This window comes from Labrus bergylta, chromosome 15, assembly GCF_963930695.1.
Source record: "Labrus bergylta chromosome 15, fLabBer1.1, whole genome shotgun sequence".
In the NCBI taxonomy this organism is placed as follows: Eukaryota; Metazoa; Chordata; class Actinopteri; order Labriformes; family Labridae; genus Labrus; species Labrus bergylta.
In genome coordinates, this window is record NC_089209.1 from 14,988,929 (window position 1) to 15,122,405 (window position 133,477).

General features: G+C 39.1%; 5 protein-coding genes across 8 annotated transcripts; 1 reads left to right on the forward strand and 4 right to left on the reverse strand.

Annotated features, from left to right (window-relative positions):
* Nucleotides 1-539: 539 nt before the first annotated feature.
* On the reverse strand, nt 540-2,238 carry tcf21 (transcription factor 21). The gene is made up of 2 exons (XM_020638893.3): nt 1,709-2,238; nt 540-983 (listed from the first exon to the last, which is right to left on the reverse strand). The coding sequence occupies exons 1-2, from the start codon at nt 2,129-2,131 to the stop codon at nt 894-896; spliced, it is 513 nt and encodes a 170-aa protein (XP_020494549.1). The 5' UTR covers nt 2,132-2,238; the 3' UTR covers nt 540-893.
* Nucleotides 2,239-21,578: 19,340 nt separating this feature from the next.
* Nucleotides 21,579-27,375, forward strand: tbpl1 (TBP-like 1). Of its 2 annotated transcripts, none has more exons than XM_020638844.3 (8): nt 21,579-21,695; nt 22,405-22,503; nt 22,716-22,953; nt 23,122-23,204; nt 23,563-23,626; nt 24,228-24,331; nt 25,275-25,369; nt 25,766-27,375. In XM_020638844.3, the coding sequence occupies exons 3-8, from the start codon at nt 22,819-22,821 to the stop codon at nt 25,846-25,848; spliced, it is 564 nt and encodes a 187-aa protein (XP_020494500.1). In that variant the 5' UTR covers nt 21,579-21,695; nt 22,405-22,503; nt 22,716-22,818; the 3' UTR covers nt 25,849-27,375. The 2 variants fall into 2 exon arrangements, with proteins under 2 accessions (XP_020494500.1, XP_065819785.1); XM_065963713.1 differs by lacking the exon at nt 21,579-21,695 and adding an exon at nt 21,736-22,313.
* A 121-nt stretch (nt 27,376-27,496) lies between these two features.
* On the reverse strand, nt 27,497-37,057 carry slc2a12 (solute carrier family 2 member 12). Of its 3 annotated transcripts, XM_065963711.1 has the most exons (7): nt 36,920-37,002; nt 36,394-36,449; nt 36,026-36,129; nt 31,104-32,399; nt 30,576-30,698; nt 28,628-28,760; nt 27,497-28,530 (listed from the first exon to the last, which is right to left on the reverse strand). In XM_065963711.1, the coding sequence occupies exons 3-7, from the start codon at nt 36,117-36,119 to the stop codon at nt 28,434-28,436; spliced, it is 1,743 nt and encodes a 580-aa protein (XP_065819783.1). In that variant the 5' UTR covers nt 36,120-36,129; nt 36,394-36,449; nt 36,920-37,002; the 3' UTR covers nt 27,497-28,433. The 3 variants fall into 3 exon arrangements, with proteins under 3 accessions (XP_065819783.1, XP_065819782.1, XP_065819784.1); XM_065963710.1 differs by lacking the exon at nt 36,394-36,449 and having other exon boundaries at nt 36,920-37,057; XM_065963712.1 differs by lacking the exon at nt 36,394-36,449 and having other exon boundaries at nt 31,100-32,399; nt 36,920-37,057.
* Nucleotides 37,058-43,529: 6,472 nt separating this feature from the next.
* Nucleotides 43,530-79,595, reverse strand: sgk1 (serum/glucocorticoid regulated kinase 1). Its single transcript, XM_020638856.3, has 14 exons — nt 79,261-79,595; nt 78,616-78,787; nt 74,579-74,818; nt 60,507-60,722; nt 56,512-56,575; nt 47,753-47,828; nt 47,460-47,535; nt 47,112-47,300; nt 46,896-47,027; nt 45,953-46,189; nt 45,742-45,837; nt 45,377-45,532; nt 45,205-45,294; nt 43,530-45,001 (listed from the first exon to the last, which is right to left on the reverse strand). The coding sequence occupies exons 2-14, from the start codon at nt 78,733-78,735 to the stop codon at nt 44,834-44,836; spliced, it is 1,860 nt and encodes a 619-aa protein (XP_020494512.2). The 5' UTR covers nt 78,736-78,787; nt 79,261-79,595; the 3' UTR covers nt 43,530-44,833.
* A 44,585-nt stretch (nt 79,596-124,180) lies between these two features.
* aldh8a1 (aldehyde dehydrogenase 8 family, member A1) lies at nt 124,181-130,003 on the reverse strand. Its single transcript, XM_020638848.3, has 7 exons — nt 129,719-130,003; nt 129,066-129,213; nt 127,744-127,899; nt 127,505-127,654; nt 127,041-127,297; nt 125,445-125,606; nt 124,181-125,360 (listed from the first exon to the last, which is right to left on the reverse strand). Exons 1-7 carry the CDS (start codon nt 129,863-129,865, stop codon nt 124,908-124,910), a joined length of 1,473 nt encoding a protein of 490 aa, XP_020494504.1. The 5' UTR covers nt 129,866-130,003; the 3' UTR covers nt 124,181-124,907.
* Nucleotides 130,004-133,477: the final 3,474 nt, after the last annotated feature.

The following is a 133,477-nucleotide window of genomic DNA, read 5'->3' on the forward strand; positions in this document are numbered from 1 at the left end:
TGATTGGCTGTTTTTTTTTTAATAGTCTATCCAACCAGTGATCTCGGTTGGGTGCGTGATGGTTAATTAACCAAAATGTTATCATGCATGCACCATGACACTGTTTACTTTGAATAACGTCATTTTGGATTTAGGCTGTACAAGGGAAATGAACAAACTATAGTAGGCTAATTTATTAATCCCGTGATTTAGGCCTAGCACATTTTCGTTTACCTTCGTCGTTAATTTATCTTTGGTAGGCTATTGGCAGGAAGATAAACTGAAGTTTGACTTGTTTGAACTACAAGCGCCTGAACTGCTTTTAGAGTCCCAAATAATCTTTGAAGGCAACAGTTTGTTTATGTAATGACAACCACGTCCACACTTATCTTCTAGAAACAACAGGGAGACCCTTATCTGCTCTGACGCTTCGGTGGTGCTCACGTTCAGCTCTTCTGAAGGAGAGCAGTGATAACGAAGGTGAACAGGTCAAAGCATTGGCCCACACACGGAATCAAAAATCAAAACTGAATTATAAAAATAATACACATAGCCTAGTGTAAATGTTATACAAATATATTTTATATAGCCTTCACATAAGCTGTACAACAGTAGACATCCATCATAAGGCAACCACCAAAACCTGCATGAGTAAAAATGCATCTGCAAAGTAGCCTATAAAAAAATGCAATAAGGGCTATAAAAGAACGCAATTGATCTTTGAACCAGCAAAGACAACATTGGTGACAAAAAAAAAAAACATTTAAATAAAAGTGTACAGGAACGAAGGAGAGATGAAACTCCCCGTTATTCCCACTCGAAGTCTGCGGAGATGAGGGCATTTCAGTCTTATTCTTTCTTATTTTGAAAATCATTGGTCCATTAAAAACAATAGAGTTGTCAGTGTGGTTTCGTCAGGACGCTGTTGTTCCACATAACCTTGTTGTGTTCAGCATCTCCTTCAAATCGGTCTCCGGCTTCCCTGCAACCATGAAAGGCCACGTCTGCGGAGAAAAACACACCGATTAGAGCTTTAAAAAAAAAAAAAGATCTGAAATCGGAAATCAAATGCATTAACAGACAGAGAGGTAGGCCGAATCATTTGACATTTGCAGTGACCAGGTTAGGCATTGGATTCTCAGAAGTTTATGCATTCAGTTTATTTATTTGTTCTCCTACATTTTAAATATTCTGACCAGCTAATAGGCTATCATACAATTCAACACTTACAACTTCAGCCCATCAAACGAAAAAAGTCTGCAATGATATTTCAAACATTAGCCTATAAAATTGATTTCTGGTAATAATTTAAGGCCAATTTTGCCTATTTATAAAGTATTTTCATTTTTTGCAATTACAATTGATCTGCTTGATAAATGGCAGGCCTTGTTGATTTTAAATTTGGTTCTTGCCGCAAATGATACGGCCATTGGTTTTGCTTTCCCTCTCTCATGCACCTGCGTCACCCAGCAAACCGCCTTGACTGTCACCTTGATGCTCAGCATGAATGAGGCCTAGCTCGTATTCTGTAAACCAGTTTCAATTCAAGAGACAGGCCTAAATTACAGTGGCGTTGCCTTATATAAAAAAAAAACCTTGGTTATAATATTTCGTTAAACAAAGTTTACCCTGTATGCCCTTTTAGCACTTTGGCTGCACTTTTAAACTTTTCAATCAGACTTTTTTTTTTTTTTTCTCAAAAGTTAAACACTCTTGTTCCCTCTCTCACCAGGTTAACAGGGTGGATAAATCCGTTCTCATATTTGTCGTTGGCCAGTATCTGCCGGAGGTGAGCGATGTAGCTGGACGCAAGGCGCAGCGTGTCAAGTTTGGAGAGCTTGGTGTCTGATGGTACCCACGGCAGGGTCGTCTTCAGCCGGGAGAACGCTTTGGACAGGACGCGCATCCTCGCTCTCTCCCGTGCGTTAGCCGCGTTCCTCTGTCCGTGCTTGCCCTCCTGCAGAGCCACACCCTTGGGTGCAGTTTTCCGGGACGCAGTCTTCCTCTTCTTGCCCGGCGCATCGTTAGCGCACGTGCCCTCGCAGTTGGAGCTCTCCCCGGTGCTCTCGCTGGAGTCCTTCCCCGAGGAGCCGAACTTCAGGAGGCCGTCCAGGAGCTCGTCGTCGACATCACTAAGGGACCCGGTGGACATGGTGGACCGTCTCAAAACATTAGAGCAGGAAGGTAAATGCTGGACAGACAGATGTGAACAGACGCGCGCCCTATGAATGTTTTCACGAGCTGCTAATTGTCCATGAACGGAGCAGAGAGGGACAGAGGTTTTATCTCCATGAAGAGAGAGGGCGTTACCTCCTGCTGGGAGGAGACACTGGTGCTGCTCTTACAGGCTTACAAAAATGCATAAGGAATCGTCTTGTATCTTTTGGACAACTTTAAAGAAAGGCTCAACTTAAAGCTGATAATAATGAACAACCTAACATAACCATATGGAATGGAGACAACTTAGGTTAAATCATTACAGAATAAAAAACATGTTTCTTAAATACTATAGGTATATAGGCCTATACTTTTTTATTTATTAGGCTCTCATGTCTTTTACGTAAGCTCATTTTGGTTGACTCTAGAGTCTAGACCTACCCAAAGGGAAATTACACATTCAAACGAGTTTAAGAAAACATATGAAAGGAAGTATAATCAAAATCCCAACATATAAGGACCGGCCTAACTTTCAGCACATCATGCCATTTAACAGGATAAAGTGCAAGGACAGGGGGGTGTCACGTCTCAAATGGCAAGCTGGCGCCTTGGTCCCCTCTGATGTAATGGATACCCGGCACCCACAATCCCCTGTTTGGCCTTCCACATCATTCCACACTGATGCTCCATGCACCGGTCCACTCAGGGCTAAGTCCAAACAAAAACGTCTCTGGAGCTGCTTTGGGAGGGAAATGCTTGCACCATGATAACTCTGATTAAAGTCATGTGCATCTTGCACTTTAAAAATAAAGACATATATATATTGTTCAAATTGAGTGATGCTGCGAGAAATCTATGGTTTGAGTTTGAATGAAATTATGGGTGTGCATTGTGTGTGTGTGTGTGTGTGTGTGTGTGTGTGTGTGTGTGTGTGAGAGGGTGAACTCAACATCTTTGCCCTCACAGCTTAAGCGTGTGCAAGGATAAGAGGTGTGTCTCCAGAGAGCCGACCTTCAACCTCTTTGCTTCCGGTGCCACAGTTCTTCTAAACAAACAACCAGCACGACGTTAATACACTTGAATTGATACAATACAGAAACACACTTTCAGTTTGGGGCCGCAATTTGGATCCTTACGAAAATCTAAGATAGAAAAACACAATTTAGAAAAGGGTTCCCAGGGCTGTTAAAACAACGAAAAGACAGAAATGGCACTATAAGAAGAAGACAGAGAGAAAAAAAAGAGTGGATAGGTGCAGGGAATGGAGGGAGAGGAAAGAGAGGATGGAGGAGGATTAATCTCTTGGGTGGGCTGGAAATCAAAGCTCTTTGTGGAGAAGTAATAATAGAGTCTGTTAGATTAATGATCACCTCTGAGATACAGCAGAGAGAGTCAGGGAGATGGAGATGAACTAAAATAGCTCATGAAACAGAGCACAGCCCTTTATCTCTGCCTGTGCATCAATAAAACAAAGTCTGATGTAATACTATCATAATATCATTTGTACTTGCATGGATTTAATTCTCCTGTGGTCTGCTCTACAAAATTACTGTCACTTGATAAAGAAACTGCATAGCTCCAGACCTCGTATTTTCTAACGGGCCTTTGTGTAATTGGTAAAACAATGTGTGGGCAAATGTTTGGGAAACTTTTCAGGCGCTGTTTTTTCCCCTAAAGCTCAGTGACACACAGTGACATGAGGCAACAGGTGGGGAGGGGGCGAAGTGAGAAAGATGGGGTGAGAATAAGAAAAAGAGAAGGGGGGGGGGGGGGGGGGGGGCTCCGGCAGTTATGGAGGGACAAGCCGCTAATTAGCCGGTTTGGGGTCAAAGGTTAGGCTGGTTGTGTGATGTCACCATGAAGGGACGGGATCCAGATGTTGCTCACAGGGCCACCGAGGGGGACACCTGATGCCCCGGGTCATTATCATTTCTCTCTCTGTCTCACACACACATGCATACAAAGCCCTCTGTGAAATGTGTAGAACAAGAGCATTTGTTGAGAATCGGAAGGTCTGCTATGAAAACATCTGATGGGAATTTCCTGAAGGTGAACAAAAAAATATCTGTACTGACTAGACAACAGGGATTTGGTTATTTGTGTTAGTCAAACTGAAATTAGTACGGAGCATACTTTAACAAATTTACCAAAATGGTGAAATAAAAATCTTGTTAATTTTCTGCAGTGACATCATCCTCTATGATTATAACGTACTTTAACTGACTGACACTGTCAGTGCTAAAGGATTTGACTTCTTTAATTTCTGTATTAACACTTGCAATGATTTCCAAACACCACACAGGCAGTATATCAGTCAGTAAACCATTTAAAGTCAAATGAGAGTAATGTAGCCTACTGACTTCTGATGGTCCCAATATTACCTGTGGCTGAGTTTTGACAGACTGGATGTATACCATCCCCAACATAATCCCTGAAAGAGGGACAACAGGCTCTAGCAAGACCACCTGCCTTCTTTTGTGACAAACATCACATTTTGCCATGGAGCTGTTAATATTGTCCCAAGTTTTATAGACAACATCAACAAAAAGAGAAAAACAGCTCGGAATGGAAATAAATGCTACTCTGAATGCTTGTCACACAGCACAGTGTTTAATGCTGTAAATGCCATCTTAATTAACCAAGGCCTTTTTTGGTTGCTTTTAAAGAAGAGACAAATGTTGTTTGAAACATTGAACTGGTTATCGAACCAGCATGTCATGTATAAACCTGACTGTAAACCACGGAAAACACCCACCCCAGGGTTTTCTGCTAGAACGTCCAAAAATAGCTTCGATCTTTTTCAACATCCAAAATAGGGTCCTTGCAATTAGTTTAAATATGTTAGATATAAAGGCTCAAGTCTAAGCACACCTTAAATGTAAAAACTGAAAACTCTACTCAGGTAAATGAACCCATCTGTCACATAATTACATTTTTTATTATCATGTAACTTCAGCATTTTTTGCACTACTCACCTCTGCACTGTTGTCTTATTGAGTCTTGTACATATTAGTCATTGCTATTTTGTGTTTATAGTTAATATTTAATGTTGTACTTTTGTACAAAGAGAGCACAGTTCACCTTATTAAAATTCCTTGTGTGTGTACTTGGCAAATTAAGCTGATTCTAGTATCTGTCTCTATCAAATAAACCATGAATGAATATGAAAGCTGAAAGTCACTGTCCTCTCTTTGACACCAGGTAGTTTCCCCAATTCAAAATATTTAAATGTGTTGATAAGGACTAAGATTCCCTTTTGTTTTTGTTATTTTCTGAGTGGAGTAATCATTCTCACAGTCACATAACAATTAATCTTCTTCCTTCACTCATTTTTTCCAACCCTGAGAGACTCAACCGAAACATACAAGGAAATATGGAGACAATACATTATACATGAAGAAATGGATCACAATCTGAAGGAAAATATTATTTTATTTATTAGCAAAACATTCTTTTATTTTCCTGTAACATATTGTTTTTTAAACAAACCAAAAAAAAAGACAGACAGTACTTTTTTGGTGGCTTTAAAGAGCAGAATGAGAAACTGTAATCTCGGAGGGAGGCTTAGGGTGAGAAAAACATCATCCATCTATGTCTAAGCACTCCAGTTCCTTGTCCCTTATCACAACCATACTCCCCCAGCATACACACACACACACACACACACACACACACACACACACACACACACACACACACACACACACACACACACACACACACACACACACACACACACACACACACACACACACATTTGCACACATATGCACAAATTGCTTCCCCCTTAGTTCAAGTACCACCAGAAAAGAAAGAAAAATCAAAGTAAAATAATTGAAAGCAAGGTTGCAGAAAGTGCAAAGATACAGCAGGGAGTGGGGAGAGAGCTAAAAGGCTAAAGGATGTCGTGGACAAACTTGGCCATAAGAGAGAATTATGTTGATGTTTATGGGAGTAGAAATATCATATTTTATTTCAAAAAGACCACGATCCTTTGAAATTCAGTGACAGGCACATCCGGGGGGAGATAAACGGTGATACTTCAGAATAAGACTGATATTCTGCCACAGTGTAGGTTAATGACCAGGAAGTCTTGTCCTTACAGTGTGAGGGAGTGTGAGTGTGGGTCTCTGTGAGAAATGTTTTGGGTTTCACATTGTGTGTGACAAATTCATTTGAATGCTGTGTTGTATAAGTGAAGCAATTGTGTGATATCTTTAAGAATGTAGGACCATTTAAATGTTCCTTTACACGCTTGATAGACCAATGAAGGAACAGAAACAATAGCCTGTTTTGTTGGAAAAAGCTCGGATGTTGTTTCTGTGCGTGAAGGCGTATTAGTTTCAATTACATAACGAAGAGAGCAGTGGGCTTTTTTTAAAGTAACATTTGAAGTGTAAAATCTCGCCATAACTTGTTCTCTTTTTAATTGTCTACACAAACTTCAGATCTGTAGGAGAGTGGTGAATAGCAGTTAGCTCCAATGCTACCAAGAAAGCCAAACATCACATTAATGTGGGCGGCTGTGGTTCAGTTGGTAGAGTTGTTGCCTCTCAACCAGAAGGTTGAGGGTTCAATCCCCAGCTGAGCAACATGTCTGATGTGTCCTTGGGCAAGACACTTAACCCCGCATTACTCCATGCAATGGATTACTGTTGTACTTACTCTCTGATGTACATCACTTTGGATAAAAGTGTCTGCCAAGTGAATTTTAACATTTCAGCCAACATATGGGAAGTTATCCCTGCAAAACTTTGTTGAAAGAACAAATAGCTGAAATCGTGACACTGTGAATAACAACACACTACAAGCTAATTGTTCACTGCAAAGTTGGTATGTAATAAACTGGATGTAACTGTGTGAATGCTGATAAAAACAATTTTAAAAAAGGGATCAAAATTTCCAGGTAAGCATCTTAGTCTATTTTCAGGTTGTTTCAAAATCTTATACACATTTTTTTTTTAAGTTCATGAGTTGGCAGTGATTTTTTTTGACTGCTGCATTGCCAGTAACAAAGTGTATGTGTTTCCTTGGGGTCCTTTCAACTGAGGGGCTACTGTATTCTGAATAATACACACGTTTGCTTTCACACCAGACAGCAGAGAAGCAAAAAACACACACGCACGCACGCACGCACGCACACACACACACACACACACACGCACACACACACACACACACACACACATTAGTACTTACGTTGCATTGTATGGGCTGAGACACCAAAGTGGTCTGTCGGAAGTAGAGACGATGTGATGCAGCTGCAACTGGAGTGTGTTTGTGTGTGTTTTACCACAGGCACTGACAACACTGACAACCTCTGCTGTAATATGGACCAACTTGTGGCCTTGTGATCGGGTGCACAGATTTAAAAAATAAAGTGTGTGTGTGTTTGTATGTGTGTGTGTGTGTGTGTGTGTGTGTGTGTGTGTGTGTGTGGGGGGGGTGCATCAGGTTGGTGTAGGACAGACAGAGCTGGGTTTCAGAGTCAAAGATCTGGACTGTGTCACTGTTATTGAGGCTGCAGTTAGAAACAGATAGAGACACTGCAGTTTTCTCTTAAACTGGTATCAATTAGATGTTGAGTGTGTGTGTGTGTGTGTGTGTGTGTGTGTGTGTGTGTGTGTGTGTGTGTGTGTGTGTGTGTGTGTGTGTGTGTTACAAACCAGAAATACCAGCTAACTCCCTACTTACAGTAATAAATCCTCCACACAAGCCAATTTCGACCCCCCCCCCCCCACACACACACACACACACACACACACACACACACACACACACACCTCCCCGCTTCACCCGTTTTTTTTCTCTCCTCCACTGTCCCTGCTGCTGACTCCACTCTCTGTTGTTGGACGTCTGGTCAGTTTCTTCCAGCCAAAACAAATAGAGTCAAAACAGTTGAACAAAAACAAGCAAGATGCAGCCAAACACTTAATCCTGTTTACACTTTAATGCCTAAAAGTGGTTTTCATCTTTGAATTTACAGACCAGATTGACTTTTCTTCAATTTCATGCAATGATGACAAAAACCTCCAATTATACTCTAAAATACAACTTTCCTGATTTTAGATTCAAATTTGGGAGATAACTTGCATGAGATAAAACCAAAAATGTATCCCATATACTGAGGTTTAAAACGTTAACTGTCAAGAAAACGTTCTACTTTTGTTTACAAGTTTAAATTGATATCCACATTGCTGCCGCATACCTTAGATTTGTGTTGTCATATAGTTTTGTAGTTTTTCTGATCGTAGTCGGATGTGTGTCTATTGATGTCTTAGTATTTTGCTTTCTTTATTTGTTTTATTTTATTTTTTACTGTATTTTGGAGTCGTTGTCCTGACCTTTTTTTTGTGTGTCTGATTTGTTATGTATATATCACCAGTTTGTCACTTTATTGCACCTAATAATAAAAAAAAAAAAGATTTGTGATGTCATTTTTGTTGTGTTAAAAATGTAGTTGCTTCTCAATGCACCCTGCAGAGATATAAAAGACTATACAATGTCAGGATAATCATTTGAAACACCTTATTATCGATGTAATACAGATATTATTCACACCTGATCAATCAGGCTGCTGTTAACACGGAGGCTGATGATGGAGAGGGAGGATAAACAGTGCTGCGCTCTCATTGGCTAGATCAGGTTATGTGCTTTGATCTTCTTCCTCCTCATTACTCTTAGAGGGAGGGTGACAGGTGTGTGTGTGTGTGTGTGTGTGTGTGTGTGTGTGTGTGTGTGTGTGTGTGTGTGTGTGTGTGTGTGTGTGTGTGTGTGTGTGCGCGTGTGTGTGAACGTTTTTCGATTTTTATAAAATTCCTGAATAGCTACCAAGTTGGAAAAAAATCTATTTGTTGAATTTTCACTCCTTACTAATGTTAAAACAGAGCACACTAATCATTTTTTTCTCTCTGCAGATGAAATGATCTCACCACATTATATCTCATCTGTCTCAGCGGCCTGGTTAGCTCATAGTTGCACTCTCAAAAACAGACCATTGACACACAAAAACACATATGCACATTATCTTCAACTTTCTATGGCATTTAGTGGTAATTACTGTATCTAACAGTGCAGAGGGAGACAGAGTTTTATCAGACCCAGGAAGCGAGATATGAGCAGTCCCTGAAGGCCCCATACAATCAGACTACAGTAAAACACACCCAAACTCCACTGTGTGTGTATTTGCATCATGTATTTGCATGTGTCTCTGTGGAGGGGAGGCGTTAGCTGTTCTTGTCTACATGAACAAACTCCAGGGCTTGGGTGCGATACACCCACATAACCTACCGATATCACTGCATTTACCTTCTACAACTGCGGATAAGGAGGGAAGCGTTGACGGCCACAAATGCAGGAAATACCATTATAGGCAAAGATATTTTGCGTACTCCTCCTCCTCCCTTCAAGCCTAAATCCACCTCCAGGTCCCACAGGGAACTGCCGCCCCCACCAGGCCCAGTATGGAGGCTCCTCCTAGGCTACACCACTGATAGTCCCCCCCGTCCAAGAGTGGGCCTGATATACAGGGAGGAAGCTTGTACAAACATTACATATTTGACTTATGTGTGCAATCTCCTTCACAAACTTACTTTGCGCGCACCCACAGTAAGCCAGGCATAAAATATACAACAACAAATCTCCTGCACTCTTGTAATATAAACATGTGAAACCACCAGTTTGGATTACAACAGAAAAAGAAGATGACTGGAGAAAAAAACCTAATGGAGTGCAGAGAGGAGAAATTATAAAGTTTTTACTTTACTTTTTGCATGTGTTAATTGTGTGTGTGTGTGTGTGTGTGTGTGTGTGTGTGTGTGTCTGTGTGTGTGTGTGTGTAAGATAAAGGTTGCTGACCCTAGCAGCGCCTTCTCCCATTTCATTTCAGCCTTTAATCCATGTTTGAGCGTATGTGTGTGTGTGTGTGAGTGTCAGTTCTCCCATGAGACGCAGACATAATGCTGCCGGACGCTAACAGGAGATGACTAAGAGGTTAGATGTGAGTTGTGATAAAAAAGTGCCCCTCTGACACACACACACACACACACACACACACACACACACACACACACACACACACACACACACACACACACACACACACACACACACAGACACCTTACATCGAATCTCAAGAGACCCTTTAACATCTTCTGAACCCCCAAGTTCCTGCAGGGAGGAAGCAGGCAAGTGTGTGTGTCTGTGTGTGTGTGTGTGTATGTGTGTGTGTGTGTGTGTGTGTGTGTGTGTGTGTGTGTGTGTGTGTGTGTGTGTGTGTGTGTGTGTGTGTGTGTGTGTGTGTGTGTGTGTGTGTGTAGTAGCTCATTAGAGTGTGTGTGTATTTGTTTGTGAGTGTAACCTAAGCTCTGGTGCAGCTAACAGACAGGTCCACTTAGTAGCAGAGGACAGACACAACAGCATCTTACCTTTTTTGCTGTAATCACAAACAGATGTCTGCGTGGTTCTCTTCTTAATTTACACATTTATTCATTTCAATATCTTTCTGAACAGCTATAGAGCGAGTTATCACCTTGCATAAGATACCACACTGCAGGTGGTTTTTATTAAAACTCAGCAAAACATGTCTCTACAACAGCCTTGTCAGATTAACGGACACTTTTTTAATGATAGCCGAAACAAGGCCCTCAGGGGATTCTGACAATGACTATGAATGGGATATCACTGATCTACAAACTTGAGGCTTCTGTCATATCAAATGTAGTTACACAAATCCCCCTGCCTGCTCCCATCACAATCAGTCAAGATACACTTTCTGACCTTCCTTGCAATCTCAAATGTTGTCAGTCGAACTGAGAAAAAATGATTCAGATTGGATTTATGTTCTATCTCAATTATTTTGTTTGCTACTGTACATAGGTTTCCTCTTTACTTCCTTCTCTGTCTACACATCTCTCTCTCTCTCTTTTTTCTCTCCCGCTGCCTCTCTTCTTGTTTCCTGAGAAAAGGTGTTGAGTTTTTTTAATGTTTACAATGAGGTGTGATAGAAGCTGCACTATCAGTGAATCTCAAATATAATTACACAAACTACACTTAGTCTACAGTGTACCAAACTAAACATTGATGCTCCCAGCTCTGCACATTGTAGTTCAAATATATAGTCATATTTCAAAGAAGTGCACCCTTACACATACTTTAAAAACATGCATGTATCTGAATTTCTGTTTTCTTGCTCATCCTCTCACTTGCATATACTCAGGCAAGGTTCAGCAGCTGCATCAGCTGTTGACCAGCTGTTTGCTGTGTATTTACCATTTGGCTTATTTATTTATTTGACAGCAACGATCTTTACTCTCGAAGGCAAGACGTGTGTGTGTTTGTGAAAATGGTGTTACTTTTCATCATCATCATCACTACCATCATCATCATCACCACCATCTCAAAGTTATAAGATGGTTAAGCTTTTTTGCTTTCAGTGTCTTGTTTGTAACGTACGTATTCAAAATCCTTGTTGTTATCTGCTTGAATACAATGGTTGTAAGACATGCAATGACATGTTTCTTCTTTAAATATTGGCTTTCAGTAAATGCAATTTAACCTTCCAAAATAAAATGTAGCAAATCTTATCCAATGAAAAACTTTTCTTTAATGAACCAATTAATCCAATCCCCGTTTCCCCTTTTTTAGTGGATTGGTTTGTGGAGGCAGGGTGGATCTCTGGGGACATTTCCTCTGGTGTGTTCGATGGATAACTGAAACATGCAAAACTATCAAACTAACAAATTATCTTTTAGACAGAGTAGACTTCAGCGGGTAATGAGGACAGGACAGTCACACACTCTCCATTTTTTTATAACTATTAACAGTGTATGGTGCACAACCATTCAATTAAATGAAATGTGTTGACCTAATTGCACAAGAAGTTGACAGTATCATTTAGTGACTGAGCCCATATGAATTCCCCTCTTCTACTTTCTGGTATGAGGTATTCATAAAAACATTAGTTTTGCATAATATGGATCACACTTGGTTATACTTATATATACACATTTCACAACATTACTTTCAGAGTCAGAACATGTTACATATAAGATACAGGTAAGTAAAGGTGGCTTACAGTGTAAGTGAAGGCATGAGGCCTTTTTTCCAGAACTGATGATACTGATGATGGGTTTTCTTGCTTTTTCACAACACTGTTTCTTCTTCTTGTGTTTTGAAAAAAAAAAAAAAAACACAGAACAGATCCATCAGCAAATTGGTGGTCCTTATCTATCTCTTTCCCCCGGATGCTAATTAAAGATAATAAACCCTTCGGATCATTTCTCTGCTGCTCCAAACTCACCGTCACCTCTGCTCCTCTCGCATGCACACAGCCAGATGGGCTCACACACACATGTACACACATGCACACACACACTCACTGTTTCTCTTGCCTTAACACATGGTTGCTGGTGTTCCCTGAGGCTGCAGGTGAGTGTAAACTGAAATGTGCTAGATAGTCACTCGGGCAACGGTGAAATGCTCGTTTAAATAAGCACTGAATGATAAAAATAGTGTCAGGGGCTTTTAAACACACATATTGCTTCATCTTTCAAACACATGCCTGCACACACATGCATAAACATAGACACACACACACACGCAGATTAATTTCTCTTTATGTCTAAGTTTAAAGCTATCGTTTATCTTCACTCCACGCCTTAAACACAGGTGTTTGGAGAGCTTACAGAGACTCTGATGCCAGATAAAATGAAATCATAGCTACGTTAAGGTCTTTGCTTCTTCTTTTTCCTTGATTTTTTTTTCCCATCGAAAATTCCCCCTCCCCTTCACTTATCACAAACACACTCTATGTTTTCCTTTTTTTTTTCTGTCAATACAGAGATATTTATTTAGCTCAGAGACAGCTAGTCTCATGAGCTTACTGGCCTGAAGATTTTTTATTAAGCAAGAAGATAAAAAGGCGAGTTCTGCTCTTTGTCCATTAGGGCTGAAACAGCCAGAAGAGCGTCTGATGAAATGGAATAAACTGTTGTGGTTATCGTCTCTGGCTGCAGCCCCGGAGGAGAGCCGGAGAGAATGAGACACACATAAAAAATCTATTCACACATACACATATGTCCCCCTCCTTGGTATTGCCCAGGTCTGTATTTATCCTTAACCATAACAGAGCAGGAAGATAATGGCTGATGGGACCATCGTAAAAACAACCTGGCACACGTCTGTTTGGATTAACCTTGTCTCCTCCTTTCTCTCTTCGCCTCTATTCCTATATCACGTTCATCTATCTATGAAGAGACACACAATGCTATAAGGAAAACACTTTCTGTGTCCAACCAATCTATTTGTTTGAAGATTTTCAAAAAATTTCCACATATGTTAAAAAGTGAATCAGAGGGAAAATAAAAGCACAAAGAGCACAAAGAAACAGCATCTATCCTCCCTAGCTCTCCCCATGAGGGAGTTTGTGCTGCACCCACTTGCAAACAGAGCAATAAATAATCACAAGACATTTGATTTAGCACTGATTTCTAATAAGCTAACCTTTCCAGAGCAGTTCCCTGAAGCATAAGCAGCTGCATTGATCCTTAACACTGTCAGAATCTTAGGCTGGACATACATCAATATAAAAGAAGTGACGAAATCTCCTCCTTTCAGTAGCTTTTTATAACATTTTCAGAATATGTTCATGGTCTAAACACAGCCTGAGCTTCATTTGTATCCCTTTCAGAGTTGAACTGATGATAAAATAGGGTATACTTCAGGGCAGGCCTAGCTATGATAGACAGGTTTCAAAGCTGCCTGTCAACCATGATGAAGATGTTGCACTTGTATACATCTTCAGCTAAATACATCACTTCCAGCTAAAAAACATTACCAGGGCAAGTGCTTAAATGCCATAGGCTTCAGTTCACTAGTCCACAAACTAATGGTGATGTAAAGGTGGTTTAGTCCACTTTTATACACTTGATGATCTTATATCATGTTCTGGGGAAATGGCAAAAGTCCAACATTCATTGGACTCACTCTCAGCTCTGCTTTTGGTTTCATATGGCTCTCAAGCGTCCGAATGCTTATTTTGTTACTAAATGTCACTCAAAAGTAATGAACCAGCATGGAAAAGTTGGAAGACGCTCAAATATTGCTCCATAAAGCTTATTGAAACGCATGGGGAGGTGATCATTCTCTGATTGTTTGTCGTTTCACATCTGTGATTATCGTTGATTGTAAGATCCAGATTATGGCTTCAAACAAAAATAAGAGGTCAATAATCAAACCAAAAGAAAGCATAATAAAAAACAGCACATAGACAGATGATGCAGTGATTCCTATGTGTTCTATGCAACCTTTTGGGGCAAAGAAACCCTGATAAACATATGTTCACCCATCCACCTAAACCAACAATAGCTGAAAGGGTTAGTTGATCATTGAGCAGGCCCAACATGTTTGATATGTTGAACAGAATAAAAAAAAGAAGAATGAATATTGGACTTAAAGTTGTCAAGTTGTCCTGAAATGTTCACCCACTGCAGGGTTCTTGTGTACGTTTACTGCTTGTACCTAAGCTGCAACCTACCTGAGAATATAACAAAAGTATCAACAATAATTGTTGTAATGAAATAGCTGAAAATTAAAAATTAAAGCAAACTAACACAAGCTAACTGCTGGTGTTTTGCACCTGCCTGCCCAACAGAAATCAGGCAAACTCCATGTCCTCTGGTGAACGACAACCCAAGGTTAACCCTCGTTTTGGAACCCGCCCACTGCTGGAGTTGATTTGCTAAAAAGAACGTTTCTACATTAAAAAACCTTTGTGATACCCAAGATCCCCTTGTTCTGTGAGTCATGTTCAATGAAACTAGAAACAATTATGTTGAAAACCCACAACATGACAGCTGATAACTTCAGCAAACTCTCTGAACTCCAAAGAAGGCCATTGTGTGCCTTTAAACTGCTGATCCATGTGTCTGATGAAGCTGGGAGGCCGATATTTTATATCTCTGTGGAGGACGGGGATACAATATATCTGACAAAGCTTTATTGGTTTAAACTTTAATGACTTCCTGCACAGAGCGAGGCTGAAGGAGATGGAGGGAGACTAACTTGCTGGGAATCGGGACTCTGTTTTTTGCCTTTGGTTGAACTATTTGCTCTTTACCTCATCTTGAATGTCCCTGCTCCTCACACCAAAGCTGGTTTACCCTGATCCTCTCTTTATCTGCTGCTTTTTGCATCATTTGGAGTGATGATAAAGTAAATTCCTTTTCAACATGATAAGTACATGACCTTGTCCATGTATTCCTCAGTATACCTCGCTCTCGCTCTTTGGCTTAGATGGGTTTACTAATGAGCAAATGTTCTGATGATGAATCCTTTTTCCAAGAATTTTTTTCTCCCAAACGCCCGTGGCCTTTGGATGACTCCCCAAGGAGGCCATTCATTTAGATATCAGTGTGGGTTTGTGGGTTTGGTGTGCGTACACATGCATAGGTTTACATTTGAGTTGCTTTACTTATCCCACACCCACACAAACACAAGCACGAACAAAAACAGATCAATAAGATGCAAGTCTGTAGAGATGCAACAACGCTGCAGACTGTACAAATGATACTCCCAAAGTCTTAGCTGCTAAAGCACAACAACCCCCTTATCAAATGTCCCTCCTTCCTATCATCATTCTACACCTTTACCCCGACTCGCTCCCCAAACGCCACCCCAAAACATCCTTCTATGTCATCACCTCCCACCCCCCCCTATTCCACACAAATTCAAACCTTTACAAGCACAACATTTTGGGGCACTCTTTGAACACCCACACATGCTTGGAGATGTGGGAGAAGATAGTCATAATTCTACTAAATACATTACCATACATAAAGACACATTTACAATGATGCATTTCAATCCTGATTGCAAAGAAACAACTTTATCTCAAAGGCAACCAGGTGAGAAACTAAATCGAGTTCTGTTGACCCTCCTGCTCCTGACCAACTGCAACACGTATGGTTTCACTCTGCGATAGTTAGATGCCACTATATAGACAGACTTCTCTACCCTTTACAGCGGTTTGTTTTCAGAGCGCGGGAGGAAGTAGCCACTTCACAAAGCTTACAGCAACTCCTTCTTTAGCCAAACACAGGCTGTCTGTCTGTCTGAGGTAATGGCAAAAAGGGCAAGTGGGCCTCAGTTCTGAAATGTATTGTTTGTTCATTTCTCTTTTAGTTAGAGCAACCGAAAGAGGTTTCACTACATGTATTTTCATTTAGTTCTAAAAGCAGTGGACATATGCGTTCTTTAATACTTTGATATAAAATTGGATTTTCCTTCCTAAAAATCATTTTTTAAATCCATATAAACACTTAAATATACTTGACTTGCCTTATGAGTGGAACGTACTGATAGCATGAGGCAAACTCTACATATATATTTATTGAGTCACATCCTATTATCTCTAAAGGACGTATTTTAGAAATAGATAAAACCATCTTTGCTTTGGACCCTGTTTTAATTGTTTGGATATTCCTCACAGTTACTGTTTTTACCTGTAAATCCTCATAATGAAGCTTTAGCAAAAGTGTTATTTCATTTGTCATGATTAGTGGGATGAAGGGATTTCACCAACAACGTAGGAAACTATAAAATGTAAGACCTGATCAATAAAAAAGTAGAAAAAAAATCTTTCTAAACACAAATTCAATAGCCTATATAGTATCAATTATCCCGCCCCAGCCTCTTCAGCATTATCTCACCCCTCTTTGTCCTCGGCAGGTGTTTTCTCTGCAGACTGAAGTTGCAGTAAGAAAATGTTCATCATAATGTCATCATTTTTAAAAGTAGTCTAAACACAGCCTAACTGGGAACTCCATAACATTTGTGCAGGTGTGTTAATGTTAGGTCCGTACTTTTGGCACGATAAGTGTTGGAGTGATGGTCTCTATGTCTGAACTCAGCCTCATCTGTGGCTCTGATGAGACGATGAGAAAAAAAAGAGAATACTGCACTTCTATGTAGCACTTACTACTTTTGCGATGGAATGTCCATACTCTTTTTTTAAATTGTGTATGATTGATTATTCTGCTGGCACATTGTTTCTGACCTTATATTCTATGTCAGATAGTGGACTACTTATTTAGTTTAACATTTAAAGCTTAACAGCCAAAAGTGGTTTACCTGGCTGGGTTTCCTCTTCTTATCAAGCAGGTTGGTTTTGACAAACTTGTCATTTCTGTTCAACCAAAAGTTTCTTTAAAGCAAATAAAAACCAACCTTTTTGCTTTTATGCATTATGCAACTATGTGTGTGAGTGTAACCTACATGCAGACCAGTGTGTTGGCTGTGCCCCTGATGCCTGGCTGACTGGTCCCAGTAAGAGTGGAGCTGATATAAACAGGCTTGGTCGTTCCCACGTCTCTGTTTACTCTGGGAGACCCCAGAGCTGCTCCACCAGAGTGCTGGATTCCCTCTGCACGGTAAGTCACACACAATCCATCGCTGTCTCAGAAACACTCGCTCATAAGCGCACACAGATAGAGATTAGTGCACAAGCATATAGTTATATAATTGTACAATATATGTGTATCTATTTTAGGGATACAGCCATGAATATACAAGAGATGTATCTATTCAAATTTGACATGCAGGCAAAAGAGGTATTCTCTATATTGTTGCACAGAAAACATGTTCTGCCTCGTCCTCAAGGTGGGGAGCTTAAAAAAAAAAAAAAAAAAAGAATATGAATTTTTGATACCTGACAAAACATTATCATTTCACCACTCCTCAAATAACAAACTCCAGAAAACAAGATATAAATATACACGTGTCTGAACATCTTGCAATTCAAGTAAAACAACATATTTGATCAACTATCAGCCAATCAGACGACAACATAACGTTAGCATTCAGCCACTTACTAGCTAGAATTATCGTTAGCTATAGGAAACAGCTGGCAGTTGTTTAGTGATAAACAATTCAGTATAGGAAAGATATTAATTCTTAGTTAATCGAATGTTAGCTGGGAATTTACTAGCTAATGCAACGTACTAGCCAACTTCTGTTTTCAAATACTGTATGTTGTTATATCTTTAAATACAACCTGATGATGTCCCATGTCTTTTCTCCTTTATCCAGAAAGCAGTGAAATTATTACAACCGTCAGATACCCTAAATTTACAAAACAAGGACTATAGCAAAGCAACACACAGTACAGTACTGGGCTTCCTACCAGTGTGATAAACGATGAACTTTAGCTGGCTTATCTCTTTCACTTTATCTATCATATAGAGAATGTTCCTCCTGCTTTTATTCATTTCATTTCCAGCTTTCTTCCCTCCCTTCCTCATCTGTTCCAAGCCTTCTCCAAACTCCAAACTGTTAAAGCTTTAGCAATCGGACACAGAGTTCCCACAAACCTACCTAAAGTACAGATGAACTTAGTTTTACAACACCACTGCAAAGACACTCAGACGCTTTAACTCCGTTCTCCAAGTCCTTTCAAAAAAGGCCTGTGATGTACGCCCAACATAAACAGAACACTGGGGTCCTGACAAACACGCCCAGTTTACAGGCAACAGTGAGGTCACCCCTGCAGAACATCTCTGCAAAGACGCATCTGCTGACACGAACAAGTCAAGTTTGAAAAAGAAGCGATAATCTAGGCCTACTTATTCAGTGTTTTTTGGAAAGCTGAAGGAAAAAAGGCCACTTTGTTATTTTATTGAAGATCTTTTGTCCGTCCTTGCGAGTTTAAAGAAAATCACTTGACCTTATGAGCTGTTTGTTATAAGAATACCAAACGGTCCAGGTCATCCAGAGGTGAAGAAGAAAACACACCTCTTGGGATCTGCATGTATTTAGAAGTCACTTCCATCTAGTCTTGTTAGAATATTGTTCACCCCAACAGCAACAATTTGACTGTGTCATTTTGTTCTGTGTCAGGTTTGATATGTATAGGTGTACAAATTTCAAGTAAATCAACAGCTGATAAAACAAAATTCAGATTAAAACTATTGTTACATGCACAAAATATAATATATTATCGTATGAACAATGACTTCTCTCTCTCTTTCCCTCAGTCACTCTCTCCCTGACACACAAACAAGCTCACACACACACACACGCACACTGGGTAGTTGCAGTGATGGACTGTCTATTTATTCGCCGACATTTCTGCATCTATTAAGTCCTAAGTGCTCACATCTGTGTGTTTACATGCTGCATCTTATGACCTAATGAGTATAAGAGCATTGTTCCCCTGGGAAGACACTGCCCCGGTGATGAGCTGCCCAAAAATCTGTAAACACACTCCTGCACTCTGAGTCTCACAGCACACACAAACACAAGTATCGAGCTTTCCTAACCTGCTCTAAATATGAACCTTTACTGTAAACATCTTCGGACGTTTCATTGAACGAGGCTCTTGTGCAGAATGGATGTGAAATGCAAAGCTATATTTCAGTAGGAGAAACGGGGAGGATTACTGAGATGGAAAGGAGACAACTTGGTAACCAAGGAGGGAGAACAATAACAACAAGGCTGAATCATAAAGAAGTTATTTTGCTGTTTTGTTTGGGTGCAGGCCAGGCGTAGAAGTGTTTGCGGTGGTCCCGGCAGAAGCGTTGGGTTATATGACACAATGAACAAATATGAGGATATACAAGCAATAAGTCACGATATTAACCTGTATAAACAAATATGCAGGAATGTACATGCATGAACCCACACACAATCAAATCAGTGTTTAGCTTCAGTATTGCAGATTAAATGTCATTCTTATCTTTTTAACTTTTATGTCTTTTTTTTAAAGTTACACAATGTGGCTGAGTCAAATGAGCTAAAGGAGGAGTAAAACCAAGAGAAACATCATAAATTCATTCTTAGTCCACTTAAAAGGTCACAATCAGCGCACAGTGTGACAGTGCACAGAACCCTCAGCATCCATTCATTACATTCATTCATGAACCACGGGAGCGGCAGTGAATTTTCTCATTGATAACACAAACATTCCCAGCCGCCTACAAACTTGACTCCTTCACTTTTTGTAGCCTGTACAGACTTCCCAGAGGTGGATTTACAGGCCAGATGTGGTAATTTTCTTTGGAGATGTTCTAATCCAGATAGCCAAAATGTCAATACACAATAAACACTTAACAAAAGTTACACACTGTAGTCTGCCGATGCTGCTAACATAAACCTGTTAAGTGTTATATTGGCAGAAGTATAGATGATGACAAAGACAAAGTTTTGGTCAGCATTTTAACCCCTTCTCTGACTGGGAAATTACAATTTTCACAGACTCAAATATAATTCATGATATGTTTGCCGATGAAATTAATTTCTTTGAGTTGGGTTTTTCAAGGGAGCCTCGCGACTCTGTCAATCCACCCCCCCCCCCCCTCACCCCCCTGCACCGACTATCCAGTGCCATCCAATTTGACTTTGATGTTAAAGGAATTTCATAGGCTTTTGGCTAATGCTAAATATTATCTGGAGAAAATACCTCACACACCCACTTTAAACTTTATATTTACTGATATTTGAAAGCAACACAAATAGCAACAGGCTACTTGTCCCTTATTAAAGGATAAGGCTCAGTGATGAAACCCTTCATCCCAATCATGTCCCTTTGCCATACTGATATGCCATGCTAGCTACCCTACAGCATGACCCCTACATCTCAACTGTGACTGGGTAGCAAGAAACCTCCTTTCACAGGTGTTTCGTCCAATTAGTCCCACTCACTTTTACAGGAAATGGTTAAACCATTTAAGGTTCACCCAAGATGATTTTGATAATTTAAAAAAACTGTAGTCTTATAGTAACTAATTTTTAAAAAGGCTTCACATTTAAAAAAAAAAAAACAGCAATATACTTTAGCAGGCTACTACTGATATTCACAAACTAACATGTATATAGTAATTCACAGGAAGGGAATACCTTATAAGTAAATCCCTACTCATCTACCTCTGCAGTCATAACCACACTGAACCTGGACATGCGTTGACCGTCCCACCCTCACCACACATACTGTGCAATATTTATTTGATATTTCTGCAATAATTCTATTTTCATAATATGCAATATTTATTATATATTTCTGCAATATCTTACATTTCATACTGTGCAATATTTATCTTATTTTATATTTCTGCAATAATTTTACATTTCATACTGTGATATATATTTTTCATATTTCTGCAATATTTATTTTATATTTCTGCAATATTTATTTTATATTTCTGCAATATCTTTTCATATTCTGTTATGCTACTACCTGTAAATAACTCCTAACATACATTGCCCATATTGCCTGAATGAGAGTTCCTTTTATTAAAATTTCTTTTGTTGTTTTTAGCTGTGGATGCTTGTATGTGTGTGCACTTTAAAGGTGAAGCCAAATAATTTCGTTGTACAATTGTATAATGACAATAAAGACATTCTATTAACGCGGCCATCCGCTTTTATTTTGAAATCTGAAAAGCTTACAGCGGAAGTTGTCTCGTTGTCATCAAGCTTGACGGAGAGGGAGTCTGAGAGGCTCCGTGCACAAATTTCACCGTTGACTGGATTGTTTATGTCTCGGGGTTTCAGCACCGAGCAAGGAGGTAGCTTAAGACTCTAAACAAACATTTCACAAAAACACATTTTGTTATTAAAACGCAAAACCCACCAGGAAACTGTGAAACTACCGTACAACGTTAGACTGCTAGCCTGCTAGCTAGCTTAGCTAACAACTTTTCATTCATTACTGCCTGTGGACTTTTTCTTTGTTGCTAGCTAACGGGCAGCTTTATTTACAACATTAGCTGAGCATTAGGAGGACTACTTTGTTGTTTGTCTGTTGTCTTCCATCGTGTTTTACTTTCCAAAGGAACATGCTAATACACGCAGTAAAGCTAAAGGAAGAGTAAAATAAGTTAGGAGAGAATATGCTCACTTATACTCGTTCAAGATTAGCCTGCATGATTTACTAACAAGCCTGCCTTAGTATGCGTAAACACACTGAGGGAAAGATCAGCTTTAAGGCCAACAAACCGTGTTATTTTGCTAAAACTATCACCAGTAGTACACTAAGCGTTTACAGAGTGAGGCTGTAAATGCACAACACATCACGTTTAGTCTCCATTGTTGTGGTTTTGTTTTGTCTTGCATCATATTATAGCAGCAACAGACACTTAGTAACAGTACCACACTGTAAAACACACACTGGGATGCTAGTTCAGGTAATAACCGGGCTGAATTATTGGTAGCATTTTTGAGAGAAACGTATTCTTTTAAGAGATGTTGATATTTTTTCATCTTGATGTCTTTCAGATGACTGTGTAGTTCGTGTTTTAAATCGTACTTCTGTATCTCAAGTGGAAGGGAAACAGATGTATAGATTAAATCAGATGTATTGGTGCTGCTACTAAGGTAACAAGTTAAACTTTTTTTTTATTATTTATCATTTTATCAACAGCATTTACAAAGTGGGATTGTCTCTATATGCAAGCTGATTGTGCAAAATCTACATTATAGTTACTCATGAAAACAGTCATAAAAGCATTAAAGACACGATTAAGATTCAAGCAAGGATTCTTATTTGCAACTTTCTAAATACATCGTTTCCCTTTTTTTTTGCCTAGTTGTGTCCTCGTCCAGCCCTTACATGTTGGTGATGGTGGCATTGATGATCCATGTGTGAGGAGAAAGCGCCGGTGGTCCTCTTGCCGCACTGCACACTTCCTCATGGATTCCAGCAATGATGATGCACTTGATATCATTATCACCAATGTGGTGGCAACCTTCAGGACCAGGTGCCACCTCAACCTACGCACCATTGCCTTAGAGGGAATCAATGTCATCTATAAGCCGGAAGTAGGGGTACGTGAGACTGCAAAGGTTGCTGCAGGGGGAACTACTTTCTTCGTGTCAAGATCATAAGCAACACACCTTTGCTTAATTTGTGTACAGTATTGCTGCATTAAAAACGGTGTGTGATGTGGGCAGTTGGCAAATTTAAATTTGGATCACTTTTATTCTCTTGTATAGAAAGTTCTGATGAAGCTTCGTAAACCCAAGATAACAGCATCAATCTGGTCCTCAGGGAAAATCATCTGCACTGGAGCAACAAGGTATAGACCCACTGCGTAAGAAACACTAACACACACTTGAACAAAGCTGACTGTATGTAAAAAACTAAGTGCACATAATAAATGGCCATGCTGGTTGACATAAGGTCATTGATTTTCCAGTGGTGAGAGAAGTAATGGCTGAGTATGTCCTGAGCTGTCTGGCCTCATTATTGTAGGTGCAGTAATTTCACTTTCAGCTGATGTTTGTGAAAGATCCCTGCCAATAATGCAGCCCCATTACCATTTCTAACACCTGCTACATTTTGAGTTCTGCATAGTGCTGACTTTGTTGGTGCCCTGAACCTACAGTTCCTCTATCTGTTGCGCTGTCACTCACTCCTGCTCTCCTTTTATTCAGTGAGGATGATGCGAAGCGGGGTGCTCGCAGGTTAGCGCGCTGTCTGCAGAAACTGGGCTTCAAGGTGAGAATAATCCCTCCGCCGTTGCTCGACAGGTCTTTATTTTTTGCATGCAGTAACATTAACATCACAACTGTGCAGAACATTTCAAAGCAGGTGCAGAGTGTATCAAAATATCTGTTCATGATTCTGCATTGTATATTCTCTGGCTAATCCTCAAGGTGTGCATGCTAGTTTAGATTCTCAAGTATCACAGAAATAATTTTGAAATGTTAAAAAATCAAATAGACTAATTGCTTTGTAAATGACTCTAGAGTTGTAGCATGTTAAAACCAATAGATTTAAAATATGTGCTTTTCAATCCCATCATTATTGTCACAGTTTAGGTTAATGTGCCTGAATATCGGAATATTAGATGTATATTTGTGCCAGAGAGGGATAGGCCTTAAAACACTTCACTGAAGACTTTCAATATGTCACACTTTATTGTCCCCATGGGGAAATTTGTATTGGACTCTTGTAATACCTTGGGTTAGCAAAGAGATTAAGCCAACATGCAGGGATATTTACCTGCACTTAACGCCTCGCAAGTACAGGTCACCTTTAAACGTATAAATACATTTCCAAACGTGTCTGTGCATGTGTGTGTTTTGTATCTTTTTAGGTGAGGTTTTCAGCCTTCAAAGTCGTGAACGTGCTGGCAGTGTGCTCCATGCCGTTTGCAATCCACCTTATAGACTTCACTAAGAAAAACCGACCTATTGCCAGGTAGTAAAGTGCCGTGCATCACGATCACTATCGTCACTCTAATTCAAATCATCTGAATCCTGTTCTGAATTAAGAACTACTTCGTATTAATGTTTTAGATTTTTCTTCCTTTCAGTCCAGAATCTCTTGTTTTATGAGGTTGTAAAGTTTGATTCCATTAGGGATCAGACTAATATCATAATTACCTCTTAAGTGTTATTATTGTTTGATTTGACCTTTTGCACATATAAGAAATACCCATTATTATACAAGTTTTATCTGTTAGTATAATGTATACTATTAGTGATTCAACATTATCTCATTTTTACCTTTACAGTTATATTGTATATATATGTTTCTTATCCATCATTGCACTACGGTCACTGTATTTATCTCATTTTTACCTTTACAGTTATATTGTATATATTAGTTCTGTTGTTCCATTATTCACCATGCACCTTATTAACTTATTTAATATTTGCCTTCTTGGACATAGTTCTGTTGATATATATTTATTTCTCGTTTACTGCATATAGTTCTGTTTACGTCTGGTCACTACTGCACATAGTTATGGTTACATCTGTTAGTCCAATCACTGTCCACTTATATCTACTCTTTTATATTTTGTATTTTTAAGTTAAGTTTAAGCTTTAAGTTGTATTTAAATTGACACTTTATATTTAGGTTAAAATGTTTTGTTTACTTGCACTGTTGTTAATTTACTGCTCTGTGTGCCTTTGAATTGAATTGAATTGAACATTTGCGAGGACAGGGTGACCTCTAGTGGTGGGAGCACTGAGGTTAGCGTGTGGTACATCTATGTGTAAAGCTGGCACAGAGAATGTATTGGTGTGTTTTCAGCCTCTGATTCAGGTGTTTATATGACAACACATGCTGCACATGAACATGTTTTTAAAGCCTTCATGAACAGTTTGTAACTATGTCTATTTGGGGTTTTTATCAGTTATGAACCAGAGCTCCATCCTGCTGCCACGTACAGGATCAAAAGCATCAAGGCTACTATACAGGTGTTCTCTACTGGCAGCATCACAGTAACAGGTACCTCACACACACACACACACACGCACAAACACTTACATCTTGCGGCCTCCTTTACATACACGGCTGGCCTCGCCAGCTTAAAGGATTGAGGCCAGATTGACATAATGTACTCTTTTAGCTTGTTATAACCAGAAAAGCGGTTTGTAAAAAACCCAAATCCTGAAGGAATTTTACTCAGGGTGAAATTCTTTGAATGTCACGCAATAAGCCAAACATGACCTGAGAAGAACTTACTTTGTTTTGTCAGCCCTTCCCTCCTTCTTTGTGGTAATGGTAGCAGCTATTCCCTATTTCTGTGTAATTGAGGCTTATTGCATTTTCTGTTTAATTACTCAAAACTTGTTCTCATGCTCACCCCCCCCCCCCCCCCTCTCCATCCATCTCATTGGTCAGGACCAAATGTGCAGACTGTGGCCACAGCTGTGGAGCAGGTCTACCCACTACTGTTCGAGTGTAAGAGACCCCTCTGCAAATAAAACAAAAGGTCAAAGACAGAAAGACATGAAAGAAAGGAAGTGAAGAAGCACCCAATCCTCTCATTTATTTGCTTGATTTGAAACTCTACGTGGCAACATCCCTAAACGTCAAACAAGATCAGAGGACTGGATGTCGACTGGACTTATTTTTAAATAATCAACAACCCCGGTTGGAGACTTAAATTGTCCCTCTTACTTAAAGTTGGTCCTGTCCTGGAATGTGTGGCTCTTGAGACTCAAAAGGCCTCAGCCTGCCGCTTTTCAAAAAAAACCTTTGGGGGAAAGTGATCAGTATCAGACTCATACTGAAAGTCATTTGATGTCTGTGTTATTGCATGGCCACTGAAAGACACGTTTTCACCGATCTCCATTGCAAGGAGTCTGTATGCTTACACTGAGAAGCCTCACCTTTAACCCTCCATATACCATTACAAGACGTCCCATTTCTCCACTTTCTCTGGAAAAAATCTCCGTCCATGGCTTGTTTTTTAGGTGTTAAAGCATATCCAAGGCATTCAATGTTATGAATATTTCTGTCCGTACGGCAGTCAAAGCATAGTCTGAGTCTGGATTGTTCCACAGAGGGCGAGCTGATCCATATGCAGATCACACATCTGCTCACCAAACACATGGACGTCTAATTTAACTATTTTTAACTATTTTTTGTACTTTTTGTGGTCGACAGTTCTGCATACATTTAATCTTGTTTGTTTCAAACTTCAGCATCCGATCATAATGCACACATTATATGTTTTTAATTCTCTGCCGTCTATGATATTTCACACACAAGGCAAACTTGAAAATGTTAATATAGGCTGCTAATCTCTCTTAAAGGAACACAACAAAGATATATTTTAAATGTTTTAGACTGTCAAGAAAAGGTTTGAAGAAGTCAGGAACATGTTGTTTTTTTTAACCATAAACCCCTGAATGCTGTTACTACAACACAGCCACTAGTAAGTCCCAGTCCAGTGGCACACAGAGAATCAAGCTGTTTAAGAAAAAGCTAATCATCAGGCAGATTCACTTTAAAGTCTGCAGTTGGTCTCGGAGATAACTGTAAAGGTACAAGTTTTCAGAATGTGTCATGAAGAAGTCACTGTAACAAAAGCATCCACTTATACAAAGGTGTTGAGCAGATATTTTTCTATCACTGTCCCATGTCGAGATTTGGAGATGAAATCATACACATTCTTAAAACGATATAAGAAAGTGCTCAAAAAGGTCATGCTCACACCATTAACCCTGAACTCTCTGAATAACCAACCGTCTGTGGATTGGAACAAGAAAAAAAACACAACGAATGGTGAAGTGTTTTGAAATGGGATCCTACTGAGAGGCAGTTGATGTGTATGTTATTTGTATATAGTGAAAGCATCGGATGGAAAAGGTGTCGGCCAAAACTTTGACGTCATTTCAGAACTGTGGGATGGACTGTGTGATCCAGTGTGAATTAAAGATTTGTGACATTTGTGCAGGATTTTGTATTTTGTATAAAAATAAATGATTAAACAGGCCACAACAGGACGACTGTTCAGTGTGTTGCACTCTTATTTCTCATCATTTTCTCCCTTGCTCTGTGAGTGTGAGTGAGTGTTCACATATAAACTACTACATACAAAGAAAAGGATGTGTTTCAAAGAACAGATTAAGAAGTTTGTAGTTTTAATCAAAACACAGGTCAAGTCTTTTTGCAGTTAAACATTACACAAGTTAATCAAATACTAAAGTACAATTACATCATCACTGACATACAAAAACACATTCTCTCTCTTTCGCACTTGTGAGACTACAACTGTACCAGTCGTTGTATTATCCACCAAACGTTACCTCTAGGAACACTGGCATACAGTAAGTAGTTACTGTTTTGGTTGGATCAGTAGAGGATTCTGCAGCTGATGATTTTATATTTTCTTGATTGCATGTTCCCATAAAATGTGAAGGAGGAGACACTGGGCCTTTCTAAAGACAGGGACATAGTGACAGTCCATGTTTGGATCACAGTGTAGCTGAACTGGTGTGACTGGTTTGAACCTTGTTTGTGTTTGACAGGAGGAAGCTTATAAAATATTAAATGGTTGACAAGTTATTTTGCAACCAAGCAAACACTGTTGCAGTTTTTGAAGTGATACATCTCTGTGATTGTCACGTCTTTGATTTTCATTGATATATAAATAGTCATAGTCAAATAAATGTCAATACAATGTCTTCTGGAATTGGAAACTTTAAGACTGACGTGGTAAAGGGAAAACGTAACTGTTTTCATTGTTGGCTCTGTATTCTTAAGTTAGGAAGATAGGCATAAAAAGAACTTTATATAATATATTTCTTTTTCATTCAGATATCACATCCCCATTGTTGACCTTGAGCCAATTCAAAAATACTTCTGCATTACTCCATCTTTGAAGTATAATATCACCATCCCTGTTGATTTCCTGTTCATGCAGTATTTAGCTGTATTTAGCTCTGACCCTTGCATCATTGTAGGAATTAAAGGTGAGCACTTTTAACAGCTTTAAAGTTATTGTCCTAGTTGATCCCTGCTCATCGGGCTGAGGTGTACAGTTGTCGTGTGTTTTGAGGAGTCAGACATTTACTGGAATCTCTTTGGACACGCTGCTCTTGCTGGTCAGGCTTTCCTTCGGCTGAACCTGCCGATACAGTTTGACCTCAAAGTGCTTCCTGGTAAATAAACAAAGACGGGTAAAACAGGATAAAAAAAACCCACTAGTAAACTAGTAAAGTAAACATTAAGGTGATGTGTACTGCTGCCTCTCACTTCTTGGCCAGTTCTTTAGATATCTCCTCCAGCGTACGACCTTTGGTCTCGGGGATACAGAGGATGACGAACACCAGCAGAACAAAGCTCATGGCAGCGTAGAGGAACATCACAATATGCACGCCGATCCTTTCTAGAAAAACAAGACCGGAGAAATACGTGTTCACTCATTCCTGCAAGTAACCTCAGTCAGTCAGCATAGTTGTGTGTGTTAACCCCAGAGGGGGGAATTCGGGTGTTGCAGCAGCAGCAGCACAAAGACAAGTAGCAAGTAGGTAGTACAAAATAAAAATGGAAACAGAATAGATAAGATAAATACAAATAAAATAAGAGAGTGAACTATCCAGGACTATTAAAGACATTCTGTGAAGTGAGTGGCAAGTTAAAATGACAAGTGATGATTGAAACTGATCAATCGGTATGATGTATATAATAGCAGCTTGCTGTGATTTAGCTTACATGTACTGATTAGTAAACTATGCAATTTAGGGCATGACACTTAAAGCTTTTTCTTGAGCTACAAAAGGTGACCTAAATAGTGACTAGCTGGTTACAGTAGATGTCAGCAAACAGTTTTGACTTCAAAACAGAGACAGGGTGAAAGTAAGTAAACAAGTTATATATGTTGAGCTTTAAATCTCTGTCTATAGGGGCATAACTATCAATATGTTTATATACTAATATAATTCAAAATAAGTCCATTCAATGCCATTAATGGATAGTGAAAACATCTCCATACTGTCTAGTTTAAGATGCACCGACTGATATCTGCCCATTAACGTATTGGCCAAACTGATATTTTCAAAATAAAAGGTCAAATCCTATTATAATTCCTCTTTTTTAAATTACATAAACGAAACTTACTTTATAAAATGCACCTATTGTCCCCTGAATTGTAAGAAATCTAAATCAAATCATGGCAGATTTTAATATATCCCATAATAAGTTGATGTTGTCAGACAAATGGACATATTGTATCATTGTTACTTAAACCTTCTGTAAGATCTTTCATTATGTCTATCTTAGTGACCACTTTGGGTAAAGAGGTATTCTCATGTTATCGTTTTGGCAGCGACTGACCCCAACCTGTTGCAGTAGTAACATGCTTTGAAACAATCAATATATGGTTATATTCAGTCTTGATGCTGATGGTCTGGTTTGACTTCATTATAGGGCTCGAGGAAGCATCATTATTTCCTAACCAGCTAAAAACCCCTGATAGAGCTTTATCAACACTGCTTTCTCATACATAACACACAATCATCTGTCTTTATTGATGTCGGGTAAAATTACAATGTAAAAACGCACAAAGCCTGACTGAGTTACATTTTTCACTTACCGTATTTTCCGCACTATAAGGCGCACTTAAAAGCCTTTAATTTAAAAAAAAATCAAAAAACGACAGTGCGCCTTATAATCCGGAGCGCCTTATATATGGATCAATTGGTTAATTGGTTGATCCATACTGGTTGTACACGGCGCTCAGCGACACTGACTCGGATAATGACGAGAGGGAGCTGGGCATGTTGGATGCCGTACTCGCCCAACTGTTCAATTCGGACACTGAAGAAGAAGAATTCGAGGGATTCGTGGACGGGGAATGAACTGAAACATAGTTTTATACGTATTTATATTTATATATTCACAATATCTCCCAGCCTTGTTCAGTTGTAAACACGTTCTATTCTATGCGCCTTATAATCCGGTGCGCCCTATATATGAAAACAGTTCTAAAATAGGCCATTCATTGAAGGTGCGCCTTATAGTGCGGAAAATACGGTACTTGGAATTAATCTTTTACATAAAAGAACAGTGAATGCTTATCTTCTTAGTAATTCTTTCCCTTAATTCAACTCTACTTCCAAAAAACTGATAGTTCATCAATAAGCTTACTCAAGTAAGTTACCAAGTGTATCAAGTGTTACCAATACACACACCCAACACAAACCTGTTACTGTGAGGAATGTCATGGAGATGAGCAGGTTGGTGGCCCAGTTTACTGCCGACACCACAGACACAGCACGGCCTCTCACTCCCATCGGAAAGATCTCGCTGAGAACCACATACACCACTGCGAATGGAGGCGAGCGTTAATAAGACATGCAGACATCAAATACCGTTCAGAAGAGTCTTTTATGATTTTAATTTGTGAACATTTTTGTGGGTAAAGTTGTAGGAGAGGCTTGAACCTTTAAAGTCAGGGTCCTCGCTGCTTTATCTGAGGAGACTTTTCAGTCTATACTTCACCTACACCTAGTTATTGTATGATAAATGTTTGTACTTTGTCCTTTATGTAAAATGTGTTGAATGCTGCAGCCATTAGAACCAGATAAAAACGTGTAATCACCATTGACTATGTATGTCTTGTATGCAGAACCAGCAGAGAAGGCGTGGTGTCATCAGCCACTCCTTTGCTTATTTTTAATTTGTGTGCATGCAAAGGGAGTGGTTGAAGAAAAGTACATGACATACATACTTGGGCCGAGGCTTATGGAGAAGGCTGCTACATACACCAGCAAGCTGATCAAAGACGCCACTTTCAGCGAGGAAGAAACTTCTACATGTGTCCTTCCTCCTTCTTTCTCGCTAATCCCGTTGACATCTCTGCTCGCCCCCTGTGCCTCCTCACTGTTCCATTGGGTGGGGAGGTCAGTGGGGAAAAAGTCACTTTCGTCCAGGTCTATAGAGGTTCTGTTTAAATCCCATGGGGAATGTGTGTGGTTTAGTAAAGTCTGACTTGTACACAGGCTGGTGAGGTGAGTGTTACTTTGCAGAGTCAATATACCAAGAGCAACTAAAGACATTCCCATTGCAACAGCACCCACGCACAAAAAGCTCTTGGGTCCCACACGGTCGACCAGCAGCACGGCTGGGATGGTGCCGACTACTTTGACCACTCCGAACCCGGTGGATGCTAATGTCGCCGCCGCGTCGCTGTTGTAGCCGACACTGCGGAGGAGAGGGGAAGCGTAGGACAGGATGTTGGGCTGACCTGTAGCCTGCTGAAGGAAAACTAAGGCTACACCTGTTAGCAGCCGAGAACGCAAGTTAGCCTTAGAACTGAACAACTCCCGGAAACTATGGTCTGATTCTTCTTTAAGCCCCACCTGAATGTCTCTAAGTTCCACTTCCACATGCTCCTGAACCCCACCCCTCATTCTGGTCAGCACTTTCCTGGCTTGCTCCACTTTTCCCTGCGCCACAAGGAATCGGGGGCTTGGAGGGAGGAACAAAAGTACGCTGAACTGCAGGAGTGCGGGAGGGATTACAAGTCCAAACGTGTACACCCAGCCCTGAGTAAGAGTAGCAAAGGCATAACTACAGCTAAACCCCAGCATGACACCCACAACCAGCATGAGCTCGTACAGCGTCACCAGCAGACCCCGCCTCTCCCTCGGCGAAATCTCCGCAATGTACAGACATGCTCCTGTCCCTGACAGACTTGTCCCCATGCCAACGATCACCCTGCCAAGAGTCAGTGAATAAAGTGAGGTGAGGGCGATGAGCACAACTGTTCCTCCGACTACCAGGGCGGCGCTCAGAAGCAACGACCAGCGGCGGCCGTAGCGATCGAGAATAGGACCTCCGGCCAGGCAGATGAGGAGAGCGCCGAGCAGGTGGGAGCTGACCAGCAGTTCTTGTTCCCGGCAGGAGAGGGAGAGGAGGCCCCGCAGCTGCAAGAGGACTCCAGAGGTCAGACCCATTTCATAGCCCAGCATCAGACCGCTGAGAGAGGCCGCTACAGCCGCCACCACCACCAGCCAGCTGCAGCCTAGAGATAAGGACAGACAGTATACTGTAAGATAATCAGAATCAAAACAAGTTTCTGGTTTTGCTGTCAGAAGTCCTTTGGGTTTCTAATAGACCTCTACAATAAGATGAAAACATGATATAGCATAACATTGTTCAATTTTGTGAAGATAACATGTTTAGATTTGACTCTTTCTCTCCCTTGATGATAAGGTAATTCACGTATTCATGCCCTGCAGACTTGATTACTGTAAAACACTTCAGGTATCCGTAAAGAAAGTATAACTATGAATATAACTAAGCATAACTTTAGGAAGTCCAAAATGTTGGTGCTTGGTTTTTAACCAACTCGAGCAGAAGTGAGAACATGACTCCAGTTCATGACGACCGTCAATGGTTAACGGTGAGTTGTAGAATAGATTTTACGATTTGATTGCTTGTTTATAAAGCCTTACATGGTAAGGCACCACCTTACATTTGAGATCTTTTAATGTTTTACGAACATGAGCCCTGTTTATTAGATCCTCGAGGAACTTTCCTGAATCTCGGCTTGTGACTCAAGGTAATCAAGCCCTTGTTGTTCAGGGCTCTTTGCAACTATCTCCCAGAGGATCTTAGACAAGTCTGGGTCCACTTTGAAATCATTGCTGGACATGTTCTTATATTGCACTATAACTGCCTTTGGTCCGCTTGTTTCTTTGTTTTCTCACTCCCTGTAATTTAATATCTGCCTGTGTGGCACTTTGAAAGGTGCTTTGTAATGGGATTATTATTTTAATTATTATAATAATTATTGTAGAGTGCATGGTGTGTCTACTTCAATGTTTTCTCCTTCAAGCCGCCTTTTGTTAGGAGGTTTGGGTTAGGGTTAGTTAATTAATCCTAATTAATGTTTGAATCACAATGAAGAGGAAACTGCAATTTATTGAGCCACATTTGTTGATATGTTACTTTAGTTGTATACATTAACAAATACAAAGCTAAACTGGTCACACATATTGCTCCCTCAGTGCTAACAGGATTTCACATGTTGCTGTCAAATTGCTCACTCAGCATTTGGAGCCTTTGCACCTAACTGCATCAGTCCAAACATAATCTGATCATACACATGATTTCAGAAAAACGATTGTAATACTCAGGGATAAGAGTGACATGGTACTGGGCCAAACACAGGTATTGTATTTCTACGAAAAACCACCACATCGAGGGATTAGACTCTGGTGACAGATTACAAATCTATTTTATCAAAACAATTTCCAACCCTGAAAAAGGTTCTTGTTGATTGTGTAAGTTTACAGCCTGGTGCATTTTTAGACACTTTACACTCATGTTTTGGATCTTAACCTGCTTATTGGGTAGTTTGAAGTCATGAGAGATGGTTTGTTTAAAGCCCCATGTCAGAGAGCATCTACCCCGTGAGTGAGACAGTGGACTTCCCACACACTAAGCAGCATTCTTTATGTTATTTAACTGATCCTACACCATGACCTCTCTGGACTTAGGCCAACTAGACAAACATCTTCCCCCTCTGGTGATTAAACTAGTGTTGTCTTCTTGTTAATATTCAATTGTTTTAAAGAAGGTTGACCTTTTGTGCTGTTCATGCTGTCAGTTAGAACATGAATATGACACTGGTGTTAGGGTTGTCGGGCAGCGATAGGTAGTAAATGCAAAAATGAAAAACTTCATTTTATTGTATCCATCTCAAGTCATAGAATGGACACTCAGGTAACAAACCCCGGTCAAGAAAATGAACGAGTTAACGGAGAAATTAAAAATATAATTAAAGGAGGAACTACAAATACAAGATCAAAAAAACCCCGACTTCATCGACGTCTGGATGTTGGGGAAAAAAACACATTACATGGAAAAATGGTTATTCCATGGGGCAAGAAAACAAAAAAAAAAAAAGTCCCTTACAGTGATGATGATGCCAGTGTCTTCTAACAATGCTGACTGTGTACTGATTAGAGGTCGGAGGTTCAAATGAAGAATGCTGAAGGGGTCTTATAAGTCAATGTTTGAATGTGCTACACACATGAGAGGTTTTTATCCTCAGGTATCATAACAACTGAACAAACATGCAAGTACACACTGATACATGTACACAGAATTGAAAAGGAAACTTTTTAACAACATGTTGTGGGTTTTGTCCTGAAACATACATGTCCCGACCGCAAAATAGTGCAGAAAAACAAGAACTATTATAGTCTTTGTCCTTTGCAGATCACATCTCTGTTGTATTTAACTTCCTTTAATAAGGGCCCAGCACTGTCATTGTTCTTGTTATTACCTGCTTACTCCTGATTGAAAATCTGCTTTACACTCAAATGCTTTATACTCTAATGGATCAATTTGCCTAATCACCAAATTAGTGAGACTTTTTTTTCTAATGTAATTATCATTATACAACAGAGAAACAGAAGCAGCTTCAAACTGCAGGGTTCTATAAAGTCTTTATTCCATGACACTGCATCCCTCTCAATCTTTCTCCTTTAAGTGACATCATCTAATAAAGGGATAGTAATACTTCCTACTTTAGACAGTACCTTCTTTGAATAAGTCTGTCTGCTACTGTGTAATGGCCTTGTAGATACACTTCTATGTCATGAATAGGTGATGATCCTATTCCGTCCTGTAAGTTTGAACACATCCATTTACAGCTGCAGTCTGTATTCTTTCAGTTCCATTCACATGTACCTTCAAACACACAAAAGCTTTTTTTTGCATTACCCATTGCATAAGCTGTTGCTATTGAGATATGTTCTATGGTTCTCTTTAACTAGTCAGATTTAAGAGGTCCCCGTTGATGCATCACTAAAGTTTAATTCAAGTAGATTCAGGGTGTTAAAAACAAGGTGTCTCACACCACTTTTTGATTTTCATGTATCGCGTTAAGGAAGCAAGTCATCACACTTCAGCGGCAGTGCTTCTGATCAAAGTCTGACTTCAATCGTAGATGCCAAAAAAAAAACTGTCACACTCGTGCAGAAAGGTCCAGATTTCAAGACAGGGGGGCTGTTTTTCCTCCAGCTTTCATGGAGAATACATTTTCCCTGAGAGGCAACAGCTTTAATGTGTTTCTATGGAAGCTGAACTCAGATCACAGCTCGAATCAAATCAAAAGGTGAATGGAATTTATTCCGGTTGACAAGCAGGAAGTTTGTGATGAGGGAGCGTCACAGTTTTAGTTATTAGATAGCAAGGTCAGGGCGCCCTAATTACAGTCATAAATAACTTTTGGCTTCATCATTAATCAGCTATTGAGAAACCAGTCAATTCAGCAAAAAAAAACACGTGGTGTTTTTTTTTGAGCACAATAGGTATGTTCTTGGAAATTTAAACATAAGCAAGTTCACTGAGTTATCTGAAAAATGTTCCTGAGAAAAGTGCCGAGCAAGACTTTTTACATGAGCATGAGTTACATATTTCTTGTATCTGTTATTCAGGATCACATTACTCACTGACAAGTCTGATGGCAGATACAGCTGTGTAGGGAGGGATGGATGCCAGGGAATGTACGCTGTAGGTGTCACTGAATTAGGCATGTACACCCTTACTGAGGTTATAATTACATGTACGCTCCTAAAATAACTCTGACACCCGTCTTGCTTTAACCTGTAAGTGATGAAATGTGTCACTTAGTACCTGGTCCTTTTGCTGGGGCCAGTTTCTGGGTCCCAGGCGAGGGGTTAGCTGGGAGGTAAGAAGCCATCTTCCTGGTCTCACTGTCGGGGTGCATCGTCAACCACCTTTCGGTAAAATAGACAAACCAACAAATTCAAAGACAAAGCACTATTTCTACAGAATTACCATGAAACCATCCACCACTCTGTACCTAAACATGCTCATACAATTATTTTTTGTCAAAATGCATGCTTAACCTCCTGTGTAACACCTAAAAATATACAGTTATTACTAAACTTTATAAAGTCACTTAAGTGAGCCAAAACGCCATATCTTCAGTATGAACCATGCATTAAAGATTGGTGTAAGACAAATGGTTAAATGCCCACCTGCCTATTTCTTGCAGTCCTGGGGTAAACAAACACCAGCTGATGCTTTGAGTGACCTGGGAGACAAGTTGGCTTTCAAATTAACTTCCTGTCATAAATGCCAGATCTGTGAAGCTTACAATGGACACTTGCAGCTGTTTCTGTGATACAGGGCTGTTGAGTGAATTTAAAGTAGTTTCTAATAATAAGACTAGTTTTGCAGCTTTAGCTCTCCTGTTTTTTCTTTTAATGCGTTTTGACCTTGTAACCTCTCCTAAATGTTGTTTTCTAACCTGCTTTTTATTAGAAAGTTTTCTGTGTTGCTTCAGTATCCCCCCCCCCCCCCCCAAAAAAAAAAAAAAAGTTTATGAATTGATCTTTTGGAAGCTGCAACTCAAAGACCACCATGGAAAACACAGTCACAGATAATACCCACTATAGACTTGACAAGGATGGGCTTTTCTATCACTGAAATCAGCTTTCATTTGATGAAAACATTCACTTCACACACATTTAAGCTTTAATAACATCTGTAAAAGTTCCCTACCTGACGCCCCAGCTGTCTCTCTGTTGTTTGCTTAAATTCTTCGTTGTCGGTCGGTCCATTTACTTTCTTCTTCTGGCTTTTGGACTCCAATGACTTTTCCTTTGCTCCAATGATCGTGTCGGCGCACGCACCCGGCTTGTTTTGGTAAGTTAGTCGTTAAGCCCCGCCCACGACCGCCCAAAGCACCAATAGGAGACGTAAAGTCGGCAACAAAACGCCCAAGGTTGAATTCGATTGGTCCAAGAGTGCCTACCGAATAGTACCTACACTAAATGCATTTATTATAAAACGATGGCTTTTGTGGGCTTCCAATTATCTTTTCTTGCGTATCCTCCTCCGTGCTCTTTTGTTTACCCTGCAGCTATACATTTATATCACAACATTCGTATAACAATCATGGGGATTGGTCACCACCAACGAGTGGCTGTCAAGCTATAAATTACACCTGTATCAATAATGTAACAACAAACTACGTGTCCACCTGCTGTTTTCCCGTGTCTTTTTTCTAAGAATCCGGGGTTGTTGGGCTGTCAGCTGCCCTGCTGCGTCACATATGACAGAATGTGGCCTGTTTAGTTTGGCCTACTCTTCACGAGATATATTAGATGTCCAGACATGGCCCATAGAATCCTTTGACCTATGTTAACCACTGTCATTTGATCCTTTCTTAAGTTCACCAGGGACATTTTCTTGTCTTGTGTAATGACTCACCATGTTCACTATAAGTGGCCTACTTGTTGCAGATTGCATTTGCTGGCTTAGGCAACCTGCCCTACAAAGCCAAAGTGCAGTATCTGTACTTTTTGTGAAATTCACTTTTTTTGCACAAATCGTAAGTGCAGAATCTGCTCTTCAACCTGTGAGAGTTTCATAGTTCTACTGCTTTATTTCCCAAAGATATTGGGTGTTTTAGTTACGCAGTATCTGTAAAACACACTGTGAAACCAAAGCAAACTGCAGTAAGTGACACTGACTGCAGTTTGCCTTGGTTTCACCATGAAGGATGTGTCAGATACTGCAGTTTGCCTTTGTTTTAGGACCAATCAGGATAAGGCTCATAACCAGGACACTCAATGTAAACACACTCAATTTTATCAGAACCGAGAGGTTACTTACAGCACTCGTAATGGGTAAAAATATGCAGAAAAGGGAGATATGTAAAGCAAAGATATGAAAATACTTCAGTTATTTTTGATACTACATGTTTTACGATTCAATCACTGTTATGTTACAAGCCAAAAGTACCTGAGCTGAAAAAAAAACTACAGATCTTAAAGTAATATTTGTATCCAACGACTGCTGCATGTGAAAAAGAGAGAACAGTGATGGTTTCCGTTTATTGAGTACTTTTGAAGTCTCAAAAAGATGCAAAAGTTATGTTTATATCTCCCATGGAGTACATTTTGGTAATTGATGCCCAGGCTGATAAAACTGTTAGAAAATTAAATGTGTGTCACATGTGTCTCGTCAATGCATTCATGTGTTGCATTCAGTGTTAATTAATTGATTTTAATCAATTGTTCAGTTCCTAGAAATAGTTGCTCACATACCCAAACATACAGGCCTGTAAGATTTTGTTTATAACATGAAATTACATTTTAATCTGATCTATAAAATACTTAAATAAAATAGGAAACAAAACAAATGAGTGGAAAATAATATACATCTTGTTTGTCTACTCAATTACATTAAAACCCATTAACAATTGTTAGTTACTGCAGCCCATCAGTGTTTGGCCATATTATTATTCAGCAGTAAAACAAAAGCAAAGTGCAGTTTTAACCGTAAAACTGAAATGGTTAATCTGAAAGTCAAATTACAATGTGCTTAACATTCACTTCACTTGGGGGCGCAGTGGTTGGTTGCGTGCGCCCCATGTGTGGAGACTGTGGTCCTCGGGGCGGGCGACCCGGGTTCGAGTCCAGCCTGTGGCTCCTTTCCAGCATGTCGTTCCCCGCTCTCTCTCCCTGATTTCCAGCTCTGTCCGCTGTCCTATCTCTACATTAAAGGCAAAAAAAGCCCAAAAATAAATCTTTAAAAACTACTCACTAATCAATCACATAACTGGTTGTTAAATTTAATTTGATACTTACGCTTGGCAAACAAAAAACACAAAAAGCTGTTTTTTTCAGTTTGGCATTTTTGCAGATACTGCACTTTGGCTTTGTAGAGCAGCAATGTTTGTAAACTCTCACATGAATATTATTTTATTTTATAAGGTACTTTGCAAAATCCACCTTAAGATAAGCACAGATTTCTTAATTTCTTCTAGGTTTAATCTGGGGCTTAAGTACCATGCTAGCAATTTCAGCCCTCCAAAACATAACTTTTGGATAAATATTGTATTTAAAAATGGTCTAACAATTATTTGCTCAATTTATTTTTCTTAGTCTCATGCTTTCTGACCTTTATGTGAGCCTATTTAAAAAACCTCTCTGAAATGAAAGAGATAATGTTTTACTTAGCCAGCAGGAAATATTATAATCAGCAGACACACCTATTGATTACCAAGAGGTCAAACTTGCATAATGTTGCTTTGAGCGAGTTAAAGAATTTTATTTTTGATCAGAAGTGTTTAGATCTGTGAAAAGAGAAACAAAAGCATCACCACAGTCAGTTTGAAAGTGTTCCATTTCTAAAAATCTTGTAGTCACAATCTTAACTATTCTATTTTTAACTGAAAGTACACACATATTTTCAGCAGCTTGTAGCCTATTTAACATATGTAATCTGTAAGTTCCTCGAGAATGACCCTTAGCCTCAATAAAGTCATCATCATGTTATATAGATTATTATTACTGATTCATAAATTAGCCAGGGTTTTTGTGCTTTGTCCACAATAAATTGCATACACTATCATGACAGATATGGGTATGACAAGGGTAGTTCATGCCATCCAGGGTCATTTCCAGGAACCTCAGGAGGATATGGCTCAATAACGACCATGTGGAACAACTTCAAGGCTGTATAAGATCAATCATTTCAAACAATGACTACAAATTCGAATGGAAGGGCTTCCATATATACTGACTTATGCTATATGCAATGTAGCTACTGTCGCTCTCACAGTATCAAATTTCAGACAGTTCAAGTAATAAAGCTAATAGACTAGCTTGACTACACCTGCAATACACCTGCAGTCTCCACTTCTAGTCTCACACTCCTGATTCTTAAAATGTAGTTATGCCACGTTTAACACACTTTTTGAATGAATAGTGTTGAGTATCTGTGGATAGTAATAGTAACTGTCTGAAGCAGAATGGGTTCAACTTGTTCGATGAGTGATTAAATGGTCCACTGATGCTGCTATTGCCTCACAGACAGATTAAGTTGAACGGAAACAGTGCCACCTTGAGGGATTTCTGTTACACCACAGCAGCAGCAGACTGAAAAATTAACCATGTGGTAACTAACAAGGAAAAAATTAAAAACACAACACTTCCTTTGAGTGAATTTTAAATTAAGGGGCGTAGTCGCTTTTAGTGAAATCTGGAATAGGCTAGCTGTCTGTAAGCTGTCATGTAATGTTTATATATATCAGGACTTATAAGGTGTTACTGTATGCTCCTTATACCTGGCAGACTAGCTTCTTCAGTCTTTTTCCTGCATTGATTTATTTTTTGACTTTCAGTTTGAAACCCTCTTTGGATAAAGCATGGTGTTTATTCTGTCAGCTTGTTCACCCCACTCGACCATTGTTGCAAAGTCCCATGTATTAACTTTAAATGGAAAAGAAAAAACCTTCATGTATGTAAAGCAAATTTTCTAATCCTCATTATTTCTCATCTTTATCTTCTATTTTATAGAACTCAAATGGTGCAAAGTGTTGACGTTCATTTGTATTACCCAACAGAAATAAACAAGCAAACAAAAAACCTCATTGTTTACTTATACAAACATTTTGTCCAGCACCATGTTAATGGTTTTTATTTCTGTTATGTTGTAAGTGAACTCACCATTCCTGTCAGCTTCATTAAACAAAAACAAGGGAATAAGAAAATCTGTAAAATTTGTTTTTGATTAAAAATGTTTTCTAAATTAAATGTTATACTTTGGCCAATTTCGAGTCTCCAGTTCACCTAAATGTTTTTGGTTTGTGGGAGGAAACTGGAGCCCCTGGAAACCCATGCAATCACAGGGAGAACATGAAAGTTCTTCACAGACAGGAGCAGCTTTTAAAGCAGCATTCAGTATGTGTTACTAATGGTCAATTTGTAGCTTCAGAGAAATCATTGATCACATCACATTGATGAGATTGTTTGTTTGGAATACTTTATTTTCTACTGCATTATGTTGAATTCTTAGTCTTTGTTGCTCATCAGTTTGAAACAGAGACACTGACTTGGTTGAACGGTGGACAGTTTTCTGAAATGAAAATGAGTTTTGTCCCTGGTAAAAGTGTTTTGCTTATGTCATTTTATTTTATAAAATGTAAAAACGTTATCCATTGTATTTTTTGCGCTTCCCAGCCACCGTAGTCTGTGGCTGCACAGCTCCCACACATCTTCTCTGACAAAATGCCCCAACTGAGCCCACAAGCTCTGCGTGTTTGGAAGAATAGTACACCTGTGTGAACAACTTCCCTCTGTGTGAGCCCTGTCTTAATACAACACTCTGGACTCTACTGAGGGAAATGCTGGACAAAATGTACAGAATCTGAATTTACAGTGAATGTCTGGCTGCTGCGTGGAGCTGAAAAACGTCCTTTTTTAGTAGTTTAACAGATAAGCCGGTTTCACTTACACATCTCACACTCATTTACTTAAAGTTGACATCTTTTGTATGAAATCCTTTTTTCTGTCTTTATAAATAGGCTAGTTATATCCGTCCTACTTTCAATTGTTATTCTCTGATTATCTTTGTTTAGTTTGTGCTGACACTTAACCAAAACCTGATTTAAATGAGGTTTTACTGCAACCAAACAACATTTAATCAATGAAGTTTGTTCTTACTTACATGACTAATATTTCTACTTTAGCCGTCTAATTACATTGTTTTTGGATGTTTTTGGAGTTCATGAGGCTACTTTTAATGATTGCACTCAGGTTATGTTTATTAGTTTAAAAACATACAATGGTGTTTAAACAGAGTCTGTATATGTGCGAATGCTGTATTTAATGAGATCAGGAGATTAAATTAAAAGATTCAAAGATTCAGCACTGTCATTGCTCATAGTATATAGTAAATGCTGAGAAAACACAACACATTTAGAAACAATTCAAAAAGTAGAGTTTGTTAAGAAGAAATAATCATAGTCAATAGTAGACTATATTTAGTAAAGAGGAAGTTATATGTGTAAGGTGTGAACAAAACAGTGTTATATTAATAAGCAAATCATTTTATATTATTCAGTTAAACTCAATTTATTAATTCAATTTATCAGTTCAACTATTTATTCATTTAATATGTAAGTAAAGTCTTTTTAAATGATTAATCTGTGTCACAACGGAAGCTTTACTGGTCATGTATCAGTTCAAGGTTTGGCCAGCAGATGGCAGTGCAGGACTACAAGTAGGATCTAGAAGCATTCTCTCAAATATTCAGGCCCATGCAAAGTTACAAAATAAAAGACTATTGAGAACAGGCCAGTGAATAAAGATCACAAAGTCCTCTGATGAAATTAAAAGTAGTCTACACTGTAACCACGTTGTCTCTACACTACATGCTTATCTTTGCACCTTTGGTTTAATGGTTGATAAGAAACAAGTTACTGTTTACCAAAAACTAATACCACGGGATTGTAAAGAGTAAGATCATGACGATAATAATAGAATAACATCATGTAAGTTAGTGTATTCGGTGTACCAGGGCTTAGGTGTGGAGGGCAGTGATTTAAAGAATTTGTAATCTCATGTATAAAACATGCAGGATTTACGTAGATCATTATCTCAGACAGAGGAATAACAGCTAGCCTATAAGATGCTATCAAGGTTTTCTAATCATGTAGGCCTAGAACACTGATTATCAGTGGTGATTTCCTCCGATTGTTATTCGGCTGAACTTGAGTCACTGAATTAGGAGCAACTTCTCAGGCCGAAAGAGGTCAAACTTTACACATGAAAAGTAATGCCATTTTACAGGTTTATGACGTTGACTAGAACACCTTCTCAAGTCATCTTATAATGTTAAACTACCTGCTTTAACATTTAACTCTTCCACACCACCTTCAAGTCTAGTGAAAGGACACATTCTCCACTATTCAACACGCTGCGTCGCCGTGCCATTACTGATGAAGCAGCATTTGATTTCTGCTTGAATTGTGATGCAATTGGACATCAAAAAAAGAAAAATCAATAGCCCACTCTAACAATAAAAATCTGCTCTGCTGAATTCATTATATATTGAGTGGCTTTATCGGTCAATAATTTGTCTGCACACTGATCCGTCCACACACACACACTGCTTGGACGTCACCGTCATCGTTGTGTAAGGTGCTGACGCATGGCGGAGGGTAAAGTCTGCTCTTAACTAATGTGGGGCATTTGGCAGCAGTCAGGATCTGTAAATGTTTAGCATTTGATCTTCATTATTTAATTTTTGTTTGTAGTTCAACCCATGAAGAAAATGTTGTCCATTCATCAATGATTGAAAACAATAATCCATGATGTAATAAAGTTAAACTTTTATTGCAAACCAAACATTTGTCACATAAATCTTAGACAGTTTTACAATTTACAGTACATTTAACATGAATCGTTACATATACATATTAAAGCATACCTTTAGTCATTTTTTGTTCAATATACATTAAAACTAGTACACATGACTCCAAATATACAAACAAACTTAAATACCGTCAAACTGCATTACAGCAATATTAAAATGGAATGTTCAGCTTCTCCATGTCATCTGCTCGGCTTGAGGCTGCCGGTGCATTAATGTGAGGCGAATGGAAGACTCAATGAGGGGACATGTTGGCAAGAAGAACAACACAAACACTTCACTCTCTCTCTCTCTCTAGCAGCAGTGCTCTCTCGTTCTCTCATTCTCTCTCTCTCTCTCTCTCGCTCTCTCTCTCTCAGTATTACCGTTATTGTTTTATGTGCAAATAAAGTTTTGAAACATCGTTCGAGTTCCTACGTCTCACATGTAAGAGACGTAGGTACTTGTGTTTAAATTTAGTGCTACATCGTTCCTCTCCGGTGACGCCAAAAGTCGGAAAGAAAAAAACCCAACAAGAAGGTGACATCGACATGGACAAACTCAACAGATGTGAGCTCTGATGGAGAGGAAAAATAAAGGCACGTCAGAGAGAAAAACAAAACAAAGCATCCCCCCCGCCTCTATAACATTCAGCCTCAAGTGACTCCCTTCTCAGACAGCAAATGAAAAGAAACTAAAGCACCAAAATGAACCTTGTCTCCAAGCTACTCAATCAAAACTCAAAAAAGCTCCGGTCTATGTGGGCGACAGAATCTCGACAGGTTAAAGATGTTTCGCTACATGGATGAAGATGGAAATCCTCCTCAGGGCTTGTACAAAACAATCCAGATTTCTTCTTGAGAAAAAAGTTGTTGTGTGTGCTTGTTGGTCGTGGCTGCCTGTTTGCTGCCTCGGCTGTGTGCTAAGGACTTCCACTAAGACCTTGGAAGGCTGCAGAGCTTTAATTTTGAGTCATGTTGTAGAAGTTGAAGGGATTGTGCGTTGGTTCATCAGGGAAAGATAGACAACAACCCCAATAAGTTATGTTATTGTGGCTTGCATAGTCTTGTGGTAGGACTTGGAAATGCATTCAAGAGTTGGAGAGTTTGCAAAGACAGATTTTTTAGAGATGTTGCAGGGGTTAATTCTGATCTATCCATCTTCCTGATTGGAAATGTAAAGTGGGGCCAAGATGCAAGTCAATGGAAAAAACCCCAGTTCATGTCCATTGAGTCCGCATTGGGGTCCATACTGAGTGCCTGCGTTATAATCCTATAGGTAGGAGTCCATGGAGGGCGCATAGGAGAAGCCCACGAAGGCCTCGGCCGCCTCTTTGATGCTGGCTGTGACAAGTGCGCTGTCCGGGGAGCAGCCGATGGAGCTGGGCACCGGCTCGTCTGTGAACTCTGGATCAAAGTGCCGCAAGTCGTTGGGTCCCGTCTGAGGGAAGGGGGAGACAAGTAGGGATTAGTGAGGCTTGAACAGTCAAAATACCTTCCCATAATTGGAGATGATTTAATCCACAGCAAGGATGTTCCCTTCACTGGATCTTCCAGTGTAAAGGCAAATATTTGACTTTGTGGACTTTGGCTACTTTTACTCAAGGACATCACACTTATTAGAGTGTTACAAAAGGAACGTACCACATTCGGGTTGAAGGGAGGGGTGATCTTCTTGGCGTTGAGGTCGTCCCAGTTGATGGGGGAGAAGAATATGTGGTTCTTTATTTCAATCTGTAGAGAGACACAAATGGTTAAATGATGCCCCTAAACACTTGCAACATTTAAACGTACAATCACATGATCCAACACTTACAAAGTCCTCTGTGCAGCCCAGCCTCTTGGTGCGGTCCTTCTGCAGCAGACCCTCCAGCAGATGTCGAGCCGCGTTGGAAATGTTGGGCTTCAGCTGCAGCGGCTTGTTCAGGATGTTGTCGTACATCTCGGCTGTGTTGCGGCTGTAGAATGGAGGCTGAGGAGGGACAAAAAGAAGAGAGTGATAAGTATCTGGAAAACAATGATAAGAAAGAATCCACATGACAAACGTGATTTTATCTCTTAAAGTCATGCATGGATTCAGGTGAAACCGTGATTGAAAAATTGATCGTCTAACTTAAAAGTATAAAAATAAATTTGTAACTTTACAAACAATTCACGTAAAGTGTGGGAGATTTCACTCACCAGGCCGTAGAGCATCTCGTAGAGAACAGCTCCTAAACACCACCAGTCTACTGTTCTGTCGTATGGCTGCTTGTGTAGAACTTCAGGTGCTAAATACTGAAATAAAAAGTGGCACAGATGGTGAGATTAATGGCAAAATATAACAGAATGCTATAAAAACACAGGGGGGGAAAAAAAAGGTATTCTGAATGACTGAGTATGTCGTCCTCACCTCTGGCGTACCGCAGAAGGTCGACGTGGTGCCCTTGGGTTCAATGTTCTCCTTGCACAGGCCGAAATCTGTCAGAATGATGTGTCCCTGCGAGTCCAGCAGGATGTTCTCTGGCTTCAGGTCTCTGTAGACGATGTTGAGGGAGTGGAGGTACCCGAGAGCACTGGCGATCTCTGCTGAGTAGAACCTGGCTCTGGGCTCGAGGAAGCAGCGCTCTCTCTGTAGGTGGTAGAACAACTGGAAGAGAGAAAAAAACAGCAAAGGTTATTTCAATGAGTCTGTGCGGACACAAAGCCTTAAATCTCGTTACCTATGATAAAGATGATCTACAAAATCCCAGGAGGAGAGATAGGAAATTATAAAGAGGAAGAAAAACAATAAAAGACAGAAGGAGAGGAAATGGATGACAGCTAGAGCTTAAAACGTCGTAGACGGAAGGACAGATGAAATGAGGGCCAAAGGCTTGGTAAAAGAAGGAAGAAAAGAGAAAGGGAAGCAAGAGGAGGGAAAATGCATCCTGTTTCCTGATGAGGCCCATATTTAATCAGCACTGTCTCTGCTTGTGCAACAATCGCGGGAAATTAGCTCGATTAGACACACACTGAGCCAGCTAATTTTGGCCCACAGCCTCTCCCGCTGCCCCAACCCAACCCCACGATTTCCTGAGAGATGTTTCCTTTCGAAAGAAAGAAAGACATGACTTCTATTCTGCTTCTCATGCCAGGATATCCCCTGTGTCTGTCTGTGGCTCCTCTTTATCTCTGCCTCTAATGTGAAAGCATCCGTTTGAAAACTTCTGTCCCCTCCAGCTAAATCCATCTTTTAAACTTCCTCCTCAACAAAAAACATTCATCTTAGCTGCTTCTTTAAATAGCCCAGCTTCTTCTCCCGCCTCTTCCATCATTTCTGCTGCTTATTCTTATCGTCTCTGGCCATAACTCACCTCTCCTCCATTGATGTAGTCCAAAATGAAGTAGAGCTTGTCTGCTGTTTGGAAAGAGTAGTGCAGGCCGACCAAGAACGGGTGCTTGACATTCTTTAGCAGCACATTCCTCTCTGACATAATGTGCTTCTCCTGAGAAAAACAAAGACATGGTGTTAAAGAAGAGACACCTTTTTTGTCGTAAGCGTATAAGAGCATGTATGAAGGTGAATTTACCTCCTTCTTCTTGAGAATCGCCTTCTTTTGTAAGACTTTCACAGCGTAAAACTCGTCATCGCTGCGGTGTCGTGCAAGCAAAACTTTCCCGAAGCTTCCCTTTCCGATCACTTTGAGGAAGTGGAAGTCGCTGGGTTTGGCTGAAGGGTTGGAGGAAGGACCGAGGTTGATCTGTTGGGATGGACTGGGCTGTGAGGGAGATAGCAAGAAAGAGAAGAGTGAGGATGTTAGAGCCATAACTTGAACCCCAATGTGCATAAACAGAGGACATGTGTGTATCTCTGCATACAACAAATATAAACAAAGGAAGGAGCACACAATTAACTGTTGAACGCTAAATGTACTTACAGGAGGAGACGGGTTTGTATTCATGAGCTCAGCATCCTGAGGAGAACTCAAGTTCAGAATAGACTGAACTTCAGGACTGTAAAAACAAAAAACAGAGTTCGTATTTAGTTTATCTCCTAACAAAGCAAATATGCATTCTGCATTGTTTACGTCTGAATCAGCTGATCTGGGAGGCAAATTGAGTCACAAAGTTTCCTCAGAGGACTAGATAACTGTGCTTTCTGCCCTGTGTTTCTCAATGTTTTGTCCCTCCAGTGACTGTAGAACAATAATATGAGTCAGATGGTACTCACTGCTTGCAGGCGTAGGAGTTTGTGGCAAGCTTCTGAATGAAGTCGTTCAGCCCCATCCTCCTCTGTTTCATAAAAGCTGCAACACAAAAGAGAGAAGAAAAATTAGACTTTCGGATGAAAAGCAAAATAAATCCATTGATGCTGTGGCCACACAGTGGGGGAAAAAAAAACCCATTTAGCTATGATTCCATACCGGTGACTAAAGCCACAAGCCCTCTAGTTTTGGAGTAAGTCATGGCTGGCTTCTCTGTTTCTGTTTTGATCGTCATGATGATGAGTGGAACAGCAGCTCTGTACTCATCAGCAGCCCAAACACAAATATTACTGTCCTCCTTTTTGGCTCTAGTTTTATTACCACCATGAGGGAGGAGCTGCGCCCTCCCCTCTACACCAAACACACAGACGACACCCCCCCGGTGGGCGTCCTCCTCAGCAAACATTTCCTCTTGCTAAATGGACCGTGAGGAAAGGATCGATCCTGTGCTCGGCCAATTAGAGGCCGTTGCGCTCCTGGTGCGTCATAGCCACACCTTTGAAATGTGCTTGCGTCAAAAAAAAAAACATAGGAAAAATCAGGGGAAAAAAAGGGTTTCTTTACCACAGCTAGTCAATGAAAGGTTGGGTTGTACTATTTGCACTTATGTTTGTGCAACACCATAGAGACTGCACATGTATCACACGGTCTTAAAAGGTTACTAAGACAGCAAAATTAGTCTATGGCGGCCAAAACAAATCCTATAAGCTAACGGCATCCAGATGCAACCACTTAGAAGCATATGATGCCCTTTTAAGCTCCAGGAGTAAATACTGGCAATATAAGAAGACACTGAGACTTTGGGGCTTGTTCTCCAACTCTAACTGTTTATGTAACCCTTTGTCCATGCACTCCATCCAACCCCTCCTCAGTTTGCAACCTGGTCCTGTACAAATAATCGGATAGCCTCTTAACCAGCCCTATCAGCTTCACTGTTTGGCTGCTTCTCAATTAAAACGACCCGGAGTGACGCAAGTTCCCTCGGTGTACAAAAGACGCGAGGGGAGAGCCTGCATGAGCAGAGGGAGGCTCAGTGCCAAGAAAAAGCCGCTGCAAGTGGAAAAGTACAGCCTGAGAAACTTCTGAACACACCAGTCTCAAACAAGAGCCACGGGTGAGAGAAAAAAAAAAAAAAGAGATCAGACCAACAATATGTCATAACCTGTAGCTCACAGTGGAAGCTTTAAAGAAGCAGCAAACTCACTCCAATGCCAGAATGAGAGTAATTTGTTCCGCGCTGTGTGTTGTGCGCTAGTTGGCACACAGTTGCGCAGATGGGCTCAGTTTGTTTCGGTTACGTAAGGCACCTGGTTTTTTTTTTTTAATTTTTTATCTTCACCTGCATGAAAGTCTGACTCACATCAAGGCCAAGTCCATTATAAAAGCACATCAAAAACCGTGCGTAAAGATGGAAGAGGAAGACATGAAAGATAGCCGATCCAAATTTGGGAAAATAATGCAACACTATTTTTGAATACGTTTCGAAAATGAACAGCAAGAACAATATAATGAACCTTGATGCACAACACAAACAACTTAAAACCTTGCGAAAAACAACGAAACATCGTATTTTTTCTACCAATTTACTGGTCTCTTAAACGTCTCATTTGCATATTATAAACACACCGGATTTAGTTTCCATAAACAACAAACAAACTTTGCTCCGACCGAGTTTTCATTTCACAGCAGACAGAGTTGGAGTTGAAGTACAAGTTAAGAGAGTTACCAAGGCTCCTCTGGAAACTTTTCACAGACCCCCCTATCAGCGAGCCTTCATGCAACAGCATCATAAATCCAGGTCACTAGATTATGGGGGGATTGGGCGCCCCCCAAGTATGTCTGCCAGAGCTTTCTTCCCCACCAGACACAGAGAGCGGGCTGTGTGCCTCAGGTTTACCCTCACAAAGGCGCGTTTAAACATCTTAGAAGGCTAGAAAACGAAGAAATATCTATCAAATACCCCCTATACGATGATCGACATTAAAACATTAGTGTTAAAGAAGTAGCACGGAGAGATCCATCGACATTATTCAATCTGCAGTCTACTTACAAGTGATGGTGGTCGTTTTGTCTTTCATAAGGACGTTTTATTTATCCGATTCACAAGGAAAAGAAGAAGATGAAGCAGGAGAGAAGCGTTGGGTTCCTCGGCAGGGAGGTTATCGAACTACACAGCAGCATTCCCCTCCTCAGAGAGTTTCATCTACAGAATTTTTCCTTCCTTCTTTTTTTTTCTAGGGCGGAGACATCCCGCCCTCTGATTCTTTCCACCCTACAGTTTAGTGTTTCATGCATGGTTTGTTGGATGACTTTTCATGCAGGGCAGAGTTATGTTACATTCAGAGTCTGCTCTTATAGCTTCCATTTATGAGTTGATCGAAAAATAGAGCAGATTTTTTTTTTTTTTTTTTTTTTATTAAAGTGTTAATCAACCTTTAAATGATATTTAAATGAAAACAAAATGCATCGACATGCAAGGAACAGATGGATTAAATATTGGTTTAATTTTTCTAAAAAGTACTGAAAAAGGAGCACATTTGCAAACAACACTATTACTATAGGAAAACAAACCTGCAATGTCATCATTATGGTAATCACTATGTGGGATATTTCAACAGGCAATTAACAGAAAACTGTTTTATAGCTAATGCTGGATGCAACAATTTGACTTAAATTGACCCTGTGTCAGATCTTCACTCGTCAGCTGTTTTTTTCATCATAGCCTGCTGAGTTCATTCCATGGGCGGTTAGGCAGGGGCCACAAGGGGCCCCTGTAACACTGAGCTTGGTTCCCTCTGTGGCCACCCCTCCAAAAGGAAGAGCCCCCCCAATAACACATATACGGTATTTGATTTAACAACCGGACTCGCAATCTAGTATTAAATACTGGTACTGAAACAAATATAAATCATGGTATTTTATGTTGTGGTATTTAATGATGTGCGCTATTATTTGGCATAATATTTTTTTTTTTTAAAGAGATCATCTTTGTCTATTTTCACCTGGGTTGAATGTTCCCCTCTGACAAAACAACTGGCCCCAGTTTGCCCCCCTCAGTAAAAGTGGTCTAGAACCGCCACTGGTTCATTCACATTCTGCACTGGAATTAAAAAATAACCTGCCTTTTAAAAATCCATGAGTTTACATTTAACGTTAGGGGCAACAGGAATTCAAGCATTATTTCTTAACCATGTCTCTTCAGGGATTTTTCTCCCAGCTACAATACATTACCCTGGACAATTTTTTGAGGTTCAATTTAAGCAGGTCTTCGAGAGTTTGTGACAGAGTAGAGGACACATATGACAAGTGTGATGATACGTAGGTGTGTGAAGAGAAAGCTCAAAGCTGAGAGAACAAGGGAGTTTGTGTGAGAAGGTGAGTTACTGTGCAACAGAGGAACTGTTCCTATGAAAGGCATTTTCATCCTTTGAAAATGCAGCAATTAAGGTTCCGCCTTAGATGACTCAAATAAGACAGGACCAGGGTTGTGTGTGTGTGTGTGTGTGTGTGTGTGTGTGTGTGTGTGTGTGTGTGTGTGTGTGTGTGTGTGTGTGTGTGTGTGTGTGTGCGTGTGTGCGTGCGTGTGTGCGTGCGTGCGTGTGTGTGTGAGAGAGAGAGATGTACTGATGTACGTCGCTTTGGATAAAAGTGTCTGCTAAGTAAATTGTAGAATTGTGAGAGAGAGAGAGAGAGAAAGAGAGAGAGAGTGTATTCCTATGAACCTGACTTCTCTCATCATGTGTTGGAGAATGGGTGACTCCACACTTTTTAAATATAGCCTCAACTTTTAACTGTTGTCTTTTTCTCCATCAGCTTGGGTCAAATCTATTATTAATTGTACCCCATAGACACCTGATGCCCACACACACACACACACACACACACACACACACACACACACACACACACAGGGCACATTCATATTCACACAAACACACACGAAGAGCTAGAGGGCAAAACAAACCTGCAGGGAGTGTGACAGCACACACGCACATGCATGCACACACACACACACACACACACACACACACACACACACACACATAATCTGGAGGCAAAAACAAACCTGCAGAGAGCCTGACAGAACATGCACACACACCCTCATGCACACACACACATTTTCTCAAACAAGGAAAAAAGAAAGAGAGGGCACATCGGGTACTTCCTAACTTCCCCTAGGTGTCCAAAAGCACTCCTCTGACTCTCTGCACCAGCAAAAAAACTTAACACGGTTGTGCTAGAAATAGATATTTCTCCTTGAAACAGCAAAGGTTGCAGCACCGCACGCTTCAAGAAACATTTAATCTACAATACATCAGCACTGACACTACAGCTGCACTCCATGTGGGACTCACACTGACATCTTCTATCAGCACTTGAAAGCATCAAACAAGTGAAACATCACAATTTCCTTTTTCAGATAATCTGAACACAGGGAAAGCGTGAGGCAGACTGGAAGAGTGTCGTCCTTGAAAACTTGCACAGATGCACTCAAGAAAGACTGATTTTATAACTGTCATTGTTAGGCAGCTATGTTACCCTATTATTACAAAAATAAACGTCAAGGAGCGAAATGTTTCATGTCTCAAGAGGCATAAGGATAGTTTCTGTATTTTCATTTTTAACAGGAGTTTTGAACTAAACTAACTCTCTTGTTTTCAGATTGCGCTATTTTGTGTGTTTTGTAGCCAGCTCTTCAAAACATTGGTTTTGAGATTTTTAATAACTCAAAGTCATTAGTTAAATGTCTGAATGAGCTCGTTTTCTATCAAAAAGTATCAATAAAGAATTAATTGCAAATAAGAGAGGATTAAAAGTGGTAACAAGAAGAAGACGTTACCTCCTCCACTGGGATGCTCTGCTCTGGTGTATGCATCAGCGATCATAGCCCGTAGTTTAATGAAACGAGGGAGAGGTGTTGAGACAAGAAGAAGAAGAGGGGGAGAGAGAGAGGGAGTGGAACAAAACAAAAGGTCCCCTCTGTCAGTAGTTTTCCTATCTGGCCCTCTTTCCCGTCTGGATTTACAGGCTGGTTGCGTTTTGGGCCCCGAACAAGAGGAGGCTCTACAATTACCCTAGCTGTGTGTATATTGCTTTTCTATTCGACTGTGTGAGTGTGTTTGTGTGTGTGTGTGTGTGTGCGTGCGTGTGCGTGCGTGTGCGTGCATGTGTGTGCGTGTGTGTGTGTGTGTGTGTGTGTGTGTGTGTGTGTGTGTGTGTGTGAGGCTAGTTTGTTATATAACCCACTATTGGCACTTTCAACGGTGCCAAAAGCCATCATTGACTCACAAACACACACACGCATACATGCATACACACACACACACGCACACACACATACACACGAACGCACACACGCGCACACACACACACACACACACACACACACACAGCTGGCAATTTTGTGAAAGGACAGGAAGCAGTTCACTGAAGTGTCTGAGGGGTTGAGGTGCACAAAATAAGAGTTTTGGTATAAACCTACACACACACACAATAAACACAATCACACACACACAGACGTACCTAAACACACCCACCAAGAGCGTGACGACATAGACCAGCATATGCCCATTTTCACCCTGTCTTCAGGGAAGATGAAATCTGTCCATTGAACCTGTTAATATCTTTCGCTTTCCCATGATCCCTCTGTCTTGTTAAGTTGCTGCTCTAGTTGCCAGGGACGATGAGGAGGGTGTTCGTGGCTATACTTCCATTGGCGTTGAATGAGAATGAGCCTCGGTGGTGAGGAACCAAATGACACGGTTACATAAAGGCCTCGGCTATTCAGAGAAGACAGCCAGGCTTTTATTTTGCCATGGCAGTCTGTCATTGTGTGTGTGTGTGGCCTACTTGTGCCAATCAACCAATGGGACGGTTCAAACTTTTCTGCGTTTGATATTCTCAGGATGTAATATTGTCAGCTGATATGTGTGCGGATTCACTAGTTTGTTAAAAAACATGTTTATTTTCCCAGAGTCTCATGGTGTTTTCTCTGAAATTAACTCATAAAACTGGGCAGTTCCTGGATATCATCTTATGAATTGTTACTTACGTGATATAAGGAAAATGGAGACAGTGCTCAAAGGATGCAGAAGTGATGATCTAATTCCAATTAATTGCTAATATAACCCTTAGCCAGGTCAGTGAAAAGATGCAATTGAAGTCACGAGGAGAACAAACTTGAAAATCAAGGTAATTATTGAATGGCGGTTCACACAATAGATGGTTGGGTATCTTATTATAATGTTAGATTATTTGCATTGTATATTCTGAGTATTTTTTGACTGATTTTGTCTGATTTGCTTTCTGAAGGTCTAATAACATATAGTTGCCAATAAAAGTTTTGTTCTTCAAGTTAGACATTGTGTTTGCTTGCAACTTTTTGAAATGTTTGTGGAAGCATTTAAAAAAAAGTTGCTGATAATGGCTATATTTAAGAAAAAATGACCTGTTCCACGGCAAATATGAATTTCCTATACAAACACAACAACAGAAATGAGCTTAAAAAAACATGCTTCTGGAAGCAGAAAAAAACACTTTAAGGGAACTTGTTGCAAATCCATAAACAATGCAGGTCAGACTAGCCCAAACACCATCAGTATCTATCATTTCATGTTGTGTATATCAATAAATTAATGCAACAAAGGTGTGTTGCAGGATGTGAAGTAGGACTGTTCTTAACCCCTGGACCTCTAGTCCATAGAGATAGATAGAAGTTGAAGGTCAAACATAGATTCAGGGAGCAGCACATTACATAATCAGATGTTCTGTTTTCTGGCCTGAACTTTATAATTTCTGTGAATAAAAACAACAAACATGTTCAGACAGTCAACTGTCAAAAAGTCTGCCGTGGGAGTGCTTAATAGATCGTAAAGTACACGCATGTCTTTGTGTTCAATTGGTTGGTATGTGCGTGTCTCTGTAAAGGTGTGTATGTTTGCCTGTGAAGGGCAGGTTGACACAGGTGAGCCATGTGTCATGAATGGAGGCAGAAAAGAGTTAATAAGAGCTTTAGAGAGGAAGCTGTACTGTGGATATCATTTGGGTCAGTGAGCACAAAAGAGTTTGAGTGCACACACAAACATGTTACATAAACCTGTTGTCATTTCAGAAATAAGAGCATTATTAAATCAGCGATGAACGTAGAAATGTGTTATAATAACGGGTTCTTCATTACATAAGATCCAATGTTCTGAGAGGAGTACCAACATGTGTTCCTCTGTTAAATTAGAATGTGAGAAATCTTCTAAGAATAATTATTATCACTGTACATACTATTCGCTCTACTGCTCCCTCTGTCTTCACTATAGCACCTTAAATGACTCATAGCATGCGATTAACTTCAACTTTAAGGGCTCCCAAAGCCAGTGATTACTGAACTGGGAACAATAGCGTGAAGCAGCATCACATTCGAGGCCACAGAAACATCTTGTCACCAGCTCAGCTAAATACTCAGAACAACCACAATTAACAGGATCATTCTCCCAGAGAAAAATAACTAATTAGAATATGGTTCTTCTCATCACATTTCTTTCTTGAAGATGTTTGAAAAATAAACAGAAAGCAGTTACCAGCAGAGCTGACACAAAGGGACAAACCTGTTCTGCTTTTCAATACTTTTCAATAGAGTAATCAGTGGTTCTTATGTGGCAAAAAGCAAAATGTGTTACAGTAGTAAAATAACAATTGTGAGAAAGATGAAAAATGCATTTGAAATGTAGAAATGCACTAAAGATCATGCTCCTCGAGGCGTCTGTTTAGCTCGGTATGTGGAGCGGGCGCCCCATGGACAGTGGTTTTAGCCCTCAAACACTGGTTGCAGGTTTGACTCCTGATCCTTGTGCTGTTTGGTGCATGCCTGCTCCCACTACCCACATTTCACATAATATAGAAAGAGGAAAAAAAAGCTCAGTAACAGTAGTACTAACTGGCAGTATAACAGTAGCTCCTGTTTTTATAATGTACGATTTTCTGCAAAGTTAAATGTATCAATAAAAAATGTTAATGGATAAACTTCAAATTATGTGACACGCACACATAATTCATTTTGTACTTTGTATCTGATTTGAATTTATGGTGGCAATATGAGGTATGATGGGAATTAAAGTGACTTACAGTCATCTGGGCTATAAACCAATGAAAAGCTGGACTCTCTTACCCAGTGACACACATGTGAGGTTGGCAACCAACCCAGAAACATACTCGAAAAAAAATGCTGCATTCAGATGTCTGAAAGGTCACTGAGTGTGAGTGTGTGTGTGTGTGTGATGATCAGCGCTCAGTATTATGTCTTTAACCACTGTTTTGCCTTCCAAACGGGTTTCCAAAATGCAGCAAATAGCAATCTTGGTTTATGAACAATGGTTATTATCCTGGTAGCTTAGAGGTTGGATTACAGAGCCTAGCGGTAAAGTAAGGCAAAGTTACAAAGTGTGTGTTTGTGAGTATGTGCGTGTGTGTGTGTGTGTCAAGGCTGAATCATTTTGCTCTAACATGCATCAGACTTGGGACAGATATGAAACAACAAACAAGAAAAAGAAAAAAAGACAGAGAATGAGTGGTAGCGTTTGGATGGATGGTGAAAAAAAAGATCTTGAAGAGAAATGAATCAGGCCTGATGGAGAAAAACATTGGGGGGTTGAGAGCAACAAGTGTGTGAAAGGTGTCGTGGGCAGGAGGAAGTAGAATAGTACAGAAAAAATGTCTTAGTGGCTGGTTTACTCACTGTTTTCACCAGGGCAACAGTAGCTGTCTGGGTCTGACTCATTGTGGTAGTACAGGTCCATTGCCTGTGGGAGAAAAACAACATTACTTTAAAAAATAGCAATTTCTTTCAAAGACATGCAAATAAAAGGTATAAAAATATAAAGGATGCAGATTTTTACCCAGTGCATGAGGTATTTGTTTACAAGCCCATGTGACATTATAGCTACACAGAACAATTCTGACATGCCTTAATCATATAGTGATACTGCATTTAGCGAGATTCAGCCTGTGGATTCAATACAAAATACGTTATAGCATTCACACAGAAAAATTACCTGACATATTGGGCAACACACTTCTGTTATTGTGTACAGCCCTGCTAAACCAGTTTTGGCATGTCCTGTTCTAATCCAGTTAAATAACAAGGTGTTGTTCACTTTGTAACTGCCCAGCTCTGAGGCTTATAATGTTTTTAAAATCCTAGTAAGACAAATTCATAAGTAAGGGTTGGCCAAGTTTGAAACAAGGTTAGTGGTTCACAACAAGGTGTGTTTTATATTCATCATGTATTTACAGTACTAAAGTGCAACAAAAGTGATGTAGATTTCTTCATTATTCCTTCAATGTTCTTCCTCATTACTTTTTCCCAGATGAAACACTTGGAAAAAAAACACCTTCCCAGTTTCTTTTTTAAAGTGTGGCTAATCACTCTTTTGTTGAAAAGCTAACAGCTGGTAAATGAAAGTGAGCAGGTTTCTCTCTTTAAGTGGTTAAAACCAGAACGTTTGGAAACAACAAATCTAGGCCACCTCTCTCAGCTCTTGAAAAGAGCACAGTGACCGAGAGAGGTCACGTTTTTAAATGGCAAGGCTTTAAATCAGCATTTCTAAAACTACTGGTTCTGACCCAGACTTGTTCTTGCCCTAGTTTCAGTTGAATCCCCCCCACATGACGCGTTTTAATGAGGCTGGGTTTCCAGGGTGAGACTGCTTTAAATCACGGGAGTCGTGAGCTGAAAGGGCTGGGAAACCTCTGCTCCAAGAAACATGACAACAGAGTATGATTGTGCTTTAGAGAGACGGAAATCTAGAATAAAACTGGTAATTGGCCTTAAATTAATAAATAATTGTTTCTGTAAAGGTTCGAGGTGTTGCATTCAAAACCAAACTAGAGTAAAAAGGAACAACTGTGTTATCAGCAATTGTATTTAGTTTTCAAAAAAGACCTGGTCTACGGACAAATAGTCTCTATTAAATAGATCGACTTTTTAACATAGATGATATGACAACATCTTTTAGTATTGTGAAAAATGATTTTTTTGGACACGTAGATTTTTTTGAATATTATGATCAGATTGATTTGGGGTGGAAATGGCTCATTGGTGGAACGGAAAACAAGACATTTGACCCCAACTAGAAAGTGTGATTATTTCAAGATGCCACAACCTTTTCAAAAAGTGATTTTAAGTTAACTTAGTAGTCTAGAAAGTAACATGTAACTCATGCAATAAATCATAGGAGAGTTGAAAATGTCCGTGTGTTTTAGAGAGACTGAAGTCCTGAACCAAACTGGTCTCACTCAGGTCCGGGCATTTTTTTAAAAGTAAAACTACACAACTCGTTCAAAAATCCCAGAATGATTAGGAATAGAGAGATTCAAACAAAGTGCACTTAAGTGTGAAAAGTGAATTAACCATTGTGTAGATAAATATTCCCTGTTACTATATAACAATATTGCCAGGATAGGCCTTTATGTTTTGTCTTCTCTTTCTTGTTTTGACAAGTTGAATCATATGTTCTCATACCATTATTTTAATTCAATAATCTTGTAGTTTAACAGGGGAAATATCCCTGTAGTGAAGATATGAACCATGTTTAGACACATGGCCATAAATAGACACTGCTTTTACATAGTTTGTGAAATCCTTTTGATATGTAGTTTTATGTCAGCTTTTATCGTATTTAGTTTATTTCTTTAAATTGAAACACAATCATTCCTTCATGCATGTGGAGTAGACACTTAAAGTCAGGTGTATCAGCTTAGGTGCGACTGTTGATTTGAACTTGACCTATTTGATTACAAAAGTCAACACACTGACCTGCACGTGGCGTGATGAATGGCTCAGACACACTCTTGAGTAGAGGGTCATTTACACAAATGTCTCAATAGCAACTACTTAAAGGTGTCCTACTTTTTCTTTCTACGTACAGTAAAAAAAATGTAAATCTGATGTCACAGGACCAGCAGCGTTTGCATCTCAGGACGTTCCCGTCATGTCAGATATTCATTTCTTTGGTGACTTCGCTGTCAGTCATCCACGCTTCAAAGTGTATTTATTAAATACAGTCTTAGCCTAGTTTGCTATTCCTCACTGCAGCTCTGAAAACTTATTGCGGAACTCTGTGTTCTCTCATGGGTTTTTTTCCAAGACAAGCTGAGGCATGTGTGTGTGTGTGTGTGTGTGTGTGTGTGTGTGTGTGTGTGTGTGTGTGTGTCTGTGTGTGTGTCTGTGTGTGTGAGTCAATTAAATCACATCAATTTGTTTATTCATTCACACTCTGCCCATTATGCTGGTCATTTCATCTTCTTATGATTCCTAAAATAGCTGACATACAAGCTTCGTAAATCAATCTTTACACTTCTTTTTGGCTCATTGACACACACACACACACACACACACACACACACACACACACACACACACACACACACACACACACACACACACACACATACATATTGCATGCTGACTTTACATCAACATCTTTTACCCTTCATGCCCCTTTCTGTTTCTTCTGCCTGTTTATCCATTCAGTGTAGAGATATGATGGAGTGGTTTCCATAGTGTTGGTGAGTCGAGGTTTTCTCTTTGTTAATATTTCATCACAGGTTTAAGTTTAAAAAAAAAAAAAAAAAAGCTTGGGCTGTTACGTAAAGGAGAAAGAGTGCACTATTTTTTTTTGGGTGTGTAAGAGTCAAGGAGAGGTAGAGGCTCTGATGCCTTGGCTGTGAGTCATTAAGTCAAACATTTCACAGTGAAACAGAGTGAAAAACTAGACATGACAATGTTTTATTAATGATATGTTTAAAAAATACCTCTACTGAGGTTTCCCTTACTGACAAAAACGTAATACACTACATATTTCTATATATCATTTAGTCTTTATGTCAGATTTCTAAATTACCATAAGTTAATGCATCAAGACACTAAACTGTAAATGATTACTTATGTTGTGACATAAGAACTTTCTCAGACTGGTTGGGGGCGGTTTTAGTTTGCTAGGTGTGCAAAGACAGTACAAAGCACAGACTCATTAAGTATAACCTTGCCTTACTTTGGCAGCTTGTTACACATCTGACTCAGTAATGATTAAGAATATGCATACCACAATAACGCCTTAGGTGAAAAGGTTTTTAACCGAAGAAACTTCATGACAAAAAGACATGATATTAAACAAAAGTTGGTCGTGTTATGGTAAATATGAATTACTGGTATTGATCAAGAATTGAATAAATGTGGTAATCAAAACTTTTTACTGTAGTGAACGAGGCCAAATCATTTGCAGCCAGGTGTTCAAAAATAATCTGTACAAGGCATGAAAACTTAAGTAACAGACAAATACAATCAAAGGAGAAGGTCAGAAGCTGAAATAAGCTCTTACAAATGTACAGAAATAACGATGTATAATAGGCCCATATTTACGAGACATCTATTTCATGTCAATTTTGGCGTCCCCTATGGGCGATGTGCTTTGGCTTATCTTTTTACTGTTTCATCTTGTACCTTTGACTGTCGTACTCTCCCTCAAAAAGAACATCCTCCTGTTTTTTAAATCATCTCCCAATAGATGTCATCGTAAAATTACCCACCGGAGTTTTCAAGACAAAACAATCTTCAACCGTCCATTGCCAACATCTATTGCATAATATGAGACCTTCACAGTCCATACAGTCTTGCGGATTTCCTGAAATAAGCGTTAGTAATATAATTGTCTGTAAGCGCAATAAGCTTGCCTGTGTGCGTTGCCGTGGCTGCCAGGGTTCCTCCAGGGTGTAGCTGATGTAGGGCCCGCTGCAGATGGAGCACTCTAGCATGACAGGGCTGGCCAGGTAGGGTGAGGCGTGGACCCCCCACGACTGACACCCGCCCAGGTGGACATCTGACTCCGCTTCTTTCTGCTTGCTTGTACCATCACCGTGATGGCGAGCCAGCATCTTCCATTTCCTGACCTGTAGGTGAGGACATGTAATAAATGTCAAAATCTCTTTGAGGAAAATTGAGGGGCTGGATTCAAAACCACACCAAAAAATTAAAGTAAAAAAATCCAGCTTGAGTGAATTTCATCACGGTGGTGCCAATGCAATGATACATAATGACCCTATAGGTGCCCATTGGAGTAAGGTGAGGGGGACAATACTGTAGGAACAGTCAATTCATCAATGCCTTTGTCATCCATTAACTGCCTACGGTAGAGTACTCATGTCACCCACATGGTGAAAGTTTGGTCAGAAACATGGACACCAATGACCTTCTAAGAGTAATTACTGTTAGTACTGTTAAGCTGAAGTGTACCTTTATTTATTTTAGCATTGTATTAAGATATATTACCAAGCACAATGGATCAAATACACACCAAATTTCAAGAGCCATTTCAAGATAGTTTTAATCTTTAAACAATTTTGAAAGTCACTGCAATCAAAATGAACAATCAAACCACCAATGCTAGTCAACACCATCAGATTAGGAAAATATTTTTTGGGTCATGCTGGCAAGGCACAGAAGGAAGCGAGAGAGTCGATCTCAGTCTTAATCTTCTTTCATGTGACAGCTGCACATTGACACCCTTCCGAGGACTCCCAGTGGTCATTTAGCATGTGACTGGCAACACGGACTGAATACATATCATGAATATAAAACATAAAAAACCTTTCACACACAAACACACACACACACACACACACACACACACACACACACACACACACACACACACACACAGGGAAGAGATGGTGTTGGAGCGATATATATGATACATGTGACAAGGAAGCTGATGTCAAGGTGCACACAGCTCTAGAGGAAACTAAATTGCACGGATGGATGTGTCAGTGACCCAGAATGGCTGTTATGTAAGGTAAATGGTGTCCTTGGCACACAGAGCACACAGGTTCAGAGACTGCAGCCGTTTGAAATGAGTCTTATCAAGGCCTCTATCAGTGGCTGCTGCTCTGCTGGCCTCTACATTGCTGCAACTTGGCAGGGGAAGGAATGTGGTGTGTGTTTGAGTGTGTGTGTGTGTGTGTGTGTGTGTGTGTGGTGTGGTGTGTGCGTGTGTGTGTATGTGTATTATGTGTCCAAACTTGCATCATGGCAAAGAAAACATTTCCCCTGTTGTGAATGGTTTCTCCCTTGACCGTAGTTATAGACTGGTGCTGAAGAACTCAAACTAATACTGAGAGTTTATATTACAAGAGGATACAAGTCTGCCATAATAACAGTGTATGTGTGTGTGTGTGTGTGTGTGTGTCTTAGAAATTAGACACACTTTTGTAAATTACTCTACAAAAGTATTAACCAATAAAATGTTAATTTAACAGTGTTAATTCCAAATTTTGTGAAATATGATAATTTACTTTTTGACGGAGAGCAAGATAAGAAGATTTACAATACTTTGTGTTCATCGAACATACATTTGCCTCAATCAGCTAAGATATAACCTTAGCCAACTTTTAACATGACATGTCACATTTATTAAATCTGAAGAAAAAGAAATAAAAAAGACATTCCCTTTTTATGGGGATTAGTTTCTGATGACTATGTTGTATCAAGTTCTTGTCAAACTTGCCACCAGAAAGTCAAAAAGCCTATTTCCATAATGTCAAACTATTCCTTCCATAACGTATATGACGACCCAGTGCACATTACAATTTTTAATTCATTTGACATAACATATTATTTAAATTGACAAGCAAGATTTGTATAGCTAGCAAACATTTCGGCCTAAAACAATAAAAACTGAAGTGTTACCTGAAAAATGTCATGACCAAACATCCAGCTTATGGATTTCATTATTTAAATCAAAACACTTGTTGTTGTTGTTGCTGCAAGTTATTTGATACAAACAGATAATACAATACAATAAATCCTTTGCAAAATGATATAAAACAATACAACAACATTTGAAGGCAACATTTCTTCAAATTATGTAATGGGGTTGTTTACAGCCTGTTATTAGGCTGAACTGTACATTTTATCATTCAGATTATCTTTTACAATATAACCTCATATTGAACCTTGTCCCAGAGTCTGAATACCTTCATATAGTGAGAAACTTTGAGCTGAGGAAGTAAAACCACACACATATATATGCACAGCTTTACGAGACTCTCCTTCCTCTTGACCCTCGTTCTTGCCTTTTGACTTGGTTTTGTGCTGCAACCCTTTAAGACAACATTGTCTTCCAGAATACTTTTTTAAAGATCTGCTCTTTCACCTCATAAACTCAGGATGCAATATAGTCCAGGGAAACGCTCATATTAAGACCAGGAGTCCATATCAGCCACCCAGTCCCATAAATCAAGAAATAAAAACATCACACACACCACATCCAGACCTCATCAGCCCACGTCCCCACACCTCTTCACCTACCTGTTTGACTGCCCTCTGTTTGTGTCTTATCTACCCTATCTATGTAAAACAACCCCATGTATCAGTCACTAACAAAGTATCCATTTACTCACATACATAATATTTAGATTCTGTTTGGACAGACATAGTTGGTCTTTTTTTGCTCTCTAAAGTCGGTTTATTCAGCAGCTTAACCAAAGGCCAACTCTAACAAATATCTCTGCCTCAAGCAAATCTGGGGGTGAGGGACAAGGTTTCTTGTTTTTGGTTTTCATTTCTTGGTATGATTGACCAATCATGTTTGAGCATAGTGGCATGAAGCAAAACTGTCAGTTTGCAGAGCAAGAAAGCAGAAAAAAAATTGGCTGAATTGCAACAGTGAAGCACAGCCAATAACCTCTATTTACCGTTTTTCTAATTATCATCTCTCCAAACTGAAATCTGCATATGAATGCACATGGAAATTTGGTGGTACAGTAGATGTTGTATCTGAACCTCAACTCCTTTCTGGCATCTCTAGTAGTTGACTTGAAACAACAAGAGGAATTGGCCTTGGTATCTGTTTATAGTTATCTGGATATTTGCAAGCTTGCTTTACCAAAGTTCAAAAAGAATGGCCGTCAGCCCCTTTATGTAATGTCAGTCATTTGGCTATTCAGACACTGATACAAACAAGTTGCGTTTGTATCAGCTTCTCCGTATTTTGGGCCCACTGCCCAACAGACCTGTAGTTTTGCCTAATATGTAAATTATGTAACCTGAAACTTTGAGGTCAAAGTAACAGTTATAGTGGGTTGTTCAATTTTTTAAGCTGGATTGCTTTGTCCAGTGACCTCAAAGTTAAAGTTACTGGTGGCCGTAACTTGTTTATCCTTGATAAACGTCACTGCTGTAATACATTGTGGGTCATTTCTGTTGTCATCTAGTACAAGGAGCACTTCTGGCTAAGGACTTTGTACAGTGCTAGTGTTAAATGCAAGCCTATGACATTCCTTGTTTCTTGTTTGTGTTCTTAACTTTAACTTTATGTCTCATATGTCTGAGCATCACATTTTGAAATAAAGGGAGGTGAGAGAGCATCAGTGGGGGGAATCATAAAGTAGAAGGAATGGAATGAGGTACTAGCGGATATATGGAACAAACGGAAATAAGACAAAAAGATAAACAGAATGACTGTGCAAGATTCTCTTAAGCTCGTAAACTGTCCATTCTCTAAGATAAGACTTGCTCATTAACACAAGGTCACTGCTCTTTCCTCTACTTTTCTTTCCTTGTCTCCTTCCTAGATTGCAAACACCGCTCTTAAAATGAATGAGTTAGTGTGAAACATCAGATTGAAATGGGTAGAGAGGCACAAAATGATTTGGGTAATCTAATAAAATTCAAACCCCAACCATAATGAGTGTCATAAGAGATTTGGCCTCAGATGTAATGCTTGGAGTTTAGCAAAGAAGAGTGAAAGAATAAAAGGCAACTAGAATGAGGAACAGGACAATAAGAGGCATCCTAATGTTATTGTTCAACAGGGGAAATAAACCAATAAGTGATAAGTTTGGGATTCCCAGACTGTGATATTGACTCTAAGCTGCTTGGTTTGCAGCTTTTATCATCCTCCAGGGTCAGCCTCTTGGGCCTTTTTTTATCGTTAAATCCTGAGAAGCTGTGGGGTCTCAGAACCCTGACTTGCTGGCAAAATATCAAAATTATTATTCATCCTTTGAGCCTCACTACCTCTAACATTTCTTTCATATTAAAAAAGGTGCACTCTCTCCTGACTTTCTAGCATCTTCCAGCATAAATCTCTCTCTTTGCCTCCAAAAATGGAATGAGTGCAATATATCTATGGCACAGAAGCTGTTTACTCTCTACAGCAGCTATAATGAGATTTGGTTTTTTCTCCTTTGTTGTGACATCAGGCCTCACCTCATCTCTCACTGAAATAGTCATAACAACCAAAACACTTCACGTTGCATAAGCACAGTTTGACCTGATTTAAAAAAAGGTGAAAACAGTGAACCACTGATTCTAATAACGCTGCAAAACGTATTCACAGACACAATTCATCTTTCTTGGGATTGTTGAGATTTCAAATTATGTTTTGAAAAGTTACAGGATGCAAGTTCTCTCTTGATGTTTAAAATCTGATATCAATTTGACAAACATTTGGGAAATTTCATGGACAAAAACATCTAAAAGGCAACATGGTGATATATGCTAAATGGTAACATTAGCAAGCTAACATGCAAACTCAACAGCGTAACAACGGCTGGTGTAGTTAGAGAGACCTAGCAGCATGGAGTCAACTACCAATATGTTGATTCTTAGCAAGTATACAGTAGATATAACAATTGCCACATCTTAGCATGTAGACCTAACCATGCGTACATTAGATGACTAGCCCTTAAATGTTTGGCTACCATGCTTAACTATGACACCCATGCTTATGTTTGGCAGGTTTATAGCAGGTGCAACAAGTTCTACATCTTTGTTTAGCATGTAGGCCTAAGCCTGCTTATGTTACTGTAGCTAACTAAGTTTATCTTGGGCTTAAAAAACAATAGAAAATAGCTACAAGAAGATTTTTACTTGATGATGGTAGCCTACCAAAAGGCTGCTTCAATAGCTTGACAAGACAATGTAATCACATATCAGTGCTAACTGTCAATTTACAATGTGTTTCACGGCATGAAATACACTCCATGAGCTTTAAAATGGGCTACCTTCCTTTTTTGGCTGCATTACATTAAACTGTAGGCTATTCATGGATCGTATGGATTTTAGCTCTTTACACAACCAAAGGGACATCTTAAGGCTGAGCTGCACTGGGAATGCAATAACAGTAGTTCAAACCAACAGGTCCAAGCAACAAACTGCTTTTAACAAAGCACATGTTGTCCATGTGGAATCAGATTAGGTCAACTCTGAGCTAGGTTGCTGAGTGTGAGCCTTAATCCCAAAAAACCTCAGCTCACTGTAAAGTAGTCTCAATAGAGCTGAGTGTGTGAATGGAAGAGAAAAAAAAGTTACAGTGCTTAGTCAGGGTGCTGCTGAGCCTCTGTGGCAAAGCAGTTTTGGCGTTAGCTCTGGAACATCAAGATGGAGGAAGGGATTAGCTGGGTTCTCAGGGTAGATCAGAACAACAATAATTCCCAAAGTCCCTCACAAATGAGACTCTGAGCAGAGGATGCTCCTTTTATTTCTAGTAGACAGAGGTCAGAGGGGATCAAGAGGGACGGGGGGAGAGGGATGAAGGGTCTCCTCATATCGGGGGATTTATTCAGGAGGTGGTACTACTTCTCTGTCTAATAACTTTAGTCCGACCTAAACTTAATTTGAAAACAAATCATTTCTTACACCTCACATTTCTATATTAATCTGGCGTTGAAATCTTTCAAAATAAAACATATCACTCCCTCTGATAGACTTTGCATGCATTCATATGAATCACTCTGTCTCTGAGTGTGTTGAATTTCTCTGTGATGTGTATCAAACCAGACACATCAGTAAGGATAGCTTTCAACATTACAAACAACCTGCCTTCCCATACTTTCTTCAGCTTCCCCTCCAGCTTGTTATTGCAAGGATTAGGATAAAATGAAACATGACAAAGGGAAATCACAGATCCCCCCATATCTCAACAAATCCAGGAGACTGCAGCAAAGGTATGAAGTGCCTTCTCCTTGCTTCTTTAGTTTCCCTATTTGGCAGAAAGCCTTGTATAATGCAGCAGCAGCAGCAATGGAAACAAATGCACTGAACCATTTTTGGTGCGAGTGTACATCTACTGTAAGCAAAGAGGAGAGATCATGCAGGAAAAGCAATTCCAAGTTTATTACTCCAACCGCATTCTTCCACTGCCAGAGAACTTGGCTTTGGAACAAAAGAATAGCAAAGGATTAGCAGTTTTCCATTGCTTAGCGTATGCTAAACAGTGGCAGCTTAGATCTGCTTTCCAAACCCTTGGAGAGTTCCCTCATTTAAATGCTGCTTAAATATGTTCAAATCAGAGGAAGGGAAAATATGAGACTTAACAGTAGGGGGTGGGGGGTGGCAAGAAAACATCAAGGTTGTAAAGGATATGGGGCTCAATTTAAAAGAGAAAAATCATAGGGATAAAGAGAAGTCAAGGGTTTAAATGATGATTTAATCAGTTATTATGAGAAGGAAAGTTAGATTCTAGAAGTTAGCCAAACTGATACTAACAGGATACAGTATGAGTGCTAAACTGGCAGCTCACTAGTTCCATTACCAAGCAAAGAATTAGAAAGGCTTGGGGGATTTTGACTTTTGGATGTTATTTGGACTGAATGTTAAAGTATTCTCGTCTTTAATGAGGAGGAAAAAGTTTTTGAGTAAATTAGCTGCACTAATCAAAAGAGCATAAACAGAAGCTTGAAATGCAAAGCATTCCTCTGTGGTATTGCTACAGCATGCATGACGAGCCAACAACCTGAAAAGGGATTTTGGCTCCCAGAACTCTTTGTGTAACTCTTTCAATCAAATATAATTGGACCTTGTGGGCTGTTCTTCTTAATTTTTTTGACATATCAAATACAAGCTAAACAAACGCCTGACAACATTTAAAATTTGTGTTGGATGCTGCTTATGCTGGAATTCAAGTGCTAGTTTTTTGCAAGGCCTTTGGCAACTGAGAGCAACACGTATTGATCAGAAGAGAGGGTGACAGTGTTCATTAGTTCATTAGGTTTACCTAAAACAGCCTTGCAATATATTAAATGTTTTTGCTGTGACGGCATCTATGGGCAAAAAGATTGTTGATAAACCATTAACTAATTTAACCAGATCAGCAGTGAATCAAGATTATCCACTCAACCGACACAGTTTAACCTTAAACTGCTGTGTGATAGATCTTTTTTTCCAGTGTTTGTGTTCTCGCCTCGAAAATGTCAGCAAAGTGCCAGTGAAAGGTCACAAGTGAAGTGAGGCTATCTTTGGATATGACACAAAATTCATTAACCATTAGCTAGCCATTAAGATGTGAGCTAGCTGCTTCTCAGAATGAACTACTAAGACTAATTCAAGAGCCAAAGTACAAAGTGCAGCAGCATGTCACAGAGAAAACATCAAAACATCAAAATCTAATCATCTTGCAATCACTGAGTTTTGTACTAAATAGGATCTTTGAATGAGCTCACATTACCTTATCGTTACCTCATTCACTAAATCAGACATGTAGCAACAGCATTTGTCCAACATAGCTCAGCCTGCAGGGTCTTGTCACCACATAGGGGAACAAGTAAGGAGGATTTGTCACAGGGTTTTCACCCTCTGTGTTGTCTTTGTTGAAGAATGAAACACTGTGTCTGGCTTACACATAAGAAGCATGATTTAAAACATCTCTTTAAAGCCCGGTAATCTGAGCGAGGTGTTTTTTGATGGTGCATGGGGACAAAGGCAGAAGCTGAAATTACCTCGCTGATAAATGATGTAAGCCTTTTCCTGCATCCGATTAAATGTCTAGAAATTCATCCACAGTTTTTCACCTTCTACGTTATGTCACCACTTACAGCTGAGATCTAATCGATAGTCACCAACATTTCCCAGGGAGAAGATAAAAATCAGTGTTCTTATAGGACACGGTTGGTTTCTCTCATCTCGGCCCCCCCCCCCCACACACACACACACACACACTCACACACACACACACACACACACACACACTTTAACATCTCTGCTTCACTTTCGGCCTTACTCATCTCTCCTAGCCTCTCACATTTTTTCCTGCATGAATGAGTTGGAGACAGTTAACACAAATGGGACCAAATTGTACTGGCCTCTTGGCAACATCGGGATCACTTGATTCTTGAGTATCGGCTAGTCCAGCTCCGTTTAACCAGGATTACAGTGCAAAGAGAACATTCTAATAGTGAATTTATAAATTTTGAAGCCCTGGATAAAAGAAATGAGATACAGTCTGAAAATGGGGCTATAGTGCAACACTAGCTCCATTCATGTGGTGACAGACTTGTCAAAAAATTTGGTGTAACATTTCTCATGAACTCAAGTAGAAACAACAACTCTGATAGAAGGAGAGAAAATTGGTATGTGAGGCTTCATGCAGAATGAACAAACTTGAAGCCATCAAACACAGCAACATGGCAAATAAACAGAAAAATCGGGTTGAACTGTAAAATAGTTTTCTTTGTCATATAGTTAATAATAATGTATTGGCTGTAACTGTAAGATGTCCTTTGAGTGACAGATATTATCTCTGAGCAATAAAATACAACACATTGTTTGAGTAGCATTCATGTTTTTTTCCATGTGATAACTGATAGATAGTAAATACACCAAACTTTGAAGAATGATATCACATTGCAGACAATGGTGACATCAAAGGAGCACCTGAATACAGGCAAGATTATATTTCTTGTTAGAATCGCTTAAAGAGCCCAAACTGTTGTTCCAAAACTTGTATGTTTTGCCTGAAGTTAGGGCAACAGCAGTAGCCAATAAAATGATTTTAATGTATATTATTATTATGATACACATATATTTTCTTCAGGAAATAAAATTGGTAAAATGATTTGATGATGAGGTTTTGTTGATGTTGTGAAACAACAGGTTAATCTTGTAAGTCCAGTTATATATAGGCTATGATTTATAGACATTTATCTGTTCTTTTATAATTCTGCTATATAACAATGAGAACATCTTTAAATCAAGCTCTGGTTTGGCTGTTACATTAAGATGGTGGTACACGGTCATCATGAAATGACATGTAGCTCCCGTCTTGTTGTGGAAAGCTGGGGGTATGTGGGTATGTGGGCTGTAAAATAAACCTTGACTCTTTACATTGTTTTAGTTTCCAGGTTGTATTTCACTATATATACAAAACATTTACACTGTGGTCTCTGGGCATGAATCGTATTACTGCAGCTGCTGTTAGATTAGAGATAAAGACTGAAACTGTAAGACAATAGAGATAATATGTCAGGACAACCAGCCGTCAGCAGAAGTTAATGTTCTTTTCTTTTTTTGATGAAGTACTCATCAAGAACAGTACGGCTTGATGTTAGAGATTAGTGGAAAGGCTGTGTTTGCATTAACTGTGTGTGTGTGTGTGTGTGTGTGTGTGTGTGTGTGTGTGTGTGTGTGTGTGTGTGTGTGTGTGTGTGTGTGTGTGTGTGTGTGTGTGTGTGTGTGTCAGTCAGTTGGTGAGTACACGGGACAGTACAGGACGTCCTTATCAGGAGGATTTATATGCTTTTGATTTCTGCTCATGCTCAGGCGCTGGGGCAAAAGCTCTGACCTCATCTTCTATCTTCTCATAAAACTGTCCTCTCAGCTCTCCTCTTCTCTCTCTCCATAGATCACTGCTGTTTACCCTCTTTATGTCTTTCCCCTCAGCTCCAACCAAACATAATCTGCTCTTATTTCTCCTTTACAGCCATTTTAGTTTATCCTTTGTCCATTTTTGTATTCCAATTTCTTCCTTTCACCACCATTACCCATATTTCTTCCTATGTACAGTTAACTGTCCTTGCCCTCATTTTATCTCTACTTATCATGTGGCGTCATTAATTGAGGAGACTGATGTTATAACATAACAACATCAGCGCCATAAAGTGGGTCTATGTTTAGCTTTTGGCTCTGACAAGGCTATGCAAAGGGTCAAGGCTATAAGCTAAACTACCTGCATTTAAATGAGGATACTTTGAAAGGAAAGGAAGGATTTTTAAAAAAGAGGGAAGAGGCGGTGGAGGTGGTAAAAGCCATTTTGGAAGGAGAAAAAAGCAAGCAAATGTACTAATGTTGATCCAAGTCTTGATCATTTATATATATTTTTTTGCCACTAAACTTGATTTCAGTGCAGATGTAGCTCCTCTGGAAACAAAACTTATGTGGCCATACACAGATAAGGAATGTCAAAAGATTCTGCTCACAATGACGGAAAAAAAAACACTACAATGAGCCGTATTCAGGATTCAACAATACAAGAAGAAGAAATACTTCTGAAGGCTTACATCATCAGACTAAAGAGTATCATGGTATCAGACCATGACAAATGTCCCCAGAGCTTTCCCTTCTGTCTCATTCATCATTTAAGAGTAAGCTGACACCGTCTGTCATCCTCTGCTGTCTTATTCATCTCCTCCTCCTCATGTGACAGCAACCTCTGGGTGTCATCACCCCCCCATACGTACTGAAGTCAGAGTCTGAGACATTTGTTAGACGGGGAGTGATGTGGTTCACTTTGACGGGCTGACAGATGTCATAGTGAAGTTTGAATCATTTGAGTGAGGATGTGGGTGGCTGACCCGGGAGAGAAGAGTGGTGGGTTTGGCTTGTGTTTCTGTTGCTGCTCCATTTGTTTGCATGTTTTTAGCAAATACGCTTTTAAGGCCAGAGCTGTTACTTGTTCAGTGTTTAAACAAAGTGTGCTGTGGTATGGTACAATATGAAGAGGACATACAGAACATGACGTTTGGATGGTATTGGGAAACGCCACTAAAAGTCAAACCGATGAAAAGTCAATTCATCTTAAAGGGATGCTTCACCCATTGAAACATGAATCTGTATTGACATTGGGTCATATATGTAGAAGAAATGTGAAATAAATTTCTTGGCCGAGAAAAGGCAGAATGTGTCTTTTTGGCTAATGTGGATGAAAGACACCAAATCCCAGAATGCACAGCACCGCAGGCCAGTCCCACTGAGGTCCTCTATATTTACAGACAATGTGGGCGGGATGCACGACCATTCAAAAATACCACCAGGTTTCTAATGATAAAAGCTTAATGCAAATGGGTGAAGTATCCCTTTAAGAGTATGCTGCATGTTTTCATTTATGGAGTCATAAATCACAAACTGCATACAGGAAAAGAGCAGGTACAGCATGTTATCTGTCCTAATCTTGAGAAGTGGCCCAAATAGACATATGAATATGTTGTCATATCTAATATATAAGTTCACTTATATAATTAGATTTGGAGTGGAAGTCAGGTAAGATATGAAGAGCTCAAAAGTCCTTTGGGGTTGGTTGTTGGGGCAATGGGTGGGTCAAAAAAAAGGCCTGTAATTTCATGGCATGGGGTTTGATTTTCTTGCGAAACAACTATTAATAACTTTCCTAATTAAGTTGACTTCTTTCAGTCAAGTACGTTTAGGGGTTTATCTTTGAAACAGACTGGAATTCATCCTGTTCCTTGCGGATGATGGCCTTTGTTTACCATTTGCCTAGCAAAGTTTCACATTCAGTGAATTCTTTGCTTGTTTAAAGAACTGTGGAAGAGATATTCATTACATGCATGTACAGGACAGGACCAGGGAACAGATATGACTCACTGCTTTGTCCACAGAGGTTTGCCAACATCAAAATGAAAGTAGCTATAACTTATAACAGGAACATAATGTACGTACGTCAGAATGACATAACTTACATCAAGTAAAACATTTGACCCATTAATAATGTTGTTTTCTTTTGTTACGTAACTAACAGTATTTATTATATCTGTTCAAATCCAAACCATGATCTTTTTCCTAAACATGACCAGGTAGTTCTAAATGCTCAAAGTAACAAAACAGCAAGAATTTAGCAACTGTAAGCAAGTGTTCAGGATTTTTGTACTGACAAAAATGCGCAAGCCTTATTTTTGACATTTCACCACAACACCCATTTATTCTCCACGCCGGCACACACTCACTCACAGCACATTCACACACACCAACATACTGGTAATCTCCAGTAAGACATTAGTGACAGATCTATTGGCTGTGAGGGCGAGAGGTGGAATTGATAGAGAGATCGAGTGAGACAGGACGGCCCTGGAAGGAAGGAAACCATGTAAAAAAAAAATAGAGAAAATGAAGGTGCTGCAGGAAAGCGTATGGAGTGATGGACAACAACACGTTGCTGTTGTATAATCCTACACACTTCAACATTGTTTGACAGTGCACCTGCACTCACATGCAAACACACAAAGTACATCGTGGCTTTGTCTCGCTGGGACAGTGATGACTCATTCTCGCCAGTCACCCATGGGACTCGAGAAACACAAACACACACACACACACACACACACACACACACACACACACACACACACACACACACACACACACACACACACACACACACACACACACACACACACACACACACACACACACACACACACACAGAGGGGGGGGGAGAACTAATAGATGGTGTGATGATTGATAGGAGAGGGATAGCTAATATGATTGCAGTTGCATAACCAAGGACAAGCTGGACACTTGGTGAGTGGATTTATGTCATGTTTGTTGACAGTTTTATCTTTACATCTCCTCCAGAGATCTGGTATTTGTTTATGTTTGTTTTTGTGATATTTTTAATACCAAATATTTTTTTTCCGTTGATTTTGTGCCTCCTGCTCTGAATTCAGAAACACCCGCCCCTGGTGAGCAACAACAACAACGGGCCCTTTGAAACAACGCCTTAGCCCTCAGCTCCAAGCGTTTGTGTTATGTAACAACACTCGTGGTAGAGCTTAAACACAGAATAAAGACAAAAACAACAATGTCAGGAGTCCTGTTAGTACTTAATATGCTCCTTTGATTTTTTTCCCCCAGCACACTATACAAAGGGAGAAATGCAATTAATAGTAATGTAGTTATTCAATGGATATAGGTGCAGGCTGGAGGAGATCTGAGGTGAGAGAATGGCAGGAATTATGTCCTTCATTTACCACTTTGAATTCTTATTAAGCTTTCTTTAATAAAGTTATATTGACATACATACATGCCAAATTAAAGTGTCAACACTGAAGCTACAGTATAGGTAGCTCGAGTGAAAGCTGTAGTGATGATTCCTTTTTTTTTAGGGTCCCGAGCCAGCACAGGTAGTTTCCTGCTCTGTTGAAATGAGTTACAGAGTTCTTTGACTTTTAACAAGTTGTTACTGGCAAAGCTTAAATGAATGAGCTTAAGTTGCATTAAACACTCATTCTCTGGATAAAGACTCAACATGTTACTCTCTGTCTTCAGTTGTCTGCATAGGGGCTAATGCATGAAGGTCCCAACAGTTGCAGAGCCCACTCATGAAATCTGATTATCACCGTGGTGCCACCGTGTTATCCTAAACTACAATCGGCTATCTGCATGTTCAGAGGCAAGATCTGTTATCTATCATCTATTTTGGCAGCAAAGCACATTTTCAGCAGGAGTTTCTACTTTTTTTCAAAACAAGATGTAGTATAAATGTTTAGTTTTAGTCCTGATACTGGAAATGATTGAAATTGCACTATTTGTTTGTATGTAGCTTTTGTGAGTGTGTGTGTGTGTGTGTGTGTGTGTGTGTGTGTGTGTGTAGGTGTGCATGCACATACTTCAAGCTCCCCCTTGATAGGTTGGCGCCTTTTGCATTGAGTATTTACTCAACATTGATATGTGATGACAAGGGTTAAACACATTAATGCACACACACACACACACACACACACACACACACTCTGTTTACCTTGCATCCCTTGTTCTTGTCATGGCTGCTGCTTTGTCCGCTGGCGGGGCACGGCGAGCATTGCTCCTGATGGTAGTACATGCCGCCCTGCAGGCCGCTGTAGTGACAGCAGCCGTACGGTGAGGGGAAGTGCGAGTACCACAAGTCGTCGGCCAGAGGACACTTTGGACATGGGTAGAGGAGGCCTTTCCCCTGAGCCTTCTCCACGCTCACCTTCGGGTTCCTCATCCATCTACGTACCTGACCAGGGAAGAAACCTCCATGTTATAGCAGGCAAAGAAAGGAACTTTTTAGAACAGAAATGTTGCACTTTACTTTTTCAATGTATTATTAAAAGAATAGGGCAGGGTTACACACACACACACACACACACACACACACACACACACACACACACACACACACACACACACACACACACACACACACACACACACACACACACTCACACACACATGCAGATGTACTTCAAAGAGGCCCGGATTGCCTCTCTGCGCTGGCACACTTTAAAAACATTCATGCACACCTGACGCATGTTGATGACACAAAGCTGCTGATGGCACCATCAAATATGATGTAGAAACCGTCAAATCTTGTGTCTTTGACTTGTTTTAATGTCAATATCACTCAGAAAAACCTTACTTAGATGAAGGGAACTGAAATCCATTTAATTAATTTACACAGATTCACAAATGAACACAAATTAAAACCCTTATGCAAACAGATGTAGATGCAAGCAAATCGCACGTGGCACTCCTGCTGTGACTTAAAATATCCAGAAAAGCACGGTCACAAATTATGACACTGATTGTGTATGTGTGCATGTTTGTGTGTTTTAAGGGGAAGTGGCTTTATTGAAGAGTCTCGAGAAAAAAAGGGAGACATGGTGAGAGAGAGAGAGGCAATATTTTCAGGAGTATCTGTGTGAAATCTCATCCTGTCGAGTGAGTAGCAAACACACACTGCAGGGACACTGGCCTGTGTGACTGAGCAGCAAAGTCCAAACAGATGTGACACACACAAACACGCGCACACACACACACACACACACACACACACACACACACACACACACACACACACACACACACAGAGATTGGATGCCTGACTCGAAAGAAAGCAGACAGCATGTCAAGGCATGTCGTGGTGAGAGAAAACAAACTTGGAAAAACACTCCAGCAAGTCACTGCCCAAACAGACCTACTGTTGTCGGACTAGCACATAAGTCCAGTGACACACACTGAAAATATGAGCTAAAATAACACATACACAGATACTCCTTTTTTCATTTGTCATCATTATCAAATCAGAGAGACAATTGTTTCGGCCCCATACCCTATTGTTCAAACATTGTGCTGTCACACCTTTTGTCTCACATCATGATGATGAAATCAAAAGAGTGGTGTCATAGGGAGCTGAAGAAATGCCACTCAGGTTCCCTCAGCCTGTAACAACAACACCCAATAATTTAAATTCAACTTAAGTCTTGCCTCTGGCCAGGCAGATACTGTAGCTCGTCATTATTTATGGTGTGACACCATGGGGTGGCCAATCAAATTTCAGGTGGCCCATGCCACTCGAGGCCAACCCCTGGGAACACCCCTGGAAACTGATGAAGATATTTTGATTCAAATTTGTGGAAATAATGTCAATAATATCCCTATTGCCCAAATGGTATGTAGTGTCAGTATTTAATATGAGTAACAATGTATCATGTTTGGCGGAAGAAACAAACACAGCAACTGAGTTTATGTTCCCTTCTTTTATTCCATTTACTCATTCTTACGACACAAAGTGCCCCGTCTGGACTCGTGCTCTCCCTATTATATAATTAGGCTTATTTTGGCACAAATAGAGACACAAATAAACTCTGAACAGCAGCAGGCATTCATTCTGATTTGGGGCTGTGCGCTAATGCATATCTGGAAGCTTTTGTTGTTCTTGGCTAGAACACTGATTAAGAAAGACAGATAGATAGATAGATAGATAGATAGATAGATAGATAGATAAATAGATAGATAGATCCCAAGGCTCTTAACTACTGTTAAATATTAATGCATTTTTAAAATAAATCCCATGGGAGACTCAAGCAGCAGCAGAGTGTGCCTGTGGGAGTGCATGTGTGTTGGTGCGTGGGTGTTAACACAACACAATCTGCCCATATTAACACTAGTTATCAGTGAGATACACCATACTGTACGCCATCTGAGACCTACACATGATAACACTCACTTTGGACTACCACAAAGAGAGCGAGAAAAAAACGACATTAAAAAAAGGAGGCAAATTCTACCCAACAGCAGAGGAATGCTTTGATCAAGTCAATGGTTTTTGTTTGCTTCATTTCCCTTGAACATATTCCTTAAGGCTTAACATGTGTTACACTGAGCATCATAGCCAGTGCAATAAAGTAAACACTTATTTTATCAGATTTTTTTATATCACACTGTTTGGATAATGGGAGAATCAATGTTGTGCAATATTCCTAAAGCAATCCAGTCATTATTGAGTGCATACATCAAGCAGGCTGGATGAAATGTTAGTCATTTCCTTCCTGTCGTACCCCGCAGTCACAGTACTCTGTGTTCTCTTTTGATCTCTGAGAAAGCAAAAAGTTGCAGAGTTTGGCATGTTTTAAGTGAGTCTTACAAATATCCAACAAAAAGCTCATCACAGAAACCACGTTTGCTGAAATTTTCATCAGTGTTTATCAACTCTATTGTGTTATTTGCATGAACAATTTAACAGGTAACATTTGGTGTTGATGCATGACCAAAGAGCTAAAAGCCGTTGTTTGTCATCACTCTCATTAACTTTGATTTACTAAAGCTTAATATTTTTAAGTTTTCAGGATTACTAGTCCATCACCAAAATGAATATTTCATTGATTAATTATTTTTCTTTAAATAGCAGAAAGTTGTACAAACATAAATAAATCATGAATCTGCATCAAATGGTCCAAATCCCTAAATTTTTGCCTTAAAACCATGAAGAACTACAAAACCCAACAAACATTTACATTTAAAAGTAACAGTGACTAACTTTTTTTGCACTTTTACTCATCATTAAGATGAGACACCATTCATCTCAGAAGTTGCAGAATAATATGCAAACAATGTATTTAATGTGGCTTATGCTGAAATGTACCTTCAGAATCTACTCTTTTTAATGAAGGCCTTTGTGAGGGATGAGCAGGTTGTAATTAATGACTTTACTTGTGTGAATAAACACCTTAACAACACAATTAAATGCCTTAAGAAGGACACCTTTAGGTTGCCTACTTGATGTATCTTAACTAGTAGCGAACCCCTGACCCTTTATTGATGGCTTACCAACAATAATAAAACTGAAAAAACTGAAAACACACCTGCAAAAAATGTCTACAGCCAGAAGAGGCAAACCAGTTCAATCTAGCAGAATATTAATAATGTACAATCAACTTTTAATACCACTTGTTTCCACAAATACAACATTTAAAAGGTAAGCTCGATTAAAAAGCTGCATCTTTAGTCCTGCAAGATGTAGTCCTCTAAATACCAGGGAAACCAGTTAACATAAAGCTAAAGGAAACCAGCCGTGTGACAGCACTGCAGCATAATGCAGGAAATGCTGAGTAGATCTTAACTAAAAGGACCCTGCCGACTTAGTGATGTCATCATTTCTGCACAACAAACACTTGTGGGTTCTTTAACAGTGCAACAGTATGAAGCACACGCTCACACATAAATGCACACACAAACACACACATAGTAAACACAGATACAAGGAGCCAAATGTTGCGCCTTATTAACCCAGCTCAGCTTTGTCAATGACATCATCTCTGGCACGCACACACACACCCACACGAGAGGGTACACTCAGGCTGTGACACCTCCTCTCTCTGCCAACACACCTCTCACTCTGGTGGTGTGGGTGCATGTGTAGGCACACACTCACATATCTCTCCATCCCAAATGTGTGTGTGTGTGTGTGTGTGTGTGTGTGTGTGTGTGTGTGTGTGTGTGTGTGTGTGTGTGTGTGTGTGTCGAAAAGCTCACCTTCCTCTTGACAAACTGAAAAGCTGAACACTTCTTAAAGGAAAAGGCAGTCTTCTCTCCTCCACCTCCACCTCCTCCTCCTCCTCCTCCTCCTCCTCCTCCCCTGTTCACCAGCTTCATGGCCGACAACGGCACGCCGCTTGCCTCCGTAGATCCCAGGATGACGGACAGGCTGAGAGAGGCAGAGAGAGAGAGGGAGAGTTTGCTAAGGCATGAGGCAGAATGCTGTGGCTTTTGCGGAGTGCAGGACAGCCAATAATAAGAGAGAGAGAGAGAGAGAGCGAGGTGGAAGAAAAGAGGATGCGAGGAGAGCAGGTGGAAAGGGAGGTGGAGGGTGTAGATGGACAAAATCTGAGTGGAGAGAGTAAGGATAATGCAGTGAAATTACTGGAAAAATTAGTTAGAGATAACCATAAAGAAAGAAAAGAAGAGGGAGAGAAAGTGAAAGAAGATGCACAAAAAGATGGAGAGAGGAGGAGGGTACCAGCTCTTGTTGCTGTGAGGAAGACGCAGCTTTGTTTACAGCCAAAAAGCACTCAGATAACACTCTAAAAATGGTCTGATCTTGTGTGAAGTTTCCCTATATGCCTACATATCAAACAAAGTGTGTGTGTTTGTGTCCTGCATGCGTCCGTCCTTGCTTACCTTTATTCCAGTGCGTAATCTGGTTCCTCTGATCCCACTGCAGCTTCAAAAGCCTGTTTTCAATCTGACAACTCCTGCCAGAGAAAAATGGTCTCAGGTCAGACGCACAGTCTCCTGTTTCTCAGTTACAGGTGTCTCTTCTTTTGTTGTCACTGAACTAAACCAGAACCCGAAGGAAAAGAGAAGAGGATTATCTACCCGCGAGCGAGAGGATGGAGAGAAGAGGAGAGAGAGTCTGCGATGATGCTCAACAAGAGGATGTTAGTGTCTGATTAGTGTGTGTCTGTCCACTGGGTGCCCATGCGGTGTCAGCCTGTAAACAAACACCCAGGAAGTGTGTGTGTGTGCGATGTCTCCAGCTGCAGTCCTCCAGCACTACTTTATCAATGAAAGGCTCTGCAGTGAGCAGATGCCGCCTCCCCTCCTCTTCTCTCCCTCTCTCCCTCCCTCTCTCTCTCTCTCTCTTCCTCACTGTCCCTCATCACCACTCTGCCCTCCCCCTTTTCTGTCTCTCGTTCATGTTTCTGCTGCAGTCATTTCTGGGGCCCCCTTTCTCTCGTTCTCTCTCTCTATAATTTCTTCCTCTTCTCATCTTGTAAATTGTCCCGCTGTGGACAGAAGAGGACAGGGGTGTCCAAAAATATCTCCACCAGAGTGAGCGTGTACAGGGTTTAATGTAGCATACCCGACAGCTGTGGTCCAGCTGGATTTGTCACACAGGCTTACACACACACACACACACACACACACACACACACACACACACACACACACACACACACACACACCTCATGATATCTGTGTGTATGCCCTTGCCGTTGTACCACCTTTAATTTCCTGATGTGACAGCCATGAACAATAAAGCTGAATCATGTGTCTTTTATGAGTTTAGGCACTTCACTTGTCTAATAATATCATGTCACTCATTGTAAGCTGTACTGCCTTAAAATAGTGCTAATGAATGAAGAATTATGACAAAATCTCTTAATGCCATTTAAACTCCCCTGACATAACCATGAGAAAGTGTTTGTTTGGCAGGTATGTCTGTCATAGCAACTAAAGCTTATAGCAGCAAATGTCAAAGTGTGAACTGTATTAATCGCTGCTAAATCTAATTCTAGTTTGTTTGTGGTGTTCAAATAATTTTGGAGCGCTAAACTGTAGACTCCCGATCTCTGACTCCTGGTTTTCAATCGCTACAAATAAACGTTTTAAGCTCTCATTATGAGCTATTGGTCCAAAGGCCCAAATAAGGGAAGTTAAGGAAATACTTTTTACTTATCAACGTCTGATGTAGACTTTGTATATATTAAGTAAGATTATGTTTAAAGAACAAATAAAACCTCAATTTACACATTTCAATGGGTTTTATGAACAGATTAGTATCGGCTATAGCTTCTGGAGGTAAATTATACTGGATAAGTTAAGTTAAATCCTGTTGTCAGGACAATACTGAGTCTGTTTCTTGTCTTGCATTGTACCAATAAAAAAGCTCATTGTTTCAGCTTAACGTGACATTGGTCATTACTGAGCCCACTTAGATAAAAATAACTTCTGGCCACAAGATCATCAAATCATTGTCTCTTCAGTCGGTATAAGTTCCCAAGACCCTTAGCTAAAAGAGATAACACATCTATAAGACAAATAAGGAAGAATTGAGAAACTCATTAGAGCAATAATTGAGAGATTTCGTTTCTGTCTCTGTAATGTCAAATTTTTGTATCTAGAAAATTTCACGAGACTTCCTACCAGGCTTTAAAATAGGAATCTTCTGGAAGTGTATTTCATTCACATGAGAAAATAAGAATGGACTCTGATTTTCTGAATTAAGAAAATAACCATCTCGGTATTACAAGTTATAAAGTACGTGCATTTCTCTGCAAAACAGCTGATCTTTACAGATAAGAGGGGTTTGCATCTGAACTGCAAAGATATAAGTTGCATGTGCAAAGTCGACAACCTATGTTACATAAAGACACTACGTGGTATCTCCCCATGTTTCAAACCCAAACCCAAAACTAAAATAATGTTAATATTAAGTACTATAATATTGAATTCAGATTATTGATATAGATTGGCCAGTGTCCTGTAGGCATGCAGTACATAATGTATCAATCAATCAAACTTCATTTATATAGCACCTTTCAGACAAATTTAATTGCAGTTCAAAGAGCTTAACAAGAGTGCAGAAAAGTTATTGACAAAAAGTAGTTTATAAAATCATTGAGAGACCAATGCACACCAATAAGAATTAAAAATAAAATATATGTATAAAAATAAAATACAATAAAATACGACACATAAAAGCAACAAGATATTAAAATAAATATATAAGAGGAAAATATTTAAAATTGTAGTAGGATAAAAAGACAATACAGTAATGTTAAGATTTGAATTGATATAAAACACTATACAAAAGCCAGACTGAATAAATGAGTTTTAAGACTGCGTTTAAAAATCTCAATATTCTGGGCTCATCTCAGACCCTCAGGAAGGTTGTTCCACAGTCTCGGAGCGTTACAGCTGAAAGCAGCATCGCCAAAGGTTTTTGTCCTGCTCTGTGGAACAACTAAGAGAGAGGAACTGGAGGATCTGAGGGGCCGTACTGGTTCATAAGCTAAAATCATATCTGACAGGTAGTCTGGTGCAAGGCCATGTAATGCTTTATAAACTAATAAAATAATTTTAAAATCAACACGAAAACTAACAGGCAGCCAGTGTAAAGATTTTAAAACAGGTCTGATGTGTGCTCTCCTTCTGGTCTTTGTCAGTACTCGTGCGGCAGAGTTTTGTAGTAGCTGAAGCCAATTTGTTGTGTTTTTTGGAAGACCAGAAAGGAGAGCGTTACAATAGTCCAGCCTTCTAGTAATAAAAGTGTGCATTAGTCTCTCTGTTTGGCTCAGAAAGAGAAAAGGCCTCACTTTGGCAATGTTTTTCAGGTGGTAAAATGCTGTTTTTGTGACACCCTTTACGTGGGCCTTAAAATTAAAATCTGAGTCAAAGATCACCCCAAGATTCCGTGCTTCTTGACTTGGGTTGAGTCCTATTTTTTTTAGCTTGGGGGCCAGTTTCTCTCTCTGAGCCTTTGAACCGATGATTAAAACCTCAGTTTTGTCCTGGTTGAGCTGCAAATAGTTCTGTGACATCCAGGCTTTTATATCTAAAATACAATTAAAAAGTGAGTTAATTTGTCTGGTGTCATCAGGAGACACGGCCGCATAGAGCTGAGTGTCATCAGCATAGCTGTGGAAAGAGATTCCGTGCCTCCTGATGACACCACCCAGGGGTAACATGTACAAATTAAAAAGTAGTGGTCCTAAAATTGATCCTTGTGGTACCCCACTGGAGACCTCGTATTGTTTGGAGGTGCAGTCTTCTATCGATACAAAACATTTTCTGTCACACAAATACGAGGTGAACCAGTTAAAACATTTCCAGAAAGGCCTACATGCTCACTTAGTCTATCTAAAAGAATCTGGTGGTCAACAGTATCGAAAGCAGCACTGAGGTCGAGTAGTACCAGAACTGAAGGCTTATTGTTGTCGAGGTTTTTTCTGATATCATTAACTACTTTTAGCAGGGCCGTCTCAGTGCTGTGGTGTGCCCTAAAGCCAGACTGAAACATTTCTAAAGTAGTGTTTGAGGTTAAAAAGGCACTCAACTGATTAAAAACTAAAAATGGCAGGTTTGAGATGGGTCTAAAATTACTAGCTGTTAAAATATCCAGGTTCCCTTTTTTTAAAAGAGGTTTAATTAAGGCAGTCTTAAAATCGGTAGGGACAACACCTAGCTGTAAGGAGTGATTTACTATGTCGAGGACATCTTAAATATAAGTATACAGTACCTGTTTACAGCCTCACTGTCTTTGATGTTGACCAAAGATGATGAGCGAATGCACACATCGGAGCTGTTTGTATTAGACAGAAATAAACCAACCATCTCCTGACCCTCACTTAATCATTTGTTCAGAAATGTCTTATTGCCACAGTTAGATCTTAGAGCTGATAAGTTTATTCACCAAAGTTTGAACTTTTCCATAATCCAAAGGGCGTGAACATTATAATCGTGTAATAATAGCTACTTATAATTCTTCTTCAGTATGCAATAATGCTGTGAAAGAAATAGGCCTATGGTATATGTGTGTGTATACAAATATGAGATTCAGTGCCATTTAACTAACTTTACCATTTGTAGATAGTGACCTTAAACATTGCTGCGAGTGCACAATTTTTCCAATATGCATGACAGATATTGAAATAAATCAGTTTCCTGCTGTGCTTTATTGAGTATAGAACTATTACCTCCCCTGTTACTGCATTGATCAGGACAGAACCATTTAAAAAAAGGAAGGCTAAGAACCTGAGGAATCAATGGGAACAGATATCACCAGCTTGCTCCTCCCACTCTGTAGATGGAAAGGTATTTCTCAACAACACTCAGCTGCATATGTGGTAAGAATTCAGTGGAAATTAAGTTGTTATTACACAGAGAGAGAGTCACTTTGCTTCAGCTCTTTATTGAGACGGAAGTAGTTCTCCTTGAGGGGGGAAACAATGACTGTGCGGTATTCCCTGTAATCAGGATCAGTCAACAGCCCAATCAACAGCGACTCAGCGGTAATGAAACGGAACAATGATCGCTGAAATCAGCTTTACATCACGCTGCATCAACGACACAAGGAGGCCTGCTGTTTAGCAATAGAAGCTACTGATGGTGGTTTTTTTTGCATTGAAAATCATTTGTATCTTGTTGTTTTTTTCACTCAACCTACAGAATAAATAATTATTCTTTTTATTTATGCATGACTCGGTTTTGGCTTTGTGTTCTATGATGTTAGATGTTAATTGCATGCATTATACATCGTACAAAAGAAATAACCAAGTGTTTGAACTACCAAATGCATTTTTAATACTCCCCTCACTGCGTCAAGATAATAAACAAATAAATACTTTTTGGTTTCAAGTGTTCAAGCAAATGTACTTTACTTTCTTGTATTCAGCCATGAAACTAAAGAAAGATTAAAAAAACCTAGTTTTGCAAAAAAAAAAAAATCTCCTCTTAGAGTTTGAAGGGCTCCAGGGTTCTATTATATAGTCTGACAGACGCTACCGTCTTACATACCAAGAACAAATCCACACTCAAATATGTAGCTCTGTGGCACATCAATTATTCTGTGATCTCCCAAAAGACCCAAAAGATTCTCCTCTGTCTACATGACTTTAAAAAGCAGCTGATAAATAATTAATAATGAGGTTACTTAAATGGTCCAGAGAATTGCCAAAATGATAGCAAGTCAATAATTTATGGACTTTCCTCAAAGTGTGCTATCATATAACCAGCCAATCCACATAAAAAACATCTTACTGTGATGAGCACATGATACATCATGTTGGGGTTGGGGGGAGGGGGGGGGGTGTAATTCTTAATGCTTATTATTTACCAAGAATCATCAGAGAGTACAGTACAGACCAAGGACCAAGAACCTTTAAAAGAAAGCCAACTGAGGATTTTTTAAGCCCATGTGATGGTCAGAGGTGATGTTCACTTGCTATCCCAGACTGCTAATGAGCTCCACTGGGCATGTTTTGATCGTATACTGAACAAGACCTGTAGGAAAAAAAATCTCTGCTAATCCTCTTCATCCCTTTTAAAAGAGAAAAAGCAGCTCGACTCGACTTGACTGGACTCTCTGATGAAACCACAGCTTCTGAAGGATAGAGCTGACAGTGCAAACACAACTCATGCTGTTAGAAAATACTTTTCTATTACATTATTTTGGATGCTTAAATACAAAAAAAATTCAGCTTCATAAAAACGCAACTTGGAGCTCAAAATGAGTCCCTTTTTTTGCAAACATTCCCAAAGAGTAACTGATTCCTGTTCAATTGTCTCTGCAGCTCAAAGATGAATCAGTGTAAAGGGCAGCAATGGATCACTGATGGAAATGGATGCATAGTGCGAAGGACGGCTAACACCTCTACAATCAGATCAGCAGCATTCAAATATAAAGTTAATCGAAATGACAAGATCAAAACTGCAAAATGAATGAGACAAGTGGGTATGTTTTGAACAGTCTTCCCCTCACTCTCTTTTTCTTTTTGTCTTTGACCTTTCCCCTTTGCTGCTAACATAATTGATTTCCGTTCTCTTAGCTCTTCCTGTCAGCTCAGAAAGGCATAGTTACGGGCTGTCATCTCGCCAAGGTTGACTATGTTCTGTGAAGGGACAGCATGGCCACTACCACCCAAAGGTGAGCTCATCACTATAAATGATGATGCCAAACACCCTCCTGCATATACACCAGTCTACATACAGCCCTTTCTCTGTGTTTTGCTAAAGTTTTTTTTTTTTATTAGAAACATTCCCAGCCAATCGTCTTCTCTCACTGCCTTACACATCAGAAAAGCTGCTCTTCATTCTGAGTCACTTTCATAAATTAACCATACTCCTACTCTGCTCCCAGAAGCTGCAGTAAAGAACATCTATAGGGAAAAAAAAGCTCCTTTAGTGCACCGCTGCCACTCACTCACAAGTTCTCTCCCGGGCTGAAAATAGCAACTCTGCCTTGCATAGGTGTTGCAACTAAGTTCCCAAATACAACATGTGTGGTGAAAAGTGTGCATACATTTGTCTGTTAAGGTGTGTACATTGTGATGACACCTGTTTGACTGTGGAACTGTTTGTGTGTATGCAATCTGACAGCATACATTCATCCCAGGAGGAAAATTGTGTTGGAACTACAGAAGATCGTGCGCGTGTGTGTGAGTGCGTGTGTGCGTGTGAGTGCGTTTGTGCGTTAGTGTGTGTGTGTGTGTGTGTGTGTGTGTGTGTGTGTGTGTGTGTGTGTGTGTGTGTGTGCGTTTGTGTGTGTGATATTAACATGAGAAAAAGTGAGTGGATAAAAGTCGCCTGCTACTTAATACAGTCTTTTGACAGGTGAAGTAAACACCATTAGTTTACTTTGACATCCATATTTAAGTAGAATTATGATCATCTTTTTTCTGCTAAGTGGGTGTGTTTGTGTGTTTGTGTGTCTGTTTAAGTCTCTTTCATTCTTTCTCATTAGGTGTAGTTTACCTCAGAGCTCTCACAGGGCCTAAAGTCAAGCTCACTGAATCTATCATAGCCTAATGAGCGGCACACATAGAGCCACGTGCCTGCCTACCAATAGTGCCAGTGTGTGTGTGTGTGTGTGTGTGTGTGTGTGTGTGTGTGTGTGTGTGTGTGTGTGTGTGTGTGTGTGTGTGTGATATGCGTGGGAGTTAGACAGGATGGTGGTAGCAAAAGGAGGGATCGGCTGTGAGAATCTATTGGGGCGCACACCCATCCCTCACGTGCCAGTGGTAGGGGTGTCTTTGTGTGTGTGTGTGTGTGTGTGCTTGTGCGTGTGCGTGTGCGTGTGTGTTTGTGTGTGATATGCGTGGGAGTTAGACAGGATGGTGGTAGCAAAAGGAGTGATCGGCTGTGAGAATCTATTGGGGCGCACACCCATCCCTCACGTGCCAGTGGTAGGGGTGTCTTTGTGTGTGTGTGTGTGTGTGTGTGTGTGTGTGTGTGTGTCTATGTGTGTGTGTGCGTGTGTGTGTGTGTGTGCGTGTGTGTGTGTGAGTGTGGGAGGGAGTGCAGCCTTGAACCAACTCCCAATGGGACCGACAACACTGCAGTGCTGAGCCGAGGAGACAGAGAAGAAGAACCAAAGAGGAGACAACCAATTACAGAGGCTCAGTGGCCGACTCTCATCAGTGTGCTCAGTCAGCTAAAACAGAAGCAGTGACTGCAACACGCATAGAGTCAGACACCCTCACTCAGACTTTATTTTACATAATGTTCATATGCCATGACCCTTAAGAATACATTTCATCATTTTTGATACTTTCATAAAGTTGGTGAGTCAAGCCACATGACTGTGAATTGAATCCGATCACAAATTTATGCCACTAGAAACTCCAAACAGACTTGAGTTTCTAGTGAAATTCAGTTTCAAGTAAATAAACTATTTTATAATTCATCTTTAAAAAAAATCTAATGAAAAGATCAAAACCAACAGTGAATGGATTAAAGCTTAAATCGATTCCCTGTGTAGCTAAATGCTAATTTTGCTCGTTTCTCTGTGCCATAGACCTTCATGTTTGTTTAAAAGTTACTCAAAACACATCAGTGAGACACACTGATGTAAAGAGTTGCATGGCTGTTTATAACTAAAACATAGTTTATTTTATTTGTCATCAATATTGTTAAAATAATCGAATGATGAGACTAAAACATTTGAATGGTGTAAGATAAAAAGTCCTGCATTTGTAGCTTAAGGCTACTATAGATCATTCTTCTGTCACAGATGTTGGTTTTTAAACAAAAACTTATAAAAGAAAAACTATAAGACAAACATGAAAACTTCATGTTATCTGAGTCTAACATGGCAGTATGACTCCCTAACTTACTAGCCAATGAAATGTGTATTACATCACATCTTAAAGTTGTCCTTAACAAACACAGCAATTGACATATGATATAAGCTATCATGTTGAGCTATTTTAAAAGTCTTATTAAGAAGGATTAACACTGTAATAAAGGTATGAATGGAATTGGGGTTGAGTGCCAGACAGACGGGGTAAAAACAGAAACCTATTCCAGCATTATGTAATCTAAGGCAACAGTAACGCTTGTGTGGTTAACTATGAATCACTTACAGTAATAATAACAGTAATAGGCAAGGCAAGTTTGTTAGTCAAGCAAATTCCAAACACAATGGCATCTAAAGTGCTTACATAATAAAAATATCACCTCTATGAGACTAACTCAAGACATGTTGTCGTTTATTTATATGATCACCTCTAGGAAGAGGTATGTAGCTATACCTGTAAATCCCATTTGGTTACTGTGAAGTAAAGGTTAAAGTGAGAGACTAATACCTCAGCCATCTATTCAGGTTTTCTTTTTGATTCACTGTTGACTATTTGATTTCGATCAAAAGAGCATTAAAAGCATTTTGTTGATTAAGACTAAAAGTAGAGCTGTTTTTTCAGCTTAGCCAACTTTTTAACATGATCTCAGTGCACATAATTAAACGGCAGCATTACGTTTTCTGTTTGCCAGTATTGTCCTCCATTCTTTCAATGGGATTCTCTTGAACGTAGCATTAATATAAAAGCATTGTATTACGGACTCTGTTTCTTCTGCCGCTTCTGAGTGGTTAACAACATAACATTATAAAATAAGAGAATGAAACATGAAAAACATCATGATGCAGAATTGTTAAAAGAAAAAACATCATGCCGGCAGGTCTGTCTGCAAGAGGTCATCCAACAACTTTTAACACGCCATGTCATTTGTGTTACTCATGTTCAAATCACCAGGTTCAAATCAGTCTATAGCCATTGACTTTTTACGTCACTTTGTAGCCCAAAAGATTCTCTTAGCGTTTGATCTGAACAAACCTTTTCAGCTTTTGCCAAGTGCTTGAAAATGTGTGGATTATAGTCATATATAAATAATATAAAAAACAGAGCTAACTTTACCTGAGATTAATTTTGTTGTAATTTTGCTCTATATACATAATGAACAATTAAATTGATTGTACCTGTTGACAAAGAGCTAACATAATACAAGACAAGACCATAAGTAATACACACTGTAATAATTGACATTCATTCAAGCCACTAGATTAGAAACATAAGTAAACAACATGTTTGCATTTCAGTCATACTGCTCATGGTTGCACGCCTCCTCTTTGCATTCCTTAACAGGGTTATTGTATAATACCTTTGTCACAACTTTTACACACAACAAGGTGGGATACGATGGTGTCAAGTTGAATCACCTGACACTCACACACCTGACACTCAGCGTCTTATGACTGAATGTGAAATCCAATTTGTGGTTGGTGGATTGATATTTGTGCAATAAGTGGATGCACACAAAATGGGTGGAAATGATATGAAGAGTTAACGGAGTGGATAATATTGTATTTACAGAGACTGAATCAAGACTGTCACATACAACTTTTTGAACTAGGGCCGTACATATTCTGTGTGTCTGTGCAGGATGTTGATGTCTGACAAGAATGTGTGGGGAGAGCCGATGAGGATTAAGCAACAAGCATCACATATTTGTGTCACACACAGTTTTCAAAGCAAAAACAGCAGTGGGAATGTGGAGAATTGAGCTGTGATGCTACTTTCAGGTATTTTCTGTTGATTACCTAAAAGTTTTAAGAGACAGAAATAACAGGGGCCAACAGAACTCATTATGTAACAGCAGTGCAAACTTGTAATACATAATAATGATATAATATAATATAGGACCAAAATGTATCTAACTTTGGCCTACAGGGATTTAGGTGCAAATTTGCTGGTAGCATATTCAGTGATTTGCATGTACAAGAACAATCTTGAACCAAACTAATGCATATGTATTTAAATGCATGTGCTTACTTCCTAACCATCATTTTGACATTGCAAAATAAAAAATAGTTTAGAGGTAAAATCCAACAATGTATGGTTTTTATATTTTATTCAGGCTCATCAAGGCTGTTGTCATTTTTTTAAATAATTGCAAAGTTTGTATTGATTCTGGATTGATGACCTCTGAGAATAGTTTTTCTTGTGAGTATTATGAATCCATACATACTGTTACGTTCCCCAAGATGGCTAGGGGATGAGGGGACTGACAATAAATTATAAGCCAGAGAAAATAAATAGGAACTAAATATAAGCAAAGTTTAAAAGGACTTATTAACAAACTAAACATAAAGTTGCAACACAAACAAGCTTCTTCTATACAACACGAAACAAAGAGAAGTCAATCAATCTTAATCAAACATCAGAAAACTAACAAACGATACTAAGAATAAGGCCTCAATCAAAACACTCCTTCCACAGAAGGACCACAGGGTTTCACAACCTCAAAGACAAGCACACAGGTAGACAAATAACCCACTGGCAGCTTCCTCTCCTGCTCTTTATAGTTTTGCTCCTGATTAGTAATTAGCCACAGGTGTGGCTGGTCACTTTGAGGCTGAGGAGCAACACCTGGGGAGCACACACAGGCGAGAGAGAAAACACAAACACACACAAAACTACGACACGTAACACATGCATATGTGACAAGAAAGGTGAGTCATGTGAAGTATATACTGTATGTATATCACCTGACATCATCATGTACCTTTGTCATTGCACAATACTGATGGGAGCTTAATGTACTGTATGAGTTCTACAACTCTACAATTCACTTAGCAGATGCTTTTATCCAAAGCGACGTACATCAGAGAGTAAGTACAACACAAGCAAGGATCTAGAAAAAAGGAAACAATGTCATTATGGTAAATGAATTTATTCCGAACATGTCTTCTTATACCATCAAACAGCATGAGCTAACAAACAAACCTTAAAAACTTTGAAAACTTTAAACTATGTCAGATTAAATCTTGTTTTCAATGCAGGTCCTCCTTGCACCATATTTGACCTTGTGTTATATCACCTTCCCTTGTGACTGGCCTGCTGAATCTCATGACTTGAAACCACTTGGCAGTGAGACAGTGGGCCTGGCATCCCCAGTCTTCAGACTGTGGTTGGCTGATGCAACATTCCTCACAAGCTGAATCACCTGTCTGAAGCAGGGCAGGTTTAGTAGCATTCATAAAGAAACATTCTGTTCTCTAAGACTCTAAGCCTTAGCGTTGAACAAACCAAGAATGTGCAATATAAACTTGTCAAGTGTCTTTTTTATAGAGGTTCATTTATTAAAGGTTACATGATCAGTGTAACTCTGAAGAAGAAGGAACGGGTTCTATTCACAACTGATTAAACATGGTTTACATTTTCAGAAAATAGTTTTTATTGAAGCACAGTTCTGCAGTCAGCATTTGGTTGCCATTACATTCTTTAAATGCAAGAAAGCTGAAACCTAAACAGGATTGACCAAATTAGCAATACCTTTTATTAGTAACAAGGAACTTAAATTAAGCTAGCTAGCTTAATACTTTGTTATCATAACAAAGTAGACAATGTTATGTCTAATCGAACAGGGGTTGGCTGTTTAGTGACGTTTGTTACAGAAGTTTATGCTTGATGAATTAGGTGAAGTTTTCCAAACAAGACTGTATTTTGCTACGTTGACTAGCTAGTGAGCAAGCTATCCTTAGCAACAACAAAAACAATCAGGGTACCTCCTCAAATCGTATACCCAAATCATATTGGGATTTTTTTTCCCCAATGTTGGTCATGTTCACATTTGGCTTGACAGGCATCACTATTTGAATTGGACTCTTTGGGGTGCTCAGGGGGGCTCCTAAATATAAATTACCCCACAGGATGTTTGGGTAAGTAACAGAGAAAAAAAAAAGACAATACTTTAATTAGGTCAGGTATTTGTTCACAAACTGTCCAAATGTAGCAATAGTAAACTGTTTCACACGTTTAGGTATAATTTCATTTTAATTTTTTTTGTGGCAGACTATTATGCAAATCTCTTTTTTCCTTTCTTGTCTATTTTGATCCAATAACTTTTTTAAATTATTCAGCCCTTTCTCCTCGTCTGTTAGGATGAAGCCTTGTGACCTTTTCAGTAATACAGACTTCATTGGATGATTGACAGGTGTAAGCCCCAGGAATCAGGCATTTACCACATATACACACTCATACAAACACACCTGAATGTTAGTCATGTGTCTCTCAGGACACACAGTGAAGGGCAGTTTAACATATCTTTTCATCTCTGACTTGATACTGATCACATATCTCACACAAAGGCAGGAAAAGAGACCATTCATCCTAAATGGTGCTGCCTTACAAAATAGTTTTAAGAATCCTTATTAAGAGGGCAAATCTTAGAGTGTAGCGAAATAATTTATTTTTTAAAAGAAAATAATTTGAGATAGCAGGGAGTATTCAAATTAGGATGTACCCTAAACCCATTCAACAAATGAATATGACACAAAACATGTTTTACATTGTTAAATTTAAACAAGGGGCAAAATAAGCAAAGTTGTTGCCAAAAGTATATTCAACCTCAGCTGCAACACTCATAATCCACAATGTGAAACAAAAGTTTGTCTGGAGCCATATCACAAGTGTTAAGGATGAAATTGTGCCTCTTAATTTGCTCCATAATGAAGAAAATGAAGTGGGCTACACATTTTTCACTGTTCATAAAAAAGGTGTCCAACCACTGAAAAGTCATGGGACTGGAAAAGTTCAACGAGCTGTTTCTCAACAGACATGAAAAGTGTCTTTATTCATATTGAACAGATTTTTGTGGACCTCAATAGATTTCTTTTCTTCTTTCTTCTTAGAGTTTTTGGTGATTCATCTTTCAAAATGAACCGAAGCATAAATCCTGTAGGATACAATATATTTAGTTGTATTCTTATTGGGTCTATGTTTGCCATTGTCTGTTTCTCTTCCATGTATTGTGCAGAAGAAACTTTTACTGTGCCCCTCTCTCCGTCAGTCCCATTGAACCAGCTGTGAAATTCCAGTCTTTCCAGGAACAATGGGAAGCGTTGACTTCAGAAGAGCGAATCGAGCGATGCCTCCCAGATAAGGAAGTCTGCAGGAGCCATGGAGAGCTCACAGACGTACAGCAGCACTATTTACAGACATGCTTTGTTTCTGTCCTTTGTCTCTCCAGCAGCTCACAGCATGCCAATCATTTCCCCTTTGCCTGCCCTGAACTCATAATGTGAAATCACAGTATGTATTCACTCTATACCATGTAAGGTAATCTGATGTGTTATGGCAAATATGGTGTTAAAATACTTGTCATATGTCATAGCATCTTCGGAGCAGCAATTGAATGTCACTTTTGCTTGAAAAACAAGATGGCAATAACAAAAATGCCAAAGGCTTCAAAATTGCTCTCCACACACTTTTGACAAACTCTTGATGTTACAATGCAAAGATTTAATACAACATGAAATCTATTGAGGTACAGAAAAAATCCTACACCTTAACCTAGTTTGAAGTGAAAGTTATTCCATATGCAGTGGCATTATCCCATTGGTTTGTCATCATAAAGTATAACATCTACAGCTAAAAAAAAAACAATCACATTGTCTAAATCCATACAACACTTTTATTAGGCCTATACAAAAGTTAATTCCAACCAAATAATCTGAATGGACAAAATAAATTGTTCATTAACACGACAGCAGACAACGTTTGTCTTCAATGGTTGTACTGGGTAAGTTCACAATTAAAAATAGTTTGCTGAAAGCTCAATTCATGCAGATAAACATGAACTACTTCACATTCACAGTTCACCATTTTTAACTAAATTCCCAGTCCAAAAATTAACTAGTTCAAGGCTCTTCTGCGTCCACCCTTTTTTGTATTTACTCGCAAGTTCAACCCAAAGTAAGGCCATAAACTACTATTAAAATGTTTTTGACAAGTATCATAAGAGCCAGTTCAATGCAGGAAAGGGTGAAGAGGCAAGTGCTCCACTGTAAGAACATGGACGTAGTCTCAGTGACGTCAACCATTGCTTTCTGGTTTCTGTTAGGTGGTTGAACTAAATCACTTGGTGGACTACTATTTGCCACTTATATTACTACCCCTATATATTGTATAAAAGCCATTTTATATATTGCTTCAATAAAACTGACTGTAGTAGTTCTTGAAACTCAATAAAGATTGTTGTTTTTTAAATTTTAACAGTTCCATTGTTCCATTGCATCGGAGGTCATCATGTTTGACATCACAAAGGAATAAAAGGCACATTTAGAATGTATCATTCTCTTGAACCTCTGCTTCAACGCTCAGATTTGAACTAGAAGTCACTGCAGCCACAGCACATTTCCAAAGCTCCAACACATCTGTAATACTTGTCGATTATCAACAACCACGAGTTTCACTTCTGATCAACAGATCGGCTTCCTTGTCTTTTCAGTTGTTCACTTTGCAAAGCTAGCTTATTTGTGTCCTCAGTCAAGATGTACAGACAAGGAGACGCACCCATCCCAGGACAACATCAGACCTTCATCGTCAGGCTGCCAGAATTTGTTATCCGTGAGCCAATTACCTTGATTGTCCTCCGGAGAATAAATTTGGCTGACAGTTACAGGAATATCAACCAAAATGTAGCAGATGTTGGTGCAAGCGCAGAGGATGATTTCGAAATAAGCCATCAAAGTGATCAAGAAGACCTGGTGTCTGAGGATAATGAAGTAAGCAGTTGTAGCAGTTACAGGTGGTGGGACGAGTTCATGGACACTGACTGTGATAGCTGCAGTAATAGCGATATCAGCAGCATCACATACGAAACTGAAGTCAGCTATGAAGACGATTCTTTCCAAGAAGAAGAAGAGGCGGACCAACTTCCAGGAGATTCAAGGAAGAGAAAAAGGGATAAAGAAGATATTGTCGAAGAAGACATACTTCTAGGAGTTTCAAGGAAGAGAAAAAGGGACGAAGAAGATATTGTGAAAGAAGACAATGTCCCACTTCTTGCTGTAACCAAAAAACAAGAAAAGGAGGAGGAAAATGAAGAAAATTAGAAAAATATTGACAATGACCCAATTAATAGAGAAACCAAGAAGACGAGGGGAAGGGATGAAGAAGAAGATGATGGTAGAGTTCGAAGAAGCTTAAGAAAATGCAGACGGTAATCAAAAATCATAACAGAACTTTTCTCTCTCATCTTACCCATCCTCATAATATTTCTTAGCCCCCAAATGATCACCCACCCCCAAATTGTTTTTAAATGTGAAGAGAATCACTGATACAGTATCACCAAAAGAATCTGACCAGCAACCCACTCCAGACACACACCAGATGATCTTCCTGGAGGGGGATCCCTCTATAGGCTCTCCCAGAATTTCTCCTTAAGGGAGTGATTATATTATTTGTTATACCTTTTTTAAAGACCTATAACATTATTCCATTATGAGTACTAAGCAACATTAAGAAAAAGTTACAGGGGCAAGTACAAAGTGCCGTTTAACAGGCAGAAACCTTGAGCAGAACCAGACTCATGCTGAACAGGCGTCTGCCGATAAGATGATCTCTTTATGTTGTTACTATGCATTAGGGCTGGAAATCTCTGGAGGTTTCACGATTCGATTTCGATTCTTGGGGTCACGATTCGATTCAGTCTCTATTTTCGATTCAAAATGATTCTGGATTCATGGATCAATGAATTTAAAGTCTATTTTTGAATTAATACATACTTTAGGATCTACTCCAGTCATCTGTGAGACTGGCTGAATTTTTTGCTGCTCCATTTGGCATTCTTCTGAGTTATAGAGCTAGCCTAAGCACTTAGTAGGGAGTGACTGATTTGCCCAAAAATATTTGGAAGTTATGAATCTTTTTTAAATCTCAGAAGTTAAGAATCTTGATTTTTACATAAATCGATTTTTTTCCCCATCTCATCTATGCATGCATTACAATATCAGATGAGACTTGTCATTAAATACTGCTGACATGTGATTTTGAGAAAAGAGTTCTGAAAAAAAAGTAATTATATTGACAAATAAAAGTTCATTTCTAAAATAATCTTTGAACCATGTGAAATCATACAGAAGGCATAAACTATATGTCCTTGTCTGAGTATTTTTTTTAATAGATTACACCAATAACATGAGGCAGGATGAATGCGAGTGAGCCTGACAGGCGGCTACGTCCACTTCTATATACAGTCTTTGAAACACACACACGCATTCTCTCTTTTCTTCGCTTGCCTGAGGTTCAGTGTGTCCTTTATTGTCCACTTCCTGCAGCTGCTACCTAGCTGGCGCCATACCAATGACTAACCACCGACCCCCTGTCACCAAAGTAACGCTATAAGTGGAGCAAAAGCAGCGGCACAATGAGAGAAATTGTTGATAGGAAACATAGGGACATTCCTTTGTTCAAGTTGCAGAAATTGCTGAGAGATTTTGCAACACTGCAGGCGCTTCAGCCTTAAAAGGTGTGATATCGTGGCATGCCTTGAAAAGTTGTTTTTTTGTCGGGGTGGGGGGGGTTAAATTAATTGTTGCGAGGATTTTCTTTTGTTAACAGATATGATAGGACATAAAAGGGAACAGGTTACTTACTGATCAATTAGGCTATACAAGATTGCAGGAGAGATTCAAACACTTTCTGGGTTGGTTTTTATTCATTGTGAAATATCAATCATGAGTCAGTGTGTCCAAGTTAGCCGTGAGGCAAGAATTTCAATTTTATCCTGAGTGCAATGGACAAGATGAAGACAGAGAGGGGGAACCAGTTCAAAGGGAAATCCTGATAGATTCTGAGAAAAGATACGGACAGCAAGATGAATGAAATACAGGCAGAGTGCTGGAGGGGTGAGTAGATGTGAGAGTGGAAAAAAAGGAGAAATATAAAGAGCAGAGAGAGATGAAGGGGGAGGATAGATAGAGAGATCTGACAGGGGGGACAGCTCTCTTTCATAAAGAGCATTGGATATGAGGCTCAGTCTGTCTCCCCAGGGAATGTGGCCTGGTTTCTCTTTTCCCAACACTCACACATATACACACACACTACTAACATGTACAGTAAGTTATCGGCAGAACCTAACGTTATATGCAAACGAAAGCACACAAAAAACTACTGCTGAACTGCTGAGTATCTATAATTTACAATAATCCCAACATGAAGCTAATCTCAAAGGGTGAAATGTATTTCTCTGATTTCATTTCATATTTATTTTTTGTTACATATGGCTTAAATGAAACTTTGATGCGAACCTCAGAGAGAAAACCACAAAGCATCAACATGTCAGCCTTTGCTGCCGGTTTGATAGGATTCCTTCACCAACAGTGAAGACACCAATGCATCATAGGAACTTGTTTCACCAACTATTTATTAAAAATGATTAGTATTGTTTTAAAATAACTTGAAGTTTACCTTAAGTTGGGTTGTACCTTTGTACACACAGGGGTCTCACTGTTTCACAAGGTAAGGGGAGGGTTAAGGGTCAGGTAACTTTATTTGTTACTTCAGGTAGATTTGGTTTACAGGAATTGAGTCATGAGTCATTTATCAAAACATGATAAAGTGACTCAGTGCACAATATTAAGAGAATAACACTTTAACAAAATGACGGTAAAACAGGATAAAGAAAGACAAGATAAAATGTGCAGAGATCAATGAATAGTCAATAAATAGTACTGAATTTAACTCCCACAGTACCGTTTTGTTGTGTTATTCATCTCTCTGAAGGCTGCTGGGAAAAGGCTATTTTGGATAGCTTGGTTTAACAGGATGCTAGGCCTACTTTATTCCTACGTCCAGACAGGAGAAGCTGTTGTTCAAGCTGTAATGCAACTGCCAAATAAAGGCTAACTTTTATTGAATAATTGACATTTGGAGAGATGTTGTGTGATCTTTGTTCCTATTCACTCAACATTCATAGCCTACTATCTAGGTTTCATGTAAGTTAACTGACAAGTGTCGGCCCAGTTAGCTCTGTAGCAATTGCACTTAGCATAGCACTACTATACGCTGTAAAGGGGTCAAAATTTTAGCAAACTGCCATTTGTTTTTTTACTTGGGTAACTGCAACATAAGGTTGTTACCACTATCACTATTTACTGTGTAATGTGTCATAAGCTATACTTACCAAGAAACTTTAGCCAAGTTGCTTATAAGCCTTGTTGCAACCAGTCATGAAGAATAAGACTTCAGATGGGCCTTCTATATCTCTCTTATTACACCTATGCATCACTCTCGTTGCTACTATCTCACAACTATTAAAGGTTATTAGCAATTACACAGAAAGCTATGAATTTATAAAAAGTTTAAGGAAAAGTGGCTACACATTGGGATATCACAAGAAACATTTCTGGAATACGCCTAAGATGTCAGACTGAGAAATATGTAGCAGTGTTAGCAATTCCAGAGACAGAGTTTCCTCTAGCACCAACGGCTTATCAAGCAAGCAAGCTAACCTGTCAGTGTTAGATGTATTGAGATGAATTTGTAGCCCAGTCACCCGGATGCTGACTGTGATATGTTATCAGTTATACTCTCCACTGTCTGGACAGATGGGTGAGGTTTTTTTTTCTTTTTACTGCTATGTCCTGTCCTTTAAATTCCTGTCAGGCTAATAGTCAGATGAGAAGGAAAATGTTCACTGCCAGTGCATCAGGGATTGACTGGATGTATCTGTTATTGTGAACACGGTATCGTTAAGTGCTTCCATCTTCATTATGCATTACCAAAATAATTGTATTTCAAACAAAACACATACAAGCATGGGTAGATTTAATAAATAGGGTGAGGTAGAACAGATAAGCAATGTCATCCACTTCTGGATTGAAAAATTAGGAAAATAAGTTACAAAGATAAACACAACTTATCGTACAGGGAGATAGAAGGAGAAGACAGAGTGAGCTGAGCTGTAGCCCCCAGTGAGGAACACTTCATCTTTTACTGCTTCTTTATTCTCTTTCATCTTTCAAGCTTGCTGTTTCACTCTTTCTGTTTCAAATGCATTTGTTAAATATGCGCTTAGTTTTTTTTTTTTTTTTTTTTTTTTTAGGCTCTTATATTACATTCACTCCCACATCAAACACTCACCTACACATCTTCACCTCCGGTACTGTATTCTACTTCAAAGCACACAAACATGCCCAAAATCCAATTTAACAGCTTCATCATACATTTATGTGTATTTTCAGACTTCAGCTACAGTAAAACCATACAGGTTAGGAAAACACAAACTAAAAAAATACAGGACTCAGCCTCAAAATATTCTGTATTTCTTGTGTGTATAGAAGTCATATTTGGTCTCAAGAAGTTAAGGGGAAATGTCAAAACATTTATATTCTGTGTTCTCAGCCAAAGAAGTCAAGGAGAAAACAAGAACCTAATACATGATACATAAATTAAAATAAAACTGTTTTTTTTGTAGGCATTATTTAACGTGGCCCCACTGATTGCCCCGTTTCTGTTATGAACATATGTCCTGCATTAATCCTGCCCACGCCTCATAAAAACATTGCTTTTTTATTATAACTAGGCTATTAATATTTCTGCCAACTTTTCCCTTGTGATACAAAAATAGAGCATTTTAACATATTTGGCATGCAGGGAAATACTATCTTAGGCATAAGCACATGCCTCTCTTTGGATACACTATAGTGTAGTATATAATAGACAGGTATTGGCTGAGGACTTTCTGTTTTTGTTTCCCTGACTCTTTCTTATTCACCTCACTTGCTTCCGTTTCTGGTGGAATGTGCTTTTCCTCCTCAAGTTTTATTCGCTCTCCTTTGAAGTGTGTACAAAGATAACAGTTTTGCTTTTGGGTAAGAGGCAAAAACAGAGATGTCACAGAACATTTGGTTGGAAAATTTCACAGAGCTGTACTCGTCACGGAGGTTCAGCAGCCTGATACACATACTTACAGAAGCACTGATTTACACCTTACACACACATACACACAATAGCAAGAAAGCACATATACGTACACACATATGCACACACAAGCTGAATTGATCGACTACAGCGCTGCTTTGAAATGGAAATGTTTCCATTATGTTTGAGGGAATACAGAGCAGAGGAGGAAAAACATTCTCCCCTGACAACAAAAACAAGAACTCTCTTAAGACGCAATGTGACTTTGTAAGATTTTCAAAATTAGTTTGTCTCTTAAGACTTGTAATGAATCATTCAGATCTTTTGTGACATCACTTCATCATCAATTTGCATGAAAAGCATTAATTGGAAGAAGCATTAATTGGAAGAAGCATTAATTCAGACGCCAAGAGTAGTATACTAAAACTTTGAAGGCATTATGAGTGGGTACCATTTGGTATTTTAACACAGTGAAAGAAAAGGCAATAAAGTGGAGAGTGATAGATCAGTTGAATAATGCAGTGACAATTTTGAAAAGAACAATCTGGTGGAGTTAATCCAGAATCCAGTCTGGTAAAATTTAAAAACTGCTCAAAACGATAAGAACGTTTATGTAAACTTGTTATTCACAATTACTGCACTCATCAAAGTTAAAATACAATATATTGTGACGGATTGTTAGAGAAACGGCTTACAGCTGACGACAACGAACTGTTAGGAGGACCATGAAACCACACGGATGAAATGTCTTCACAGATCGTTCCACTAAGAAGTTTAACACCAACATTTGTAAATGTTTTAAGGTTATGTTAAACTACATTGTGTTTCTGGTATTCAAAAAGTCAGTGCCTGCTACGAGTATGAAACATGATTTGAGCTGGAAAGAAATGCTTAAACACCAATCCACCAACCTAATTTCCATACCTTTGATAAATACTGCACTGAACATCTTCCAACATCTCAATGTACATTATGCACTGACTGACTGGGAACATTGCCGGTGAACTTTGACTGAACTTTAGAGGTTGTGGTTTGGATGCACTTGTTTTGAATGCTGGTGATATAAAGTGTATTTTACAGGGATTTTTAGCGAGGTTATCACATTTGTATTGACTGGAAGTGGCAGCAAACACACTTCGATTTACAACCCTGTCAACAATAAAACGAAATAATGTCATGTTTATTTGTTTACAGAGGAGTCCAATCTTTCACTTTTATAAATATGGAACATTCATATTTCATGGCAAAACTATATAAAACAGCTTAAGCTTATGGAACATTTATGAAATAGATTCAAAAATTCTGTTACATTGAACAATACACTTTAATATGTTAAGTATCAGTAGCACCCTAATTCTTAGGACATTTCACATGCCTATGCATTTGATGCTTTTCTCGTGTCACAGTTGCATTGTAGAAGTTTTGGACACTGAGAGAAGGATGAAGCCAGGATATCTGGTCAGTTAATAGTGTCATGTAACTTAGAGTTATGTTGTAGGTGCAGGATAAGGCAAAAATGTGGTTAAGGTTAGAACAAGAGAATATGTTTTTTGTTATAGATTTTTGGTTAAAATTTTGAATTTCATGAAAAAGTGGTCACCTTATAATGTGAAGTTTTCTGAAACCCATCAGACAGCAGTCACCGGTTGCAAGTCCTGGGCATGCCTAAAGGGGTTTCACAGCCAATAACAACATTTGAAGATTGGATTATGCAGCACTCTATTATTCTTTGGGGGGGAAATGTATTATAGTTATATACAAAAAAATATATATTCATTATTTTAAACTTGAAATTCTGCCATGAATGACATTTATAGGTGATGTTTTTCCATAGTATAATCAACATGAAATATAGATATTTAAACCCTTCACTAACAGGCTACTTTTACCATCGTCGTTAACTTGTTAATTTTACGATATTTGCTCACATTATGATTATTAAATCCCTTTAAGATTATCAATGTACGAGAATATAGCTCAATTTGTAGGACTGAATCCAGAAAACAAACGGTGTTCGACGCAACACTGACTCCCCTGATTACATTCGGGGTTGTTTGACTCTTAAAAATCTTACAAGAAGGAATATTTACATGTCATAATGCAGCAACTTTTCTATTTTCACAGCTTGAAGCAAACACTAAGGCTAACATCGCATTTTTCTTCATTGCTGAGTATTAATGTTCATTGGTGACCATCTCTCTCCTCTCCTTCCCTGGATTTCTGTCCCACACTCACCTAAATTGACTGCACACACACACACACACACACACACACACACACACACACACACACACACACACAAACACACACACACACACACACACAAGCATGGTCATAAATCCTTGCTCCAACTTCATTGGCTGAGACTGCACAGCCATGAACCAATGAGAGCAAGGGACAGGACTGTGGTCTGCTGGCCTGGTGAAACTACTCAGTGACTGAATCATCTTGGTATGCCAATTCATGTGCACCACATCACACACACACAGATACGCTAACACACACACACACACACACACACACAGTCACAGGGCAGATGAGGAGAAGAGGAACATGTCTTGAATACAGACGAGCAAATCTGTCTTGTATCTGTCTCATTGGGAAAGAGAAGCTGAAAAGGGATGCAAGAAGTGTGACATCAGTATTATCACTACGGATTGCTTGATGCTGTGCTTGTGTGTGTGTGTCTAATCTGCTGGACCTCCTCCTGTTCTCCTCCTCTCATCACCCATTACGCCCATCATCACTGACATGCCATAAAGCATTTCTCTCCTTCCCCTGCTTCTGTTCCTCCCAGATTTTCCTCCAAATGTGTTTATTGTCAGGGTCCAAATATTCCTCTCTGATGTTGCATCTTTTTCAAACTCTGTTTTATTTGTCAAAAGCTCATTTTTGTAGTTTATTTTCATACATCTTAACCTTCCTGCTCTTCTGTACCCTGATATCATTCCCATTCTCTGAACCCCTCTTCTCTCATTTTCTTACCTCCTCTTTTCCTTTCCTCATTTCCTCGCCCTCATTTTCCTTCCTGGTCTTGTTGCTTTCGTCTGATTGGAGTAATTGGTTTCTCTTGGCTGGAGTTTTCGTTGGAAGGATCCGCAGTGTGCTCACTTTACAAGCCTCCATGTTCAGGCTTAGATCTGTGACAGATGCAGAGATAGACAAAGAAAATGATGAAAAATGAATGAATAAAGCTGCTAAAAAAAAGAGTGATAGAGGAGAGAACAAGCTCAAAAAAGAGAAATATTTCTCTTTTTTATCATCCGTCTTTGTATGAGTTCAAAAAACTTCTGATTGGTTCATCAAGATATCACATGAAGATGTTAATGAAAGGATGGAAAGAGGTGTCAGTGAATGCCTCACACCACTTTGGTGAGCATGCTCTGTCTCTCTGTCAGTGATTATTAACATCACACTTTTTTTGACAAAAAGCTACCATGCCAAGGGCGGAAGTTACGCTGGCGTTACATCACTTTCGTCATGGTTGCATCATGGGAGCGATCGGATTATGTGCAGAGATGGGATGAGAGTTCCTCATGTCAGAGGTGGTTGTGGTATATGTACAGGAATATCACAGAAAACAGATATAACACTCATAACATAATATAACAGAATTCTCACATCTTAGAAAACCTTTTCTCCTCAATTTTATTAATCCTTGCTTTTGTTTGTCAACACTTTTTTTTAATAAGACCCAGTTATTAAGGGTTTTAAGCTGCAGCAAATGGAATTATGAGTCATTTGTACAGTGATACACATTTATTTCCACAATATTTCCATCCATCCAATTTTCTCATGTTTTATTTACAATTTATGAAAAAAACACACTTAATGAACTGACCCAAATACAGCCAAAGAATGCATTTGATACTGTCAAAATGATGGAATTGTTCAATAGATGTACAAACAATCAATTCACATATAACGACCAACTGAGAGCAAAAAGAAGACGAAAGTGATACAATCCCCATTCCAGAAACGTCTCCTGATGTTAGCACCGAAGTTAAGCACTGCCTTATAGTAGCACAGTGTCAAGACCATGTGCGCCTAGTCTTCAGAACATTGCTGGTGTCCAGGTTTTCAGAAATTCCTTTTTAATTGCTTAGTAAGTTTTTTTTACAGACTCAAAAGCCAAGGGGTAACACATTTCAACCAAGGTTTTTCCACAACATGTAAAACCCAAATTTGTTCTTTCGATGCGACTAATTGATCTTTCTTTAACATCAGTAAATTAATAACTGTTTAACAAAACATTACACACCCGCCCTCGTGTCTCTGGCTAAGAGTCTGTGTGGTACTATTTGTTTGGATGAAGAAGCCTGTGTTCAAGCCAGGTGCCAAAATGGGACAGATGCTATTTTGAAAAATCCTTCACAGGGTTTCATTTATCCTCCTCATGTGCCAGATGGGTAAGGTTTGCTTCGCAGGACAACACAATGAGTCATAAAGTATAGACAATCACAGGAAAATATCTGAGAGTCGATTTATTAAACCTTTCTTTTTCCTGGCACTCAGAGGAGATGGAAGATTGAAGTATTTTAAGTGGAGCGCGGTCCAGGTTTGAGTGGTCGGCTTCCAATTTAGAACAACACCTCTATTCTCTTTTATCTAATCTCTGTGTAGGCAGCAACTTTTCTGCTTGAAAATTCACTTTTGTTACTCGGGCTCTCCATGTATATTTCTGCTATGATATCAGCTGCTTTTTGTGGAAAGGATTAGATACTGTAACACACACAAACAGACACACACTGCTTTTTAGATAGTGTAGGTGTTCTTTGAAATACTGCCACTCTCCGCTGCTTGATACAAATCAGCCATTACGTAAAGATGCTGACTCCCTCACCGTGAGAGAAGAGAGATGTGCGGTGCTGACTGGAGGACTGAAATGTCAAGTACTGTGAGAATAACAGTTTCATCAGCTACTGCAGAGCTGCAGTCTCTGTCCTGCTCACCCAGATGACTTCTGATACACATCAAACCTGTGTCAAGTAAGAATCAGTGTCTTCTTTATCCTGCATGGAGAACTAGCTGGGTGGTATTTGATGCATGTATACCTTTCAACCAGTAAAGTTATAAAGAACTATTCTCAGTTTACTTTGAATTAAATTTGATCTAACAGAGTCCGATCAGAGGTGGAAAGAAGGAAAGCCATCAGCACATTTCCCCTTCAATTCTGTCAGTCACAAATGTGAAGAAGAAAACCAAATTAACACAATGGCCCGAAGCAAATAATAAATACCTTCTTTTTTTTTTAAAGGAAAGCATACATATTAACCCATCTGGTGTCATGTGAGGTGTTTGTCACAAAAGACTGAGAGGCGCTACATGCAAAAACTAAATTGAAGGTTCTCTTTTTTAACCTTTATAACCTTGTTCTCAAAGTTATAATGCTTTGCATGTATTCTCAACCCCCTCAAACCTGTCTTTATTTGGCATGACACGACTGAAAATTAAACAGGATTTTATCTGTGTTCAATGTGTTCGAACAACAAAAAATAAACCACAATTCTAAAGTAAGAAGACAATATTATGTGCCTTCACAAAGGTGACAACAAGTAAAATGCCTACGTTGTGTAAAATTTGTCAAAGTCAAAGTGTCGAATATTACATAATGCACTACTCACTGTCTTAAAAAAAAAACTGGTCATTATATATATATAATCAATGTATTGAATGCACTTCCATCCTGTCTTTGTAAAATAGTTCAGAACTAATACTTGACAAACTTAAGAGTTAATTTACAGATAGATGAATTAAGAAGACATCAAGTTTACAAAGTTACAAAAACAACCTGGAGACTGGAAATCACAGTTGTTATAGTGTGCATAGGAATGGTTATGTAAGCGCTGACCATCAGTCACACTTTGTCACAGAAGGCTGCAAATTAAGTTAGAAATGTCATCATGCATCTGATCATGATTTTTGTGCAATGCTTGGGGAATTTAGTGTCAGCAGCAATCAGAAGTCCAAATTGAAACTGTGTGCAACCGAAATACAAACTTTGTATTGTGTCATGTAAGTTGATAATCCGATATAGATCTTTACATTACAAACTGATGTCAAGGTTTACTTCTGGCACACTTGTTCACAAATGTATTTCCCTGAAAGCCCCCTCCCATTGTCCTCTGCCAATGTTTTACAATAGTCATCCTCAAAGAATCGCATGCAGCTAAATGGTTTCCCCCCTGGTGCCTATGAGTCTACTGTCCACTCAGTGCAGTTCAGGGGTGTGTCGAAACAGGGTTGGAGTCGTCTACAGGAGGACAGGAACAGACACTGGAACAGTTCAAACAATGGCTTTGGCCTGCCTTTGCTATTTAAAGAGGCTTCCTCCACCTTTAGCTTCACCCCAAACTTCACCCGACCTCCCCTACTTAGTCCAGCTCTGTCTCTCTGGTCCCGTGCTAACAGGAGTATAAACTAAACCACTGCATGAGTCATTCATTGTATGACTTTGATGCTGTTGCTGGCTCCATGATCTGCCGCCATCTAAACAATCAGAGTGTTCTCATTTCCAATATTTTGCAAAAACTGACACTTTGTCAAGGCCCTCTCCCTCCTAGAGATGCAGTGTGTGTATTTAATGAATTGGGCTTTCTATAACTATATACTGTACATTTACTGCAATTTACGTTGCACAGAATGGTTGCTTTTTGTGATTTAGCAGAAATTCCAAACTATATCTGCCGGGGGTCTCAGTTGGGGGAGCCATGGACCGGTAAAACCATGCAGGACTTTACCACAGGAAAGGGGGTTGGAATCACCCTCAAACCAAAGTCTTTGTGGAGGTATTAATTTAACCCACATTATTTTTTTATTTTATTTTATCAGTTTAATTGTCAGGGAAAATACATCTCACAATACCTCATCTATATAGTCCACTACACAGCTCCTACATTGCACCTTTTGTACATTTTGTGTTTTTTTATTTTTTATATTTTACATTTTTAAATTATTTTTTATATATTGTAATAGATTCTTATACTTTTTTATTTTAGTTGTTGCTAGTTCTGCTTTTTTTCCTTGTTTATTGTTTAGCACCAATACTGTGATCCAACACTTGAAATCTGCAGCACACACCAACCGTAACAGCGCCCTCAGCACAGGAAGCCCAGCCTTCCGATGACAGGAAGCAGCCCTCGCCATGGAGACAGCAGTCTGAGCGGGTGTCCTGCAGGTCACACACATACACACGCAATCTGATGCCATCTATGGAAGAGGTAAGGACTTAAAAATCTGGAGGGTCAAAAAGAACTGATGCACAAATCTCTTCCCTGTTTATACAGACTATCACCTTTAACCAGTGCAGAGCACACACACACTTTCACTCGACCCTGTGGTCACCACAGCTCTTTAAATAGATAAGAAGAACAAAGCCTCTGTCAGTCTACGAGGAGAGAATCTTTACTCCTTCCTGTCTTTTGATCTCTCCTCTGCTTAATCCCATTTTATTTTTGTACTTTCTAAAGGGACTCGGGCAGCAGCAGCATGCAGAACAGGATTAGTTTAAACAGGTACCCAACTGCAACTGTGCAGTGTATGATTCAAAAAAATGAATTTTATGTCATTTTATCCAATGTCACACTATACTGAACTCTTACAACAATATTACAGTATAACATAAAGTGCATAATGCCATTTTTTAATAGTGAACAACACAATAACATACTTTACTATAGTAAACCAAACAAAATAATAGTAAACCCTAACATACTGCAGTGCAGCATAAATACCATGAACTAATAGACTTTAACTATTTAAACATACTGAAGCATATACCGGTACCTAAGAACACCTTATAACATTGGAATTAAAAACAAAATGCATTGTACACTGCTACATCCTAATCTAATGTTACATCTTAAGGTATCAATTCCCATTCAAATGTTTTCAGGTTCCAAGTAGCTACTTGGCTGAAGTCTTCTATTTTCAATTATGCTGATGTTGTGTCCCTGTCGTTTAAAGAGCTCTGAGGCACTTTTTTGAGGTTATTACTCATCTGGCTTTCATGTGAGGATAAAGAAAATATGGCTGCTGTAGGTTACAAATTTTGAATAAATGAAAAATACACTTTTCTAAAGTGCATTTACTTTAGCAATAAACTAACAAACGTGTACAAATACCTAAACATCATATATGTTTGAAGTTATGAACAATAAAAACAAGTTAGAAATGTAAACTGTTGTATGTTAATATGGACGGTGGAATAGTTTAACTATCACATGTTACAAAATTGGGAATTTGTTAATGTTCACTAGCTGACCTTGGCTCATTACCAAAGAAATGACCTAATAAATAACGGGTCCCTTAGTGACAAAAACTGTTACAACATCATATCCATGCTCAGCATTGTCAGATTGTTCTTATCGTTCCTTCTGCAGCTGTTAGTAGCAGCAACTTGAGCTGCAATAGTGATTACATTTCAGGAACATAAGGCCTGCAATTAAGAGTGTTCAACTGGTGTGTTTTGGTTTTCTAAAGGGAAGTTCTTTGAAAATGTTCACATTTTGTCTCTGATAGTAAACACAACTTACTTATCTGTGGGTTTATACAATCAACTTGTGAATTTTACATCTATTCAGAATCAGAATCAGAATCAGCTTTATTGGCCAGGTATGCTTAAACACACAAGGAACTTTAATTTGGTAAACTATTCCCTCAAACACAAGTGTAATACCAGACCATATACTGTATGTCCCATTAAAAAAATTGTATTATAGTAACCTCAGACCCCTGTTCATTCATAAACATTACTATTGTTTCCTCTAATGTGATTATGCTCTGGCTCCAAGCTGACCCGAGCCTTCCACACACCTTCCTCATACTCTCTCCAAACCTAAAACAAACCGTTACCCCTCCCCTTTCACTACAATGCAGTAGTAGTATGAAAACAGGCGTTCACTGCTTTCAATATTGACGTCAATGATGTTCTTTGAGTCCTATATGTGACGTGAGAACAGGTAGCTGTGGAGTTAATAATCTATGGGATTCCAAGAGACAAGAAAAAGGCCTTGAAATCAGTACATGTAAACTCTAACGAATACCAATACAGTCTTATACATATACACAACAAACAGCCAAATCAGGGGTGCTCAGCTCTTAAAGATTTTTATTAAGTACAATATATAACATGCATTTGTACACCACCAAGTAATTGTTATATGAAAATGGAATATGTTGTTTCTGCATATTGCATTTTGCGTGTCATTGTCATCATATAGATGCAAGCATCATTAGGATTTTCACTTATGTTAGCCTGCCTCCCACAGATCAGTGGTGGTGAAAGTAAACAAGTATGCTAACATTATTACAGGACTCAGATACTATTTTGAGATACAAACGATTTATTCAATACTTCAGTACTTGAGATGTGATGAAATTTAAGGGTGCATCAGCACCCCAAGTGTCTAAAATCGTCTATGGTCCAAACACATATTTATTTAGAGGTCAAATCAATCCAAGACCCTCACTGATAAAGCATGTCAAAGTTTTTGTTATTGTGCAAACCAGCCAATCAGAATTGGCCAGTGAGGGGAGTCAGGGGGGAAAGAGGTCAATTGATTAATAGTGTTTGTTCCAAAAACATGTAATGCTGTGTTAGTAATGGTGGAAAACAGTGCACAAAGCAACAGGTTAAAGTTGTGATGTGGCAACGGGTTGTATCAGGTCAGTCTCTGGATGAAAACATCATGTGATGCTCTCGTGATTTAAGGTTGACATTTTTGTTGTTTATTTATAGCTTTGCCAGACCTGTTTTATTTTCCTGCAGATCTCAACATGCGGGTTAGATCAACTTTCAGTCAAAGCATTTTTGTGTAGAGCCAACGTGGTTACCTAGCTGATATGAATTGTTCTATTAGGATTCCACAAAAACAAGATTGATGTCAAAATCTGTTTTAGCATATATCTAGCATTGCTTGCACTTTCATCCTATTATCTTGTTGGAACAATGTCAAAAACATTTTGTCAGGTTTTGTTGTTTCCTAGGAAAACATTATTTGAAAATGCTGATGACTCCTATACACTTGGAGGATTTTATATGTTTTGTCTCAAGTGAAATGCAGGACTGAGTCTTTGTGTCCTTTTTGTTCTGCAATTTACCATGATGCCCAGCTAGCATCATGCCCAGCTAGCATCTAGCTAAGAAGTTAGCATCTCATGCTTGCTACCCTGTTTTATTTTCTTTCTCCCTACTTTTCTGATGAATTTTTAGTACCCTGGATGTTTTACCCTATGAATGATCATAGTGTAGAATATTTTCCTTCTTTATTTATGAGAAAAACTAAAAGTAATGCTACTTATCTTTTTTCTGCTAAAGACAGACTTTCTGCTAGCTAATTCATAGGAACTTCAATCAGACATTGAGGTAGCCTATTATTAAATACTAGGGACTGTTTTTTGTGTTATAAAATTGTAAATGATGCCAACTAAATGGCTTGCCAATCATCTGTGTGTTCAATTGAACTATGGAGGCCATTTGAATTAGATGTAGGAAGTTTTCTTACGAATGAGCTTAGCAGCCTACTGCTTCTCCATTGTGTCATTGTGCTGATTGTTTTTAGGTCTGTCCATCTGGATCCAGGGGAATTTTGTTCTGTTCCTGTTCGTAATGCTCTTGCAAAGGAAATTGCAAATTGGAAAGGAACCGAGAGCCAGCTGATTTTTTGGAGTTTGCAAATGTCTTTGGCGATACCTTGCTGCATGCGAAGTATGGTTGTAACTGTACTTGTGTTTCCTGTGATCTGATATTTATTGTTATAGATCCAAAACCTCTAGAGGGATTCTTGTACATCTGTAGACAAAAGATTAATTGGACATTTTCCCTCTCTTCTCTTTCTGATTATGCATGCAGTCATTCTCACACATCTCACCATTATGCATACGAGCTACAACAGTGAAATGAAAGCCAAAACAATCAGCCACAGACAGCTTTGAACATCTTTATCCTTCTAAGAAAAGATGTGAACAGAACGAAACAGCACAAAAACTGGAGGGATGGAAGGAGATGCACTCTGTATCAATTCTGCTGAATCTTTGTAACATAACTTTACAGGCTATGCTTAAAGATTCTGAGTTGTGCTTTCTTCATGCAATATTAAAAATACAACAAATAGACCAATGCATAAACACAACATAAGGTCCCTGAAAACTTTGTTTCTTAACTCCTACACATTTATAGACACAAAAAACAGTGGAGTGGCTCCCCAGACAAAATGAAGACTAAGTTCACACACCAGACGCTGCTTCAATATACATTTAATGGAATTTATCACCATGTGACATTTCGGGCCCTAGTCCTGTGGTGTCATGTGCTATCCAATTTGTATTGGAGCAGCTTCTGGTGTGCAGAATTTTGTCTTGGGTTATATTTTTTTGTCCCCCACCCAGTACTCAACGATTCGGATGTCCAAAAGAAAATGTGTTAAACTCAACATCTCAACAACAAAACATAAATTGACTTCCTTAAACATTTTTTTCACATGTTTACTGGGGCTTAAATTGAATTTCATTTAAATACTGCAAAAGAATGAATATGAAAAAAGAGAGCCTTGCTTTGGATGAGTGTTTGGCTTATAAAAATGCTGAAATCTTATGAAAATAGCAGTATACATGTTTGGCTTTAAAACCTTCACGTAACACCTCAGTGTGATGGATATCAATGCCGATATTAGGAGCAAAAAAGTCTTAAATTTCCTCTTAGCTGCAGAATACCAAAGATGAAACAGATTCTTATTGGTCTATCTATTAGTAAAACTGCTTCAGCCTTATAGAAACCTTTGAATGTTAATAATTCATTGTTGACTAGATGCATTTTGGTTATGAAAAAAAGATGTTGACAAACTTTCAAAAGTCATCTTCTTTCTTCCTATTTTGCAACTTAAAAGCTGAGTCTTCATCTCACTCTTTTCTCTGTCTGATCTCCTCTTTCCCTCTCTACCTTCCTCTTCCTCTTCTCTTCTCCACAATCAGTCTTGCTGTATCCTGAGCACATCATCCCAGTGGGCCAAAAGATAGCTGGCCTAGGGGTGTTTTGAGGCCCTGCTGAGCCCCTACACAGCCCTCTTTCTGTTTGTGTCTCTCCCAGATCATCTCTATCTCTCTCGCTCTCTATTTTCTCTCTCTTTTAATCCCACAGTTGGTTTCAGTGGCACGACTGACAGCACCCTAGGACAAGTGCTGAGCTTCCTTTTCATGCACTCCAAAAACAGAGGGTTATGCAATACACACAAACACACACACACACACACACACACACACACACACACACACACACACACACACTTTAATACTTAATGCCAAATCATCCAATTAGCTGGGAAGCAGCAGAGGAGAGGAGATCACGTCACTAACAAAGAGCATATAAATAAGCTCTTCCAGACGACAATAAAAATAAGTAAATGGATAAAAGATTCACAAGATTCTGTGCCAAAGACCAGAGGTCCCCAACCGATTTTTGGTTGTCACCCTTATCAAGAATCCAGAATCCAAAATATCAGGCACATTTACGAGCTGAAAATAAGTCCAAAATAAATTATTTTTAGCATCACAGGGACAGAACTACAAAAACACACAATGTTTGTTTACAAAACCCCATTGTGACGATGATGCATACAACTTTGGGAGCATTTCGGGTTGAGAAAAATGGTAAAGTCCTGTGTTGGAATGCCGGGTACCAGCTAAGAAGTGCAAACACGCTAAGAAAACAACTTTGGATTCATCATCTGGAAAGTCATGAGCCAGGCTCACTTCACTGTCAAGCATTGAGGCAGGTGAGTCGACACAGGAGCTAACGCTGATTAAAGCATATGCTGAGAAAGAGACTTTGAGTTTATAGTTAGTGAATGTGGTTTTATATTATTAGAGCTTATCAGTGAGCTAGTTGGGTAAGTTAATGTTGGTATAAATTGTGTTTTGATTATTTTGACCAGACATGAGTGTCACTGTTTGGAAAGGTTTGTTTACCAAAAAGGCCAGCGAAGAAATGCTGTACAGAGAATAGACGGCACATTTTTTTTGTAATTCAACTGTTGTTCACAATTTAAGAAATGTTGTATGAGTATAGAAGGTGGGAAGCTTCACATAAAAGGCAAAACCAGCTCTGAACAGATCAGGACTTCCACTGAATCACGGGACACAAACAGGCTCATTGTCTGCCCACAAAGTCCTCACATTTATGACGGGATGCAACTAATTAGTGAAATTACATCAAACCATTTTTATTTTCCCTTGGGAGTGACGGCTGCAGATTGTGCATGATTGTTTGTTTGTAATAACGTGTTTCATGGGCAGCAGAAGAATCTCCGGAAAGTGTCCCATTCTGTCCGCACAGAGTCAGGAAATGCACTGAGACAAGGCCTTATTGTCATGAAGTGACACGGAGGGTGTGTGTCCGTATTTGTGTGTGTGTGTGTCAATGTCCTTTTTTGAAATCATAGTAATACTGAATGAAGGTGCAGCCAGGGTAAATTGTCCTTGCACTTATTTGATAGGTAAATATGAGTTATGTTTTTGTGTATTTTAGGTCATGGTATAGATACACGAAGGATGCATGGAGGATTAAAAGATTAATGAAAAATGATAAATGCAAAATTAAATCATGATTTATGAGAAGTTATGTAAGGAGTTTGAATGAGTACCGATGTAACCTATATCGCAAGGACTGTCTGTTGTCAGACAGAGTGCAGGTTGTACTACCGGTCAAGGACAGGAAACTAATGTAAACAGTCGGAGACGTCACATGGCCCCCTGTGAAACAAACTATGACGGGTCAGGCACTCTTTGTGTAGTCAGGCGTGTTTGATCTTTTGTGTTTGTGTTCCTAGAGGTGGTGTGTCAATAGCTAACCAATAAAATGGCAGGATAAGGGACAAGCCTTAAAAAAAAAAAAGGTGAGGTTAAAGACAGAGGAAAACATACACAAGCACAGCTATGATGAAGAAAATAAAGACGACACGAGCTTTAAAACACAGAGATCAACACAACTGTGAGAGAGGAGTCAACACAAAAAGCATGGAGTTGGGATTAAAAGAGAAACTATATTTAATTGATCTATGGTCAACAGGGTACCCCGTGCACAGCCTAAACACGCTCCCAGGTGCTCACGTTTGCATTATCAAACCATGAATAAACAATCAGAACAACAACAATCAGAACAACACAGAGCCACGGACTTCTGATTGTTTTTATTTAATTGATATTAATCTATTTTGAGCCATTGTGACCTGCTTCTTGTTAAACTTATTAACCACACTGTTTAAATAAAATGGATTTAAGCTTTGGTTTCTAGTGAGGCCAACATGGAAATGCCTTTGACCCATATATTTTCTAATGGCCAACAGGGTGTGACCCCACTGGTTGCATAAAGAAAGCCTATTGTATCCAACAATTGATGTCTTCTAGTGAACAAGGTCACATTTCGAGAAATAAAAGGACAAGCGACGTGCGCTATTGGGTGTGGCTACCTGGGATTGGCAAGCTGCTATTACAGGACAGAGACGGAATGACGCTAATTCACCCTGTCATCCAAATATGGTTACTTACGGTTAAAAAAAAATGAGTAGAGTAGACTTGGATGTCAAACCAATGGGTGATGTCAGATGGCTATATCAACTTTATAGTCTTATAGTTTGGTAACGGACGTTAAAACTTCATGAGATCAATAAATATGATGAAAGCTACGACATATAATCACTCATAATCTGTTTATTCACCATGAATCATATGTGAAGTTATTACGACTACAGATAACCTAACAATCACATAAAAATGGACCCTGGATGGATGCTTTACACTGCACTGTGTTATAAACAAATATATTGAGTTGAATTATGCAGCATAGAAATGCTTGAAAGCCAGGTCAGAGTAGATTTCACCTTCAACATCTTTTCATTTCTCTTTTGAGTTTTAACCTTCATTCTGGAGCACCTAAATTTAGCTTCCTATGTTCCTTTCCTTACACCCCCACTCCCCCCCACCCCTTACCCTTCAAAGTTTCCCTTTTGTCACTTTTTTATCCTCCAAACATTGTTTATGCATAGGAGGGCTTCGAGAGAATGCTCAGACTTTAAAGTGAAACGTGAGTGAGAGAAAGTTTTTCAGGCAGGCATTGAAAACCTAAACAATGGTTGTGAATTAAGGGCTAGTTTATTCCTGTATGTACATGCATATTTCTGGATGTGTATGTGTGTATGAAGTAGTGTGTGCAGACAAATGCTTATTTGGACAATGACCTGGGGAATCATAGGCCAAACTAAGCCATCTGGTCCTATAGCCTGGATCTGACCAGTCAGCATTAGGTAGGCAACTCTTCCTCTCTGTGTGTCGCACTTTTCTCCTCCTTATGCCTACACACACACACACACACTCACACACACACACACACACATGCATCCACCCACGCACTGACAGACAGGCCTTGGCTCTGTGCAGTCCCAGCGGAGCTCTGTTGCAGCCATGCTGGAGGCGACAGGCCTGACATACTGTTCCACCATGACATGTTGGCTTCGTTATTTCTCCATTCAGAGGAGGATTTGGTGTCATCCTGCCCCCTCTGCATGGAGAATGAAATCAAGCTTGGTGAGCCTTTTCCCCTCGAGACATTAACTCCAAGAGGTATATTTTTACATAATCTATTGTAGGGAAATTAAATCATTTTTTTTATCAGTATGTAGCACAGAAGCCCAGCTTTACAAGGCTAAATGTCCACCCATTCCTGATTGAAACATTTCTGTGTGTGGTGTGTGCTGTTGAAATTCAAATGTTTGTTTGGATTAGCAGGAAAAGATTTGGTTGCGGCAGCCATTGCATACTTTTTTAACCCATAACCAAGTTTAGGTGCTAATGTCTTCATCCAGAGCTCTTATAGCTCAAGTTTTAAATAAGGGACAGCTAAAGTTGGCTGCCTCATCAGCTCGGTAAAATCAAAACTTCTTACTAAATTGAAAGCTAATCAAGCCTCTCTAAAAAGTATAGCATGAAGTTGAGCACACCATTCAAAATACAGGGGTTTCATAATATGTATGGCAGTTAAATCAACTAGGCCTACATTTTATATGATGTTGTAAACATGAAGAACTTTGGACTTTGGACTTTGTGGATTTGAGTTAGTTGTTTAAAATGAAGTCAAAATACAATGGCCTGTACAGTAATGCTAATCCATCTTACGGCCTTTAGCTATATCATTCTGAAAAGCATTTTGAAGTTTAAAGGTAGCCAGAGTTGTTTATATTTTTTTGAAATCTTATTCAATTACCCCAGCTAAGATCTACATTTCTAATGAACGGGATTTCATCGAAGTAGACTCAAATGCTTCAAACATATTTCCTCTACGCTCTCAAGAGTAGCATGCTAACATTAGCTTTGTCATGAAGCTTACTTCCCGCAATTACTCTACAGTTTCCCTTGGCAGTTGGTGAAACTAATTCAACGCTTTTATTAATGACTTTTTGTAATATAACTATGTTTTGTGAAATCCTTTTTTATAAATTGCAGGGATGCAGGAAGTAGGGTGTTGTGAGGGTGCTGCAGAACCCCCTAAAATCAGGCATAACGATAAATCATCAGCTTTTAGAAACATTGAAACTTATTGGGTACCCTGTCTTTTGGGATATAGATGTAGAACACCAAGTTGTGTGATCACTTTTTCTTCTGTTTACTAAAAGAGTGGATTACTTGTTTATAATACTTCCTGCATGGTGGAATTAATAGCAGGTCTGAGCTTTATTATCGTTGCGTACACATTGAGGGGTTTCAGAGAGTTTTTCAGTGCGACCGAAAAATCAAAGACTTGTGATCATCCTGTGAAATGGAGCAGTATAAATATATTGAGTGCACATTGACTACTGTGTGTCTGCTTGCCACCGTCACTGCTCTATTTAGTTATAAACTATAAACTGGTCAAGTCTGTCAAGTCTGGCTAAGTCTGTGGAAACTTTAAGTGTGAAGCTTATTGTCTGCTGAAGTTATAAATGTTTTAAAATTGGTATGAGCTGCTGTTAATAATCAACACCATCATACAGAATGACTTCTCTCAGCTCCCCCAACTTAAACAGACATCCAGTGTCCCTGATTGATTGATGCACAAATCTCTACATAGCACACTTACATTGTAAATTTAAACTTAAGAAGAGCTGCAGTTACAAGATCTGTAATGTACTAATTATTTGATTTCAATTCATTTTTCTTTTAAGCAATATGATAACCTTTAAACAACTGAAAGTTTTAAAGAAATGAAATAGCTTGTTGTTGTTTTTGCATGGCAACTCTTGTGTTCCTCCCCTATTCACCCGTGAAGATGAATTGACTCTCTCTGAACCAAATGTCCTAACCTGACAGGTCAATTGTCTGCTTTCATTCAAACTCTTTCATTAAGGATCAGTAAGTCTAGGCCAATCAGTCACGAGGGGTTACAGTCTATGCAATGAAGAGAGGTTCAACAAGGTTTGAAACGCAAAAACAAGAACTACAAAAAAGAGTTCAACTAATATTATTTTTTCTTTTGCTGAATTGAGGTTATTCATTGCATAACACATTTGCAGGCTTTGAAAGGCATAAAATGGGCGTCTGGTCCGCCTACTCTCACTGTACTTCAACTATTCATGTAGCCATTAATGCACAGTTAAAAAAATACTAAGGATATATGAAAGTAGGTCAATAGGAGCAGGAAACATTCTATATAAGTGGAGCGAGGTGAGGCATTATGTAAAAGACATTCATCAACATCTTCATGTCATATGCTGAACAGAAGTAGGACAGCCTACCTCAAGAACACACACATACTCACGAGATTCCTCTCCAGGTGATTGATAGCTCGCATGGTAGCCAACATATTTCTAAAGAGAGATGTTCGATGTTTTGCCCCCCAGTGTCACAGGAGAGCCGATTAACCCTGACAAAGGCAGTTTGAAGCACACTGGCCGACAATGCTGCTTACCTCTTTGTCAGCTGCCTCCCCTCTTTCAGCTATGTATGATGATGTTGACACAATAAACCTGAACATTTCTTCAAAATGCCACATTAAATTGGTCCTTGAAGAGAAATGAGCAGAAAGTAGCTCCTTGCTGGCGATCATAGTGAGGCATTTTAGCAAAAAAATGTTTTTGACTGAAACCTGGCAAGGCAAGACACTCATTGTCAAATGGCAGTTAAGCAGGGCACACACAGCTCTTTTGATAATCTAAGTTTTGCTTTAAGGCACCTGAGCAGAATAGCAGAATTCACAAGGTGCCTTAAAGTTAAGAAAGCCAAATCCACTAGCCTTCCAATACAATTCAGGACCTTATATAGTAACCATCTGCCAGAACAAAAACAAGGTGCATCCTCAATTGAAATTGTGTTATTTCAGCTTTTGAAAGCCTTTCTATATTGGGTTTATTTCCGACATTGATACACTTCTGTAATTAAATCATTACACAAACAGATCTTAAGACTTGTTACACAGCAATTTCTCTAGCTGTTTACACCTAGCGTTAGTGTAGATTGCAAGGGGACATTAAGTGTCGACCTCTATTTCCAGCAACAGGAGTTAGTATGATCAATTTATTATCTTTTTTTGAAACTTTGTGAAGAGTTCAATAGAAGATTAGTTAGGAAAATGTGTTTAGTAACAGGACATTACAGTAGCTAACACTACAGAGCTTCTATTTACCAAGCAAAGAACAAAAAAGGGTATTTCGGCTGATGTATGTTAACCGCTAACTTTGAAAGGATGGCAAAGCCTTTTGAAACACCCCTGACCAAATGAATAATTTTCTGACAGCAAGGATTCTGCTTCCTGTGATTCTGAAGAACTCCAGCATTCTGTTAAGTCCTGCACAATGGGGATTGACATGCGCCAGTGTTATGTTGCTCTATGTTGTGTTGGTATGTATGTATGTGTGTTGTATGTTTTTCGGTCTATTTGTATATTCTTGTTTGTCTCTGGAATCTTTTGCATGCTGGGAATGGGCTCTTTCTGGTGTTCGGAGAATAAATGAAACATGTCTGTATCTTTTACATTATAAAGGTAAGACCGTGTTCATTCAATGTTAGGAAGGTAAACACAGGACAGTCTCTGGGTTTTTTTCTGCACCAAACTGTTGAATATTTTGTAACCAGTAGCAACAGCATTCAACATGGTCCTATGATCTCTTTTGTCTGCTTTTTGGCTCTTCTAGTATTTCAGACTGAGCTTTATCCCAATTATTACCATGTTTTGGACTTCTCATATTCCCACACTGACCTGGTTTCTCTTTGTTTGCTCCGCTGTGGTTGACCTGAGCTTTTGTGTCCTCTTGTGTCTGCATGAGTTTCATGATGCTATGCAAACATGTCTTATGGAAAGAGCGTCAGCATGTGCTCTGTACCACACAAGAGCAAACAGAGCTACAATGGACATGCTGTGCTGAGTGCAAAGGACTATGAAGAGGTCATACCTTGTGAGGGTATCACACATTGTTCAGGTATAAGGAGATGAAGAATGTGCAAATAATCCTGAGCGCACAAAGACGTTCCCACCATTGCCAGCCAAAGCTACATCACAGCTCAGTTTAATATATTCATAGCTTCCTGCAGTTGTTCCTGTATTTTATATGGAAAGGCTGAGCTAACTAGCTCTTCCTAAATGGGTGTGGAGAAATCCCTACGGTAAAATACTAGAAAGATAATGAGCGACAAATGGCTTTGAGATAGAGAAACTCTTTATTCAAGCATGAATCATCCCTGCCAGAGGAGTTGAATTTGACTATAGCTGTATTTTTTTCTTTTAAACCAACACATTTTTATCTTCTGCCAAAGTTTCAAAGCCCATTTTTCTGATTTTACCTAAATTCAAAATACATCACAATTCTTCTTCTTTTCCTTGTCATCTGACTATATTGTCACATTGACAACAAGAGATAGGGGATAGATGAATTGGCAACATTTCAAATATAGAAGACCTGAAAAAACACCCCGAACTTTCCACAATGTTGCCATATTTAATTAACCTAGGGCTTCCTGACACATTTGATTTGTGCTCCTTTTGTGTACATAACAAAGTCCTCTGCTATTTACTCCACACGGGCATGATTTGGCTCCGAATATGTTGGACTGCGGAGCATCAACCACAACAGGCAGAGGACTGTCCACTTATAGTTTTAAAGTTGAAAGAGCCAAAGTCCTGTCCTACTTTTTATAGCCTTTGTCGAACTGAGGTCCCATGAGTCTTTGGCACTCTAGTGTAAAGTGCCAGAGCTGTTAATAATAGCTGAAAACGATGCTGATATAGTAGGTACCTTTAGCAAGGATAACAAATCGGTCCAATTTTCATTATTAAAATTAAGATATAAGATAATGTCAACTATCTATTTCAGTAGAAAAATCTTCTGTCCTTATGTGGACGTATTACACAATATGGGTTGGCACATGATGGATGCTACCCACAGGGAAAGTGGGACTTTGTCTCTTTATTGTGTTGTTTGTGAACATCGAGTCCAGGTGTAAGAGGCATAATAATAGATCTGTATCGGGAAAAAAACGCATCGTTTACTTCATCTGGCAAGAATTATAGTTCTAGTTCCACCAAATCCTGGTAAATAATGTGCCATGGCATTTTGTTAATTAGCTTTCAAGGCTGTTAGTTAAATGTTACATTAGCATGAAAAAGTGTTTAACAACTTAAAAATATCAAGTCACACCTCACAAACAAACGAAACCATGATTTAAATCCAACATTTCTACATTTGAAGTTGCAACATAATGCTGAGTGTTTTAAAAAGGTTTATCTTTCCATGAGGTTGAGGCTTACACTGTATTCCCACTGCAGGTAAAAGTGACCTCAGATCAGTTTTGGATTCAGCCTTTTTGGTGACTTCTGCATAATGTGAAGCCTCAAGTTTGGCAATTGGCACCCAAATTTTGGTTTGACAGAGGGGGTCGTCAAAAGCTGAGTTATCAAAGCTACAAACTGTGCATGTGTGGTTTATTCATAAACTGGTAAATGAACAAGTTAAACCTCACATCTCACAGATTAAGATCTGTGTTGCTGACCAGAGTTCATTTGTTACCAAAGAAACTAAGAGAGCTTGAGGAATGAAGCTGGCTCACTGCTTACTCGCCCTAATCTTGGGTGAGACACCCACCTGTCATGCAAAGTAACCAGGCCCCAAACAGTTGTCTTGTATAAAATGAATCCCTGCTAAATTCCATTGAATACAAATCAAAACCTGTTTTTATGCCAGCCTGTTTAAAAAAAGTGCTTTACATTTTTCATATTTAATATTGGGCCTTAACAGTTGAGGAACTGCAGTATTTGGCACCTTTGCTAAGGTTTCAGATGGTTCAGTTTCAGTAGGTGATGGCTCATGGCAGAAACAGAAAGTGCATAAATGATACAAGAAAGCTAAGGCCTAGACCTGCTCTATTTGTAAGTGTCTTGAGATAATTTTTGCTATGAGTTGGAGCTACACCAATAAAGATTGATATATTGATGTCAGGATAGTTGATGTGTCTTATTACCACTTATCCAATAACGTACTTTTCTTCTATTCCAGGTCATTGAAGTTTAACCCCGATATGTGGTTTCAGCTATAGCTTTTATTCTGAAATGTTTATATTCTACACCATAATAAAAACTGACACGCAGCTAAAGTATTTGTACTAAACTTCACAATAACTTCCTCTTTCTCTTGCTCTCTTTTCCTCTTTCCACACATACATGAGGGCTTTCTTGGCTGAGTTTGCTTAACCTGCTTGAACTGCAGCATTTTCTCACGAATCAGCGCCTTCTCGAGGCTTATCTACCTAGGACGCCCGCCGTTGAACATTCCCTGAACCCAAATGTGACAGAAGGCCTTGAGAAGACGGGAGCATGCTGAGAAAAAGAGAGGCATGTTGGGAGAGAAATCAAGCTTAATGTGTTTCACATATTTTATAGTTATGAAGATGAGAAGAAAAAAATGAAAACGTTTCCAGCCGTGATGAAGGAAGAAGATTGGAAGTCCGTAAAGCACAGCCTCAGACTTCAACTGTTATCGCATGTCATACTAAACCAGGTTGTATTTGTTTGAACAACATGTGCAAATAAAGCCGTCAATCTGAAGAATGTGGGACACAAGGAAACATAAGGATTCAGGTCAAACCAGAAAACTTTCACGGCATGTTGTTTTTTTTTCTGCTATCTCTATCCGTCTCTCTTTCTCAAACACACATTCTTTTACTACTCTCCAAACAGAAAATGCTGTTCCTTATTAACATTTAACACACTGAAAACATATTTAACAGACTTTTTGCAACCTTTTTGTCATAAAGGAGAGAAAAAAAAACGCTGAACACCAAACCCCAAATAAGGCCTATCCGCTTCAGCATAGCCAGAATGGAGAAGGATTCTTTATATAATCTGACTTCCTGTTTCCTCTGGAATATAAAATGTTAAGCTGCTCTATTTTCATTTCTCCCAGTGCCCGATAAGGGAGGTGAAAGTTAAATGCTTGGTTTGGCTGGAGCTACGGGCAGAGTCCTTTTAGTCACGTAACAGGGGGCGAGCCCTGCTTCAATGAGCTTTTTCCTTTCAATGAAACCTCCATAAGAGGTTGACGGCCAAGATGAAAGATAAATCAAGAAAAAGGACGGAAACAGAGGAACGGGGAATAGCTGCTGACTTACTTTGTGTTTTCGGTGTTTTAAAGTGTGTGCATGTTTGTGCTGGTGCAACCAAACACACTCCTTCAGACATCCTAACCGGACTTTTGGGTGGTATCCATTTCATCACACACTGGGAAACCATCAATGTGTGTGTTTGTGTGTGTGTGTTTGTGTGTGTGTACTCATGCAGCGTGACATAGCACAATAACCTAGCCAAAACACAGAGGGTGGGACACACACATAACGTACCAGAGAACGTGATTTTAAACTCGTATTACGGATAGGGTGCGTCCCCTGTGGGTCCTCTTTCCCTAAACTGACGTGGGGGCTCAGGTGCACACAGGCTGATCTGCATGCACGAAGCACGGCCCACGTCAGTCTCATCTCACACTGCATTAGGTCATGATAAGATGTTCAGCAAGGAGAGGAGACATGTTTAATCAGGCGCAAAAGAGGGGAGGGGGGAGTGTGCTGACATTTAAACGTGATCAGGAGAAGAGAGGACGGCTGGTATCGACAGATTTTCATCATAGCTTCAAAGTTTATATTGATTTAGCACATACTGCATGAAGAGTCATTTAAAAATGTTTAATGTTTTAGGTTGGTATTTCCTTTCCTTTTTAATACATAGGTGTATAAAACAGTCCACATTGGACTTTAATGCATTTTCCTATTTGATACATCTACGCAACATATATGTGTGGTTTAAGGAAAACCAGGTTAAGCAAACTCACGTGTGGAGGGACAGATGAAAAGAGAATGAGGAAAAAGTGAGTGTGAGAAAGAAAGTTACTTCTCTACAGAAGGCCAAATGTTTGTACTGTTGCTGTATTTCAGTTTCTGTTACATGCAGTATATTTACTTCAGAAAACAAGTTTGAGTTTGAGCCACATGCTTTAAATCTTAAAAGCAAAAGGATGTACTGCAAGTCAAAAGATAAGTACGTTATTAGATCAGTCATTTGCCAGTGGATGATGTTTTTAGGCAGGCTATTTCACACCTGTAACAATTCATAATAAATGTTTTTTTGTTTGAATGTTTTGGTTGAAAAGACAAGAAAATGAAGAAATGCAACAGACATGCTTGAACTGAGGTGAGACGGTTCCCTAACTTCAGTTCAAGCTCTTCAACTTCAGGGTTACATTCAAAAATGTCTGATACTTGTTAGATTTAGATCATCAATGTTAGCACACTAACACATTTATTAAGATAATAAATACTGTAAACATTATACCTGCTGAACATTAGCATGCTATTATTGACATTTGGAGGATGCTAACATGCTATAATGAATGTGCAAAAGTTATTTTATGCCAGTCTCACCGCTGCTAGCATGGCTTCGTCTTAGTTGGAAATAAATGATTCTCAATGCTAGAGTACATAGTTTCAACTTTGTAAAAAAAATAAAGAATTTGTGAATTCAATTAATGTGACTCCAATTTTAGGTGAGACTAAAATGTTCAGGCATCAGAAGTAAATTTGAAGTTCATGTTTTGACACGTTTTGTTAAGGGAGATTGATATTCGGTGTGAGGAAGTGCCATCTGGACACATGGATAACTTAAAAAAGCAAAATACAAAAAAATCCATGATAAATCTGGGGGTTTATAGACGTGTTAATTGTAGGGGTTATCAACATTTCTCATCATTCTATTATGTGAATGATGAAGAAACATTATAAAACTTTTCAGGCAAATGTTTGCAAAAACTGCATCTCCAGTGAGACGGTCATCCAGTTCACTCAGATATCTGTTTCTTTCACCAAATACTGTATGTTGTCCACTTCTGACGTAAAATAAAAGAATAAATACCAAACCACAGGGACGGTTTCACATGTATTCACCTTTGTCCTACCAGCAAGGTCAGACATGAAAACATGTTAATGTAAATCAGGATTGCATGGTGTCAGAAATTCTTAAACTGAACAGACTTTGAAGTGCGCAGCCATAAAGTAAAACACACCAGGACACATGAAAAGTATAAATACTGCTGATACAATCTATCTTAATTTCAAAATGAGTGTTGGAACTGTTTTATTGCTACAGATGTAGAATTCCACTTTTATCATTTACCGACTTTGCCTCAGATACTATCAAGTCTTACAGCATTCCTCAGACAACAGTGACATAACCCAGACTGAGCAGTTAACACACTCAACTACATGTGTTATTTACATAAGGTGTTTTTAATGTTGGAAAACACAATTATGCATTACAACACAGAGGCTGAACAAATTCCAACAGTTCCAGTGTTTATTGCTGATGAAATGATTAGTTCTTTGGTGAACCCAGAAGGCACAAACTCATACTCTCTCTGTGTTTACCTGCTTCATGAGAATGATTTCTATTTGATTTATCTGAGTTTGTTGGACTGAGCTGCTAAACCTTACTTTATACATTTTGACGTCTTTTCAAAGACTTCACGCAGTGTATACGTTTACTACATTTCATGGTATTTCTTCAGCATTATAGATTCTGATTATTTGATTCTGCTGGTTTATTAATCGGTTTTGTGTCACTGAGACTTTTTCTCACTTTGATTTTCTTTAAATGTGACTTTATTACAAGCTCAAGTAGCCCGAGTGCATGGGCGGAGAAATTTGTTATTAAAATTCCTAAGAGTTTTACTCAGAGGTTGATGAAGGTCGGAATTAACTGTAAACTCCCTTCTGCTAAAAAAAAAAAAAAAAAAAAAAGGGTTTGACAATCAAGACATGCCTCTGCTGCCAGCTTCCTCTCCACCCTCAGTGCTTGATGGTGACGCTCTTCACCTCTGTGAAGAAGTGGTACGAATCCTTCCCACCCTCCCTCCCCACACCTGAGTTCTTCATGCCTCCAAAGGGCAGGTTCAGATCTCTCACCAGCCAGCAGTTGGTCCAAACCAGACCTGCCTGTAACCGCTTGGCCACCCTGTGAACCTTCCCCACATCCTGGGACCAGATAGTCGCAGCCAGACCGTAGCGCACGCCATTGCCCTTAGCAACGGCCTCATCCTCTGTGTCGAACGGGCTGAGGCAGGTGACGGGGCCAAAGATCTCTTCCTGCATGACTCTGGAGCTGTCACTCACGCCTGAGATGACGGTGGCCGGCATGAAGTAGCCATTGGCATTGCGTTTAGGGAGATCCATTTGGTCGATTCCCTCACCACAGTGGATGACGCCGCCTTCAGATTTGGCGAGTGCTACAAAGCTTCGAACCTAGTCATCAAAACAGAATCATTTCAAGTAAAGCAACGTTTATGTAGATTGTACCTGTACTTCATATAGAGTTTATTTCATCACCTTCTGCAGGTGCTCTTTGCTGATGAGTGCTCCGTTGTTGTTGCTGGGGTCAGAGGGCGAACCCGTCTTCCACTTCTTAGATGCAGCAACAAACTTTTCCAGAAACTCAGAGTAAATACTTCTCTCTACATAAATCCTACTGGTGCACAAGCAGATTTCCCCCTGAGAGAATGAAGGCAATGGAAATATAAGACAGAGATTTTTTTTTTTAGAAGCACTGATTGTTGAGGACATTGATATCATAGAGCAACCAATGCAATATATGGGCCATGATCTCCCCCTTGTGGACAAATCATGTCACTACATCCTCATCATCTACTGATGTGCCAGATCTTCATACAGAAAACATCATTGACACCATCAATTGTATTAAAACGTATCTTCTCATATGTTTAACTTAAAAAAAAAAAAAAAACTTTGAAAGGGCTTTATAGATTTAAAAATAAATAAATACCACAGCGAGCTCAACCTGGGGGGTCCCCTGGTTAATATATGTGCTGGTGGGCCCCTTTGAATATCAGTCCTGGCAGACAATTTGCTCTGTTTTAGCTGAGCCAAAATACTATCTGAGCCCTGTTTCTTTGTGTAAAACCTATTTATCAAGATGTAAACAACACATAAGCACAAAACATAAGCTCTGAAAAGTTGGCTTTTGACCCAAGAATTCTCTCCAGGCATCAAAATGAGTATATCAAGTAGAAGTGACAGTAAGACCGATTATTAAGTGTGTCCTTTTGATAATTTAATCATTCTTCTTTTTTTTTTTTACTACAAGAGATGATTAGAGAGATACTACTTTTATATCTATAAAGTCAATATCAACATTCAGCCAGCTGCTGGTTAGCTTAGCATCAACACAAATCAACTGAGGGAAACAGCAAACCTGGAACCATTTAAAAGAAACACAATTCAAGAACAAAGAACTCTGAATCCCACTGATTCACATGTAATATATTGTTTGCTTAACTAACACAAACTCTTGGCTGGGCTAGTGACTTTGGGGAATATCGATTTTTTTGCCAGACAACTGATCTTGGCAGGGATTTTGGACGTATTGAGTAAAAACAACAACAAAAGAAAAGACAACTAATGTGATACCCTATCTGCAGTCTTCGTGCTAGGTTAGCTTAACTTGCTTTTTGCAGAAGTTTCCGACTTACTGTAGAGATAACATTGTGGTATAGATCTTTAAACGGTATTCTCATATCATTACCACATACATTCCAAAAGCCAGAACATTTTAGTCTATGTGTTTTGACAAAAAAGACACGTTTTTAACTCTGGGTGCTTTGAACTTCTTATGATCACCTGCATGTGGATGAAAGATGTGGAGAAAGCTATGATATAAACCTTCTATAAGGTACTGCACTCTCTTTGTGTATATGCTTTAAGTGAGCATAGTTCTAAAAAACATTCTGTCAAATTAGCACAAAAAAATGATGTAGAGTAAGTTTGGAGCTTTTTTGGCCCCTAGAGCTCCAACTAAGTGCCAAGCCTTTTTCAAAATCCTAATAAAAAGCATATAAAATGTGGAGAAAAAAAAACTATTAAAGTGTTAATTTGAGTCTTAAACATCGACTGACGACCTTGTCCCACCTGGTTGGAGAAGCTGGAGCGAACTGTAGTCTCGATGCATTGGTCCAGGTTTGCATCAGCAAAAATGATGGCAGGGTTTTTCCCTCCCAACTCCAGTGAGAGCTTCTTACAGTAGGGGGCGCTTCGTGTTGTAATGTGCTGGGCTGTGGCTGTGGAGCCAGTGAAGGAAACCAGGGGGACTTCAGGATGGCCGACGAGAGCATCACCTGCTTTCAGGCCAGTCCCAAAAACAATGTTTACAACTCCTGGAGGAACTCCTGCAGGAAGAGACAGGTTTCCATTATCAGTGTGTTAACTCATTTTAAATAAAGTTCAGAGTATAATAATATAAGTATAAGTATAAGTATTTTGATAGTAAAACACAAAAGGGAAAAAAAATCATGTGTAGGTGCAATAATTCCCGAGGGAATCCTTCTATCGTCTGTGTAAATGACTGGACTGAATTTTCTGTGCTGTAATCCTACCAGCCTGCTGCAACAGTTTGCACATCATCCAGGCGGTCACGGAGGTCATCTCGCTGGGTTTGGCCACCACTGTGTTGCCAGCAGCGATTGCAGGTGCAACTTTCCAGGTCAGCAGGTACAGGGGGAGATTCCACGGGCTTATAAGACCAGCTGCAAACACAATAGAAACTCAATTTAAGAACACATGAGTGGAAAATGTAACACTCACAGGTTTTGATCTGAACACACTGAGCTCTCACCTACTCCCACGGGGCAGCGGATGGTGTAGTTCAGGCAGCCCATGTGGTCCATCTGACTGCAGTCGTTGGTGTGATGAAGCACAGAGGATGCAAAGAAGCGGAAGTTGTGTGCTGCTCGGGGAATGTCCACAGTCCTTGCAAATGTGATTGTTTTACCTGTGATGTTACACGAAAGATTAAATACTTCTAAACTTTCTATATGAAAACTTAAACTCCTGCTTACTTTCCTCTAGCGATGTTATCACCCCAAAATGAACTAGAAATCCAACAAATTATATATGAGATCTCACTGTCAAAATGTGGACATGAATGTTTACAGTCACAAAATTGTGTTGATGACCTCTTGACCTTTTGAGCAACTCAAAGGCTGAAATGTCCAAATCGCCATTAAATTACTTGAGCTTTCAAAGGTCTGATCCTTATTCATTTTGAACAATTCTGAGCTTCCCACTCATGTAAACCAAAGCTAAATGTAATTCTTCAGCCCATGAGAGACAATTTGTTCAGTACATTCAAGATCTTTTGTCTTGTATGCCCTCATGTCATGAACTTGTTTCCTCTGGCAACACCACAAATATAAGTATGTTTGTCATTCTGTCTTGTTTATTTGTATATTTCATATTTCATTCATATTTGACGTACTTGCTTATTTCAGTTTATGATTCCAACAAAATAACACAACAAACTATTTTCTCATTACACTCATTATGTTCATTCACTGTCCATGAACAAACAGGAGCAAGAAGAAGAGAACTTAAAACGCCTGCCCCTTTATAATGGCTTGTCATGGACAAGACATATAGGAAGTTAAGAGCTGCAACGACTGGTTGGTATAAATTGGTTGACAGAAATTTAATCTATCTATCTATTTCGATTGGTTTATTTTTCAAGACGCCCTTTTTTCCATTCATGCTTAAATGGGAAAATGTCCTGCTTTTTTGTCAAACACCATGATAAACTTAATATCTTTGGATTCTGGACAAATAGTATCACTAAACATGACATTTTCTGACACACTCTGAGCTCTAGGACATTTTAATGGACATGTTCTGCGTATTAGATATTTTTTTTAGACCTAACATTTAAACAAAAAAATACCTAGGAGATTATTATCTGAAATGATTGTAAAATGCATCCATAAAAAAACCCACTGAGGAAACTAAATATACAGGTTTTAGAATTTGGATTCCAAATAATATCAATTTCAAGGACTTCATTTTGCAGTAAACAGAATTATTTTGACCCACTGACCGAGTGCTACATGACTGAAAATGTAACTGACTCTTTGGTTGCTATCTGTATTATATCAGTACATTACACACCTTGGTCTCTGGACTCAGCTTGTGCAAGCTCCTCCAGGTTTGCATCTATCAGGTCTGCCAGCTTGTTGAGGATGTGAGCTCGTTGCTCAGGGCTGCGGGCTGCCCAGCCGGGGAACGCTTCCTTTGCTGCTGCCACTGCTGCCTCCACCTGCAGGCAGTGAGAGGTTATGTTCCCTTGCGACTACAACACAGAGTTCATGACCTGCTGAAGTGACACTGGTATAAATCTGAGGGATAAAGAATGATGTTAAAAATGTTTTCTATAACAATTTATTTAATTTGTCAAGGTCTACCCTGGTTTCATTGAAAATCCTTCAACTCCTCTGACTTCGTCCGCAGTGAGGAAGGTGCAGAAAAATAATCTACATAAAGGGAGTCTGATTGAAACTTTTAACATTTTACAAACACAAACAGACTTATCGAGCTAACATTGTAACTATGTGTACTACACTGTGTGTAAAGTTATGCACTAAATATTTAGGTTTGTTGACATGTGACATGTTTAATCATTACTTGACTGTTGACTTTATAAGGGGCAAAGGTGCTATCCTCTGACTGTAGGCTATTTGAAACAAAGCATTTAAGTAAGGGAAACTTCTTAATGCATAGAGCAGATAGTTAACAATGTAGTACAGTAAGACAATATGACCAACCTCCTCCTTGCCACTGTCAGGCACCTTGCAGTAAATCTCCCCTGTAGACGGGTCGTACGAGTCGATGTGACTCCGACATGGGACGAACTTTCCTCCGATGAAGTTCTCCAGAACCAGATGGGACCTCTGCTCCGGGGCTGCAAACATGTTTTAAGTAAACCGATACAATCGAACTACAACAAAGCACTGTGGAAAATGACAGCAGGTTTCTGCAGGAAATGTCTAAAACCGCAAGAGCCCAGTTTAGAGAAATTGACCTCTCCTTGCACTGATCCTCCCACTTTACGACTGACGACTGTCATGTTTCACAACAAAACCGAATGAGTTCAAAGTGCAGTCCCATTACAAAAAATTGGTTTAACAAAACAATTAAGTATTCAGACATGGATATTTACTGAGATTGTATTATGATCTATTTAAACCCAGGGCATTAAATGAGATAGTCATAAGCTAAATAAATAAAAAATATATTTTATAGGGTACTTTCTACTGAGAAGTAGCTGTCCCCAATCCTGACCCATAAATTTCAATTTATGTAAATACCACTTAAAACATTTTTTAGATTTGTTTCAACAGTGTAATTTAAAAGATCTTCATGATTAAGTTTAAACAAAGGTTGAAAGACTTAGATTTATTTTGGATTTAATTTTTTAATTAAAAAACTATGCTCAAAAAATCATGTCCCTTGTTTTCATGTCACTATCAACTACTCAAGAGTTTTAGTGGCTTGGCTGAGCCTAGATTTAAGCCACATCCCTGAATTTTTGACCTGGAAGTGACATTGCATGTCTGTCCCTATGGTCTGTCCCCCATGGCTGAATGATAAGCAGCTAAATCCCATAGTTTTTAAATAAATGTGCTCCAAAGTAACTTTAAAAATTGTCACTACCGAACATACATTCTCTTCAATTATGTAAACTTTTTGGGGTTTTAGGCAAATTATTATGATTCTATGGGTGTACAACTCTTCAAAGATGTGTTTGCTCGCCATGTGCTTGCTAGCATTCTTTAGTTATGCTCAAAATTAGGTAGAATTGTCACTACCGAAACATATTACATATACTACATATCAAGTTCTGTAGTTGACATTACCATTTCGGTAGTGACAAAATGGAATGGTAAATAGTTAAATCTCATCATTTTGAAATAAATATACACTGTATATATATATATATATATATATATATATATATATTGAGTTATCAACTAAAATGTTATGATACTGATTGGTTAACTGTATGTTCCGTCTCATAAATGATTAACTCTAAAATCAATCTGATCAGTGTTTTACATTTTAGGAAGAAAGATTGCACATAGATTTTGAAGAATTTTAAAAATTGAAATTTGAAATTTGTTAAAAAAATATTTTTTATTGATTTTATTGTGACAACCTTCAATAAACATTTGTAAAAAATAATCTTTACATAAGGGAAGTAAACATAATACTAACAGGTTAACATATTGTTTTTATCATAGTTTAATACTATGTTTCGGTAGTGACAAATTTGGGGAGAGCTTAACCTGTACAATTTATTTTTATTAAGATGCAATCCAGCAGAAGAAAAGCGACTTTTAAACAGCTCAAAATGAAGCAGGCTATAATAACATAATAGGCTTCTGCTCCCGACCAGGTTACCATAGTAACTGACTCAGAGGTAAAGTAACCTCACCCTCTGGAGTTACCCCTCTTTCTCGGGTTTGAGTTACCTCCTCCTCTGAAACAGAATAGGCTACCCAGAGTTTCCCTCATTTCAGGGTTAACTGACTCAGAGTTTGCACAAAACCTTCTTCTAGAAACGGGCCCCAGGAAAAAAACGCCAGAAAGAACTTTAAATGGGAAAGCCTGTTCTTATTTTCATTACTAGAAAATAAGTAGGCTAAGTTAAAGACTGTTGCCTGAGAGATATGTCCACATTTATGAGTCTTAAGTGTTTGTTTTCCGTGTGTGAGAAAAACTGTGTATGTTTCAAAAAGCAATGGCACATAGCTTCCGATGGTGAAGCCGTGTCACTAAGACTTTAATTTAACACAAGTCATCATTAGGGGTCACTATTTGCCTACTTGTAATTGTCTTTTCCTTCTTGTTGCCCTTCTATGTATGGCCTGTGAAGCCGCCTAGGTGTCTGTAGACAAAAACACTTCCTCTTTACGGCAAAATTGCTCCTGCAAAGGTACTACTAATCCACAAGGGGGGACACAAGGTTTAGTTTTGGGCCCCATATTATTTAGTATTTACATAAACTACCTTGGAAAGAATACTCAAAAGTCGAATGTGTTTTGTTAAAGTCTAAGAACCACAGAAAATTAAAATATGGTTACATTTACTGGTTAATATGTAATTCTATTTATTTTGTGTTTAAAGGCAAAGCATCAGTTAAATTGAATAAAAATATTATGTAATTGGCACATATTTAATTGTATGGATTTATGTTTCTATGGCAAAATATCTTGTAAGCCTGGAACCTGCACTCTCACACTGTATTACTTGCTCAATGAGTTTTCTGTTTTTGTATAACTTGCATTAAACATGTTGTGTCATGGGGGAACATATGTACACATTTGTGTAGATGACTGAAGGTCTTACATGCTACTGAACACTGCCATCCACAGGCAGCTGTAGGTGCTTCTCCAAGTCACCAACATCTGTCATTTTCCAGTCCAAAGACAATTTGTGTTTTTATGTCTGATAACTTAATTTTAACAGTTTTGTTTCAGTTTCCCTTCTATAATTTTAGTAGGGTAGTCATAGATTACATTACAATGCAACTAGCATATGAAGCTGAATGTCAAATAGTAAAAAATATGTCAACCTTACTAGAAGTAACAGAATCAGACAGAATAGAATTGTGTATTTTTCTGCAGTGGTAATGTTTTTGGTTGCTAAGTTTTAACTGCTTCAGTCTATTCTCATCATAGCATACATTTATTGTTTCCTTATTCAAGGATACAAGTGAGGATATTTGTTGCAAGAAGTTATCTAAGATACCGACCCCGACACCATCAAAAAATTTAGATAGCTGCCATTGAAGAAATCTATAGTGGATTACAATTCTCATTTCTATCACTCTTGTGCTTTTCACTTCTGTACAGGAACCTTGCTGACAAGCAGGGTACAATTTGAAATATATTCGTAACTCTTACTTAGAAATATTCACTCAAGTATCAAAACAACTCTTTAATCAATCTCATAGTTGTCTGTATTCAAGCTTTCAGGAGGATTTGGTTTATAAAACAGGATTATTCTGCAGCATTTTGATTTGATCTGCCTTAGGAGTTCAAATATAAGGGATGAATAGGAGATTTATTTTATCAGGGATAGTGATGAACCAAATCGAATCTCCTCTGATGGTTTCTGCATTTCTCTGCACTTTCACTGAAAATGTTCCTCATCAGTCTATTTCACATCATGTCAATGCTAAAAGAGATGAGTGACTTGCCCCCACACGGTCACATTAATATTACATCCTTGAGAGTCCACAGCTAGTTTAAGCATTTTTTTGCATGTATTGTTCTGCAGGATTCCTCCTACAAGTTACAGAGATGTGTCGTTTAAGGTGCTTTCCACCCCTGAAAGAAATAACCCTTTCCGTGTCATACGCTCATTTACACTGACAGCATGAATAAACAAAAACTGTTCATCTGCAGGATGCAACTTACTTTAACTTTTAAATTATCTATTGATTGTTGATGTTGGATAAGTTGTTTAATGTGTAAAATGTTAGAAAATGTGTTTCCCAAAGCAGAGGACTACATCCTCAG

What these genes read in the sequence shown, in the direction of transcription:
- tcf21 (XM_020638893.3), bottom strand. Translation starts at nt 2,131, where the DNA reads ATGTCCACCGGGTCCCTTAGTGATGTCGACGACGAGCTCCTGGACGGC. An exon ending in TTATCCACCCTGTTAACCTG is followed by an intron (nt 984 to 1,708) that starts GTGAGAGAGGGA and finishes TTTTCTCCGCAG; the next exon opens with ACGTGGCCTTTCATGGTTGC.
- tbpl1 (XM_020638844.3), top strand. Translation starts at nt 22,819, where the DNA reads ATGGATTCCAGCAATGATGATGCACTTGATATCATTATCACCAATGTG. An exon ending in ATCTGCACTGGAGCAACAAG is followed by an intron (nt 23,205 to 23,562) that starts GTATAGACCCAC and finishes CCTTTTATTCAG; the next exon opens with TGAGGATGATGCGAAGCGGG. An exon ending in AAAAACCGACCTATTGCCAG is followed by an intron (nt 24,332 to 25,274) that starts GTAGTAAAGTGC and finishes GGTTTTTATCAG; the next exon opens with TTATGAACCAGAGCTCCATC.
- slc2a12 (XM_065963710.1), bottom strand. Translation starts at nt 36,978, where the DNA reads ATGGACCGACCGACAACGAAGAATTTAAGCAAACAACAGAGAGACAGC. An exon ending in CTCCATAAGCCTCGGCCCAA is followed by an intron (nt 30,699 to 31,103) that starts GTATGTATGTCA and finishes CTCCATTCGCAG; the next exon opens with TGGTGTATGTGGTTCTCAGC. An exon ending in TCTAAAGAACTGGCCAAGAA is followed by an intron (nt 28,531 to 28,627) that starts GTGAGAGGCAGC and finishes TTTATTTACCAG; the next exon opens with GAAGCACTTTGAGGTCAAAC.
- sgk1 (XM_020638856.3), bottom strand. Translation starts at nt 78,735, where the DNA reads ATGAAGCTGGTGAACAGGGGAGGAGGAGGAGGAGGAGGAGGAGGAGGA. An exon ending in CCTTCTGCGGTACGCCAGAG is followed by an intron (nt 45,838 to 45,952) that starts GTGAGGACGACA and finishes TTTTTATTTCAG; the next exon opens with TATTTAGCACCTGAAGTTCT. An exon ending in TGGGCTGCACAGAGGACTTT is followed by an intron (nt 45,295 to 45,376) that starts GTAAGTGTTGGA and finishes GTCTCTCTACAG; the next exon opens with ATTGAAATAAAGAACCACAT.
- aldh8a1 (XM_020638848.3), bottom strand. Translation starts at nt 129,865, where the DNA reads ATGTTTGCAGCCCCGGAGCAGAGGTCCCATCTGGTTCTGGAGAACTTC. An exon ending in CTGACAGTGGCAAGGAGGAG is followed by an intron (nt 129,214 to 129,718) that starts GTTGGTCATATT and finishes CACTGCCTGCAG; the next exon opens with GTGGAGGCAGCAGTGGCAGC. An exon ending in AGCTGAGTCCAGAGACCAAG is followed by an intron (nt 127,900 to 129,065) that starts GTGTGTAATGTA and finishes GTAACATCACAG; the next exon opens with GTAAAACAATCACATTTGCA.